The 121896-nt window shown below is 38.6% G+C and overlaps 3 protein-coding genes across 5 annotated transcripts; 2 read left to right on the top strand and 1 right to left on the bottom strand.

The window, feature by feature from the left end:
• Window positions 1-566: 566 nt before the first annotated feature.
• Cggbp1 (CGG triplet repeat binding protein 1) lies at window positions 567-8479 on the bottom strand. 2 transcript variants are annotated; one of them, XM_075951902.1, is made up of 3 exons: window positions 8298-8479; window positions 7548-7764; window positions 567-4559 (listed from the first exon to the last, which is right to left on the bottom strand). In XM_075951902.1, exon 3 carries the CDS (start codon window positions 4537-4539, stop codon window positions 4036-4038), a length of 504 nt encoding a protein of 167 aa, XP_075808017.1. In that variant the 5' UTR covers window positions 4540-4559; window positions 7548-7764; window positions 8298-8479; the 3' UTR covers window positions 567-4035. The 2 variants fall into 2 exon arrangements, with proteins under 2 accessions (XP_075808017.1, XP_075808108.1); XM_075951993.1 differs by having other exon boundaries at window positions 567-4556; window positions 8298-8473.
• Window positions 8480-8777: 298 nt separating this feature from the next.
• On the top strand, window positions 8778-73339 carry Znf654 (zinc finger protein 654). Its single transcript, XM_075951790.1, has 9 exons — window positions 8778-9055; window positions 32362-32507; window positions 39194-39275; window positions 61230-61365; window positions 63704-63906; window positions 64459-64598; window positions 67104-67245; window positions 68360-70664; window positions 71496-73339. The coding sequence occupies exons 1-9, from the start codon at window positions 8867-8869 to the stop codon at window positions 71501-71503; spliced, it is 3351 nt and encodes a 1116-aa protein (XP_075807905.1). The 5' UTR covers window positions 8778-8866; the 3' UTR covers window positions 71504-73339.
• Window positions 73340-90393: 17054 nt separating this feature from the next.
• On the top strand, window positions 90394-95167 carry C1H3orf38 (chromosome 1 C3orf38 homolog). 2 transcript variants are annotated; one of them, XM_075951668.1, is made up of 3 exons: window positions 90394-90858; window positions 92137-92375; window positions 94272-95167. In XM_075951668.1, exons 1-3 carry the CDS (start codon window positions 90732-90734, stop codon window positions 94947-94949), a joined length of 1044 nt encoding a protein of 347 aa, XP_075807783.1. In that variant the 5' UTR covers window positions 90394-90731; the 3' UTR covers window positions 94950-95167. The 2 variants fall into 2 exon arrangements, with proteins under 2 accessions (XP_075807783.1, XP_075807695.1); XM_075951580.1 differs by having other exon boundaries at window positions 90415-90858; window positions 94269-95167.
• The last annotated feature ends 26729 nt before the right edge of the window (window positions 95168-121896 follow it).

Genomic DNA, 121896 nt, shown 5'->3' with positions numbered 1-121896 from the left:
AGGAACAGCTCTGACAAACCATGTAAAATTATTGGTTTAAAAGAAATTTATTCTTACTGAGTTTCAAAAACATATAGAAGATGCAAACAAGATCTTTTTCACATATTTTTTTAATGACCAGTACTGCCTGTGGTTAACTGATGTTCATGCCATTTCTAAAGATTTGCGTGTGCACCTATGTGAGTTTGTAGGTACTTGTATACAGGTACCCAGTGCCAGATCCTCTGCAGCCAGAACTAGACCGTTTTGTAAGTCAGTCAGTGTGAGTGCTGGGAACCCTGTACAGGAGCAGTTAAGTCCTCCTAACTGAGCCATAACCAAGGTCCTTCCTTCATAATACTTGTAAAACATTCCCATTAAGATGTTGACTCAACTTATACATTGCCTATAGAATTTGGGAGAATGATAATTTGATGCTATGACGCCACTTTGGCATAACAGAGAACTGTCACCTAGGGCAAACAGACTAACATTACAAACAGGAGAAAGACTGATAGAAAAATCAAAATTCAGTTGAAATCACAAAACGTTTGTCATTGGCTCATAAAAAAATGCTTTCAAAAACATTAGAAACTTTTTGAAATTTATTTCTAAATGTCACACTTTTAAAAAGCAACACATTTATACTAAAATACGTGCATGAGCAAAAGTAAAAAATAAGCACAGGAAGACGAAAATTAACATAGTAAAGTTTTAATACAGTTTCTGGACACAAGTAGAATAGCACTAGGTAAGGACCAGAGTTCCCTCAGCGATCTGAGTATGGGTGGAGATCATCCAAGGTTTAGGACAGCCACTTCACATTCTCATCAGTGCTGGCCGAAAGCCAAAGCAATCCAAACTATAGGACTAACCTTCCATGTAAATCAATTATTTTAAGGTGATCTGTCCTCACTGAATGGCAGTTAAGTCCAACAAGTAAGCCCTTACAAAGACTAAGAACCAAATGAAAACTTGCTTCTAGCCTTTGTTTTAGGTCACCTTAAGTTTAATTTGCTTTTATGTACTTGCTATCATTCATGCACAAATTCTTTGAGGCCAAATTTCAGCTTGGAAATTTTGCCAACTGTACGTCCAACTTCAGATCATTTCCAAGCAGACACTTAACTATTTAAAGAGTAAGATGTAAAATTTGCTGTTTTCTGGTCCCTTAAAATTCAGAGGGCCACAGGCATAAACTGGAAATAGCACTTACTAAATAATATTAGAAAGCCTTAATCAAAGATAATGGATAAAATAACTATATAGGCTCTCATACACAATCTCTCTAATTTCTCACTCTGTAAAATATGATTACAATATCTTTCAGGCTTGCTATATGCCACAGATAATGAAAAAGAAAGCAACAGAAAATTCAACAAGCTAGGACTATTTACTGTCAGAATATAGCGAGGTACTGGAAGACATACTACAACACTCTGAGAAAACATAACAGGTAAGTATGTGTAGAAGGCAGTTTATAAATGAAATATAATGCATTCAACTTATAAAAAAAGAGCTGCTATTGGTCCAATAGTATAGCATCATACTACCACTATATAACTAAGATCGAAAGCTTCTGTACACGTTCACTTTGCCTCCCAAGTAGCACATGTCTTTATTATCTAACATGCCAGAGTTTTGCAAATCTTTCCCAGTTTGAGCAGGCTACTATAACCACTCTTATTATTTATGAGACAAATTTAACCAGTTCCAAGAAACAAACTTTCATAATCAGTGAAGCAACATTAATAGTAACTTTCCCCCAAAGGAATGAAAAACTCATTCTAAGGACATGATACAAGCCTAACAGAATGAACTATGCCCCTAGAGATGCAAAATGTAAGAATAGTTGCAAGCCTGGAAAAACATTTCTATAGGAACTAAGTGACTGTGAAGTCAGTAATAATAACTGCAAGAAAGGCAAAGGTGAATTGTTTTCCTAGTGCAACATCAAACATGTTAGGGGATTACTAGAAACTGTTCTGCCATGTTTACCGATAGTGCATAGTCCCAGACAATAGGGAATAGTCCAAATCACATGGAATCCCGAAAAAATTAAAATGATTTGTTTTTATTCTGAAAATAGTGGTACAAAATTCAATTATTTTAGTTGCTTAGACATCCTACCATCTTAAGACAATTTAAACATGGTTGCCTGTAAATTCTTTGAGAGAATAGAATATACTGTTTACACTTTGCTGATGATCTGTGTGCTTTACCAACTGCAGTTAGTAAACAACTAGTCTAGACATTTACGTTCTACGTGAATATAACCAAACATGAGAAAATGGAAACTACAAATTTTGAGAACTGATCTTCCTGTCCACAGCAGGCTTTTAAAAGAAGCAACCTGAATTGGGAACGTCAAATCTACAAAAGACCCTTAAGACAAGTTGTTCTTAAAAACACAAATTATTGCTGGGCATGGTGGTGCACGCCTTTAATCCCAGCATTCAGGAGGGAAAGAGGCAGGTGCAAGAGGATCTCTGTGAGTTCAAGGCTATCCTGGTATGCAGAGTAAGCTCCAGGAAAGCAGGGCTATGTAGAAAGACCCTGTCTCAAAAAAATCAAGAACAAGTCAAAACCAAAACCCAAAAAAAAGAATAGCAAAGCCAAAACAAAACAAAAGCCCCCAAAACATAAACCAATCCCCAAATTATATTATTATTATTTACTAACTTTGGCTTTTTGTTTAATGGAAATTTGCGGCACAATGACCTGAAAGATAACTCCAAGTCACACAGGGCATCTTGCCACTGATTTACAATAGAAATATAACTTCAATGTTTTCAACTATCTGATTTTTTTTAAAATTTTTATATTAAAGCTCTAACTAAGTCTTCAGTTACTAAACTTTTAAAAAATATAATTTGGATCTGATGAAGAGGACTTATCTGAGCTAAATTACTTTTAAAAAGCTTACAGAACAGTGAGGTTCAGAGAACCTAAACATGGTTGACCTTTAACAGAACTGATTTTGACTCAAAAACAGCTAAGCAGCATACTGCTTATCTCTACAATAAAATTCGTGCCTCATTTATTAGACAACTGTCTAGCATCCAAGTTTAAAACCCTATGTCACCAGAGGCAAAGCAGTAAAAGTCAAACTAAAACTCATTCCTAGCCTATTTACCTAAATAAACTTATAAAATCTTATGGAAAAATTACTGTATAAAAAGCAAGTTTTTTATTTGCTGTGAGCCAAAAAGCAACTACTAATTCCTTGTTAAAAAAAAAAAAAAGGAAACTGAACCACAGTGTATTTAAATGAAAAAAAAAAACCAGTCCTGTAGTCCTTTAATACCAAGACACAAAAAGTTTGCAAATCTAAGATGATGTTTAACATGAAAACTATGGTTCAAAAATTTGTGTTCATGTTCGAGACTAAAATCTCATCACTGCAAAATCCCCCAAGGCTTTTGGCAGACGTTAGAGAGATTTTAGTCTTTTGGTCACTTGAAGCTGCTACTGTGTACAAATCTCTAAAAAGGTGAAGACCGTGAGGAAATGAAGGGTAGGCAATTATTTCACATATAAACAAAATGGAGTTTGAACAGCCATTTCTTCTAGAGATCTCAAGCTCTAAGAACATTTCCTGCCTACCATTCTATCTCGAAAAGAACTTCTTCAAGTTCCTGTGAGTGGTATAGTCTGGCAGCAGCTTCAATTTTCTAGGCTCGTTCTTAATCCAAATAATTAAGTCACCTCACAAGAAATAATCATACATGGCAACAGGGCTACAACGCAGGGCAGTTCTTCCATGCACAAACATTTCAGAAGAAAACCCATCAGTTTTAAAGATAACCACCAGGTTTCAGATATCCTAATATACTCTAGAGCTAAGTTTTGCTTTATACCATTGGTGACTAACATCAGCATAAGTTTTGCAGTGAGGTTTTTTTTCCTTTTGCCTGCAACTATATACACATTGCAAAACTATTCTGTATCACATGATCTGAAATGAAATAAATATAAAAATGAAGCACACAATCAACACATTAACTTTAATACTCCACATTATTAATCTTGATCACAATGGTCATAACTGCCTTGTCAACAATCTTGTGAGTTGAGGAGCTGATTTTCATTCTCATATCCATCAGGCAGATACGCTCTTCTCAGCTGGTCTGACTTAGGTATGGAGCCTCCGTTTTTCACATGTCGAGACAGGAATGCTCGGACTGCTGGATGATCAGCCTTCTCCAAGGGGATGTTGGCTTCCAGGCACATTTTCACAAAGTCCTGGATAACACTGACTTTCTCTGTTTGCGCAGTACTGTTGCATTGAAGAGATGCAGTCAGGGGCCTCTGCTTCTTTCTCACATTCTGCTCTTCAAATTCTGCCTTCCTCTTAGTGTGTGTCTTTGACTTGAGGTGGTCACTAATGGCAGACTTGCGAACATGATTCAGAACCACATTGCAAGAAGTGCAGAAGAGTTTTCCTCCATCTTCATGAAGCTCACCTCCAAATTCAGTGACTCGATCCAGAGGGGTCACATACAAAGCAGTCTTAGAACGGTTCCGAGCAGGTGGTGCTGTTACTACAAACCGTTCCATTTTGACTGAGTAAGGTTCTTCTAAGACAAGAGAAAGACATAAGTATCATGACAATAGTTCATTCTAGAAGTGACTTAACAATGATAGGGTTAAAGTGCTTTTTTAGGAGTAAATAAAGATTTAAGAAAACCAACCCCTCCCTCAACCAAAAACCTCAAACTTAATTTGGAAGGTTGTATGTGTTATAAATCTTTATCTGAAATATTCAAGAACAGCAAAACTAAATCAAATTAGCAGCAGACAGCTAGGCTCATTCCTTGCCATTTGTGTATGTGGTATATGCCCATGAGGATACCTTAGTTTCTGAATTACTTCTCTAGCTGAACCCAGAACTGGGATTACGGACTCTGCTGAGACCAGCTTTTACACAGATGATGGGGATCTGGACTCAAGGCCACATGCTTGCACAAGAAGCACTATACCTACTAAGCCAACTTTCCAATACAATGACCTTTACAAAAAATAAATTAGATTTATGAATACTCAAATTACTCTAGATATTTCTGTTAGAAAAATCCCAAACACAATAAACATTCAGAACAATAATACTAATCTTGCCCAAGTTAGACATGTTCAAGTTAGTTTCTCGCTGGAAACTGATTTTGAGAACTCAAGTATGCACACACTTGATAGCAAAACTTGTTTAAAGAGAACAAGTAACAACAAAGAACACAAAGCAAGTGCAACTATACACAATGGCACTAAACCTTGAGAGTTATATATATTTAAGGCAGGGTCTTATTGCTGGGCAGTGGTGGCTCATGCCTTTAATCCCAGCACTGTGGAGGCAGAGGCAGGTGGATCTCTAAATTCGAGGTCAGTCAGCCTGGTCTACAGATAGAGGTCCAGAACAGCCAGGGCTACAAAGAAAAGTCCTGTTTCAAGAAACAACAACAGCAGCAGCAGCAACAACAACAACAACAACAACAAAACAAAGGGTCTTACTCTGTAGACATAGAGATCGACCTGCCTCCTGAGTGCTTAAGAATGTAAGTATATGACATTACGTCTGGAAAAGTTATTTTTAATACATGTATATCTCTAAGTATTTTTAAAGGGTGATAATAAAACATGCTCTTGGTTTTATTTCCACTGAAGACTAATTTTTATTTCTCTTAATATGGTGCCCAATATGTGACAGGGAGTCAACCAAAGCTTGATGTTTCAAAGAGTAAATGAATGTCAGTGTACAATTCAGTGGCAGAGCAATTGTGCAGCATGAGCTAAGTCCTGGGTTTGAGTCCAGCAATTAAACAAACAAACAAACAAAATAAAACAAAAACTGAAACACAACAGAAAAATGCCCAAACCAAATGAACAAAAAACCCCGAGTAACCATTTACACAAATATATAATTTAGAAGCAGCTTAATAACTCATTCTACCCAGATATCAAACTTTAAAAATCTAAAACACCACCTTCATCCCCCTTCCCCCCGCAAAAAAAAAAAAACAAAAAAAAACCCAAAAAAACCAAAAACCAAAACCAACTGTGGTCCAGGCTGGTTTTCAATGTGAAATCCTCCTGCCTCATTGTGCTGAGGAGTTGGGATTACAGGTATGTGCCAGCATACCTGGCTGCTTTTTACTCCCTATGTTTACATGTATGTATGAATGTGCGGAGTTCAGAGGACAACTGGAGGGAGCTGGATCTCCCTTTCCACCCAGTGCTTCCAGGGACTGAACTCATGGCTGTCAGGCTTGGCAGCAAGCATCTTTCCTTTGAGTTATTTTACCAGTCCCACAAACCTCTTAAAATGATCACCTGACTATGAGCTTTGTAAAATTACAGTACTGAAAACCCAAGACAATGAATACACTCTGGTAACAAATGATTAATAAGTTTTACTCCCCTGGGACCATACCTCTGAGCTAATTTTATAATAATCAAAATTTAAAGACACTAAAATGAATGATAAAAATTCCCATAATTTTCTGTTATAGACATGTTGGAGAAATATGCCCAGATATGTTCTGAAGAATTAGTTTTATAAGTATAATTACAAACCATGGAGTACCCCACTGTGTTAATCTACTTGCTGGGCAACATCAAAATTCTTTTCATTCTTGTCAATGTGTCAGCAAAAATCCAAGTTAGAGGACTTAGCAATTCATGAAAATTCCGTAAGGCACAACAAGCCTAGAATATGCTTAATTTTTGTAGATTTCTGCCACATTACATCTTTGACACAAGTCCTAACAGATACTGTGTTAGGCTATAGGTTTTCCATGGCAGAAGACAGGTCAATGAATCCTACCTAATATTCAGTGAACAACTATCAGTGCAAATATTTGAAATTTCTACATGTATTCTATACCTCTGAAACCAACCTGTTCTACTAATAATTAATGGCTATAAGACATAATTAATTAAGTCATGAAAAAAACTGAATTCTTGTTCTGGGTTACCACTTAAGCTTTTTTTTCTCTATGGAATTAAAATACCTGGACTGCAAACTTTGAAAAAAATTAATCTGTAATTCTTTTTTGGTTTTTCGAGACAGGGTTTCTCTGTATAGCTTTGGAGGCTGTCCTGAACTTGCCCTGTAGACCAGGCTGGCCTTAAACTCACAGAAATCCACCCGCCTCTGCTTCCTGGGTATTGGGATTAAAGATGTGGGCAACCACCGCTGGACAAATATGTAATTTTTTTCCCCTGGCAGAAAATATCTTTATTGAACCTATTAATTTTGCAAATTATGACGAGAAGAGCCAGAGCACAAGCAGGAACACAGACTATTAGCACCACAGAAGCGAAGTGCGAATCTGTAGTTCTTGTACTAATGTGAGGCCTGAGCTTCTCTGGTCTTTTAAGTTGAAAGGTTTGCTCCTGATATTGCCTCGTAGAGAGGCGATGATCTTCGTTACAAGTAAAAGTAGTTTCCGAAGTCAGAAATATTTTAAACAAATGAGGAAGTTGAGCTAAACGCAAGAACTAGCTAACAAAAGCGAAGCAGCAATTCAGTAAAGCAAAACTAAACTCGGAAGTCTTAAAGTAGAAATGTTTACCGGCTTAATTTCCAGTTTTTTTTTTCCTTGATATTAAGTAGTAAGGGTTTTCCGGTGCAAAACTTCAGAACTAGGGACGCATCCAATCCTAGCAACTTTCCGTTTGTTCGGACCCGGAGATGCCTTCGAAAATCAGTTTTTCAACAGGTGGTGGTGGGGAAAGAGTTTCTGGGCTTGCACCCTATTCTCCCTGCGGCGCCGGGAAGTCATGCCTTTACTGTAAGACACAAAAACAAACAGAAAGGAAAGATGGTGGAGGGGCGGGAAAGGCAGACCGCAGGCCGGCGGCGGAGCGTCTAGGGCACGCACGGCCCCGGTGTGTCCGCCCTTGCTGCGCGATCGGCGAGCACCGACTTCGAAGGCCGCTCGGTTCGCACGGCCCGGGCGGGTGCCCCTGCGGCCCGCGCGCTCCGCAGGCCCGAGGCTCCGGTGGGGGCGGGGAAGGCGGGCGCGGGCCGGCCGACGTCTAGACAGCCTCCTCCCGCCGCGCCGGCCGAGGCGGCGCCCCAGCGCCCCGACGCCGCCTGCCGCCCCGGGCCGCGTCCCAGCCACCGTCCGAGGGCCCGCGGAGTCGGCGGCCGACTCGGTGGCTGTCCCCGGGGAGGGGGCGGCGGGCGGCGGCCCAGGCCGCGGCTGTCAGGCCGCCCGTGTCCTCCCTCCTCCTCCGTCGGCGGCCGCCGGCCCCGCCCCCGGCTCCCCCGCACGGGCCCGAGGCCCCGGCCCGCCGCCCGCTCCAACGGCCAAGCCCACCTTCCGTCTCCCCAGCTCTTCGGGACCGTAGGATGCGGCCGCCGTTAGGGGAAGTGCACGAGCCCTCGGCGGGAAGGAGGAGAGGAGGGGGGAAGGCAGAGCAACGGGATGAAGGAGGTCCCGTTGCGGCCGCCGCCTCCGCCGCCGCCGCTGCTGCCGCCTCTGCCGCCGCCGCCGCCGCCCGAGCGAACCCCGCCGCGGCCGCCGTGTCCCCCGCCGCGCCCCGTCCTCGGGCGCGCCCTATGGCAGAGCTCGTAGGCGGGCCTCAGCAACCGCCGAGCGTCGGCGACCAACAGACGCCGGGCCTGGCAGACGGACGGCTGCCGGAGCCAATAGGGGTGTAGGGCGGGCATGCCTATGATTGGCGGCCTCCTTCCTCCAGTGAAAACTGGGGGCGTGGGTGGGCGGAGCCGGAAGTAGAGCCCAGCCGAGCGGCCCCTGTCCGGCTGGGGCGGAGGGAAAGGAGGAGGGGACTAGAGGAGGAGGAGGAGGAGGAGGTTAACCCAGGCAGCGGCGGCGGTGGCGGCGGCGGCGCAGGGGCTGGGTACGCGCTGGGCGGCGAGAGCCTCATGGCGGAGGAAGAGAGCGATCAAGAGGCCGAGCGCCTCGGAGAAGAGCTCGTGGCCATTGTGGAGTCCCCGCCGGGCCCTGCGGGGCTCAGGGCTGCGGACGACGGCAGAGAGGACGCCGGCGGCGGCGACGGCTGTGGCGGCGGCGTCGGGATCAGCAGCCGGGATTACTGCCGACGCTTCTGTCAGGTGAGGCGCCCGTCGGCCGCTCCGACTTGTCACCCGGCTCCTGGGCCTCGGCGCGGCCGCTGGCCTCGTGGGCCACCTCTCTGGGCTGTGTCCGGGGCTCAGCCGCCAGCCGGACGGGGCGGGAGTCCGGGAAGCCCCGGTTCCCTCTCCGGAGCTTTCCGGCTTGGCGAAGGGGCACGGGGAGCAGGTTGGGGGTGACTTGCGGACTTGGGGGTGAGGAGAAAGTGAGTTTGTCGTGGTGGAGGGGCTGGGAGCAGGACGGTCAGCAGGGGACAAGTGCGTCCTGACCCGGCTCTGCCTCCCGGAGACCCCGGCGCCCGAGGGTCCCGTGGTTCTCACGCACGTCCCCTGCCCGGCCCCCCTCACTTCTGCCGAGCTCCCCTGCCTTTCTCTAAGACCCACATCCCCGGCTTTCTCGATTTTTGGAGTCGCCAGGCAGGCGATCATCCCCACCGCCTGCCCGCCTGTCATCGCCACCCCTCCCCCTCCGCCAGGGTCTCCTGTCATTCCCTCCTCGGTCCCCGTGGGCCAGTTCTTCAGTTGGCACTGGCCCTGACCCACCGTTAGCTACTTTTCCCTCCCGGGTGGGGGGCGCTTTGGGCGTGGGACGTTGATGGAGTGATTGTCATCTTTCCCGGTTTTGACCCCCTTCTCTGACAGACACACAGTTTCCTAATTAACTGCGCACAGAGAAAGTCGTTTTCCTGAAACTATTGCCCTGGTTACACCACCCCTCCCCCATCTTTTAAGTTACACGGTTTTTTTTTTTTTTTTTGGTTCGTCTGTTAATTTCAGCTTCGAAAAAGTGGCGGTAAATTATTTCTTTCACTCTGCCGACTGCTGTTAGGATTGAATGTAGTTTTGCATTGAATTTTAAGCAAATATAGAAACAATTACGTGTTTAGGAATAAAGTTAGTATAATCTGCATTCTCATCCGCATACATTTGTAATAGAGCTTTTTTTTTGCATTCGCAACGCTTGCTTCTTAAAAAAAGATACTTTATCATATTACCTTTAAAAATGCTTCTTATTGTGCACATGGGGTTCAGGTCCTGGGTCTATCATTTCTTCCATGTGTACCTGTACAAGTTACTTCACCTCTGTGCCTCAGTTTCCTTTTTTGTCAAGTGAGATAGTTGCTTGCTGGGTAAATACATGAACGGTTTGCATCAGTTAGCCCTTACTTTCAGGTCACAGGTGACAAATAAAGCGAACAGTGAGTGGGCATTATATTGGTTAACATTTCATTTATGTCCTGCCAAGCATTCAAGTTAAAAAAAAAAGGGTAAAGTTGATATTTTCAATAAGTTGCTAATGATTGAATATAAATTTTCTTTTGGCAAATTTTTGCCAATGTCATAGATAAATTGGTTTGAAGGTCGAAACAGTCTGGGTATAGACAATGTATATCTTTAACATTTTTTCTGAAAATGCCTTTTCTTCTTGACAGTTGATGCTCACTGAAGTTCAGTGTCTTTAGAGCCTCTGTCTTATAACACGTGTTTCTTGTTTAGCAACCGTTAGGTTTGTAGACTATGTACCTAGGAACTTCGAACAGGCATTTGCTATTTTAAATATATTATGAGACAAATGGTATTGCACTTTTCTCTTTTTTACTTTTTTTTTTTTTTTTTTTTGATTTTCGAGACAGGGTTTCTCCGTAGCTTTTTGGTTCCTGTCCTGGAACTAGCTGTTGTAGACCAGGCTGGCCTCGAACTCACAGAGATCCGCCTGCCTCTGCTTCCCGAGTGCTGGGATTAAAGACGTGCGCCACCACCGCCCGGCTCTTTTTTACTTTTTAAAAGAACAGCTTTTTCCTGCATTTCTGCCCCTCCCCCTCGTGGTGTGTGTGTGTGTGTGTGTGTGTGTGTGTGTGTGTGTGTGTGTGTGTGTGTTTACGCACACACTGGGCATTGAAACCAAGGCTAGGTCTCCCAATGTGTTCCACCCCCAGCTTGGTGATATTAATTTACTTGTCCAGTGGCTCCTCATTGCTGAAAATTTTGAGTGCCAAGCATTTTTGGAGAACTTTTGCCCACCTTTAAATTTCCTCTTGAAGCTAAGTTTTAAGAGCAAATGAGCAGATTGAGCTCACGAAAACCATGACTGCACCTGGGGTAGGACGCCAGGACCGCAAGCTCAAGGGTTACCTGGTCTATATAGTGAGACCTCGTCAATAAACAACAACATCAGATTCTGATAGTTGTCTTTAAAATGTTTTAAGAACAGATGAGGTTGACTATTTTTTAAAATTATGAATAATCAAGACTAAAACTGAACAGGAAAAATGCAATGAATTTTTATATAGCTAAATTATGTTATATAAACATACTTTCAGATTGCCAAGTTTTTCCTGAAAATTCATTACCTATTTTATACATCACTGATAGATCTCCTTCTGAGTTCCTGTTCTGTTTTATTTTGCAAGTGATATTTATATTTATATATATATATATTAATTTTACATATTTTAAATGTAATGAAAGAATCACATTTAATACATTACATTCATCCCCTACTTAATAAAATAGGAGTATATTAATTGTTTAATTTTCCAGTAAGGAAAACAGTGACTTATATAACTGTATTCGCAAAGATCAATCAATTCTTTTAAACAATTAAGGTTCTATTATTAACTAGTAGTGATATTAAATAACTTTAATTTTTTAGCAAATTACCTAATCATTAGTAATTCTTAAAATAGATAATTTACTCTTAACTACTGACAGTAAACTGAACATATGGCTTAAATATACAGCTTAGTGATATTGAGAAGAAAATCTATAATTTATCTCCTTTTTGGAGGGAAATATGAATAAAATTTCTTGGCAGTAGGAGTTAGAATGGAATGGAACAGTTCTTTTCAGAAAAAGTAAATTGCCTCTAATTACTTTTGAGCTATGTTATTTGCACAAGAAATGCTTCAGGAGAATGGGTACTTAACCCTTGCTTAATTTGCTTTGATATGAAAGGGAGGGGAAGGCAAAAGCCTTTTAATGGTTAACCTTCAGACAAGGAGTTACATAGCAGACTGTGAAGCCTAAACAAGTTAACTTTCCTTGGGTTCCAAAGGAAGGGCAAGCTGGGATTTGAATCAGACTTCAGTATCTGCTGAAAGGCAAATAATCAAACACTTACCTTGAATTGTGTGCTGTGGATGGGATACAGTGGTGGAAAGTTAGTAACAGGCAGGGGATAACAGTACAGTTATAACAGTACAGGCAGTTAGTAACAGTACTCAAGGAAGCACAGATGCAAAGTTTAAAAGAGCCAGGTGTGGTGTGGTGGTGCAGGCCTATGATTCCTGCATCCGGGATGCTTAGGAAGATGGATCTCTGAGTTACATGGTGAGTTCCAGGATACTCAGGGCTATGTAGAAAGACTCTGTCTCTAAAAACAAACAGAAAAAAAAAACCCCAAATCAAACCAAAACAAAACCCACCTAAAATTAAAAAAAAAAGTTTAAAAAGGATGCTTTATCATGACATAGTAGTAAAATTAATTTCAACGAACATCATTGTTGTTTCCCTTGACTTGTTAGGTGTAGGAAACACTCAGTTTCTAAAACCTAAAATGATTTAACTTTGGTCATACATTGTAAAGTAAACAAGTTAAAATGCTTCATTCTTAATTTTAGTGCCAGAATGATTATAATGAGACACATATCTGGAAATCTGAGAGGTTAAAGTAGACTATAAAATTATTTTGTACTACAGTGGGCTTGGTAGCCACCTAAGGAAGATGACAAGTGTATAAATTAGAGAATGGATATCATGAACATAAAGCTCTTATGTTTGTACCTAGCACATAGATAGGAGTAAATAGATAGAAGCTATTAATATTTCTGTGATGCAAAATCCTCTGTGGGTTTAAGAGGGGAATTAGAGATAATCTTATCTTTGGAGTTGATAGCTTCTATCTCATAATGAACTTCAGACACCATTTTAAAATGTTACTATCTTTAAATTTTAGTGTTTGTAAATATTGTCATAGATAGATGCTCGGGATGAGTAAAGCCCAGTGACTTTCAAAGCAACTGTATTTTCTTTCGGGTGGGTTTTCAGGAATTTTTTTTTTCCTCCAAGGGGATTTGGCAGATTCAGAATAGATTGTCCTGGCAGGCGAACCAGTGGGATGGGGCTAGAAACACTGTCCAGCCTTCCATCGCATAGGGTAGGACAGCCCAACAGTAAACACGGTGTTTACTGTCAGTGGTACCTACGGCAGGAATCTGACATACCCTTAATTTTGACTTCATAGCTAAGTGGTTTTTTATTTGGGTGGTTCTTAGCAAAAGGTATTAATAATTCTGCAGTAATTTTAACAGTAATTATGGCCAATGTAAGACACCTAAAGAGATGGTCTTAACAGAAAAAGGGCTTGTTTGCCTCATTATTCTTTTTAAAAAATATGTATTTAATTTATCTTCAAAGAAATTCAAATTGTCTTAGAAAACAGCCCTTTGGTCTTGTTGCAAAATGTATACAACACAAAAAAAAATGTATTCAACACTTGCACTTTTGTGAAAGATTCTGAGGGTGTATAATGTACTGTTTGTTGTTGTTATTTCTGAGGGTGTATAATGTACTGTTGTTGTTGTTATTTCTGAGGGTGTATAATGTACTGTTGTTGTTATTTTTGTTTTTTTCATTAGTTCTTACTATTAATTGGGATAACCTTTTTGTCTTTAATCAATTTATATATTTCAAAAGTCATATATGAGGCCTACGTATGAGGAATTCCTTTTCGCTCAAAGTTCAGACCTGATTTAAGTGACTTAAACTATGGAGATGTGGACTACTCATGGAAAAAGTCTTGACAAGATGGTACAGGGAAGGCACTGTAGACGTTTACAATTGTACAGTTTCTATTCTGTCTTGGTTATTCTTCTCTCTCCCTGGTTTATTTCATAAGCCAACGTACATGTTAGAATTCCAACTACCACATCTGACTTCTATATGACAAGACAAGGGTACTTTTGTGGGGTAGTTGGAAAAATATCTTTTCTTAAATCTTGTTGATTGGCATATTCCAGATTGTTTAGTCATCCCCATCCACAAAGAATATTAGAACTTATTAAAAATGACTAATTCATGCTTAGGATTCTATTCAGTAAGGAAGGGAGAAAAGAACTTTTGAGTTATAGAAGCAACTAGCTTTTTATTTGGGGGGAGGCATGTAACTTTTTAAAAAAACATTTTCTTTCTTTCTTTTCCCCAGAGACAATCACTTCCAACTTATACACACACACACACACACACACACACACACACACACACACACACACACACACACACCCTACATTCCCCAATTGCCTACTTGTGACTTTCCCCCTTTAATTTTTGGTGTGATCAGTTGGCCTAGTTGAGGGAGAAAGTAGGGACCTCCTCACCCTCTTGTTATTGGGTCCACCCAGCATGGGCTCTTGTGTACACTCATTTTCTTCACTTGTCCCTAGGAAACCTTTTCTCTGATTATTTTGAATCTCTTAGAGTTCTCTCCAGAGAAACAACTACGGAATAGGTTTCATTTTGGGAAAAAAGACCTGGGGGAAATTTTTCTCCCATTTTTGTGATTTTTTTTTTCACTCTCTTTTCAGTTCCACTTTTACAAGAATGTATGTAGTTCCTCACATTCCTGTAATCCCCCCATCCCGTCCGTCACTCCCCTACTCCCACTCCCCTCCAGATTCTGACGTCCTTAAAGCACAGATGAGTTTGTTCTGAACCCTGGACCTCTTCCACTGATGGTTTGGATTTTAGCTCCCCAGGTCTCAAGCTAGGAACAGCTTCATCTAGCTATTTTCTAGCTCCCAAAATGTAGTCATAAATACTGTGTTTTGACATCTTTGTGTGCATTAAGGCTTTTAAAAGAAGTAGTTGAGTTTGCAAGTGAGATCAGAAGTAAATGTGTGTTTATTGTGCCACATCTAAGTAAATGTTGAAAATTGGCTCAATAAAGAATAAATACAAGGTTGAGCATGGTGGTTCCCACCTTTAACCCCAGCACATGGGAGGCAGAGGCAGTCAGATCTCTGAGTTGAAGGCAGCCTGATTTACAGAATGAGTTATACAGAGAAACCCTAACTCAAAAAAAAACTCAAACAAACAGTAAAAATAAAAGAATAAACATAAAAGATGAAGGCAAGTATTGATGATAATTTGCACTGATTTACTTACTTCTGCAAGTAGAGTGGTCAGAGCTACAAATCAATTTATTGTATCACTTTATATGATGCATATGTACTTTTTAGTCTTTTTAAGACAGTGGGCTTTAAAAAATGGTTTTCAAAAATCTGATGTTAGAGACATTTCCAGTGTTCAGAGAAGGTGAATTTCATGAAAGGCTATTTATTATTTATTAATAACTAGGGAGCACAGAACAAAATCAACTAGTCTCATGTTCTTTAATACCTCTTTTAGGTTGACTTTCACAGTAAAATCTAATTGTTGCTGATAGTATAACAGCAATTACCGAGAACACCACCTTCAGTGATAAATGGCATGGCAATCCATGTCCCCTTCCCCAAGTCATGCTTATAAGTAACATTTATTCACATGTAAAACTGTTTTTTTAGCCTGCTGATTATCCTTTATTCAAGATGCTTAAGACCAGACAGAAGTGTTTTTCATTTAGGATTTTACTTTTATTTGTTTATTTATTAGAGACAGGGTCTCAACATGTGGTCTTGGTTGGCCTGAAACTATGTAGAACAAGTTGTGTTTTGAATTTAGAGATAGGCCTGCCTATACCTCCTGGTTGCTAGAGCTAAAGACTCACACTATCCCACTCAGTCCAATTTAGTGGTCTCTCCCACTCTCCAGATTTTAGAGGACTTGCATACACTCAGAAAGATACACTGTGGATGCGACCTAGATCCAAACCCCCAATCCATTTGCTTCCCATACACCTTATTCATAAGCTGAAGGCAGCTGCATGTCTCTTTTCAGTGTGTATAGCAGTTTTACTTTGCACCCTACATGCAGATAAGTGTGGAATCTCTTGGTGCTATGTTTATGGCTGAATTATTATTATTATTGTTGTTGTTGTTGTTATTATTAGTAGTAGTAGTATTTTTAGAGAGAGGGTTTCTCTATATAGCAGCTCTCGCTGTCCTGGAACTCACTGTGAGACCAAGCTGGCCTTGAGCTCAGAGATCCACCTGCCTCTGCCTCCCGAATGCTGGGATTAAAGGTCTGCATTGCCCTGCTCAGCTTTTGAAACCTGTTTTTTTTTTTAATGATGGAAAAATACAGGATAAAATTTATTTTCTTGCTTAGATTATTTTCAAGTACAGTCATTTTGCATAATGAATTTTTTTTCTTATCCCCAAAGATGACTGAAATACCCCCACTTTGGAGTGGGTGTGGAGAAATGCTAATTTGATTAAGTGAATTTAGTAAAGGTTATTTTTTACATTTACCAGTGAAATCCTATATGTAAGTAATTTATTGACAGTTTTCATATATTTACCACTGTTTTCTAAATAATCACTATTTTCCTTGCCTTAAAAAGCTATCTCCGACTGGGGTTGCAGCTGTGTGATACAACCTTTGTTTAGAATACTTGTCATTCTTGGTTTGAACACCAATTTTAATTTTATAAATAATATGGTACAAAGAAATGCTTTTAAGGAAGTTTATTGCTTTATGTTTTAAGATGATTTTTGTAGTCCTGTCAAAAGAAGGTTATTAGTTGTACTCTTGTTTTGGGCATAATTTTTTATTACCAAAATGTGCTAAATTATACCATAACCATTAAGAAACACACACACACACACACACACACACACACACACACTTTAAATCAAGTTTAAGAAATCTGTGTAGCTAAGTCCAGTGATATAGACACTATCAACTAAAGTAGATGGATTGCAAGTTCAAGGCCTGTTTGTACTACAGAAGCAGTTGAAAAGCCAACCCAGGCAATTTAGTGAGACCTTGTCTGAATATAAAAAGTGAGAAAGAAAAAAAAAAGGCTGTAACTGTAGCTTAGCTGTAGAGAACTGACAGAGTATCAGTATGGCGGGGGGACCCAAGATCCAGTGAAATTAGTGTGGAGTGAATTGGTAGCCAATACAGTCTAGTTTATTGAATACCGCTTAGGTACATATTAATATGTAATGGTAAGGGACTGAGTAGATGATTAAGTAGTAAGTAATAGCAACATAAATATGAAAAATACGATTTTTCAATAGAAAAATAGAATGTGTTGTATAAGATTCAAAAGTTGACTACATTAATACTCTATACCATCATTTGCAAACCAGCAGCAACTCAGAAGAGAACGGAGAACTCTTCCTTTATGCAGTAGACAAACTATTGATGCAAATGTTGGTACATGTTTTTAAAGGCTCTATGAGGAGAAGGTATGCAGTTATGTACATGGTCTAATGGACTTATGTGTTCTTGGATTCTTGCACAAGCTAAGCCCTGCTGAAGTTTTTTTGTTTAAACATGCAATTTAAGATATAGTGTCCCATTTAAATCGAGTTGGAAGATAGCTGCGCTTCTAGAAATCACAGCTTAGCAATGTGATTTCTATGTGGATGGTATTTGATGCCAGATATGAGTTCACATAGGGAGAAAATACAAACTAGGTTTACTTCCTGAGCCTAGGAAGGAATCTTTAATTATGAGGAAATTGCTCAACACTATCCGAATACTCTGTTTGCTAATATATATTTCTACTACTAAAGTTGATGTTACCGGGGTATTTTTACTATTAGAAGGTTTAAATGTTTTAAATAGTCTCTATTTAATATTGTATTGATTGGCATGGACAATGATATTTTTAAAAAAATACCTATGATAACAAAAGCTTAATATTTTAGTATAGTTTCTGTTGCTAAAATAGAATATCATTGACTTAAATAATTTATAAAGACAAAAGATTTCATATAGTTCTGGAAGCTAAGAATTATAAGACTCGTAGCTGCAGCATCTGGTTAGGGCCTTCTTACTGAATCAAAACTTGGTGAAAATCATCATGTGTCAAGAGCAAGGGAACATCTATACTAGGTCTCTCTTTTTGTGGTAAAGGCACTAATGCTATCATGATTGCCTCAATCTTGTGATGTGATCTAGTACAACGTATATTTCTTGAAAAAACCTCAATTCCAAACACCATCAGAAAGTAAATTAAGTTTCAAGAACACAAACTTTAGAAGATATATTCAAACTATAACAGTTTTAAATATCCAGAACATTTTTTTTAGATTGTACTCTATGTACGTATACATATTACTCCTATTTTCAGTGTTATCCATGTATCAGAGATTGGATAATTTTTTTGCCTATGGTAATGCATTTAAGTTGCTACCCTTCATGGTATGTGCCACTATTTTCATTTTAAAGATAATATAACTAAGATTGAGAGAGCAGATGATTTGGCTAAGTTATGTTCTAATATGTGATAATAAGACTGTAGCCTGGCTAGTCTTACTCCTAATAACCAGCCTGTATATTTTAGCTACTATGGTAGACATATAAACTGTATTCTATCTGAGACAAGTATGTGATACATGTTATGGCATGTAAAATTCATTATTGAGTAGAAGTAGTGTCATAGACACCAATTTTAAAAATAATGCAAGAAAAGAAAACTACAGATGTTCATCAGTGTGTGTATTACTTACCTACCTGCTGCTGTGATAAAAAAAAAAAATGACCCGAAGCAATCCATGGAAGACAGTTTATTTTGGCTTGCAGTTTCAGAGGAACAAGACTCCATCATGGCTGGGAGGCATAGCAGCAAGCAACACACATGAGGACAGGAGCAGGAAGCTGAGAGATCATATCTTCAGACCCAAGCAGGAGCTAGCTGGAAATGGCACAAGGCTTCTAACTCTGAGAGACCTCTTGCAGTGACATTCTTCCTTCAGCAGGCCATGCTCCTCAACCTCCCCGACAGCACCACCAGTTGGGGACCAAGTGTTCAAATATCTGAGCCTATGGGAGACGTTTTCATTCCAACCGCTTAGATGTGGATGAGAAAAAAGGGAAAGGGGAGCAAAAAGGAAAAAAAAAAAAGAAAGAAAAGAAAAGAAAAGCAAAACAAGAAAAACCTTCAAAAACTTCCAAACAAAGAACTTAAACTTTCTGAAGTTTCTTATAAAAATTATTCCTTAATTCTTAACTCTTATTCCATGTCTGCTATGCACCTATGTGAAGATCCATTTATCTCAAAAGGGTGGCTTATGGTCGCTGTTAGTCTTAATGTAAACTTTGTTTTGATTTCAGAGCACTAGAAATGATGTTTATTATCATCTTGTCTTTTTAAAAGACGAAAATACGGGAGATATGTTAAATGTTAATAACTGATTAAAGTTTTAATCTGTCCATGCTATTTAAAATAATTTAGAAGTTCCTACCAACATTAAATAAAGTGGATACGCATTTTCTTACTTTACCATCTTTCAATTTAGCAGCCTTTAAAACTGTTGCCTGCATTCTTCTAGATTAAAGATGTTATTTGTAAATTTCTAGAATTTGTACATATTTTATGCATATAATGGTGGTGAAATTGTTTCTTATTGTCCTGAAGGAACCAAAATCACCATAATCTTAAGACATGTGCAAAATAATTTGTACATTTTAACTTTCTTTCAACTCTCATGGTCTAAATGTTTTTATCCAGTAAAAAATGTTTTAATTAATACATAGCAACCTAGAACATACCATAACTAAAAAAAGAAAATCAAGAAAAACAATTCATTTGCAGTGGGATTTCACAGTTTGACTGTAAGTCAACTCATCCCTATTGTATTTACATCTGGAATTTAGGGACAAAGGGAGTATTTGAAACAATATTGAGATGACATTTCACTAGAAAGAGGATATCTTGAAGCCTAAGCTTTTTGAAATTTAAATGTTATAATTCCATTTTCTTTATGAGCTACTTTAAGTTTTAAAATGAGATTCTTTTGAATCTTCATAGTCTTTGAGAATTTCATAGCTTGCCTTACAAACAAATATACCCCAGCTCTAATCCAGACCCCACAGTTGTGATTCTCTGCTGCAGGTGGAGTGGCACAGCCATACTCCCTGTTTGAAACAGCATCGGTGCCTTCCGTTTCCTCATGCGTTTACCTCTCTTCTCCCATTGTCTCCATGACATAGCAAGGGTGAGGAGCTAGAGAATGAATGTGTAGCCTTTAAGCCACTGGTTTTTTTTAATGTATCACTTTCTGTCCTAGATTCTGATATAGGTATGAATAATTTGTATTAGTATAGATTTTGCTTTATTGATAGAGATTTAAGGTCAATTTTGTTATATGTATAAGTGTTTCTGATCTTGAATAAGGTATTGTGATTGTGTAGTTCATTTTTAAAATGTAATGTATAATAGGAAATATAGGTTGCTAATGGATAATCATCGATGATAGTAAAGTTTGTAGTCATGTTACTTAGATTTTCTAGATATATAGAGATATATTTCAGATAGGCATTCTTCATATCTCTCAAAGGCTACAGAATATGGCATTTAAAATATTTTAATAATTTAGGGTTATTCATGACAATGAGACACTCTGCTCCTGGCAGCATCGAAGAGGCTCGTTATAGAGTTTGATAGCCATTTGGGCAAGAAACTGCTCTTGCCTGGACTATTGCATAAACTGGACACAGAGAACCCACAGAGAGAGGACTACTGAACTTGCCTAAGGACATAGGTAGGTGGAGTAAACAGAACAGAATGCCGGGAGGAAGAGGAAGTGAGCTCAGACTCGACAGCTCTCCTCTCGGGAGCAGACGCCTCAGAGAGAGACGCCATGCTCCCCGCTCCAGGGAAGATGCACGCATGAAGCTCCGACCCAGGATGGACTTAGGCTAGAATCTTCCCGGTAAGACCGGTGCTACAGTTTATTAGAAATGGGTTGATCGGGATATCAGAATTAGCCAGTAAGGGCTAGAGCTAGTGGGCCAAGCAGTGATTAAAAGAATACAGTGTCTGTGTAATTATTTCGGGGCATAAGCTAGCCGAGCAGGTGGCTGGGGTGTTGGGGACGCAGCCCCGCCGCCGCTCATATTACTACAAGATTCTTAGTTACTATTTGCAATAATATTAAGCACTATTTTATTATATAGCTCACTGTGTAGACCAGGCTGTCCTCAAATTCAGAGAGATCTGCCTGCCTGCTTTTTGAGTGCTGAGATTAGGATGTGCTACACCATGCCTGAGTAAACACTTAGCCTTAGGATACACAGGTAACTTAAGATGCTATATAGAAGTGTAGCAAAGTGTTAGTAGTGGTTATAGGTAGATAAATTAATGCTGAATAAATTTTTTTCTCAATTGTTGTTCATATTAATTAAAGCAATATGTATAACTTGTAATCAATATAGTAGCAAGGTCTAAAAATTAGACAAGAATTATGAAATATTAAAAGTTATTCTTTAAAATTATTACTTTGGTAATAATTTTATGTGCCATACTGTGTTTATAAAAAGAGTAGATATGCATTCCTTACTTTACATTTCAGTACCTAACTTGAAACTCGAAACAGAGTCTAGACACCCATGCTTTTTATGATAAGATGTCCATATTCCTATGTTGATATTACTGTGAATTGAGTCTTGATAGCCAAAGAATTCAGCTATGGACTGAAAAATCTTGAGAACAATTTAGCAGTTTTGACTAGGGAAATACCTAACATAGACTAGCTGTAAATCCCAGCAGTTTCTGGAAATTGGAGATGGAGAAGAGGAAGAAGAACAGCAGGTTGCTTGAGTTAAAGAGTCTGAAAGCTGGCATGTTCAGTCATAAAGGTTGGTACGCAGCTACCTGGCAGAAGGGAGAAACTGCAGAGATAGTGAAAAAAGCCCAGAGATTTAGGGTTAACACGTCTAAGGTTTGATCACTATCTGAAAGAAAAAGAGAAGGGAATAGATATGCTTTTTCCTCCCCTCTCCTTAGCCTTCTTTTTTCCAAGAAATCAAATTTCCTGTGGCATGGACTCCTGGCCAGGTGATTGACAGGCTTAGCTGGATTGCCTCTTAAAGGAGACAATACTATATAATGTTCTAATCTTTAGGACAGATCAGAATGTCATGGTCTCCACCCAGGGCCAGAGGTATTTTATTCTTTTGACCAGGAGGCCCAAGAGTGGCAAAGCTGATATGTTTACCTTTGTAGAGTTACCAGGGAAACTGGAAGTACAATGCAAAGCTTACTTTGAGCGAGGAGTCTGTCCTCAATGGACTCTAAGACTTACAGCAAAAGATGGATTCATCTAGATCTTGGCTTAGGAGTTTGAATTTTAAGGAACAGTATGTGTAGAGATTGAAGCAAAGCTGTATTTTTGTAAATCTTAAATGTTTTAAGATATATCAGGGAAGGTAAAGTATGAAAGACCACACTAAAAAGAATGCCATTGTTGAGTAGCCAGAAAATGATTGATTGAAGTCCTGACAGATTAGTGAGAGAGAATGGAGAGGTCAGTTGCTAGAAATTTTAAGGATGTAAGGCATTGTGTGAATGTCCAGAACAGTTCTTTGATATTCCATCAGGTTCTAATCTGAATATCTGGGGGTGTGCTGTTAATAAACGGTAGAAGAAACAATTAAGGAATCTAATGAACTGAATGATTTGCTGGCTCAAAGAGTTAACATGTTCATGTTTCAACTATCAGTATATTATTTTTATAAAGAACAAACAAATTGTTTATCATCTAGTGAGAATGTATCATGTATATTAATTTGAGGATGTTCTTCCTGGTGTAAGAACAATGAATTTTAAAGTAGCTGATGTGTTTATTGAAGTACAGAACTTGTTTTCTTTTTTTTACTAGTGCTTCAGACTAGATCTTAGTATAGGCTATATGGGAGTTAACATATACCCATTAAAATTTGTTGTATTTTCCTTTTGGATGCTGTCTTTGTCCCTTTATGGCACTAAGGATTAAACCCAGGCCCTGTGTTTACTGAGCTTTTAAGTTCTCCTGCTAAGCTAATCACTGTCCACTATGATCATTTTTAAAATTTAAAATTTTCTTTTAGGTAGGTTTGTGTAGTGTGTGTGTGTGTGTGTGTGCGCGCGCACGCGCGCGTGAGTGGGTGACTGCGCATGTGTATTTTGAGAGGGTTTCTCTGTATAGCAACCCTGCCTGTCCTGGAACCTTACTCTGTAGACCAGGCTGGCCTTGAACTAACTAAATAACACCTGAAATAACCACACAGAAACTGTATTAATTAAAACACTGCTTGCCCATTAGCTCTAACTTCTTATTGGCTAATTCTTACATATGAATTTAACCCATTTCTATTAATCTGTATATCGCCACGTGGCTGTGGCCTACCGGGAAAGATTCCGGCACGTCTGTCTTTGGCAACTCCATGGTGTCTCTCTGACTCTGCTTTCTTCCTTCCAGCATTCAGTTCTGTTTTCTCCGCCTACCTAAGTTCTGCCCTATCAACTAGGCCAAGGCAGTTTCTTTATTCATTAACCAATGAAAGCAGCACACAAACAGAAGGAACTCCTATACCACCATGCTATAGACCAAGCCAGTTCTTTATTCATTAACCAATAAAAGCAACACATAGAAGGACCTCCCACACCATGGAGGAGCCAATGACAAGCTACAGTCATTAACAACATGCCTCCAATGACCTATTTTCCCTACCTAGGCCCCATCCCTGAAAAAATTGATCACCTCCAATAATGCCATAAAATTATGAAACTATTAGTGAATTAATCCATTTATTAGGTCAAGACTCTTATAATTTCAGCACAGGAGGTTTTTGGAGATAACCTTATATCCAAATCATAACATATCAAAAACTATATGAAGTAGTACATGAAAGTGTATGATTGTTTCCAGCTTTAGCAGTCATTATTACCAACTATTTGAATCCATAGTATTTATTTATTTACTGCATGTATGTGCACATACATGGGGGAAGGAGGGCAGAGGTCAACTTTAGCTGTCTTAATCTCTCTCCCCTTTAATTTTTCTTTTCTTTTAAAACACAAGGTCTCTTTATGTAGCTCTGCCCTGTATTCTACAGAACTCTGTAGATCAGACTGGCCTCAGAACTCACAGAAATTAGACCATGTCTCCCTCCTGAGTGCTGGGATTAAAGGTGTGCACCATTGTGCCCAGATGCACTTTAATTTTTGAAATGGGATCTTATTGAACCTGGGGCTCAGACTGTCTGGGTAGAGAGCACTGGAAACACATTTGTCAGCCACTAGGGCTACAGACTCATGCTGCCTTGCCCAGCTTTCATGTGAGTTTAGGGATATGAACTCAGGGCCTCCTGCTTGTGTGGTAGGCTTTTTACTGATTAAGCTCTCTCTCTCTCTCCTCTACCTGCATTTACATTTTACTGGAAAGCTTCACCAAGTGGTTTGTGCCTCTGTGACATTATATATGTGTGTATATATAATATAAAACAATATAATATATAATATAAATATGTATTTGCATAATATATGCATATGTATGTGTGTAAAATGTATATGTGCATATATATGCAAGTATTTGGGATAAGAAATCTCTTTCTTACCACTAAACATTTTCACATTCTTGCAGGTGGTTTGAATTTTTCGTTTACAAATTTCATGAACTCAATGTTTTACAACCACAGGTATGAGATCTTAATTGACGTTTCCTACATTAGCAGTAGGGCATACTAAGGACTTTTGATCATAATTTTTTCTGGGAGGTCCTGGTACTTTTTGCTAGAGTAAGTTGGAATCTGTAGGGTTCTGTCTGAAGAAGCTCAAGTGCAACTGCTGAACGCCAGCCTTCACAGTCCAGTGTGTGTTCTTGCTTTCTGTTTTCAGCCTTGTGCTAAGATACTTTTAGCACTTTGATACCTGGGCTGTTGCTGCTTCCTGACGTTTTAAAACTTACTGAACAAAATCATAAAAACACTCCTGCTCTATGTTCACATCACTTACATAATAACGAAAAAGGAAGTTCTTTTAGAAGTTTTTGAAATATGTTTTTCTCTTTGGAACCCAGTGAAGGAGTACCTCTTTAAGAAGCAAACAACAAAATGTTCTACTTTTAATTGTGTTTCTGTTTGTGGGTATGTGCATGTGAGTGCAAGTGCCCACAGAAGCCAGAGGAGGCTGTAGGATCTCCTGGAACTGGAGTTACAGGCTGTGAGCTACCCAAGGTGGGTTCTGAAACCTAATTTGGGTCCTTGCAAGAGCAGTGTGCTGACCTTGTCTATTCTATGTTCCTTTCAATCTTTTGCTTAACTTTTCTTTTATTGTTCCAAGTCAAATTTAACTTTTATTGGTAGGATAAACATGTTTTGTCATTTTTCTGTGAATGGTAGTAGGGTATAGGATGCTTCACTTCTGTAATGCCAAGAGACTAAAATTGTCAAGGAGTTTGAATCAAAACATCTTCAGTATCAAACAAAATTTACCCATTCTTCCTTCTTCACTTATGAAAATCTTACTGGCTTAAAGCAGTTCTCCTATTTTCTCTTCATTGTTGCTTTTCTTCTCCCCAGGCCTTTCCTTTATATAATTGCCATCTGTATTAGCTATTAACTCAAAGTGTGCCTGAAATGCTTCAGTGATTTAAAATAATATCTCTCTTTTTTGCTACCTTTAAGATTTCATGATACTTTGAATAGATTTCTCAGTGTTCAAGGAGAAGTTTTCTATATTTTTTTATTATCAAATTTCCATCAATTTTTTAAACACCACTTTTTCATAGTTGGATTTCCACTGGTTCAGTTTTGAGATTTCTGTTCTATAGTTAGCTTCTATCCCTCAGCTAGGTACCTTTGAAAACATCCATGAATCATCAGTGAAATCATCACTGAATTATTAGGTACCTTTGAAATCATCTTTCTACTGGGTAACAACTAGTGTTTTGTTCCTCCCTAATTCCAGTTCTGGAATGTGTGTGTGTGTGATAAGAACATATCCTTATTCTGTCTGTCTGTCTGTCTGTCTGTCTGTCTGTCTCTCTCTCTCTCTCTCTCACACACACACACACACACCCTGGATTTTAAGAATATACTCAGTAAGGAAGTCTAGGTTTTTTTCCATCTTATTCAGCATACCTTCTTTTCTTTAGTTTTTTCACTATGAATATAAGTGTATCATCTCTTGTAAAATTTAATTTCATTTGGAAACTGAGAAAACCTGATATTGAGAGGATTTATTTTTATTTTAGGTTTCATTTTAATTTAATCTTATATTGTGCATATAATTGTATTTCAGGCACCAATTTGAGAATTTATGAAGAAAACAGTCTCTCCCTTGGTAAAGAAAGTAATTACTCTCTCCTTACCTTTTGGTAACAAATGAAAATTGAAATCACAATTGATGTAAAACCTTTACTATTTATAGTAGGAAAGCCAGATCTTTAGGCTTACCTCCATGCCGAGGTGCTCTGATCTTCCTCACATACAATAAATGTAGAGAACTTGAGGAAGAAGATAGAACAATCCTGTTCAAATAACCTTGGCCTACAGCTGGTAGGCTCTCACTAATCATTGCAAACATCAACCCATGAACTAAGTGATTTTTTTGTGAGGGTGGAATTTGTCTTCACTATGGTATATTTTGAGAAGGACTAAGTTCATATTTTATAGGTAAGATTGTAGTAGAAAAGAATTATACTGTCTAGAGTTTAGGAAGAGGATAAAAATAGAGTAAGAGAATCCTCAGTGATGTTTTGGTGTCTACCCTTCTCTTTTCATTAGCTTTCTAGTATCTATGGCTTTCAGTATAAGCCTTTTGCCTCTTTCCTGAGTATATAGAAAATATTAGCTGTAGAAGTGGGAAAGAAGAAAGTTGGTCCTTATTTTTATACAAAATATAGATAAAATTATAATACTTCTTGTATTATGGGAATATAAGAAAAATAGGTTGCATCTGGATAAAGACCTTTTAAAAATAACAAAAGTAGAAAATGCTGCATATTTGTATAAGCTAGTATTTGTATGCAGTTTAACAGAATATTTAAAATATAAAGTCACAACTGATTCTAAATATTACATATATCTTAGTTCAAAGAGTTATTTACAGTGTTTTAGTGGCATTTGGCTCAAACCAAGGTTGATTGTTAGGATGGAGATAATGTTGTGCAGTCTTCTTGATTTTACTTTTTCTTTCTTCTTCTCCTCCTCTTTCTCCTCTTTTTTTCTTCCCTCCCTCCCTCCGTCCCTTTTTTTTTTTTAATGACACAGTTTCTCTGTGTAGCCCTGACTGTCCTGGAACTCACTCTGTAGGCCAGGCTGGCTTTGAACTCATAGAGAGCTGCCTGCCTCTGCCTTCCAGGAGCTGGGTTTAAAGGTATACACCATCACCGCACTACTTTGTTTTTACTTTTTTAAAAAAGCTTTTTTGTGTTTTGAGAAGTTCATACATTTATACAATGTGATTATATATATCTACTACTCTCCACTTTCAGCTTCTTCTAGTGCATACCACCTAGTGTCCTTCTCACCTTCGCGTCATCTTTAAAAATCATTATTAGTAACTCCCTGTGTCCAATTAGTGATACCTATATGTATGATAATGGGATCATCACTGGGGCATGGACAACCTCTCAGTACCCGAGTACTCAAGAAGGGTGACTCCCCATCCATCAGCAATCATCAGTTGCCAATAGGTCTTCCACTAGGGACCTTGGGAGCCCCTCTCCTATCCATGCTGGGTCATGCATAGGTCTTGTGTTGGAAGCCATAGCTGCTGTGTGTAACATCCGTGTATGTCATCTTCAGAAATCAATATTTCATTGCTTTCTTCCCCCTCTTCTTTCAGGGTCCTGAGCTGTGGACTGGGAGGCTGATATAGACAATCCATCCATAGCTAAGTGCTCAATCACTTTTGTGCTTCTGTTTTTTGGGTATACTGTTTTTTGGGTATATACCCGCCCCCCCCCCAAAAAAACAGTAGCTTTTCCCCCATAAGGCCTATGCTCTTCTTAGTCATGGGTTTTTGACCAGGTTTACAGTACCAGGTATAAACGTCCTTCCTGTGAAACAGGCTAATATCTAATCAGTATTTTAAGTTTATTTTATTATTTATTTCATGATTCACCAAAGTGCATTTATTTCATATATTAGATTTTAGTTGAATATTTTCATATAAAATTATTTTTTAGGTTTTAAGAAATATACTTGATAATGATAGAATCTGGAGTTTGTTTTAAACTTTTATGTATAGTTGGTTGATTTCTGTGAGAAACTAGGTTTAATGTCTTTTCTTTCCTTTTGAGTGGAGTACATTCCTATGATTTTACTTAATTTTCTTCTTTCTTATGAAAATTTATTATCTTTTGTTAAGCTAATGAATATAAATGAAGGGGATGTCAAAGGTTTGGGTAGAAAAGATACAACTACTTTATTACAAAGCATGTCATCTAAGGCAAATGATTTTTTTTTTTCCATGTTAGGAACTGTTTGTAGCTAAAAGAACCAAAGCTTACAAATGAAAGCTGGTACAGGAAGCCAAATCACATTCTGATGGATATTTGGGGATGTTCTACAAACAATCATATTTATAGAAACCAGAACTGAAGAGTTGCTGTTAATTTAGACAGATATGGACAAGTATTGTGTTTCAAATAGGTGAATTATGGGAACCATTGAGCATGACCGATAGTTGTTTAGTGAGTAAATCTGATGACTTGTTTATTGAAAAAATGGTTGACAGTAGGAAGAGAAGATTATCTGTATCTCTGTGCCACCAGATAATTTAAATGGTTTCTGCTTAAAAATAGGAATATTGATAATAGTTCTGGGGTATGTGACAGACTCAGCATATGTAGATTTCAGTCTATTTTCCTTTTTCTAAATGAATTTTCTCAGGTAGAGAAATAGGAGAGACTTAGTAGCTGATTTAATAGCCTTGCCAAAAAGATGTTCTGAACATGTTCTTGTTACGTGTCTGTGTCTGAGTTATTTTTTTGATATGACCTTGATGATGACATGAAAAAAGTGTGCATGTTTTCAGGTGAGATGAACAGGAAGTAAATGCTGATATACCGGTTTTGCATACCTGATTATTTGGGCTGGCACTGTGAGTGGGAAGAGTGAAAGCTGTGAAATTAGGACCGCTTAAGAGCAATCTATGTGTAGGAAAGGTGTAGCATTTCTGCTGACTATCCCCAAATTACTACCGTACAACAGTTCAATTATAGAAACAGAGAGAGACATGACAATTTATACTATAGTCTTTTTTTTTTTTTGAGACAGGGTTTCTCAGTAGCTTTGGAGTCTTCCTGGAACTAGCTCTTGCAGACCAAGCTGGCCTTCAGCTCACAGAGATCAGCCTGCCTCTGCCTTTCGAGTCCTGGGATAAAAGGCGTGCGCCACCACTCTTAACGGTTCACTCGGACCATGTTTAAGAGGAATATGGATGTTAATTTGAGCTATAAGCAGGATATGCTCTTGAGAGAAGTAGAAATTTTGGATACCTTTGGGAAAATAGTTAAAATGAGAGATGTCAGACAGATATCTAATTCAGACAAAAGACTGTATAAAGAAGTTTATGATGGCTGCCAGGTACATTTGACAAACTATGGTATGTTTTATTTATATAGTTTCAAATCAAGGTAAAACTTGTAGGTAGATGTCATTTTTTGTTTCGTAATGATATTCTAATAAGCGAGTCTATAAGTAAATCATATTTATTTTGCTGCTACCAGAGATTGAATTTGCTCTAGCTGTCTACCACTGAACTATTTATACCGTAAAAATTGTCTTTAGATGTAGTGAATTATCTATCAGTAGCTGCATTTGGATTTGCTTAAGCTTCTGGATGGTAGGTACATGTAGAATAGACAGTCTTTAAGACAGCATGAAATGTGAAGATGTAGAAGCACCTATTCCAACTACCATTTTGGAACATACTTAGGAGCTCTTTTTTTGTTTTGTTTTTCGAGACAGGGTTTCTCTGTGGTTTTGGAGCCTGTCCTGGAACTAGCTCTTGTAGCCCAGGCTGGTCTCGAACTCACAGAGATCCGCCTGCCTCTGCCTCCTGAGTGCTGGGATTAAAGGCGTGCGCCACCACCACCCAGCTTAGGAGCTCTTAAAAGACCTTCATATTATATAAATATCAACTTCAGTAGCAATGAGGTGAGCAAGGAACATGCTTTATTAAAGCATCCAAAAATATTGAGCTTTAAGATTGTTACAGATTTCAAATGGCTTTTTACTTATTAGAACCTACTTTTAAATCATTTTAGCATTTAATAAATGTAACTTTAATTAGATTTTTCCTACAAAATTATTCTAATTAGGAAAGCTCAAAGTGATGACTGGCTCTCTTTCTTTATGTGAGTATGAAGTGTTTGATTGGTGTATGTGTCTAGGATGAGGGGTGAACATACAGATGTGCATACATGGAGGTCGGAGGAGGAGGTCATGTCAAACTTTTATCTATTGTTTGTTCTGTTGAATCAGGGCTTCTCACTGAGTCTGAAACTGAGGTGGCCACCAATAAGGCCTGTGAATCATAGTTCTCTCTCCCCAGCATTTAAAATGCCATATTCTGAAGGTCTCTGAAAGATTTGAAGAATACTTATCTAATTGAAATATATCTCTACATATCTAGAAAACCTAACTAATATGACTACAACCTTGACTATTATAAATGATTATTAACCTATATTTCTTAATTATGTATTACATTTTTAAATGAACTGTACAAACACAATACTTTAATCAAGAGCAGAAATATACATATAACAAATTGACCTTAAATTTGTATCAATAAACCAACATCCATACCGATGCAAACCTCTATAGCATATCCTCCTTTAAATGTAAACAATCATTTATAAATGATAATTTATATTTAGGGAATTTGGTGTAGTTCTCTCCAAACTTCTTCCTGCTTTTTGTTTGGTAAAGTAAGTTTGGGAGTGTTCACAGTAACCTTTTGGGGGGCTTTGGTCCATTTAACTACATTAGTCTGGAAGGATTTCACAGGTTCTTATCTTCTGTGGAAACAAAAGAAGAACCTCTTTTCCAATGTAACAAATCCTTAGACCCATATTTTGAAATCAGGATACTTTTAAAGTATATATGTTGCTTAGCTTAGCAGTCCCTAGTATCAAATATCTCTATGCAGTCAAAAAATTTCAAAGAAAACACAATAGTATACATAATCCAGACTCTCTGTGTATATTCCATCTTTATATGACTTATTTTTTAAATTCCTTTTAGTCTATGACTGTCTGTACTCTGTCTCTTTAAAGACTTTTATTTTTTTAAAACGATTTATTTCGTTTTCTAACTCTTTATACTCTTTTCCTTCTCTTTCAAGCCTGTGTACATTTATCTAGCACTGTGACCCATTTAGAAGTCTTCTTCATCTGAATTTGTCTTTATTGCATATCTGTAATCCTTTTCTGACCAGAAGTGCTTTCTAAAAAGCTAAGCAGAATTATTATTACTAAGGCTGCTTTACCTTTTTGCTCTGCTCAGTCCAACATGCCTTAGGAGTTCCATTCATTGCCTGTGAGACTGCTGGGTGGGAGTCGTTCTCACTGCCTCAACTCTGATACGCAGTTGGCCCATGCTGCCACCAAGTAACTTGCAGCACACTGCCCTGAAACCCTATTTAAATGCTCAGCCTCTTGAAAGAGCCAGAGTTCAGCAAGGCCCAGAAAGCTGCCATTTCAAAACTGCGCAGCTCCCCCCTCCCCCCCACTACAGCTGAATCAGGAAAATTTCTCTTAAAGGAGCTTCGACATGCTGCTAGCCAAAAGCAAGAAGCTGTGTTGAACTGGTTTTTTGTCTAGAATTCCTTTTAAGCTCTCTCAGGTTTTTATGTGGATGTAGTACTTCATGTTGGGTGCCAATTTGTTGTAAGATGCTGTTTGTTTCCCAGCCCCCCAGGCTTTTTAAAATAATCACTCAGAAAGTGTATTAATTAAGTCACTGATTGGCTTATTAACCCTAACTTCTTTTTGGCTAGCTCTTACATCTTAATTTAACCCATTTCTATTAATCTGTATGGCCACAGGGCTGTGGCTTACCTGGTAACCTTCTGGCGTCTGTCTCCCGTGGGGCTACATGGCTTCTTTCTGACTCTGCTTCCTTTCTCCCAGCATTCATTTTAGTTTTCCCCACCTAGCTCTACTCTGCCCTATCAGGCCAAGCTTATTTCTTTATTAACCAATGGTATTCACAGCAAACAGAGGGGAATCCCATATCAGATTTCTACCCTGATAAAACAGTATAGGACGTTTTATGTCAGTCATGTGCATTCATACAGAGCTAATGTTTTCACATATCCTTTAAGTTTTACCTGCCTTTTAAAATGTAAAGTTGGTAACATTTTCCATAGTAATGTGCTTTTTAACTCATTTCTCTATAAGGTGGTTGAAGATTATGCTGGACGATGGCAGGTACCTTTGCCACAGCTTCAGGTTCTTCAGACTGCACTTTGCTGTTTCACGTCAGCCAGCTCATCGTTCCCAGATGAATGTGAGCACGTACAATATGTTTTGAGTAGTCTTGCTGTGTAAGTATACTTTTTTCTTATCAACAACACATTTATTTTTTTGCTTTGATATAATAGCTTTTGTTCTTTCTTCTGAGGATAAAATCTTTCCTAATTTCTTACCCCAATAAGAAATTGTCATTTCTTTACTTCAGTTATTTTGTTTTAACTTGCAACATTTAAGAACAATTTTAACTTTTATTGGGTTGAAGTGGATTTATGATATACACATTTTCTTGTCACTGCATTGGGTTTTAATTTTCCAGGTGACCTTAGAAAATTCTAAGGGTAAGTCTCAGCATATGATCATTGAGGCCATGGTAATAAGCAGAGAGGGATCTTAAAACTTTCTAGAAAGAGGTCCAGAAACTCCCAATTTTAAAAATCGCTTGTAGGTAGAATTGAGTTAAAATTACACACCAGGCTTTTTGTTAAGAATTAGCTGCTTTAGTATTATAGTAGTTGAAGGTTCTCCTTCAAGATCCATGATTTCACTTACCCTGACTTGTGGATAGGTGTTCATTACTAGGCATGATTTCCCTCTTGTTGAGTTGGTCATAAGACCAATTAGAGAACTGTTAGTTACCACTGAGGTATGTGTGCTGCTACTGCACCCCAGAGTTATGCCATCCTGGTCATTGATGTGGTTCATAAGCATCATAGCTGTGTTAGGACTATTGGTTGAATTGCCTCATTTGATGTTAAAGGGAGCGGGGCCCCTTGTTCCGTCCTGCCCAGCTAGCTTAACCCCCAAAATACCCACACAGAAACTGTATTCATTTAAACACTGCCTGGCCCATTAGTTCTAGCCTCTTATTGGCTAACTCTCACATCTTAATTCAACCCATTTCTAATAATCTGTATGTCACCACAAGGTCATGGCTTACAGGGAAACATTCAGCATGTCTGACTTGGCATCTCCATGGCGGCTCTCTGACTGCCCTTCTTCCCAGCATCCAGTTCTATCTACTCTGCCTACCTAAGTGCTGCCCTCTCCAAAGGCTAAGGCAGTTTCTTTATTCAACCAATGAAAACAACACATAGACAGAAGAACCTCCTACAACAATTTGAAAGCTTGAGTGTCACCTTCTATTACTATGAAAACTGGTCCTCAGGGAAGAAACTGTCAAATAATTTCAAGCTTAGGGAGCTTTTGGGTCATGTGTCTGATGTCCATGGTGGTCTTCAGAAATAAAAACTTACCTTCTACTTCTGGGACAACCAAGGACAATAGCAATAGTCTCTAATGTTTTGGGAGTCTCTTGAACAATCCTTGCCAACAATTCATACTCGCATATAGAAAAGGAGTCAGTCAGTTTTAACTTTCCTAACTAGAATAGTTATATATTCTCATTTTCTGGTATTAGGTGATTTTTTTGGTTCGAGGAGGAGGCATAGTTTAAAATTTCATTTAAACTATGTACATTTATATACAAACTTAAGCATATTATAGTTTTTCTTAGATAGTTAATAGTATGATTTCTTTTAAGCATCCTTATTGTCATTATATCCTCCCTCCTGTATTTATCCCACTCCCTATTTAGGGCCTCCATTCCCATTATTTAAAATATCATATAATGATTTTATTTTTTTGTTTGATAGCTTATGTACTGCTGCTCATATAAAATACAATAGTTTAAGAATCACTATGTGCCCTGGGTATGATTACACTAGTCTGAAATCCCAGCAGGTATGTATCTTGTAGAGGCAGGAGAATCAGAAGTTGAGGGTCATTCCTGTCTATATAGGGAGTTTGAGGCCAACATAGTTATGTGAAACCCTCTCTCAAAAAATAAGAATCAAATGTTATGTAAGATAGAGTGCTAGGTGAAAGAATTAGTTATTCGAACTGCTTGTTAAGTATTGCTGTTTTTTAAAAGGAAAAGTTTATTACTGGAATTTATTATAATAGAAAAGAGAATTGTATTTTCAATTCTAGAAGAAAAATAGAGAAACAGCAAAATGATTGTTCCATTAAAGTAGTAATAAGTTTGTGATGATGATATTTTATTTTTCGAAACTAATCAGAAAATTATAGAAGTGCATAACTCTTCTTTATTTTCTGTAAAGCTTTGTGCTTTGTTCTTAGGTCAAAGTAGAAAACAAATAAGTCTTATTCTTAAAATTCTTGCAGAGTTTCGAGATACTAAAATCACCAGTTATACCTTTATGTAATTGCAATTTTGAGATAATTGCAGTGTATAATGAGGGGGCATAGCAAAGGCTTTACCTTGCCTTGGATGCTATGGGAAATCTTCTGGTTGAGTTAACACTTACTGATTTCTGAAAACATGTAAGGAATAACTTAAGTAAGCAGCACATAATGGTACCTGTACAAGAAGTCAGAATATTCACAGAAGTCATTATAAAATGTTTAGTTTCTGTTTGAAGACTTCTCTTTCATAGTTTATATCATGTATGGGTAACTTTTATTCAGTTGAAAAAACATATATATGTCTGAGCTATGTGTTTTAAGAGCCTGTTTTATATTCATGTAATTATATGCATATATATGTTATATGTAAATATAAGCTAATGTAATTTATATATGTCCCTCTTTACAAAATTCTTTACTAATGTAATTTTGCAGGAAGACAGGCCTTCTCCAGGCTGGACAGTTGAACTATGGCTATTGAGGGGATCTTTTCAGAGAATGAAAATGAATTCTGTTTTTATTCATCTGAGGATTTTTCAAATGTTTTAGAAATGAAGAGCCATTTAGGAACATATTTTAAATCACTAACCACAATATGTCTGTCTTTACTAGGGTTTACTTCTTTTGTAAACTATATTTAATACAGAAATAAAAGTTTTCTTTCTCTCTGTGTGTGTATACACATATATTTGAATTAAAGTATACCTCTCAAATATTCATTCTTGTAGAAAAGGAAACTGAGGATTGAGAAGTTTGGAGACTTGTAAATTCCAAGTAGCTAGTTATAACTAGCTAGCTAGTCTTTGTCTCTTCTCCTGTAAATTAATAAAGACTCCTTTCTCCCTCTCCTTCCTTCCCTCCCTCCCTCCCTCCCTTCCTCCCTCCCTCCTTCCCTCCCTTTTTTCCTTCCTTTATTGAAAATAGATTCTTCTCTTATACAGTACATCCCAACCACAGTTTCCCCTTGCTACACTTCTCCTAGCCCCCTCTTCACCTCTCTTCTCCCTCAGATCCACTTCCCCTTTATTTCCCTTTAGAAAAGAGCAGGCCTCCAAAAGACAGCAGCCAAACAGGACAAAACAAGATACAATAAAATAAGGTGAAAGCCCACACATTGAGGCTGGACATGGCAACCCAATAGGAGGAAGTCTCAAGAGCAGGCAAAAGGGCAAATATACACCTGCTCCTACTGTTAGGAGTCCCATAAAAAACACTAAGCCAACAACCATAACATATATGTAGTGAACGTGGTGCAGATCCTTGTAGGCCCCACGCTTGCTGCTTTAGTCTCTGTGAGCCATGTTCTGGTGCTGTCTCCCACTCTTACAGCCTTTACTCCTCCTCTTCCCTGGTCTTCGAGGGTAGGGACCTGATTTAGACTTTCCTACATAGTTTGTAGTTCTGAGTCTCTGCACCCACTCCCCATCTGCTGCTGGAGGAAGCCTCTGTGAAGATGACGAGACAAGACACAGATCTATGGGTGTATCAGTAATTTACAAAACAATGGTGTATGAAACTGAAAACCAAGAGAGCTATCATTTTTATATGAATTCAGATATTAATGTTGCTTTACCAGCCTTTTTTTTAAACAAGGAAACTGTTCATGGATTTTAGCATACCAGACTGAGATGAGCAAATAGGAAACTAAGTATTAGCCTGATAGACATCAGGTTCCCAGATATTATCAGAGGCATGGACTTGTTAGACTAGTAGCATTCATATGTGCAGTGGACAAAAAAGCATATGCTTATGTATATCTTAATATGTCAAGTTGTAGCATATATGATTAGCTTCTTATTCAGAACAGCAGATATTTTGTGGCTGTACCACATATGTAATGGTAGATTACTTTTTTGATTATCTTTATTGTACTATATTTCAAACTTGATTTTCTACTGTATTGCAACCAAGGTTCATTTGATTCATTGATAATATATAGTAATGTAGATACAAGTATCAACCAATTTGGAAATCAAAGGAAAAAAGAATAATTATTTAGAAATCAAAAGAAGAAAGAATAAATATGACACTACATTTGGCTTCTTTTTAAAATATAGTGTGTTTGTGAGTATGTGTGTGTTTACTTGTTTGGGGTCAGAGGACACCTGAGGTAGTCTGTTCTCTCCTACCGTGTGGGTCCTAGGGATTGAACTCAGGTCATTATGTTTCGTGGTAAGTCTTTTACACTTGGCCATTAGCTCTAACTTCTTATTGGCTAACTCTTACATATTAGTTTAACCCATCTCCATTAATCTGTGTATCTCCATGTGGCAATGGCTTACCGGAGATTCTAACCAGGATCCATCTCAGGCAGAGCATCCATGGCTTCTATTACTCTGCCCTTCTTCCAGCATTCAGTTCTGTTTTCGCCGCCTACCTATGTTCTGCCCTATCAGGCCAAAGCAGTTTCTTTATTCATTAATCAATGGAAGCAACACACAAACAGAAGGAACTCCTATACCAGACTGATGACCCCGCATTTCTTCTTCCCTGAAAGTGGCTATAAGAAAACATTTTTTTACTCTAATATAATAGAATACTTGAAAATTTTCAACTTAAAAAAGGGCAGATTATTTATTTTGTTTGTTGAGTCTACGCATGTGTGTGTGGAGGGTTGCCCTTGCGTGTGGAGGTCCCATTTATTGTTTCTCTCAGTGTCTGTGCTATTGGGGTTATATTCAGGAAGTGGTTTCCTGTGTTAGCATGTACAAGTATACTTCCCACTTTCTCTTCTGATGTTCAGTGTGGCTGGCTTTATGTTGAGGTCTTTTATCTATTTGAACTTGAGTTTTGTGCATAGTGATAGATAGATATGGATCTATTTTCATTTGTCTACATGTTGATATCCAGTTATACCAGCACCATTTGTTTAATATGCTTTCTTTCTTCCATTTGATATTTTTTGTTTCTTTGTCAAAAATCAGGTGTTCAAAGATGTGTAGATTGATATCTGGGTCTTCTATTTGGTTCCATTGATCGGCACCCATGGGGTTTGCTCTTTTCCTGTGGAGTTTGCTGTCTCAGGCCTGCTCTGGTCTAGGTTTCTGACTCAGACCTGTTCCTGTAAATGCCCCTGGTCTGGATCTGCTCCTGCAGAGGTCTCTAGGTTGGGGTTGGTTCTCCAAAGATCTCTGGCTCTGATCTTCTCCCTTGGAGGTCCCAGACCTGGTATACCCAGATCTGCAGAGGACCTGACTCAGGTCTACTGCCTCAGAGGTCCCAGCCTCATGCCTTGAGCAGTTTCTAGTTCCTGCCTACTCCCTAGGAGGTCCCAGACCAACGCCAGGACTTGAAGAGGTCCTGGCATAGGCCTACTCCCTTTCCTTTTCTGGTTCATCTTTGCTTTCTGCCTTCAAGAGAGATAATTGCTTTTATTAGTTTTTGGTCTCCTTAGGCAATCTACAAAAATATAAATATTCTATTGTAGCATGAATAATAAAAACCCAGAAATAGATAACTGGGGTCTAACTTGAAGATCATAAAAGCAAAGCAGCCAGCCACTAGAGAGACCTTAAAAAACCCAGAGATAGATACTGGGGTTCAACCTGAAGATCATAAAAGCAAAGCAGCCAGCTTCTAGAGAGACCTTTTACCTCTATCAAATCTTCAGACTGAAGGTGTGAAGAGAGATCCTGTTTCCATGAATTCTCAAACTCCACACTACACTGAGTTCCTGTCTCTTCCCCCATTGTATTCCTCTCTCTTCCCAGCCATATCCCTTCTGTCTCCACCTCCCTAGTGCTTGGAATAATGGCATGTGATTGCAAGTGCTGGGATCACCTTTGTATAAGCTCCGTTTCTCTTTTAGAAAGATTCAATCTTGCATACTCCAGGGTGGCCTTGAATTCACAGAGATCCATCTCTGTCTCCTCGGAGTCCTGGGATTAAAGGTGTGTGCCACTACTCCTTGGCGTGTATGGCTGACTAGTATGGCTGCTTAGCACACCGATCCTCAGGCAAGCTTTATTTATTAAAACACAAATAATATACCATTATATTATATATTGGTGCATGTAAAAAGGCAATGCACAGTAGTTCTTCCTTGATGTTTGAAGAGCACATTCTAGGATTTCCAGTAGATGTCTAAAACCTCAGGTAGTAAGCAATTCTACAATCAACTTTTCCTTCTACATATTATCACATAGTGCCAAACCTATTCTGACTTAATGTTTTATATCTTCTTGCTTATTGTTCATTGTTACTTTTGTGCTTTGTAGAGGTTTTTTTTTAAATTTTTTATTTTGTAACAGTATTTTCTGTATTGCAGGGTGATTTCATACTTGGTGTGTGACTGAGGATGACTTTGAACTTCTGATGTTGTTTTCATTTGCCAAGTGCTGGTACTAAAGACATGTACCAATACACTTCTTTATATGCTTTCCTGTGGATTGAAGTAGGAACATTGTGTATGTTAACAAAAGCCCTTTATTGAGTTTTTTAAAACTAAGTATTTATAAGTAAATTATTTGCTACTCGATAAATGTTGCAACTTGGTAGTCTTTTAAACTAGAATAAACCCACAAAGCAGTGAAAATTACATTTTTTTTTTCAGGAGTTTCTTTGAGTTGCTCCTGTTCTTTGGAAGAGATGAGTTTTATGAAGAACCCTTAAAGGATATTCTTGGCTCATTCCAGGTAAGACAGTTTACTCTTTTACATTTTATATACATATGCATCAGTTTTATTCCCTAAAAATACTTTTTTTTATTAAATTTTTGCTTAAAAGTTTATAGTCACTACAGCGACAGTTTTAAAGATTTGCCTCTACTGGCAGGTGAAGAAAAATCATGAAGTCAATTTTAACTCATTCCCAGGCAGCTTATATCAGTAACTCTACATTTAGTAGGCCAAAGTGGTTTCTATGCTTAAACTAAGCACATTTGGGAATATAGTAACATTTCCCCCGTCTAGAACTTTCCCCTGATGAAGAAGCAGTCTTGCTGATTTCAGATGCAAACTACTTGCCCTATGTTGTTTTCCTTTGCCTATCTGATATTCTATCACATAGTAACCTCTGCAGGTTGTTTTTTGGCATTTAATGTATGAGAGGGAAAGAAATAAATCTAGACAAGAATGACGAATGAAGTGAGGTGGCCCATTTGGTAAAATGCCTGCCCTCAAAAACGTCAGGATCTGAGTTTGGCTTCCAACACCCATACAAAAAGTTAGGGGCTGGATAAATGACTTATGAGTAAGGTGATTGCTGCCAAACTGAGTGACTTGAGTTTAATTTCTGGATCTCATTTGGTGGAAGGAGAACAGACTCCCAAGAGGTTGCTCTCTGAATGTCTCATGTGTGATTTGGCATGCAGGTGTCCACCCATATACACAGAATATTGTTGAAAAAGTGCTAGAAATAGCTGTACACTTCTGTAATCACAGTGCAGGTACTAGTAGCTTACTGGCTATCCAGTCTAGCTTAACTCAGAAGCTTCAGGTTCAATTGACTCTCTGAAAACAAGGTGGAGAGCAATTGAGGAAGACATCCACCATCAGTCTCTGGCCTCTACACACAGTGCACAAACATAAACCGCTGAAATATTTCAAGACCATTTCTATACACCTAAAATATTTTGGTTCTTTTAGCCATGTATTTGGGAAACAACAGTCTTAGTTAGGGTTTCTGTTGCTGTAAAGGGATCATGACCCATGGAAACTCTTATAAAGGAAAACTTTTTTTTTCTTTTTTTTGGGGGGGTTTCAAGAGAGGGTTTCTCTGTAGCTTTGGAGCCTGTCCTGGAACTAGCTCTTGTAGACCAGGCTGGCCTCGAATTCACAGAGATCCGCCTGCCTCTGCCTCTTGAGTGCTGGGATTAAAGACGTGCGCCACCAGAATAAAGTAAAACCTATAATTCAGGTGGGGGCTTACAGTTTCAGAGCTTTAGTCCATTATCATTGTGGGGATCATGATGATATGCAGGCAGACATGGAGCTCAAGAGGTACTGCTACATGCTGATATACAAGTAACAGGAAGTAAACTGAGGCACTGGACAGTATCTTAAACATATATGAGACTCTCAAAGCCTGCCTGCACAATAACACACTTTGGCCACACCTCCTAATAGTACCACTTCCTTTGGGGACCATTTTCTTTCAAATCAACACATTCTACTCTTGGTCCCCAAAGGCTTGTAGCCATATCATTCAGTTCAACTTCAAAATTCTTCACAGTTTATAACAATCCCAAACTTACTTAAAAGTCTAAAGTTCTGAGATTCAGATAGTCTTTTAACTGTAATCACCGGTAAAATCAAAATCAAACAGCAGATCACACATTTCCAACATATAAAGGCTTAAGACATACATTACCATTCCAAAATGTAGGGAAGGGAGCATAGTGAGGAATTACTGGACCAATGTAGGACAGAAAACCAGCTGGGCAAACTCCTAACATTGCATGTCCATGTGTGATGTCAAAATGCTCTTCAGATCTCCAATTACTTTCAGCTTTGTTGACTGCAACACACTTCTTTCTCTTTGGCTGATTTCACTCCCTGTTAGCGGCTCTTCTTGGCAGGTATCCCACAACTTTGAAATCTCCATCTTTGGATCTCCAAGGCAATCCAGGTTTGTCCTTCACAGCTTCATGCAATGGCCTCTTTAAGCCTTCACCCAGGGATATCCCTGGCATATGCCTAGCCGCAGCAGCTTTCCTTAATCTCAGAAAAGGGGTTCATAATACCTTTCTTCTATACTTGAAGCCACAACCAGTTGGCTGAGGTGCCAAATTCTGCTTGCTGGAGCTGGAACATGAGCCCCTTGTTGAATTACATCTTCACTAGCTTTCTGCTTCTGATAGTTCCCTTCACTGATTAAAATTGGCTATCCTGAAGCTTGTTCTGTAGACCAGGCTGACCTTGAACTCAGAGAGCTTTCAAATTACATCTTTACCAGCTTTCTGGTTTTGATGATTTCCTTTACTGCCTAAGCTTAGCTGTTCTGGAACTTGCTCTGTAGACCAAGTTAGCTGAGAGATCTACCTACCACTCTCTACCTTCCCAGTGCTGAGATTAAAGGTTGTTCACCACCACAGCCTAATCTAAGCTTTTCTTTAATTCCTTTTCACAAACTGGAAATTCAACTGGTTGTAATCTTGCTCTGAGCAGATCATCACTCTCTCTATTCCATTTCTTATTCTGTTTATCTCCATGAAAACAGAACTTAGCTCCATTCCACTTCCTGGTGCTCCTTTTCTCTTTAAATTTTATATTTTGTAATCTACTTTGGTCAGCTTTTTCTTTTTATTATATATCTTCAATTGAGTTAACACTAATAATCCACATGACAGAGTCTATACTAGGCTGTTTGAAATTTCCTCTGCCAACAGAATTAACCCAAAGCTTCACTTAACCTAAAGCAGACTCTGAGCAATGGCAAAGGCGGTCAGTTTCTTCACCAAAATATCACAAGAACAATTTCTAGGCAACATACTAAAATTTTTCTCCTCAAAAAACCTCTTGAACTAGCCCCTCACAGTCAAATAACTAGCAACACTATTTACCGTACTCCTATTACTATATCCCATTAAGTAGCATTTAAAGTGTTCAACTGCTTTTCTCATTTGCAGTACCAAGGTTTACATTTCCCCAAACAAAAGCATGGTCAGGCCTAGCATAGCTGTACCCCACTCCTGGTACCAACTTAGTTAAATTGGTTTAGACAGATTAAATATTTGCCTAAGTTAGTGTTTCTATTACTGTAAAGAGACATGACCACAGTAACTCTTATAAAGGAAAACACTCAATTGAGGTGGGGGGCTTACAGTTTTAGAGGTTTATTTCATTATCATCATGGTGGTGAGCATAGGGACATATAGGCAGACAAGGTGCTAGAGAAGGAGCTGCTACATGTTGATATGCAGGGAACAGGAGATAGATCTAGATACTGGGCAGTATCTTGAGCATATATGAGACCTCAAAGCCTGCCTTCACAGCAGTGACAGACTTCGAACAAGAACACAGCTACTCCAACAAGGCCCTACCTCCTGAGAGTGTTACTCCCTTTGGGTATCATTTATTTCAAACCACACCACAAACACATAGTACTCTGTGCATCCATGTGTTTTCACTATTATCTTATCAGCACTTCTCTGGGGTTGGAATAAAACACAGCATACTTGAAGCACCTCCAGGGGCTGATCTGGAACCCGTCATACATAATATTATTATAGTGTTAAAGGCTTATGGCCAATCAGGAGTTTGACTGTATTATGAAAATTATATTTGGCATTCTACTATGTCCATTCTTAATTCAACAAAATACTTGCTTTCCTAATATCAGCCCTTGGTAGGCAGAAGCAGGCAGATTTCTGTGAGTTCAAGAGCATCCTTGTCTTCATAGTGATTTCCAGGTCAGCCAAAGCTACATAGTGAAACCCTGTTTCAGAAATATGCAAATGGAAAATAACAAAAATCAAAGTGAAACTGTTTTTATGATAGTCATAATCTACTTAGATTATATATTCAAGTTTTTAATATTTATTAATTTTTCCATTTCACTTTGTGTTTGACACTTGCTCTTGGTAATGTACTCTTGAACGTCTTTGCTTGGCAGATGTTTATTTATTGAGTCTGTACACTGTTCTCGACACTAAGCTCCATGAAAAACAACATTAAGCAGAACAGTGAACTCCTGTAATTGTGGCAGAAAGACAATAAATCAAAACTTTCAAAGTGAATATTTTGGAAAGCAGCAGATACATTACAGTTAAGCCAGGTAGGAACTAGAGAATATCTGCACAATGATTTTAGAGAAGGACATTTTAGTGTTAAATGAGGGGCTCAGCAAATATGTCATGCTGTGCACGGATACTGGGAACCATCTAAGTGTCTGGAGACATTGAAAAGTTTTTATTTCTTTTTTTATATACAGACATATACAAATATAAAATTTTTTATGTATATGGATGTTTTTTCTGCATGCATATTTTTCCAGTTCCAGCTAAGGTTCTTTTCTACTTAATATATATGTAAACATATCTGTGAAAAAAACGATATATCCTGTATTTTATTCTTTTGTGAGCAGAATATAATCAATTTTTGAAAATCCACAATCCACTCCTACCCCCCACACCCCCCCCCCCGACACCAAAAACCCTTAGTGGAAAGTTTGGCTTTATGCCTTTGTTTTTATGTAGGGTTTGTGTAGGGGGGGGGGGTTGGGTGTGTGGGTGGGAGTGTGATCTTCTATAATCTCTTCAATATCTCTAATTTTGACTGAATTAGAAAGCCCATCCCCTTAACCTCCACAACTTAAAAATGTTTCCTTCTACTTTTGTGATTATGGCTTCTTTCTAGTCTGAGCCTTCTTTATGTAGTTTAACAGTGTGTAGGACTGGCTAGCTTAGAATTTACTATGTAGTCCAAGTTTACCTTGACTTTGGGGTAACCTCTTTGCCCCAGTCTCCCAAATATTAGGATTACAGGTATAGGTCACTGCACAGCTTACTTGAGCTTTTTTAACTCATTGAAGCTTTAAAACCTTTGACTTCCATTTTAGCTTTACCTGGGGAATCTGTTTTCATTTTCTAATCTGAGAGTTACTGCTGTTGGTTATTTTCGAGGCTTCTTACCTTTAGGATCTAGCAAAGGTCAACATGCAGTCTTATCCTGTACATCTCTCTAAAAGTTTGCATTCGCAAAGCTTGGAAAGTTTCAAAGTTTTTGAGTGAGTTATTGATATTTTACAGTTTTAATCTAATGTAGACTTTTGAACTGTTTTTAATAAACTATCAGTAAAAATATATCTCTGAGCATATCACCTCTGTCCATCTGTAGAGTCATATGATAGGCTTAAGGTTGTATTCTTTCTCATTCTTATTAACTGGGACAAACTCAATGCTGCTAGAATTTTAATATATGCTAAAGTATCCGAGGAACTTGTTAAAATTTACATCATGATTCAGTTGTGTAAAGTAGGACCTGATGGTCTGCTTTCTAACAAGCTCCTAGGTTATGTTGATGATACTAATCACTATATCTGGTGGCTGTGGCTTACTGGGTAAAATTCCCAGTGTCTGTCTCTGGCAGTTCCATGGTGTCTCTCTCCCACTTTGCTTTCTTTCTCCCAGAATTCAGTTTTGCCTTCTCTGCCTACGTAAGTTCTTCCCTATCAGGCCCAGGCAGTTTCTTATTCATTAACCAATATAAGTAACACACAGAGGGGACTCCCACATCAATAGGGAAGAACTTAGGTAGGTGGGGAAAACTGGACTGAATGCTGGGAGAAGAAAGGCGAAGAGAGATATGCCATGTAGCCCTACCGGGGACAAGACACTGGATTGGTAAGCCACAGCCATGTGGCCATACACAGATTCCTAGAAATGGGTTAAATTAAGATGTAAGAGTTAGCCAGTAAGAAGCTAGAATCAATGGGTCAAGCAGTGATTTAATTAATACAGTTTCTGTGTGATTATTTCGGGGCTGAGCAGTCAGGAACGAACAAGCAGCCTCCCTACTACAAATTGGCGCTCAAGCAACCTTCTCCAACAAACTGGCACCAGCAATGATGGACTAAATCCATGAAAAACCTGAGAGGACTTGGAAAGGAACTCTAGAAACACACACAAAAAACCAAAGTTTACCCGCATTTTTTTTTCAGCTGGTGGCTTGCCTCAGCTCCTTTAAGAGAGTCTTTCTTGATGCAGTGTAGCAGGAGAAAGCCATGCTGTTTTGAAATGCTGCCTTTCTAGGCTGTGCTGCCAGAGCAAACCCTGACTCTTTCAGGCAGGTCCAGCTACAGAGCATTTGAGTATGGTTTGTGAGCAGACTGCTGCACCTTGCTTAATGGCAGCATGGACTGGCTGTGTGCCTAGACAGTGGGGCAGTGCACATAGCTCAGAGGCACAAACAGCTCTGCCATGCTGGACTGTGTGGAGCAAGCAGGAAGTACTGTATATACTACAGTAATGCCACAGTTAAGATTTTAAGAAGTACTTCTGGAAAATAAAGAATTAACAGATTCATAATAGGGCAGATTCAGACATAAAAGAACTCTAAATGAGTCTCAGTGTTGAATAAATGTACATAGGCTCGGGAGAGAGAAGAAAAAGTGTAGAGAGTTATAAAAGGAAGTTAATGTTTTAAAAAGAAAAGGTAAAGTCTTTAAAGAGACAGAGTACAGATAGTCATAGATTAAAAGGGGTAAAGAAAAGAATGAGCCATTAAAGATGGAATATACAAAGAGAGTCTGGTTTATGTATACTATTGTGTTTTCTTTAAATTTTTTGACTGTGAAGGAGCTATGTACAGAGAGACATTGCATTGTACAGGCTGCTAGACTAAACCAACGTAAAGGTATCTTGACTTTAAAATTTGAATGTAAGTATATGTTGCTTTGGAAAAGAGGTTTTTTTTGTTTCCACAGAGGATGAGAACCTGTGGATGGCTTCCAGACTAATATGGTTTGATAGACCAAAATTCCTTGAAAGGTTGCCATGAACACCCCCAAAAATTACTTTGCCCAACTGCTGACTGAGATGAACCTAGCACACAGGATACAACATGAAAGACCTCATTAACAGTGCCCCCAAACAGCAGGAAGAAGTTTGGACAGAACTATGCCTATATTCCCAAATATTGTTTATAAATGTTTCTTTACATTTAAAGAGGGATATGCTATAGAGATGGATACTTTGCATTGGTATGGATCTTGGTTTATTGATATAAGTTTTAGGTCAGTTTTGTTATATGTATATTTCTGCTCTTGATTAAAGTATTTCATTTGTGGAGTTCATTTGTAAATGTAATGTATAATTAAGAAATATAGGTTAATAGATAATCATCTATAATAGTCAAGCTTTTAATCATGTTAGATTTTCTAGATGTATAAAGATATATTTCAGTTAGATAGGTATTCTTCAAATCTTTCAGAGACCTTCAGAATATGGCATTTAAAATGTTTAAGAACTTAAGAATTTTCATGACAGTGAGACACATCTGCTCCTGGCAGCACCAAACTACTTCAAGAGGATGGTGAGCATTGAAGAACCTCCTTATGGAGTTGGTTAGCCATTTGGGCAAGAAACTTCTCTTGCCTGGACTGCTTGAGTGGACAACATGCAGGACCCACAGAAAAATGACTGCTGAACTTGCCTAAAGGTGAGATGATCCTTTGGGGTTCCTGCTTCATGAAAGAGTCTGTTAGGCATTCTGCAGGACACAGAAAAATGTGACGGACAAACTGCCAGTATAAGTGGAACTGCCTTTGAAACTTCCTGCTTCGTGGGAAAGTCTGCTGGATACTATGGGCCTGTAGTTTGAAGATGGATGCCCCAGTAGTACAGAAGAACTTTGGGTGATTGTCCAGGTAGCAAGATGTCTCTGTCAATTCTAGACTTTTGGAAGTTGCTTACAATGCACTTCCTGTAAACTTAGGTAATATTGTATCCTTCTGGAGGCTTTGATGGAATTGAAGAATTTATAGTTATACTTTTCCTTAGTTATGATAAAAGATAAAGTAGATATAAATATTGTAACTGTAATTCTTGCTTGATACCTGTTTTGTTATATGTAATTTTACTATGTTAAAGTTAAAACCTTCCTCTTTTATTTAATCAGAAAAGGGGAAATGGTGTAGAAGGTCCTTCTGTCTATGTGTTGCTTTTATTGGTTAATGAATAAAGAAACTGCCTTGGCCTGTTGATAGGGCAGAACTTAGGTAGGTGGGGAAAACTGGACTAAATGCTGGGAGAAAGAAGGTGGAGAGAGAGATGCTGGAACTTTAGCTGGTAAGCCATAGCCACATGGCCATACACAGATTACTAGAAATGGGTTAAATTTAGATGTAAGAGTTAAGCCAATAAGAAGCTAGAACCAATGGGCCAAGCAGCTATTTAATTAATACAGTTTCTGTGGATTATTTTGGGGCTGAGCAGTTGGGAACGAACAAGCGGCCTCCCTATTACATCTGGGTCTGGAGAGATGGCTCAGCTGTTAAGAGCACTTGCTGCCCTTTCAGAAGACCAAGGTTTGATTCTTAGTACCTACATGACACCTCACAACCATCTGTGACTCCAATTCCAGGGAATCTGACATCATCTATTGACTTCCATAGGCACTGTACACACATGGTATATAAACATACATGCAGGTAAAACATCAAAAATAAACAAACAACAACAACAACAACAAAAGAAACAACAAGCAGCTTCTTTGGCATACGTTTCCTGACTATGAAAAAGATTTTGGTTCTTCAAGACAGGGTTTCTTTGTGTAACAGTCCTGACTGTCCTGGAACTTACTCTTGTAGACCAGGCTGGTCTAGAGCTCACAGAGATCCACCTGTCTCTGCCTCCTGAGTACTGGGATTAAAGACATGTGCTGTCGGGGGCTGGAGAGATGGCTCAGTGGTTAAGAGCATTGCCTGCTCTTCCAAAGGTTCTGAGTTCAATTCCCAGCAACCACATGGTGGCTCACAACCACCTGTAAAGAGGTCTGGCGCCCTCTTCTGGCCTTCAGGCATATACACAGACAGAGTACTGTATACATAATAAATAAATAAATTAAAAAAAAAAAAGACATGTGCTGTCACTACCTGGCCCAAAAAGCTTTAAAATCAAAAAGTTTGTGTTTATGCAAGCATGTTGTATAGTGTATGCACAAATGAGTGCATTGGTGCTCACACACATGTGCTCATGTGAAAAGGACAGAGAGGATATTCAGTGTCCTTTATTACTCTCCATCTTATTGTTTGAAACAGGGTCTTTGATTAAACCTCAGTTGACCATGTCAGCTCAGATGCCTAGTCAGTGAGTTTCTTGAAGCTGCTCGTCTCTCGCTCAACAATGTGGTTATAGGCATGCCAGATTTTTTTTTAATCATAATTTTTTTTATTGAAAAAAATTTCCACGTCCTCCCTGCCTCCCATTTCCCTCCCCTCCCCCCACTCCTATCTCCCTCCCCCCACTCTTCTCCCTCTCCCTCTCCAGACGAAGAAGAGCAGTCAGGGTTCCTTGCCCTGTAGGAAGTCCAAGGTCTTCCCCCCTCCATCCAGGTCTAGGAAGGTGTGCATCCAAACAGGCTAGGCTCCCACAAAGCCAGCTCATGCAGTAGGATCGAAACCTAGTACTGTTGTGGGAGGCCCTCCCGCTCCTCCAACCTATAGCTGCTGAGATACCAGCCCATTGGCGCGTGGTCTCTCTCCCTTTAAAAAAGCGGCCACTTCCCTCTCCTCTTTCTCTTCACTTCCTGCTCTGCCGGCGACTAGACTCCCTTCTTGGTTGCGCAGAGGGCTGACGGTGATCTGTAAGTTTTTTCCCCTTTAAATAAATACCACCCTATTAATCGTAATTCCAAACTGCTGTGGCATTGTTTATGACTTACGCCCTCAGTTGGCACCCAACGTTTGGTGTTAGGACCTCTCCTTCCCCCGCTCGGCTGCTGGCCGCGAGTTCGGCTTGGCGCGAGCCTCCCTTTGTTAGCTGCCGCGGCTGGCAGGCGGCCTTGTGGCCTGTGTCTTGTGCGTGGAGCCAGCAGCTTAATATAAATCATCAGGCACTGGCTTTTATTGCTGCAGTTCTTTATATTTTCTCTTTAGACACCTCAGATTGACTTCCAGTCCCCACGCACCCTATCGTCTGCCTCCCCACGTGGATTTAAACTCCACAGGCCTGCGTAGTCTCCGCCCGTGTGGTTTGCTCTTTTCTGAGTCATTTTTAAATCTCCCTTGCAAGCACAGCTCTTAAGTGGCGCGAACCAGAGCACGCGGTTGCTGAAAGCTGCAACCCCTCAGGGTGACTCTGTCACGTGGAGGCATAAGCGGCTTCCAGGTTGCTCTTCTCTACCCCTGGATTCTGGGTTTCTGGTTCCGTCTCTGGAATTGATTTAATTACATTTACTTTGTTGAGCAACTTACATTTTCCAGTTTTTAACAAATACTAGACAGACTCTGAAACAGGACCCTGTTTTCGTCGTGACTTGGCAACAGCGCCATTTGCTGGATAATAGGTAATATGGTAGTTTTCGTTTCCAACGCGAATTTTACTGTTCTGGTTACCAATACAATGGGTTATATCATGCAAGGTTTATATGACTATGGGGATAACTTAATTTACTGGTTACTAGGTTTCAGTATTCTTTTGCATATTCTATCATTTAGGAAGAATATGGCACTCCTAAGAACCATACAATCTTTACTAGAAACTCATGCAGGTCAGGAGATTCAGGATTCAAAAGAGACAATAATAAAGACAATAATAAAAAGACTTGAAATGATTGAAGAAATGATTGGAGCTGGTGAACAGAGTAATAACACACAAGGACAGGATACAATGCCAACACCAGCTATTAGAACTGGCTTACCCAAGGTTTTAGTGGCATACCCTATACTTAATTCTGACAAAGCGTCAACTTCTAAAGGCTCAAAGGGAGTCAGAGAAGCTAGATGGACGCCAATAGCAATGAATGATCTAAAAGAAATTAAGCAAGCTATTGTTAATTTTGGCTTGCACTCTGCATATGTAAAGGAAATGATAAGGACTTGGGCTTCTAATGCTAGAGCTACCCCCCATGATTTCCATCAGTTAGTGTCTGCAGTTTTAGATAATGGACCTTCCTTGATGTTTGGAATTTATTTCAGAGAAGAATCCAAACGTATGGAACAGCAAGGAAGAGCAAAAGGTGTCGCGGTTTCCCAAGATCAAATTCTTGGTACAAGAGAATATGCTGATCCACAGGTCCAAGCTCTTTATGACGATGAAGTACTGTGTCTATGTCACCAAGCAGCTTTAAATGCTTGGAATAGGATACAAGATTCAGCAAAAAGGGTTGAATCATATACCAGAATTAGGCAGGGACAGAGAGAACCCTTTATTGACTTTTTGCAAAGATTAATTAAGGATCTGGACATAGGGGTAACAGACCCAGAAGCTAGACAAATACTTCTTGAATCTCTAGCTTTTGAGAATGCAAACATAGAATGCAAAAAGATAATTGGGCCTTTAAAGTCTAGACCAGCACCTATAGATGAATGGATTCAGCATACGATGAATGTTGAGACGTTTAGCTATAACGATGAATCTTGGGTAGGAGAAGCGATTTCCACAGCAATGAGGAGACATCAAACTGCCAGGTGTTTTAATTGTGGTAAATTAGGACATCTGAAAAGGGATTGCAGGCACAGAATTTCTAGGAATAATATCTCCGCTGGGAATGACAAAAATAGGAGACCTAGGCCTTCAGGTATATGTAGGAGATGCGGTATAGGCCGACATTGGTCCAACGAATGCAGGTCAACAACAGACAAACAAGGCAACCCGATACCGTCGGGAAGCTCCTTGAGGGGCCTCTCGCAGGCCCCCAAGCCAACAGTGGCCCAGTCATTCCCAGTCACAGTGGAGAACGTGCCTCAGCAAGAAAATTAAAAGCTCCAATTTCTGCTGTAAAAAGTAATACTGGTCTAAATGATGAATTACATGTGGAGGATGAGTCAAAAAAACCCAGTAGGACAGAGTAAACATATATTTTGGCAGACTTCTATTAATGATCAAACACCAAAGGTAAGAGTCTGTATAAATGGCACTTTTATTGAAGGCTTATTAGACAGAAGTGCGGATGTAAGTATCATTACCCCAGAATCTTGGCATCCGAATTGGCCTCTTCAAGAGGTAGATGTTCAGTTCCTGGGAATTGGAACCCTATCTCGTGTAAAACAAAGCACAAGATGGGTTGAATGCATAGGGCCCGAAGGGCAAATAGGAAGACTAAGGCCATATATAGCCAATATTGCCATAAATTTATGGGGCCGTGACTTGCTACAGCAATGGAATACCCAGATTAACATTCCTGTAGTTACAGGAACTCATAATTCTGGGAAGGATATGATGAGGTATTATGGAAAAAGGTCACCAGCCATTCAGGCTGTACAAGAACATATAGCAAATACCAAACCTTTAGAGGTACCAACAGCCCTACCTTTAAAATGGCTAACTGAGAAGCCAATATGGATCAAACAGTGGCCTCTAGCTGAAGATAAACTACAGGCATTGGAACAGCTGGTGCAAGAGCAACTAGATGCTGACCATATTGAAGAATCAACCAGCCCTTGGAATTCTCCTGTGTTTGTTGTAAAAAAGAAATCTGGTAAATGGAGAATAGTGACAGATGTAAGAGCTGTCAACAACGTAAATCAACCTATGGGCCCACTACAATCTGGAATTCCTTTGCCTTCTCTGTTACCAAAAGGATGGCCTCTTATAGTTATTGATTTGAAAGATTGTTTTTTCACTATACCATTACAAGAAAAGGATAGAGAAAAATTTGCCTTCACAGTGCCTACTTATAATAATTCTCAGCCTAATAAGAGATATCAGTGGACTGTCCTCCCACAGGGTATGCTCAATAGTCCTACATTGTGCCAATATTTTGTAAGTAAGCCATTGGAAATAATTCGTAAACAATTCCCCAAGTCCATAACTTATCATTACATGGATGACATCTTGTTATCTGATTCAAATAAAGATAATTTAGAAAGGATGTTTGAAGAAGTAAAGAAAGTCTTGCCTAGGTGGGGATTACAAATTGCCCCTGAAAAGATTCAAAGAGGAAATTCTATTAATTACCTAGGTTACAGAATAGGGTTAGAGAAAATTAAAACGCAAAAGGCACAAATTAGGAGAGACCGCTTAAAGACTCTTAATGACTTCCAAAGATTGTTAGGAGACATTTCCAGTCTATGACCAGCTGTTGGGATAACACCTGATCTAATAGTTCATTTAAACAAAACCTTAGATGGTGATAAAGATTTGAATAGTCCAAGAAAACTGACAGCTGGAGCAGAAAAGGAACTGACAATGATTGAGGAAAAATTACAGGAGGCACATGTGGATAGGATGAACCCAAATCTTAGCTGCATCCTAGTCATATTGCCTCCAGAATTTCTCCTACAGGGATTCTAATGCAGAGGGAAGATATTATTTTAGAGTGGATATTTATACTTAATAAACCAAGTAAAAAATTAAAAACTTATGTGGAAAAAGTCTCTGAATTAATTATAAAAGGTAAGCTGAGACTTCGTCAACTAGCAGGTATAGACCCAGCAGAAATTATAGTGCCTTTTACTAATGAAGAAATAAAAAAGTTATGGGAAGACAATGAACCGTGGCAAATAGCTTGTGCTAATTTTTGGGGAGAAATTAATAGCAACTATCCCAAAAGTGGTAGTCTTAACCTCATAAAAAGAACTTCTTGGATTCTTCTAGAATTGTACGTGATGCTCCAATAACTGGAGCCCGTACGTTCTATACTGATGCAAATAAATCAGGGAAAGCAGGTTACAAGTCAGATGAATTGAGTAAGGTGGAACAAAGCCCTTATAATTCTGTCCAGAAGGCAGAATTATATGCCATTCTTATGGTGCTAAGGGATTTTAAAGAACCTCTTAATATAGTTACAGATTCACAATATGCAGAAAGAGTTATCTTGCATATTGAAAGCGCCGAATTTATACCAGATGACACAGAGTTGACTTCATTGTTCATCCAGGTACAAGACATAATCAGGAACAGGCTTAGTCCGATGTACATAACACACATCCAGTCCCATACAGGTCTGCCTGGTCCTCTAGCCCAAGGCAATGTTGAGATTGATCAATTATTGATTGGAAGTGTGTTGCAGGCCTCAGAATTTCATAAGAAGCATCATGTCAATAGTAAAGGCCTAAAGAAAGAATTTTCCATTACTTGGCAACAAGTTAAGGACATTATAAAGAGATGTCCTACTCGTTCTTTCTATAATCAAACACCGTTGCCTGCAGGGAGTAACCCAAAGGGCACTAAGAGAAATGAAATCTGGCAGATGGATGTGTTCCACTTTATGGAATTTGGTAAATTAAAATATGTACACCATACCATAGACACATATTCAGGTTTTAAATGGGCTACTGCCCTGAGCTCAGAAAAGGCGGATTCAGTAATCACACATTTATTGGAAGTTATGGCCATCATGGGTATACCTGCACAAATAAAGACAGACAATGGTCCAGCATATGTATCTAAGAAAATGAAACGCTTTTTTGATTATTATAATATAAAACACATTACAGGTATACCAAATAATCCTACAGGTCAGGCAGTTATAGAAAGATCAAATCGTACTATAAAGGATATGCTGAACAAACAGAAAGGGACTGAAAATTCCCCCAGAAATAGATTACATAATGCTTTATTAACCTTGAATTTTCTTAACGCTAATGAGAAAGGAACGACAGCAGCAGAAAGACATTGGATAATGGAAAAGTCTGCTGAACTAAATCAACCGATTTATTTCAAAGATGTGCTGACCTCTCAGTGGAAGCCAGGAGATGTGCTACGTTGGGGAAGGGGTTTTGCTCTTGTTTCCACAGGAGAAAAAAAATTGTGGATACCATCAAAATTAATAAAGTTTCGATTTGAAGAGGAGAAAACTCTTGGAAAGGAGAAATGACAACTCATCCACAATGATGATATTCATACAGGTGGTAAGAAAAATATAAAATGGGGTCAGGGTTCTGTTCTTATCTGCACAGGAAAACACTCATCTTTGAAAAATTCAAGGGAACCTGGATGTTTGGATACTGACAGATGGAAAAATACCTGCCCAATAGGAAATATCAAGAAAACTGAATGAGTTGTGTAAGTAAAATATATTAAACCATATTTCTAAATTTATAAAGCTGGTTTTGAAGTTGGACTCTGGCTCAGTCCCTCTCCAATTCCAAGCCTGTTAGTAAGAGAAAAACCCAGAGTTTCTGGAGTTTCTGTCTCATGTCAAGAGCCATGATATGGGACAGAAAGAAATATGAGTTTAGAAAACATCTTTGCTTTTCTTCATATCTATCATACTTTTCATTGAATATATCTATGATGCCTTTCAGTGAATATATATATATATATATATATATATATATATATGATTAATGTTTAAGTTTTTCCCAATGAACAATGAGTTTTTCCTGAAGTGACATTTGAAGTTTCCAGGAAGAAGATGGGGCCCCACAACAACAACTCTACCTGGTTGATATGACGTCATGATACTGATAGCACTACTACAAGACCTGCTTTGGGTACCAGCTGCACAAGACAGTTCCAACTTGGTTAGCTGAAATGGTGCACATCTTATACAACATTTTGGCCAGACCTGCACAAAATATTCAGAGACTATTGGCAATTTTAAAAAACATTGATCTTGAAATTTAACCATCATTTTACTTTCACAGGATCCCCCAGAAAGAATGTCGCCCCCATGACAGCTGGAAGTAATTCTAGAGGACGACGTCCCCTCTCCCAGTAAAGTTTGCCCTTGGATTTAGGGGCATCATTTAGGGGTTGATTATAATTAGTATACGATTGAGGTTTGGGGGAGGAATTTTATAAGCTCAGGGATCATTTTGAAAAAAAAAAGAGGGAATGATGGGATAATAGATTTGTAATTGTGAGTTACTGTTTTTAGACAAATATATTGGTATAGATTCTTGTATATTGATACAAAGTTAAATTATATTGACTATTGTATGCATGCATGTTTCTACCTCTGTTTAAAACATTTTTTATGTATTGACATATATTGTATTGATATATATATATATATATTGTATATATTTACCATATTGCAGTGTACATTTCTACCTCTGATTAAGATACTTATATAATATTTGTGTATTATATATATTTACCTACTGCAATGTATATTTGTACATTGTTTATATTTGGAGGTCATTGTCCTCATTTGTTTCACAGCCGTTTATTTTCTTAGTCTTTAAGTTAGATAGATATTGAGAATTATATAGATTAATAGTCATCTAAGTTTGTCATTTATAATTAGACTAATCAGGTTCCTTAGATATATAGAGATTATACTCAGTATAGATAGATAATCTTCAACTTCTTCAAAGAGCTGTAGAAAATGGCCTTTAATCTAACTCAGAGTTTTGTGGTAGTGAGACACAATTGCTCCTGGCAACACCACTCTATTCCCGAGAGAATGTTGAGCACCAAAGACACTCCACCTGGAGCCTTTCTATTTGGCAGAACTGGCCTTTGGGCAAAGAAATGCCCATACCTCAACCACTGACAAAGATACAGAGCGTGCATCAATGGATAAAACAGGACTGTCATCTCCTGCCAAGACAGGGTAAGATAGTTTTGAAAAGTTGCTTGCCTTTGAAAATGGTATGTCAGTTATGTTAGGCCTTAGCCAAAGTTGGTTGCTTCAATGCTGCTAACGTGACTTTGGGTGATTGCCCAGGTAGCTAGTTGTCTCTGGGATTTGTTGCATGTTTTGGAAGTTGTTTTACTGAACTTCCTAATTACCCAGGTAACATTATTTCCCTTCTCAGATCTTTGATGGGGTTGAAGACTATATAAATGTAGTTACTTTCTCTCATGACTTGGCCAAGTTATTTATTATACAAGACCTAAGCTAGTAAGAATAGGATATTTGTACTTATTGTATATAATTTCATAGTAGGTTTAGAACTCTCTTATTTAAACAAAAGGGGGAGGTGTTGCAGGAGGTCCTCCCGCTCCTCCAACCTATAGCTGCTGAGATACCAGCCCATTGGGGCGTGGTCTCTCTCCCTTTAAAAAGCTGCCACTTCTCTCTCCTCTCTCTCTTTACTTCCTGCTCCGCTGGCGAAAAAAAGCGGCCACTTCCCTCCCCTCTATCTCTTTATTTCCTGCTCCGCTGGCGACTAGACTCCCTTCCTGGTTGCGCAGAGGGCTGACAGTGATCTGTAAGTTTTTCCCCCTTTAAATAAATACCACCCTATTAATCATAATTCCAAACTGGTGTGGCATTGTTTATGACTTACGCCCTCATAGTACCATTGTCCTTGGCTTCTCATCAGCCCTCATTGTCCGCCTTGTTTAGAGAGTCCGGTTTTATCCCATGCTTTTTCAGTCCCAGTCCAGCTGGCCTTGGTGAGCTCCCAATAGATCAGCCCCACTGTCTCAGTGGGTGGGTGCACCCCTCGTGGTCCCGACTTCTTTGCTCATGTTCTCCCTCCTTCCGCTCCTCATTTGGACCTTGGGAGCTCAGTCCAGTGCTCCAATGTGGGTCTCTGTCTCTATCTCCATCCATCGCCAGATGAAGGTTCTATGGTGATATGCAAGATATTCATCAGTATATGCCAGATTTTTTTATGGCAGTGCTTGGGATTCAGACCCAGGTCCTGTTATTTACATAGCAAGTGCTGTAGCCCGTTGAGTCATTGCCCCAGACTTGAATATACTCCTAATTATCTTTAAAAAGTAAGATACTAACACTCAAGACTCTCTTCTTAATATGATAATTAAGAGTAGATTAGAATAGATTTTTAATACTGAAAAGATAATAATTACATCATTTTGGATTGAAGTAGAAAGTAAAGACTTCTTAAAAGTGGAAATGTGAGGGGCTGGAGAGATGGCTCAGTGGTTAAGAGCATTGCCTGCTCTTCCAAAGGTCCTGAGTTCAATTCCCAGCAACCACATGGTGGCTCACAACCATCTGTAATGGTGTCTGGTGCCCTCTTCTGGCCTGCAGGCATACAGACAGAACATTGTATACATGATAAATAAATATTAACAAAAAAAGTGGAAATGTGAAAGATAATACATCAATTAATTATTTGACTTAATAGGTTAGTTTTAGGTAGCATTGTGGAATTTGTTGAGTAATGATATGAGAAAAAGGCACAGGAAAATACAATGTGAGATTGGAATTTATTGTAGACAAGGAATGGAGAAGAAGATGCAGGTGGGCCTTACATCTTTAATTATAAGTTGATGAAGGGGTCAAACCAGTTTGTAAACAGACCCAAACACTGAAATACAGTTTTCTACACACATGTGGACTTTAGGATGGAAAAAAAAATCTTACTTCAGAACAACATTAATCCCATTTTACAATCGATTCTCAAAGAAAAGTGAAGAGTTGTATTTTCTTCCTATACCTGGCAAAGGCACAAGATTGAAAGAAAATATCTAAAGAATTATAATAAGCCTGCTGCATTAAGTAGTAATAGTAAATAGTTTAAGGTAGAGGAGGGTGTTTATACATCCATGTGTTATTTCTGAAATGAGGTATATATAAAAATATATCCTGCTTTAGGGGAGAAAACAATTCTATGGTGCTGTACGTGCTTTCTTAGCAACTCTGGATGTGTTGGATTAAATATCATGCAAAACACCGTTAGTACTACTTAAAGAAGGGAACTATTAGATTTATTTATTCTCTTTCATTCTGTCTTTTGAAACTTACACTACACTGTAATGTTTCATCTTTGTTTATACCATAGCAATGCTCTCCAGAATGTAGCACACTGATACAAACATACAAACACAAACATACACACAAATATACCAGGAAAATAACACTGATAGACCATACAATTAGATGAGGATGGGTAGTTTAAAAAGTATCTTACAGGATGAACTTTTCCTTCAGAATTGATTGTAAAATGGGATTAATGTTCTGAAGTAAGATTTATTTTTTCCATCCTAAACGGGTTGTCATTTTAAAGTCTGCATGTGTCTATAAAACTCTTTGAATTTGTTTACAAAAGTACTGTAATCCTATTCAGAACAGAAGCTGAGATGGCTTTGTTTGGCATAAGAGTTTGGGAGAAGTCTCGGAAACAGAGTTTCCTCATCCCTTACACACACACACACCCCACAGAACTACAGCTACTTAAATTTTCTTGGGGGTGATAGGTGTAAGATATATAAAGATTGTTACAGCTTTTTCTGAAGAACTTTCAGTGCTCTAAATAGGGGGCTTTGAAACTTTTGTTTTTATAGGGTTTAAGCTAAACTCTCCCTTGTTTCTTAGGAAACTGACATATACACTAACAGACTTCAGTCCAGTTCTAAATACCTCAGCATAGTTGACATTATGGCTGGTAATTCACTCATCTGCCATTACACAAACTCCACCTCCCTTGACATAGCTCTTAATAATAAATGTTCTAACATGCTGATGAGAAAATGCATTGTTTTTAATGCTCAGGCAAGTAGGTATGCTAAAATATATTTTACACATGTACACACACTTTTTTTCAAAGTGATAAAATGCTGTAAGAAATGAAAGCTATAGTGAGTGCTTACTGTGTATGAGATAATATCCCAAGAACCCTTCCGTACTGTATAGTATTATTTAATCCTCACAACAATCTTATGAAATAGGGGGTTATTTTAGTAGACAGATGAATTGATAGAGCACAGTGAGGTTCACTAATTTGCTGGCTCTAGTATTTTCTTTTTTACTTGTATTAATTTGGGAACACCCTTAAGTAACATTTAGGAGTTAACTTATTTCCTAATGTCTGAACTTAATTATCTTTTGACCTACTTGATGATATACATTTTTTTGTTATAAAAAATACCAAACAAACCAAAACTTAAAATCTTTGAGTTCTATAGTGTGGTGCCCTCCTAGTTCCTACTACCTGGAAGCCTGAGGTGGGAGGATGGATTGAGCCCAGCAGCCTAAACAGATTGAGCCCAAAGAACAGGGTTACCCCAACTGAAACTTTTGTTTTTCAGTTTTTCCCATCTTGTTCTTTAATAAAATAAATAAAACCTCCTTTTTCCTTACCAGAAAGTGAAAATAGTACTTTTAGCTTTTAATAATGTTTAGCTTAAAATGTAATATTCAAATAATATAAAACATGATAGTTTAATACAAAAAAGTATCTGTCACCATGAATTTGTTAATAAATTTTAAAGATTTATATATTTTGTATACAGTATTCTCAGTACTCTGCCCGAAGGCCAGAAGAGGGCACAGACTTCATTACAGATGGTTGTGAGCCACCATGTGGTTGCTGGGAATTGAACTCAGGACCTTTGGAAGAGCAGGCGGTGTTCTTAACAACTGAGCCATCTCTCCAGCCCTTGTTATTAAATTTTAACACCTTTTAAAAATATACGGAAGCAATATTTATTTAATGCTAAGGCATCTGCCTGAGGTAGTTTGTAAGTACAGAACAAACTTCTTGCAGTTGTGCTTTAATTTCTGTGCAGATAGTATTCAACTGTATTCATAGACTGCTGCCTGGATTGTCATTTTTTTTTTTCTTAAAGGTTCAAGCTCAGCTTAATTTTTAAAAGTAAATTTACTGTTTTAGTCCATTTTTCAAAATTCTAAGTTTCCTGAACAGCTTTTAATATCCAGAAAGAACAGAACAAGTAAAGAAAAAAGGATCTATATTTAAAGACAGTGCATCAAACTCAGTAAGATTAAGTAAACCAAATTAATCTCCTTTAAAGATTTCACAATATGTTGAAAGATATTTAAAAGCATTGTGCATATCTAAAAAATACAGAAGATAGGGGCTGGAGAGATGGCTCAGTGGTTAAGAGCATTGACTGCTCTTCCAGAGGACCCGAGTTCAATTCCCAGCACCAACATGGCAGCTCACAAGTGTCTGTAATTGCAGTTCCAGGGGACTCGACACCACAGCAAAACACCAGTGCACATCAATTAAAAATAAATAAATAAATGAATGTGATGTGGGAGTGTCATATATCAATCCGTTGATTTCATTGGTTAAGCAATAAAGAAACTGCTTGGCCCTCATAGGTTAAAACATAGGTGGGAGGAGTAAACAGAACAGAATGCTGGGAGGAAGAGGAAGTGAGCTCAGACTCGACAGCTCTCCTCTCCGGAGCAGATGCCTCCAAGAGAGACGCCATGCTCCCCTCTCCTGGGCAGACACGGGGATAGCTCTGCTCTCTGAGGCACACGCGATGAAGCTCCGACCCAGGATGGACGTAGGCTAGAATCTCCCGGTAAGCGCACCTAGCGGTGCTACATAGAATATTAGAAATGGGCTAGTCCAGGTGTGAGAATTAGCCTAGAAGAGGCTAGATAAAAATGGGCCAAACAGTGTTTAAATGAGTACAGTTTGTGTGTTATTTTGGGGTATAAGCTAGCCATGTGGGCGGCCGGGTGCCGGGGACGCAGCCCCGCCGCTCCTATTACAACATGAATGTATATATCCTAAGGAGACCCTTGTTCACCCCTTTAGAAAAATATAGAAGATAGAGAGTACTTAATACTACACATTTTATTAACTTACCTTTATCTAAAACCTGATGTGAACTGCTCGTATTACAGGTTTGATTTCTTTCCTCAGCCTGTTGTTTATTCATCTGCTAATTCCAAACAAAGGGAAATGGAAGATTTGGCATTAGTTCAGGTCAGAGCAAGGGACCTGTGTTTGCTGTGCATAGAGTGTACATTCTGAGCACCTCCCCTTAGGCTCTTGCCTGCCTTTGTTAGCAGGGACTTTCTGAATCCATATGTAAGTTTAACAGCATTTAATTTTCAGCTTTTTGCAACCTGGCTCTTTCACTACAAGTGATTCACCTGTAAGTTTTCCCCTTTTATTACATTTTATCCCTCTTTTAACGGGAGTTTTCTAGGACTTATTATGTTTATCTGTGTAACCTTTGGCATTAAGCCTCTTTGTTACTAATCGAGTTTTGCCACCCTACTTAGTTTACAATGGTGCTATTTTCTCTTATAATTCAGTAGCTGTCATGTGGCCATCAGCCAATTTATGGACAATGATAATCAAGTAGTTTTTAACCCCTTTAAATTCACAAAGCCAAAATGACTTTTCTCTCGTAGGAATGCCAGAATCACCTCCGCAGATATGGAAATGTGAATCTGGAACTGGTGACTCGAATCATTAGAGATGGTGGCCCATGGGAGGATCCAGTGTTGCAAGCTATTCTTAAAGCCCAACCGGCATCTCAGGAGATAGGTACTTGAGGAGAGTCAAAACCAAAACCATTTCTTTTCTAACTTGGCCCAAAGTGCTTCTTGACACCAGCTTTGTTACATTTCGTTCTAGTAATGGTACTAAGACTGTTGACATATTTACTGGGTAATACAGGTTGTTTGTTCTTATCCCTATAGTTACATTTTTTAAATCTGTTTAACTAGGAATGCTTTTTACTGTTGTTGTTGCTTAAAGCCCAAACCCTAAACTTTCTTTCATAAAAATAGTATGCAGAGTTTTCATTGCATAGGAGTTCTTTTGTAAAGCTTAGAACTCTGAATTTATTATCCCTGTTACTATGGTAACAGATTCTTGTATCTTATTCTATAGTTTAGTCAAGTACCCAGTGCACAGCAATTACTTAATACTGACACATATTGGTTGAATGATCACATGATGAATGAATGAATCAATTAAATTTCAAATAGGATAGTATTTCCTAAACTAATAAAATTTTGTCTTATCCTCTCATTACTTACATCCTTCTTAGCCATACAGATCCACAGTGGACTCTTGTGAGCCAAAGTTTCTTACTTTGAAGTGAAGGAGGAGGTTCACTTCTCTACTCCTACTTGTTAATTCTTTAGTTTCCCATAGTATTAAAATGTGAGTTCTAAGATACGTTGGATCACCAAAACTTAAGATGTATGAATAAACCATAGTGCATAAGCACAAAAATGTAGAAAATATTTTGAAATCATGGAGTTTATGAAGTACAGTTATAAGAAAGCCCAAGAGAACAGACAAGGTCTCCAACTTGGGAACAGTTTACACCAACATGTAATGAACATGTTGGGATATTTGTACCAGATTATGAGGTGGAGTGTGTGGTGAAGGGACAATAATGCTGGGCTTAATGCTAAGTGTGAAGAACCCAAGGGGAGCAAGGGAAGCTGCTGCTTGATGTTTGGATCTTGGCAAGCACTTAGAGAAAATCAGCGGGAGACAGTTGGAACTGGCGAGAAAGGCTTGCTTATTGAGGAAACATATAAAAAGTAAAATATAGAAAAGATAAGGGGCATAATGAAAATAAACTAGGAAATGAGGCCAGAGAAGATAGAGGATAGCAAGAAGAAACCACAAATGCTAGAAAGCAGAAGGGAAAGGAACTTGCTGTTACATGTTTGTTAATCTGAGTATAATCTCCATTTACTAGTTTTTTAACCTGAGTACAATACATATAAAACAATATTTTTTATATATTCTTTTGAAGAGTGCAGGAGAGAAGAAAGTTTATTAGGCTTTTAAGGGAGCTTTTAGGCTTCTATGAGGAAGCGCTAGACCTGTGGTTAGCTGGTGTGAAGGCTGATGGGTCTTCAGGTGGGAATCACATTAAAATAATAAACATTCCTTTTATAACTAACTAGCATTCAATACTTTGGGCAAAGGTTCACTACCACCTCATTGATATAGATGACTCCTCTTTTGGATGTAATCCTTGTGGTGAATTTCAGACACTAATTTATTTTTGCATTAATTCCAAGTCAGCATTTACTTATACATTTTAAACTGAAGTATAAGTAAAATATTTAAGTCAAAATAAAATATAGTCCATAAACACTTTAGTAGCTTTTGATGAAACTTAAATAACTGTGAAATGTTTAGATTTAAAAATCACAAAATATGGTTCCACTTCATTCTCTGCCACTTACAATTTCTTTGTCATTGGAAAAGTCATTTAATCTCTAAAATGAATAGCATAGTACTTGTCCTAAGGTTGTTGTTAGGCTTAAATAGCTTATACAGTTAAGTGTGTTTGTATTTGTAAAATGAAAGTAAACATAAGTTAGTAGTTATCCTTGGGGATACGTGAACACATTAATAGACCTCTTTGGTACAACTTTGCACTAATTTTATTTAATATTTAATTATTCATGAATTAGATTTTTCTTTAACTTAGCTTACATTTCTGTACAGTTAATCTGATTTAATGTGGTTTTAATGTACTAATTTAGCATTCAATCTTTTATAATGAGAATATGGGGATATAAGAATAAAGAGTGTAATCTTAGGCTGGAGGAGTATTTTACACTTAAACATTCTAATGTATTGATGAACTAAAAGGACATTTGATTTTCCCCCTTTATACAGTTTTAATTCTGTTTTTACCCCCTTTTTTAGACTAAGAAGAAATCAATTAGTGTTTCTTTGATGTTTTATTCTCATTTTAACAGCTTTATTAAGTGACTATTCAAAAAAAGTTTTACTATGGAACATGTTACTTAAACAATTAATTAGATAGGATGTTTTAGTTGTAAAGTTTTAAACAAGAAAGTCTGAATACTTTCTAAGAGTAATAATGTTTTCTTTTTTAATATAGTGAACAAATACTTAAGTTCTGAAAATCCACTGTTCTTTGAACTGCGTGCCAGATACCTAATAGCCTGTGAACGCATCCCTGAAGCAATGGCTCTTATTAAATCTTGTATAAATCACCCAGAAATCGGTAAAGACTTGTACTTCCATCAAGCACTCTTCACCTGTCTGTTTATGTCACCTGTAGAAGATCAGCTGTTCCGGGAGGTATCCTTTTTCCCTATTACATTTTATTGACCTTACTAAATTAAAACAAAAGCCCATTGTTATTGCATTTCATGTGCGGTAATACCGAAGATTTAGAGATCACATTATCTAAATGTCTTCTCTGGTGACCATTCTTCAAGCTCATGTGAATTAGTCAGAATCTGATAATAACAGATTGAATTAATACAATATACTTACTAAACATTTGGTATGATACAGACAGAAACTAAGAAACATGTTTTTCCTCTTAAAGTGCTAAGAAGCTAAATGCTTGTTTATTTTGCTTTTCACAATAAAAGAAGGAATTATTTCCTAATCTGAATCTTACCCATAGGCATTGATGACATTACAAGTGCTGTGAAACACATGTGCTAGACCATGTGAGGCCATGACATTGCTAGAGTGTATAATTCTAAAAGAAACTAGACCATGTGAGGCCATGACATTGCTAGAGTGTATAATTCTAAAAGAAACTAGAAATCTACCAGTACTTGCAACTAGATGTTTATACATTGTTAACGGCAGGAACTGATTCTTCTTTTCTTCTTATAGCATTTATTGAAAACTGACTGCAAGAGTGGGATTGATATCATCTGTAACACTGAAAAGGAAGGAAAGACTTTGCTAGCCTTGCAACTCTGTGAATCCTTTCTTATTCCACAGCTCCAGAACGGGGACATGTACTACATATGGTAAGTGTTTCTCATGCAGAAGATGAAATGAGGAAATGATGAACAGAAGGATTGATTAGTGGAGTTTTCACTAATATTTTCCTTATGGTTGTATGAAAGTATTTAACAATTTAAAATAAAAAGGTTTAGTTTTATTATTTTTTCAACTGTGTTTGTATGTATATGGGCATGTACATGTGAGTGCAGATGCCCTTGGAGACCAGAAGATGGCATCATATCTTCTGGAGCTGGAGTTGACTAGTGTTTGTGAGCCATGAACCATGGGTGCTAGGAACTAAATTAGAGTTGTCTACAACAGCAGTACAAGCTCTTAACCACCAAACCATCTCTCCAGGCCCATTTCGGGGCTTGGGGGGGGGGGGGGGCAAGGGCAGGAATTTTGTTTACCAAGTCTGACCACCCCTCTCCTGATTTTATAAAGACAGAAGGGAAATTAAACTTTTATCACCTAAGAATTAAAAACCAAATCTTTTGTGTTCAATGAATGTTATTATTGGAATAAATTGGGAAATAACTATGTATATATTTGTAATAAGTTCTTTTGCAAAATACTAAATGGATCATTTATCTTTTTCTTTCTTTTTTTTTCTGGTTTCTAGCTATCATTTTGTCTTAAAAATCTGTTGCAGAGTTAAGCCATGTATACTTTTAAATATAATTCAAATTAATCTCCATGCTTTCTTTTTTAATCTCATTTTATTAAAACACTTTATTTAAAATGTTTACCATCATCTTTAATCTCATTTCATGTATACACTTTTATCTTACTAAATTCCTCAAGAAGTTTCACCATTTAGGAATATAAAGTTGCCAGATTATCTGGATGAGGCAATAGCTTAATTATAGAATAGTTAGTTGCTTGGCATCTGTGAAACAATAGTAACAGAATAAAAATAAAATGAAATACTCCAGATTATCAGCTAATACAAATTTATTGAACAAATGTTATTTCTTGGTATCTTGAAGGTTATATTGAATGTATGTAGGAAGCTAGTAACTATGAAACTTCAATACATACCAGGCAGTTCACTAGGGATGTCTTTAAATAATAAAGGTAAGTGGACATTGGATATTTTTATTTTTTTAAACATCAGTTATTATCTTCATCATACATTGTTACTGAGGAGATTTACATGCATTAGTAGCTGGGAAATATGATTCACAAACAAGCCCATCCAACATCTCACAGGTTGGTGCTTCAGGAGATTTGAAACCAAAATCTCTGAGTAGCAAACACAATGTTACTTCTTCCTAGAGTAGTAGTAGTCATTTTTAAAAATTCATAATACAGAATAATGGAGTAATGAATTTTTAACTGAAAAATGTTTGTTATTCTGTTTTGACCCAAAGAACTTTTTGATACCAGATTTGTTACATTTTTTTCTAGTGGAATTAACATTTACGTGGTCTTACTTACAGGATAACGCCCTCTTGTGTAGGAGGGCCTGTGCTTGGTGAGCCCAAGTCTGCTTGCATGTTCTGTGCTCACAAGACATACACAGTAAATAACATTTGAAAACAGGGAAACTCTCCACCAACTAGTTCAGTAGTTTCAAATCACAGTGCTTTGTATAACTATTAGGGCAGATTTTAAAGAATGCTAATATGAGTTAAATATTATACATTGCCTTTACCTCAGATTCTCCTGCCTATTTGTCTTTTGTTCATCCTTGGCCATGTATTAGAAAATCATTTCTGTGAAATGTTTTAAGTGCTCTATAGTTTGTCTGTTCAAAAATATTGCAGAAAAGTACATAATCTAAAGATGATCTAAAGGATACAATTTCATACTAGAATATGCTTAAATTTTAAAATTACTTTTAGTATTTTAGCAGAATTATTGCTCTAGTTGGCACTGGAACCTGGGAGAATGAATCCAATAAATGAGTTGGGCTAAAGCCTCAAGCAACCCCTAGTTTTATTCAGAACATCCGACATTTTATACTCTGAGGGTTAAGAAGAGTCACATGAATAAGATTACAATCACAGGGGCAAGTCACACGTGTCAAAAACATGTTTTTCCATAGAAGCATATAAGCAAATAACAGTAGCCAATTAATCCGAAGTAAACTCATTCCTATTCACTACACATGGGAGGGACACAAAAAGACATTCCCAGAACAATTCTATGTTTTTGAAGAAACTGAGGTCACAAGACTCCATTCTTGGCTGGTGTTCTGACAGTGGTACACTAAAGGTCAAAGTGTGTGTTTTAAAGTTATAACATCAGTATTAGTACATTAAAATTAGAACTGTATTGACTCAATACTATATATTTCTTAGGCATGCCAGCCTTTTGTTGGAAATCATTACTATCAATTCAAAATTATAATTTTTTATTTTTCTCTTTTAACGTCTGTTAATCTCAAAGGTAGGACATGTAGCTTGCACTTTTATAACTACTTGACGTATATTCTAAATAGGACCGTCTAGAATCGGGGAAAGGAACTAATGTCTATCCTTGAATAAACTATTTTTTGATGTATGTCTTTTTCTCATTTGCAGGGAGTTGATTTTCATATGGAGTAAACTACAGCTTAAATCTAATCCTTCAAAACAAGTGTTTGTAGATCAATGTTACCAACTTTTAAGAACAGCAACTAATGTGAGAGTCATATTTCCTTTCATGAAAATCATTAAAGATGAGGTACATATGATATTTATCCTTTTAGTTTTTAGATTTTAAGGCTGCATTCTCTGTATGCCACAATCTTTCTATCCAGCTTCAAACATTCAGCATGGTACATGAAATAAAGAGGGGAAAGCCAGTTTATTGTTACTTAATTTGACAACAATTGCTTCCATATGAAATGCTTTTCTTACGACTTAAGCAAATTTATCATTTTTACCATAATAAGTTCTGGTTTTGAACATTAATTTACAAATGATCTGATAATACCCCTTAACTGTCTCAGAAAAATCTTAGTTGATGGTAAATCTGTATGTAGTTAAGTGGAATTACCAGAATATAAGAGACTAAGAAGATTTACAAATGGTTACTCTTTCCTTTAATCCATAACCATATGTAGGCAGTATGACATGCAACATACACAGATACCTTATAACATAAATACATTGTGATTTCTTATCCTATTCAAATAAGTATTCATTATTTTAACCATTACAGGAATAAACTTGACTGCAGTAGATCAACAAAATATTCTGTAGTGAAAGCTAATATAATTATCATTAGCAGAAGTAAAGGTTGACTTATTTTCATACAATTTCTAGTAGGCTTATTATTCTACTTTATTAGATTTGTATGATGCCCCTTTCATATTTGTATAAATATGAAGAAATTGCCTAGTCTGTATAATAATAACAATAATATACCAATATTTAAGTACTATTTAGAATGACAAAATTTGCGCAGGTATTAAAAAATAATTTAATTACTTCTCGGCATCTATTTGAAATAGTATGCATTGACCTTTCTGTCAGAGAATGAGAATGATCCTCCAAATGAGCCCAGAATTGAAAGAAATTCTAAATAAAGTTTGTAAGTATTTTATATTGTGGTTATTGGTCTTGTCACTCTTGAAAATTAAATATAAAACCCTATCAGGTTATTACCATTTAATAAAAGATATGTGCTACATAAGGGTAAAAACATAATTATTGAAGAGATGTACACTAGGAATCTTTCCCATACTTCGGAACACTTTCATAAAGCTTTCCTTTTGGAGTTGTATTTAAACATGAAAGCCGTTTGCATAATGATTTTTAAGTTATATTTAGTAGAACTATTTTTGTTTTTCTAGGTTGAAGAAGAAGGCTTACAAATTTGTGTTGAAATATGTGGTTGTGCCCTTCAGCTTGATCTTCATGATGATCCTGAAACTAAATGTCTTATTTATAAGACCATCGCACATTTTTTGCCAAATGATCTAGAAATCGTCAGGGTTTGTGCTCTGTCAGTATTTTTTCTTGAGCGTTCCGTAGAGGCCTACCACACTGTTGAAGAGCTTTACAGACGTCCTGATGAAGAGTATAGTGAAGGTACAAGTACTGTTCAAAATCGTGTTCGTTTTGAATTACTTCCAATTTTGAAAAAAGGATTATTTTTTGATCCTGAGTTTTGGAACTTTGTAATGATTAAGAAAAACTGTGTGGCATTACTGCGTGATAAAACAGCAGTGAGACTTCTGAATGAAAATACACTGGAAAATTCTGCAGGTAGTCTAAAAAAGACAGTGGAACAGCAGAGTGTGGATGAAGGGCTTGACACACTCACTGATCAGAGCACTGGAGAGACGGATCTTGATGATGTGTCTGGAGTGCCGTCTAAAGGCCATGTTAATGCAAAGAGAAGCCTCAGTGCTCTTAATACTTCCAAAGTGGATCACAGTGTCCCAAGGCATCGGTGCATGTTATGTAACAAGGAATTCCTTGGTGGCCACATTGTAAGACATGCTCAGGCTCATCAGAAAAAAGGCAGTTTTTCATGTGTGATCTGTGGTAGAAAATTTAGGAACAGAGGACTTATGCAGAAGCATTTAAAAAACCATGTTAAGAAGATCCAGAGGCAACAGATTGCTACAGCACAACAGGATGATCCAGAAGTCATCACTCTGGAAGAAATAGATTGTTCTAAAACTTCCATTTCTTTTGAAAATGGGAATTCAAATACTAAGGGTTTGGAAATAGAGACATTGACTGCTTCCACTGATGGAAACAAAGAGGTCATCCGTGAACACATGACTGAATTTATTAAAATTCCTATTGGTATAGCAGAGAATGCTATTGAAAATGGCAAACCAGACACTTCTTTCAATAATATCTCAGAGTCTTTACCTCAATGTGATGATGACTATGAAGAGGAAGAGAATGAAGATGATTGTGAAGATGATTATGACCTGAATCAAGAAACATCAGTACTTCATAAAATCAATGGAACTGTTTGCCATCCAAAAGATGTATATGCTACAGACCAAGAAGGTAATTTCAAGTGCCCTGCTATTGGCTGTGTAAGGATATTTAAAAGAATTGGATTTCTAAATATGCATGCAAGGACTGTACATCCAACTGATTTAAATGTGCGGCAAACAGTAATGAAGTGGAGCAAAGGAAAATGCAAATTTTGCCAAAGGCAGTTTGAAGATTCTCAACATTTTATAGATCACCTTAATAGACACAGCTATCCAAATGTGTACTTTTGTTTGCATTTTAATTGTAATGAGTCATTTAAGCTGCCATTCCAGCTTGCCCAGCATACAAAAAGTCACCGGATATTTCAAGCTCAGTGTAGTTTTCCAGAATGCCATGAGCTTTTTGAAGATCTTCCTCTGTTATATGAACATGAAGCCCAGCATTACTTAAGCAAAACACCAGAATCATCTGTACAACTGAGTGAAGCAGTTCTTAATCATCAGGAAATAGACCCTTCTTCTAGTGATGAGAACCAAACGGTTTATCAGCCAGTTTCTACTAGTAAATCAAGGAAAGATTCTACAGAACCAAAGACATATATAGACACTATGGAAAAGAAAACAGACAATTTATTTCAGAATGGAAATGAACATTCTGATGATACTGTTTCAAATATAAGCTTGATAGACCAAAAGATGCCTGCCATAGAGCCAAATCCTGAAAATAGTCATAGTACCAGTGACTTAGTCAATGGACACAGTGAAATAGAGCAAACACTGTTAGTTGCGTCAGATCCTTCTCTGAAATCAGATATAAACAGAAACAGGACAGAAAATGGTTCTGTTTTAACCAATGTTGTATCACAAGAACACAGTGCCCTGTCACTATCTCAGGCACCATCTAAACCAAATCTTTCAAGTGAACATACTTCATATGGCTTAATTTTAACAAAGCCATACGTTAGACCTTTGCCTCCCAGTTACCTTGATGAACGATACCTTAGTATGCCAAAACGCAGAAAATTTCTGACTGATCGAGTAGATGCCTGTTCTGATCAAGATAACATATGTAAAAAACCAGTGGAAAGATTACGATGTGGCAAATGCCTGACCACCTACTGTAATGCAGAAGCACTTGAGGCTCACCTTGCACAAAAGAAATGTCAGACACTCTTTGGATTTGATTCAGATGATGAAAGTAAGTCTTCTCTTTTCAGTAGCTCTATCTATAGAGATAGAAAGACATGATCAATGTAGCCAAAATGTATCTTTGTACTGCTAGGACCATAAACATCTAACATCTATGTAGCCCAGATGATAAAGCACTATTTCACATATTTCCTTTCAGTCCACAACCAGTATGATTTTATGAAATTAATATCCTTGTTTTAGATTAAGCAACAATCTCACAGGTAGTTTGCATAGGCTTGTGAACCTTGGAAGCTGAGATTCAAGATTTTTCGCTCTTTTCTCCTGCTTTTCTTACTATTCTGTACTCTTTCTACTACTAGTGGCTTTTCTTCATTCTAAGTTTCATATAATAGAGACAGTAAATTTCATCAGCATGGTAGAATAGGAAGCAAGTGAAATTAAATTGGTGTCATAAATATAAGAGCCTGGGGAGATGGCTCAGCAGATAAAATACTTGGTTTGCAGTGCTGAGGACTAGACTTACGATTGTTAGCACCCATGTAAATGCTGGGCTGGCCTAATGCCTTGCCTCTAATTCTAACATGTAGGAGGCTCAGCTAAGATCACCAAGCAAGCTGGCTAGCTAGACTAGCAGAATCTGTGAGCTTTGGATTCCAGTGAGAGAACCTGCTTAAATAAGGTAGAAAATGATCAAGAAAGATAACCCAACATCAGCCTCCAGTCTCCACATGTACCTGTACACATGTGCTCACACACAGGCATGCATACACATACATTTACACCACAAAACACATGCACACATGGATAGCAGAAATATAAGCATTGCTTTTCTACTATAATCCATAAAACTTGCATTAACACATGTTTTATTTTACAGGTGCCTGATAATGTCTCAGAAAGATCTTTTGATCATGCTGTAGTGTAAAACAAACAAACAAAAACACTACAAGAAAATGCATCATCCAGTTTGCTATTTCCCTGATGGCCTTAATTTTAGAGTGGTCTCGGATTACTAAAGAAAGACAAAGCACATTTTCTGGAATGAACTTGCAGAGGAGATGTGCCGGCTAAGACTCCAAAAGGGTTATAAAATTCCCAAAGTACCAGTTATCCATGAAACCACACTTTTTAAAAGTTTATGGTGATTAATAGCAGCATGTTCAGTTTTGCTTATGTGAAAACACATTTGGGTAACTAGTCAGAAATAAAAACCAGCTATGGCCTTACTGAAGAAAAGGAAAAAGTTGATTCATTATAATAAGGTGGAGGGGGAGCTGGTTTACAATAAACGATGTTAAACATTCTGAAAATGGGATTTGATTTGTTTTCTTGTCATGCATATTCATTATGTCTTCCCTCTGGTCAAGCATATTTTAAAGAACCATTCATTGCTTTTTAGTTTGTGATATAATTTAGAAGCTGATACATAGAAGTGAAGCTTGATTTATCACCATGCTATCTACTAAAGATTGTAACTTGTTTTCAAATGACTAAGTAGGCAGGTCAGAGTTGAGTGAATGGCATGCCACAATTGAAAAATAAAAATCCAAACAAAAACAGAGCTCTTGATCAGAACATTGAGCATACCACTTCTGTAAAGTCAGTTCGATATGTTTAAAATGCAGCAGTGTTAAGTAGAAAAGTAAGAAAAGTGTCAGTTTCTTTGGGAGGATGCAAGAATCTAAGTCCATCGCATGGTAGACAATTGAAGGAAAACACTGAATTGAAAATTCTTGAATGTGAATAATGGTAAAAGCACACTGGGTATTTCTATCTGTACATAGTCTTAGGACATTGCTTGATGATTCATAGTAAAGTCCTTTAGACATTAGTGTGAGTTATCTAAGTATGATCCTATGAAAACAATTGGCTTAAAAGTATGTCTGTTAAGAATCAGATGAAGAGTTTACTTTATTGAGTTAGGAGAATTAATTCCAAAGTAAGCCATACTAATGTACTTTCTTCAACAGTGATGAATTTGGCCTGCAAAATAATTTTTGTACTTAAGAAAGTATTTACACCAAAATTTGCACAACAGGAACACATAAGATATATTAATGCATTATTGTCTTTGGTGACCATTAATTTTCCTAAGAAAGATTTTAACTTATTAAATTATTAAAACAAATGTTTTACAGGTTAAAAAAATCCTCTAGATATTTTACACCTATCACCTACTCCTATATTACTCAGAAGTGCGATAAAGAGAATACAAACAGGTGAATTCTTTAGACATACTTTATATCACTGACAACTGAGTGTGTTCCAGTTACTCCAGCATGGTTTTATATAAATCAGACAATCTCATCACACATACTACAGATTGTAGGAACATTATGGCTACTTGAATGAGGTTATAAAAATGAGACATTACTTTTAGAGTGGCATCCATACGTTAAAAATTTTTTTTCCAGGAATGCTATACCAGAGGATTTTTTTTTAAAGTTCTGTATTTTATTATTTACCATGGGCATTTGCAACTATGCAATGATGGTCTTTAGTCCATTCCAATCAGATTTAAGTTTGTTTTAGTTTTGTTATATAGCCTACATTAGGCTGTGGCATTTACATGCAGAAAATAGATAAGTACAACTCAAAAGTTCTAAATCCATTAAATTCAACTCAAACTGTTTTCCATATTTTCTGACACTAAAAAAAATGTAATTGACTTTTAGTTCATCTTAAAAGTATATCTTGTAATAAAAATTGTTTGGAAACTGGTTCATTTGCACAATGAAGTTTTTTTTAAACATAATTTCTGCTTTGTACATTTTCCACTTAATAACATTTTACCATTTCTTTACTTTTTACAAACTATAACCACTGATAAATATAAATACATAAAATGTTATTTTCATGAAATTTGAAGTTTGTGTGAAGATGTCTTAAATTCCATCTGCTATTTTGACTTTAAGCTTAATTTAAAGGTTTTCTCTTGTGTTGCTAGGAGAAATTTTTCATTATAGATATAAATGGTTCATATTTAATCAAATCAAAATGTCATGTAACATTCTGTTTGACCACATTTTTCTTACCTCTTTATATACTTCTCACTTTTACCTCTTGAAAGAATGTGTGCATTTTATGATTTTACTCCAAAACACTTTGCTTTTGTGTGAACTTCCAGCAGATCTCGTTGGGGATTTAGAAAGGAAGCTTTTGTCTTACACTCTTTTCCATCTCTTTTCTTTTTTTCTACTTTTATGTTGAGGATACATGGACCAAGTTTCAAATCTTTGTTTTAAAATTCTTCTATGTGTCAGTGAGGTCAGGAAAAGTGCATACCTGAACCCTTGCTGCTAGACACAGAAGACGCACAGGAGGGAGTCTCCATGGACAAGGACACTGGTACTTTGGGCACTAGCCATATTCATTTTTTAAAAACCACCAATATATAATGAATACATAATTTATATCATTGATCTTGTGATTCTTTTCAAATCACACTGAACGTTTAGCTGTAATTCCATGTTTGGTTTAATGTTGTATGAATGAAAAGCCTAAAAGGGATGATAGTGTTTATTTTTTAATTTATTTGGTACTGTCAAACACCTTTTCAGAATGAGCAAATGCTGCATATGCATTTTGGAATTGTTATTATGTGAAAGATATTACAGATTCAGCAAGAAGGGAAATTTGTGCTTCCTTGTTGAATATTAAATTATTTTACTTTGCATTTTATAAAAGTACAAATTAAAACTGAGCCATTGAACTGCAATAAATCAACAATAGTGTCTCATTTCAAGAAACTTTTTGTATTGTACATAGATTTGTTCAATAAAACATTGTCCTTGTTGATAATGCAAGTGTTCAGTTTTATGTAGTATACTGATTTCAAGAAGAATTCAGCCTATATGAAAGAAATTTTTATGTCTTCTAAAAGTGAAATATTTCAGTTAATGTATCACATTCAGGTTATTGAAAATTTTTTGAAACCTCATAGAAAATGCTGGAAGTAGGGTTTTGTTTATATTTTAAGGCTGGATGGGGGTAACAGTTCATAGAGGGAGCTGAAAAGGTGATTTGGAGGTTTAGAGTGCTTACTGCTCTCTAAAAGACCTGGGTCAGTTCATAGCATCACATGACAGCTCACAACAGTTCCATTTCTGTCTTCCATGGGCATCAGGCATATGTACACATGGTGCACATAAACATATTCACAGACAAACATCACACATAAAATGAAGGCTGTTGAAGTTACTTCAGTAGACTTTAGTAAAGGATAAGTAAAGACTGTAGACTTGGGGCAAAAGGAAGTATCAGCACTCAGCAGATGCCAGGCAATGTCATATGTCAACATTTTATTTTATTTTTTCCATTGAAATATTTACACTTCCTTCCCTCCTCTCAATCCCTTCTCCTCTCCCCTACCCATTCTCCTCCCTTCCCATCTCTGCTTGAGAGAGGGCTGGGAACCCTGCCCTGTGGGAAGTCCAAGGCCCTCCCCGCCCCTACATCCAGACCTAGGGAGCTGTGCATCCATATAGACTAGGGTCCCAAAGAGCCAGAACAAGCCGTAAAAACAAGTCCCAGTGCCTTTTATCAATGGCTTCTCAGTCAGCCCCCATTGTCAGCCACAATCAGAGAGTCCGGTTTGATCACATGGTCATTCAGACCCGGCCCATCTGGATTTGGTGAGCTCCCATTAAAACAGGCACACTGCCTTAGTTGGTGGACCAACCCCTTCTGGTCCCGACTTCCTCGCTCATCTCCCACCTTCTACCCTTCAAGTGGACCTTGGGAGCTCAGTCCATTGCTCTGATGAGGGTCTCTGTCTCTATCTCCATCTGTTGCCGGACGAAGATTCTATGGTGATATTCGAGATAATCATCAGTGTGATATTGGGGAAAGGCCAGTTCAGGCACCCTCTGCTCTGCTGCCCAAGGACCTAGCTGGGGACATCTCCGTGGACACCTGGCATCCCCTCTAGAGCCAAGTCTCTTGTCAACCCTAAAATGGCTCCCTTAATGTAGGTATCTTCTGCTCCTATATCTGCCCTTCCTCCATCTCCACCCTCCCACTCCCCCAAGCTCTTGCCAGTCCTTTCCTTCTCCCTTCCCTCTCCCCTTTCCCCAACCTCACTCCCACCCCTGCCCCCACTCCCATGCTCACAACTTTTGCCTAGCAATCTTGTTTGCTTCCAATTTCCAGAAGGATCTATATACGTTTTTCTTTGGGTTCATCTCTAGCCTTGTGAACTATAGGCTTAATGTCCTTGGTTTATGGCTAGAGTCCACAAATGTGTGAGTACATACCATATTCATCTTTTTGGGTCTAGTTTATCTCACTCAGGATAGTGTTTTCTATTTCCATCCATTTGCATGCAAAATTCAAGATGTCATTGTTTTTTACTGCTGAGTAGTGCTCTAATGCATATGTCAACATTAGTGCCTTCAAGGATGAAGTGCTTCCTGTACCTTAAATAAGGGAGTCACTGGATGTCAGGGTGCAGCTTATTCCCTGGGATACGCCTTATTCCCTGTCATGCTCATGATTTTCATCCTTATTTTAAAAAGGATTAGAGGTATGATTCAGCAGTGAAAGCATGTTTGACATGCTTGAGGCCCTGGTTTTAATGCCAATATTTTTTTTTAAAAAAATCTATGAAAGTTATTATTTGATTACAAAAGTGATCTTGAACATAAGGGCCCCACTTTTAGTTCAGTAACAGGAACAAAAAACAACAAAAATGCCAAAATAACCCTGTTCAATTAGCTATAACTTAAAAATTTGGAAAGTGGTTTATAAGTAGAAAATCTTTTAAAGTAATAAGGTAGCACTGCAAATAGATGCGCTAAAGGGATTTGCATACATTACAAACAACAGTTTGACACATGAAAATGTTCATGAAATATTCTAGCACTGAAGTGCAGAATTTTCTGACTGAAGGACATATGATCTTGGACTAAACGTGATCTGTTTTCAGAACAATGAATCTATTATGATATTTAAACAAGTTGTTGCTTAGGTAACTTTCCATTTTTCTTTCTTGGAACTGGAAGACTCTGGGGGAGATAGTACTAAGTTCTCTTATTTTCATTCATAGTTTCATTCATAGTTTTCCCATCTGTTGGTATTGCCATTACACTCAACACTAAATAATGTATAAGCATAGTTTACTCAACCCAAGGTTGGGTGCTGGAAAGCTGAAAGAGCTTTCTGTCTACATCACAGCTGGGTTAGAAAAGCAGAGGCAGCATGCAGAAAAGGTATGTGCCAAGAAGCAGGAAGGAGGAGGAGTCATGCTGTGCTGGAACAAACTCACAGGAGCCAGCATAGTCCTTCAAAAGTTAATACTGTCAAGGATGATTTAATGATCTGATAATTAATGTTCTTCATGATATCTTAGTAAGAACTTGTGTACATGTTCAAATCAAACATGCTATATTCAAACAGCAAAAAATCCATATTAATTTGAAGAATCAGTGTTTAACTAGGACATAAGTTCAGGTTATATATCACATTTTAAAATGGCCATTCAATGTTATTTTCATAAAGAAAACAGTTCATTTCATTGAGGAGTGCTACATACAGAAGAAAAATGGCTTCTCATTTTACTGTCTTACCATGTGCCCAACACGTGTCGCCTCTAGTAATTCAAGGGTGAGCACTGTCAGATGCCTAAGAGTTCGAAGGGTTGCCCAATTGAATAATCAAACTTTTCCAGTCTGCCATGGTCCTTACAAACATGAATGAAGATACGTTCAAACAGAGACAACCTTATCTGAGAATTAGCGATTTAAAGGACAGGCTGTAGTCCAGTGGACATAGTTGACAGTTTAATATCTTCTAATGATTCTTAAAAAGTGTGGTCCCTGTAGCAGAACAACAGTATCACAAGGAAGCTTGTTAAATATTAGGTTAAATAACAATTTATTTCTATTATGTGTGGAGGGGGGAGGGTCCCTTCAAGCTCTACTGCTAGCAGAAAGAGAAACCACAAGATTTAAGAAGGAAACTTGGTTCAGCACAACTTAGCTAGGCTGGTTCAAACTTTTAGAGTCTGACACCATGCAGTTTATTGTAGACACATTTAAGTTTGGTTTAATTTTGGAAAAAAAAGTTTTCTGGTTATCTCAATTTAATGTGTATAATAAAACAATTCATAACAACAGTGAAACTCTTCTACAAAGTACATGAAGGTAGGCTCTATAGCTTACTGGCCTAGGATCTGAGGTAGTGTAGAGGTCCTCAGTCTATGAAGTACATGGGACATCTCCCATAAGGATAGGTCCTACTGACTGAGAAACATAGCTGACGATAAAAGTCTAGGGAGAAATTCTCTGAAATAAGCAATTGGGAGATTTGGGTGAGGCCTAGTCCTACAGATAGCAAAGGTCACCAGGTTATTAACCACTTCCAGCCTTCCAGGTGGGGTAAAAACAGGTATACATCTCTGCCACTGAAGAGATAAGCCTGTGTGATTACTATTCCTGGTTTCCTTAGTGCTTATCTATGAGCTAGTACCCAGTATATCTATCACAAATCTCGGGGAACTCTTATACAAACTAAGGTTTGGAACTAATAAAATCAACATAGTGTACCATATATCCCTATATGGTAAACTCTTAACTCCTCAAAAACTCTCCCACAACGTAGTGAATAGATTAAGAACTGATACCTGAAATGGCTTAACCCCTGAGAAAATTTTATTTTCTTCTCAAAAAATAGAGTATACTCTGATGTCTCTTTACAATGTGTATGTCTTACACCTCTTATAAAAAGTATTCAGCTCGCTGGGCAGGTGGTGGTGCACGCCTTTAATCCCAGCACTAGGGAGGCAGAGGCAGGCGGATCTCTGTGAGTTCGAGGCCAGCCTGGTCTAGAAAAGCTAGTTCCAGAACAGGAACCAAAAGCTACGGAGAAACCCTGTCTCGAAAATACAAAAAAAAAAAAAAGTATTCAGCTCATAGTTATTAGAAACGTTAAAACGGGTATGTAGATAAGTAAGATTGTGCTCAAATTCTAGAATGGTAGTTTTATTCTGGAAATGTAAGTGGTAATATACCACTAAGTGTATATAATGACTTATCGTTATACCCATGGATTAATGCATCTCCCAACCATCATCAGAGACAATTCTATCTCTATAGCAAATGGTTAATAACACAGAGACACCAAATTGGTTAAGGTGTAGAGAATAAGAAACTGAATCCTCAGCACACACCCCGCCCCTGCCACACACGCACTCAGTATTCTCCCACCAAAGGCTCAGGGACCACGTCAGAATAGGAGATGGAAAGACTGCAAGAGCCAGAGGCAATAGAAGACAAGGAAACTGTCTTCTGCACACAGCCAGGCAGCAGGAAATAGGAAATCCCAACATACATAAGACATGTGCAAGGCCAAGCCAGGCCAAATACAACACGGACAGGAAAGCTAGGCACACAGTCCTGCTCTAGCTGAGGAACAGCAATTGTTAGCCCCCAGAAAGGGCAAGTTAGTTTTCTCTAAGAGTTTAATTAGCCCCTGGTAAGTTTATCATGTTCCAGTTGAAGATCATATGTCCAAAAATACTTGGCAACACAAACTGATTTTGACAGGTCTCAAAAATATAAAGACACAAGGTAGGGGAGTAAGGGTGTATCTGGGGAAAGTATCAGGAAGGGAGTTAATTTCGTCAAAATACAAAATGCTCAAATAACTAATAAACTATTTAAAAAAGAATATCCAACTGACTTTATATTTCTGTAAAATGGGACAACTATTGGTGCAAGGTTATAAGAATTTAGTAATTGAAGGCCCTGACACCAAGCCCTTCTTGTTATGCTCTTGCTAAATTAGTTAGGATTACTATTCTGTCTCTGGCCTTATAGTCATATTGAAAATTCTACCTGCCTTCATACTATTCTATTGGATCACAATTAATTCAGGACCCTCTCTCTGTTCCAACCTTCTTCCTTTGATTTACTCTTTTTTAGGTATCATCACTTGCTCTAGAAAGTCTGAGCTCTTGCCTCTTATATTCTCCATTAAAACCTACTTTACCAAGTGTTCTTTTTCTCAGTAAATGGCAACTCTGGTGGCCCAAACCAAAGCCTGCAGCTATCCAAGACTACCGGCTGTTCCACTCGACCTCAGCTTGCCATATTCTGTCACACAGACTAATATTAGTAGCCTCCTAATTGGGCTCTCTTTCCTCTTTCCTCACTTCAGCCTACCTTTCATACCACGACTCAAAGTCATCCTGTTTGAAACAAGCTGGATTATTCCATCCTCATTGAAAAACCCTCCAGGATTCATGGTGTATTTATTTCTTAAAAATTGCTCTTAAAATAACTTATCTATTATGTGCCAGACTTTGTAAAAGTAATGAAACAAAAATTGCTTGCTTCACAGAACTCACCTTATAATGGGATGGGGGTGGAATGAGAGCAATAAACAATATAGTATACTAAATTATATAAACACTTTGGAGATACGCAAAATGGGTAGGAAACATAAGTAGGGTGTTGATGGTAACTTTGAATAGGCTAATGCAGTGAGGCTTTCCTAGCAATATTTTGAAGCCGGGACCTGAATAAATAGTAGGGGAAATGAGCAGTTGAGATATCTGAAGGGACGGCCATCTCAGGTAACATAGTGAGAACAAAGGCTTTGAAGCAGAAACCTGGAATGCAAGTCCAAGAAAGCAACCCTTGTGACTTATCTGCACGAATGGATTTAGAAAATAAAAAGGAGGGCGGAGAGGTCCAGACGCGGCAGAGAGGCGTCCAGACCCTGCGGAGAGGTAGGCTTTGGGGGACCGGCGCGGTGGCAGATGCAAGCGGCAGGGACCGGCGCAGGCAGACGCAAGCGGCAGGGGGGCCAGGCAAGCGGCTGGGACCGGTGCGCAATAACGAGAGCAGATCGCCCCACTACAATTAAATCAAAGAGGTAGGCCTTTTGTTGGCGAGGTCACTGGCAAACGGGGAGCCTGGTCCTATTCCTGAAGACCCTTCAGAGGGGTGAGAGGGTTCTTGGCCTGCGGCAGGAACCAGGAAACAGAGCAAGGGCATTATGTAAGCGAAGCCCTTGGCCAGCAGGGAAACCTGATCCGGTTTTAAAAGACCCATTAGATAGGATCAATAGGAGGAGAAGGGCAGGCGCCAAGGCAAGAACTCATCCAATAATCTGAAAAACAACATGAAAACACCAGAACCCAATGATCTTACAACAGAAGTATTTGAACACCCTAACACAGAAGAAGTGGAAAAAATTGACTTTATGAAAGCAATAGAGTCCCTTAAACAACATGTAAAAAATGCCGTTAGAGAAATGGATGAGAAGTATAACAAAAAGTTTGAATAAATGAGTAAATACGTACATGATACCCTGGGAAATCAAGAAAAAACGATCAAACAGGTAATGGAAACAGTTCAAGAATTGAAAACTGAAATTAAAGCAAGGAAGAAAATACAAACTGAGGACCAGCTGGCTATGGAAAACCTAGGTCAACGAGCAGAGTCTACAGAAAAAAGCATAATCAATAGAATACAAGAGATAGAAGAAAGAATCTCAGATTCTGAGGACACCATAGAGAAAATAAATGCACAGATCAAAGAAAACAGCAAAGCCAACAAATTCTCAACACAAACATTCAGGAAATCTGGAACACAATAAAAAGACCAAACCTAAGAATAATAGGAATAGAAGAAGGAGAAGAGCTCCAAGGCCCAGAAAATATTTTTAACAAAATTATGGAAGAAAACTTTCCCAACATAAAGCAAGATATTCATTTAAATATTCAAGAAGCATACAGAACACCAAACAGACTGGATCAAAGAAAAACGTCTCCTCGCCATATAATAATCAAAACACAAAATATACAGGTTAAAGAAAGAATATTAAGAGCTGCAAAGGAAAAAGGGCAAGTAACTTATAAAGGTAAACCGATCAGACTTACACCTGACTTCTCTATGGAAACCATGAAAGCCAGAAGGTCCTGGATAGATGTACTTCATAAACTAAGAGACCATGGATGCAAGCCCAGACTACTATACCCAGCCAAGCTATCATTCACCATCAATGGAGAAAACAAGACATTCCAGGATAAGAACAAATTTAAACAATACATAGCCACAAATCCAGCCCTACAGAAAGTAATAGAAGGAAAATCACAACCCAGGGAATCCAACATTGCCAACACTGCCTACAATAACTCAAGCATCTAGCGACCCTTCACCAGCACATCTCAAAGAAGGGAGACACACAAACTCTACTACCAAAAACAATAAGAATAACTGGAGTAAACAACCACTGGTCATTAATATGACTTAATATTAATGGGCTTAATTCACCTATAAAAAGGCACAGGCTAAGAGATTGGATACGAAAACAGGATCCAACATTCTGTTGTTTGCAAGAAACACATCTCAACCACAAAGACAGGCACATACTCAGAGTAAAGGGTTGGAAAAAGGTGTTTCAAGCAAATGGTCCTAAGAAAAAAGCAGGAGTGGCCATACTAATTTCTAACAAAACTGACTTCAAACTAAAATCAATCAGAAGAAATAGAGATGGTCACTTTATACTCATAACAGGAACAATTCATCAGGATGACGTCTCAATCCTGAATATCTACGCCCCTAATATAAAAGCACCCACTTATGTAAAAGAAATATTACTAGAACTCAAGGCAGACATCAAAACACACACACTAGTAGTAGGAGACTTCAACACACGTCTCTCTCCAAGGGACAGGTCAATCAGACAGAAACCTAATAGAGAATTAAGAGAATTATTGGAGGTAATGAAGCAAATGGACTTAACAGACATCTATAGAACATTCCACCCAAATAGGAAAGAATATACATTCTTCTCTGCAGCTCATGGAACCTTCTCGAAAATTGACCACATACTTGGAAACAAAGGAAACCTCCACAGATACAAAAAAATATCAGTGTCCACCTGTGTCCTATCTGATCACCACGGATTAAAGTTTGAAGGCAACAACAATGCTACCCACAAAAAGCCGACAAACTCATGGAAACTGAACAGTCAACTACTGAACCACACCTGGGTCAAGGAAGAAAATAAGAAAGAAATTAAAGGCACTCCTGGATCTCGTCCCGCCTGCCCGGTTTCTTCCTTTTGTCCCCGGAAAATCGGGCTACCAGGCGGCCCTGTTTAGGTACTGAGGAGCTCCATCTGGACGGGTGAGTGTGTGCGATCCAGGGGCGGATTGACCCGGAAGAGACCATAAACCCTCCTCCCCCAGCTCCTTCTGCAGGGCTGTCTTTCTTACACCTGACCCCCCTTCCCACATGCCTGCGCTATCTGCTAGGTCCTTTGCTCAGGAACAGTTTTCTGCTCCTACACTAAGGCTACCCACCCAGAGAGGTGAGTGCCTGCCTACTGGACAGGCCTCAAGGACCCTCCCCCACCCACGAAAGGGAGCACCCGCACCTTCAGCTTTTGCGGCAGGATGTCCTGTGTTCTACTTGTCCCTGCCCTGCCCCCCAAGTTCTCCCTTTTGTCCGCGGGTCATTGGACTACCAGGCGTCTATGTTTCGGTGCTGAGAAGTTCCATATGGACTGGACGGTTCCTGCTTCTACACTGAAGAGGTACAACCAGAGAGTCAGTCACAGCAAAGACTGGACCAAGACACCAGGTCTCTCCTGGCTCCATTTGCAGGAAGAGATGGGAAGGCGCCAAGGCAAGAATTCCTCCAACAACCTGAAAGGCAACATGACATCACCAGAATCCAGAGATCCCGAAATAAGAAGAACTGTACATCCTACTCTAGAAGAATTAGAAGAAATCGACTCAAAAGTGAATTATATGAAAATAATAGAAGACCTTAAACAGGAGGTGAAAAACTGCCATAAACAATTAGAGATCACAAACAAAAAGGTAGAGGAAATGAATAAAGCGCTCAAAGATACACAAGAAAACCAAGAGAAACAAGAAAAAGCAATCAAACAGGTAAGAGAAGTGGTTCAAGACTTGAAGAATGAAATGGAAGTAATGAAGAAAACACAAACTGAGGGAAGGATGGAGATGGAAAATCTGGGTAAACAAACAGGAAATACAGAGACAAGTACTACCAACAGATTACAAGAGATAGAAGAAAGAATTTCAGACACTGAAGATACCATAGAGAAAATAGCAAAGCCAACAAATTCTCATCACAAAACATTCAGGAAATCTGGGACACAATAAAAAGACCAAACCTAAGAATGATTGGGATAGAAGAAGGCGAAGAAGTGCAGCTCAACAGTCCAGAAAATATATTTAATAAAATTATAGAAGAAAACATTCCCAACCTAAAGAAGGATATTCTTTTGAAGGTTCAAGAAGCATACAGAACACCGAATAGACTGGATAAAAAAAAACACATCTCCTCGCCATATAATAATCAAAACACAAAACATACAGTATAAATAAAGAATATTAAGAGCTGCAAAGGAAAAAGGACAAGTTACTTATAAAGGTAAACCTATCAGACATACACCTGATTTCTCTATGGAAACCATGAAAGCCAGAAGGTCCTGGATAGATGTACTTCATAAACTAAGAGACCATGGATCCAAGCCCAGACTACTATACCCAGCCAAGCTTTCGTTCGCTATAAATGGAGAAAACAAAATTTTCCAGGATAAAAACAAATTTAAACAATACGTAGCCACAAATCCAGCCTTACAGAAAGTAATAGAAGGAAAATCACAAACCAAGGAGTCCAACAATAACCACAATAACTCAAACATCTAGAGACCCTTCACCAGCACAACTCAAAGAGGGGAAACACACAAACTCTACTACTAAAAAAGTGACCGGAATTAACAACCACTGGTCATTAATATGACTTAATGTTAATGGGCTCAACTCACCTATAAAAAGGCACAGGCTAAGAGATAGGATACGAAAACAGGATCCAACATTCTGCTGTTTACAAGAAACACACCTTAACCACAAAGACAGGCACCTACTCAGAGTAAAGCGATGGGAAAAGGTTTATCAAGCAAATGGACCTAAGAAACAAGCAGGTGTGGCCATACTAATTTCTAACAAAGTTGACTTCAAACTTAAATCAATCAGAAGAGATGGAGAGGGACATTTTATACTCATAACAGGAACAATTCATCAGGATGAAGTCTCAATCCTGAATATCTATGCCCCTAATATAAAAGCACCCATGTACGTAAAAGAAACATTACTAAAACTCAAGGCTGCCATCAAACCGCACACACTAATAGTAGGAGACTTCAACACTCCTCTCTCACCAACGGACAGGTCAATCAGACAGAAACCTAACAGAGAAATAAGAGATGTAATGGAGGTAATGAATCAAATGGACTTAACAGACATCTATAGAACATTCCACCCAAATAGGAAAGAATATACGTTCTTCTCTGCAGCTCATGGAACCTTCTCGAAAATTGACCACATACTGGGTAACAAAGCAAACTTCCACAGTTACAAAAAAATATTCTTAACCTCCTGTGTCTTATCAGATCACCATGGATTAAAGTTAGAATTCAACAACAATGCTACCCCCAGAAAGCCTACAAACTCATGGAAACTGAACAGTCAACTACTGAACCACACTTGGATCAAGGAAGAAAGAAAGAAAGAAATTAAAGTCTTCCTTGAATTCAATGAAAAAAGAAACAACATACTCAAACTTATGGGACACTATGAAAGCAGTCCTGAGAGGAAAGTTCATAGCACTAAGTGCCCACTTAAAGAAAACAGAAAAAGCACACATTAGAGACTTAACCGCCCACCTGAAAGTTCTAGAAAAAAAAAAGCAGACTCACCTAGAAGGAGTAGAAGACTGGAAATAATCAAACTGAGGGCTAAAATCAACAAAATAAAAACACAGAAAACAATCCACAGAATCAATGAAACAAAAAGCTGATTCCTGGAGAAAATCAACAAGATTGATAAACCCCTATCTAAACTAATCAAACGGCAGAGAGAATATGTAAATTAATAGGATCAGAAATTAAAACGGGGACATAACCACAGACACAGAGGAAATTCAGAGAATCGTTAGATCTTACTACAAAAGCCTGTATGCCACAAAATTGGAAAATGTAAAAGAAATGGACACTTTTTTAGATAAATACCATATACCAAAGTTAAACCAGGACCAGGTGAACGACCTAAATAGACCTGTTAGTCGCGAAGAATTAGAAGCTGTTATCAAAAACCTCCCTACCAAAAAAGCCCAGGACCAGATGGTTTCAATGCGGAATTCTACCAGAACTTCCAAGAAGACCTAATACCTATACTCCTTAATGTATTTCACAATATAGAAACAGAAGAGGCATTGCCAAATTCCTTTTATGAAGCTACAGTCACTCTGATACCAAAACCGCACAAAGACTCAACCAAGAAAGAGAATTACAGGCCAATCTCACTCATAAATATCAATGCAAAAATTCTCAACAAAATACTGGCAAACTGTATCCAAGAACACATTAGGAAAATTACCCATTATGATCAAGTAGGCTTTATCCCAGAGATGCAGGGCTGGTTCAACATACGAAAATCTATCAAGGTAATCCATCATATAAATAAACTGAAAGAAAAAAACCATATGATCATTTCATTAGATGCTGAAAAAGCATCTGACAAAATTCAACATCCATTTATGATAAAAGTTTTGGAGAGATTAGGGATACAAGGGTCATACCTAAATATAATAAAAGCAATATACAGCAAGCCGACAGCTAACATCAAATTAAACGGAGAGAAACTCAAAGCCATCCCGCTAAACTCAGGAACACGACAAAGCTGTCCACTCTCGCCATACATCTTCAATATAGTGCTTGAAGTTCTAGCAATAGCAATAAGACAACATAATGGGATCAAGGGGATTCGAATTGGAAAGGAAGAAGTGAAACTTTCATCATTTGCAGATGATATGAAAGTGTACATAAGCGACCCCCAAGTAAAAGATCTATTTGACAAGAACTTTAAGGCATCGAAGAAAGAAATTGAAGAGGATACAAGAAAATGGAAGGACCTCCCCTGCTCTTGGATTGGGAGAATCAACATTGTAAAAATGGCAATTCTATCAAAAGCAATCTATAGATTCAATGCAATCCCTATCAAAATCCCATCAAAATTCTTCACAGATCTGGAGAAGACAATAATCAACTTTATATGGAAAAACAAAAAACCCAGGATAGGCAAAACAATCTTATACAATAAAGGATTGTCTGGAGGCATTACAATCCGTGACTTCAAACTCTATTACAGAGCTACAGTATTGAAAACAGCTTGGTATTGGCATAAAAACAGAGAAGTCGACCAATGGAATCGAATAGAAGACCCTGACCTTAACCCACAAACCTATGAACACCTCATTTTCGATAAAGGAGTGAAAAGTATACAATGGAAGAAAGAAAGCATCTTCAACAAATTGTGCTGGCAAAACTGGATGTCAACCTGTAGAAGAATGAAAATAGACCCATATTTATCACCATGCACAAAACTCAAGTCCAAATGGATTAAAGACCTCAATATCAGTCCGAACACACTGAACCTGATAGAAGAGAAAGTGGGAAGTACTCTACAACACATGGGTACAGGAGACCACTTCCTACATATAACCCCAGCAGCACAGACATTAAGGGCCTCATTGAATAAATGAGACCTCCTGACACTGAGAAGCTTCTGTAAAGCAAAGGACACTGTCACTAAGACAAAAAGGCAACCTACTGACTGGGAGAAGGTCTCCACCAACCCCGCAACAGACAAAGGTCTGATCTCCAAAATATATAGAGAACTCAAGAAACTAGACTTTAAAATGCTAATTAACCCAATTAAAAATGGGGCACTGAACTGAACAGAGAATTCTCAACAGAAGAAGTTCAAATGGCCAGAAGACACTTATGGTCATGCTCAACCTCCTTAGCGATCAGGGAAATGCAAATCGAAACAACTTTGAGATATCATCTTATACCTGTCAGAATGGTGTTGCGGGAGGTCCTCCCACTCCTCCAGCCAATAGCTGCTGAGATACCAGCCCATTGGGGCGTGGTCTCTCTCCCTTTAAAAAAGCAGCCACTTCCCTCTCCTCTTTCTCTTCACTTCCTGCTTCGCAGGCGACTGGTCGCGTAGAGGGCTGTTGCCTGGGACAGTGATCTGTAAGTTTTTCCCCTTTAAATAAATATCACCCTATTAATCATAATCCCAAATTGGTGTGGCATTGTTTGTGACTTACGCCTTCAGAATGGCTAAAATCAAAAACACCAATGATAGCCTTTGCTGTAGAGGCTGTGGAGGAAGGGGTACCCTCATCCATTGCTGGTGGGAATGCAATCTTGTGCAACCACTTTGGAAATCAGTGTTTCAGTTTCTCAGGAAATTCGGGATCAACCTACCCCTGGACCCAGCAATACCTCTCTTGGGAATATACGCAAGAGAGGCCCTATCATACAACAAAAGTATATGCTCAACCATATTCATAGCACCATTGCTTGTAATAGCCAGAACCTGGAAACAACCTAGATGCCGTTCAATGGAAGAATGGATGAAGAAAGTATTGAATATATACACATTAGAGTATTACTCGGCAGTAAAAAACAAGGACTTCTTTAATTTTGCATACAAATGGATGGAAATAGAAAACACTATCCTGAGTGAGGTAAGCCAGACCCAAAAAGAGGAACATGGGATGTACTCACTCATATTTGGTTTCTAGCCATAAATAAAGGACATTGAGCTTATAATTCGCGATCCTAGAGAAGCTAAATAAGAAGGTGAATCCAAAGACAAACATATAGGCATCCTCCTGAATATTAACCTTCATCAGGCGATGAAAGGAGACAGAGACAGAGACAGAGACCCACATTGGAGCACCGGACAGAAATCTCAAGGTCCAAATCAGGAGCAGAAGGAGAGGGAGCAAGAGCAAGGAACTCAGGACCGGGAGGGGTGCACCCACACACTGAGACATCAGGGATGATCTATGGGGACCTCACCAAGGCCAGCTGGACTGGGTCTGAAAAAGCCTGGGATAAAACCGGACTTGCTGAACATAGCGGACAATGAGGAATACTGAGAACTCAAGAACAATGGCAATGGGTTTTTGATCCTACTACACGTACTGACTTTGGGGGAGCCTAGGCAGTTTGGATGCTCACCTTACTAAACCTGGATGGAGGTGGGCGGTCCTTGGACTTCCCTCAGGTCAGGGAACCCTGATTGCTCTTTGAGCTGATGAGGGAGGGGGACTTGATGGGGGAGAGGAAGGAAAATGGGAGGCAGTGGCGGGGAGGAGGCAGAAATCCTCAATAAATAAATAAATTTTAAAAAAAAGAAAAAGAAAAAAAGGAAACAAAAAGGATTGAAGTCAGAGGTCAAACATAAAAGATACAGGTCTACGGAATGGACTACAAATCTGTAGATGTGTATGATCCAATTCAGTAGCCACTAGCCACGCGTGGATATTAAAACTTGAGTCAAAGTCAAGGAAAACTTGAAATACTCAGTTTTACTACCACACTGCAAAATTTCAAACCCCAGAAGTGGACAGTGGTTAGTCCTGTGCAATGTAAAAAGTATTTTTCACTATCTCAGAAACCCCTAGGGAAAGTGAATCGGTGGTTCACCTGGGGATGATTTTCTTTCTCGGGGACCATTTGGTACTCTGGAGGTATGTTCACGTGCCACAAGCTAGAGAAGGACACACTACTACTTGTGGAAATGTAGCGAAGGTACTAAGCATCCTGCAATGCAGAACTCAACCTCTCCCACAATAAATTATCCTGCCTCAAATATTGTTTTGTATTTAGGAAACAGTCTAACCGAAATTCAGTTTCTCCTGCTTATACTCACAACACAAATCACTTTCTGCCCGAGATGGGTGTGTCGTCTGTGTATATTTCTCCCACAGCAACCAAGTAACTATTACTACAGTGGGGAATGCCAGCCACTAATTCAAATCTAAAGGCGTCAGCATATGCAGCTAGAGGCACAGTCCCAATATGGTGTGGCACCTCGCCCCTTCAGGTGCACCTTGATGCAAATCTGAAGCCTCAGGTTGTTTCAGTTGTACCTGTGATCAACCAGCTGCAAACTCAGGTTCCACTACCTCCTCCATGGGCTCGACTTATAAAGTCATCCAGAAGGTGGGAAAGCGTGGGATCACGGCTATGCAAGTTATAGTTCTTTGTAAACATTTTTTTAAATCTTTTTTTTATTGAGAAAATGAGAAAAAAAACAAGTTTCCACCTCCTCCCAGCCTCCCATTTCCCTCCCCCTCCTCCCACTCTTCTCCCCCTCCTCCCACCCCTCTCCCCTTCCCCCCACTCCTCTCCCCCTCCCTCTCCAGTCCAAAGAGCTGTCAGGGTTCCCTGCCCTGTGGTAAGTCCTAGGTCCTCCCCCCTCCGTCCATATCTAGGAAGGTGAACATCCAAACTGGGTAGGCTCCCACAAAGCCAGCACATTTTCCAAGCATAGTGTTTAAAAGTGTATTTTCACAGGTGGAGCTAGGAATATCGAGGCTCACCTAACTCAAAATCGGCCACACACGACAGACATTCAAACGCTCCAGGGCCACGGGAGGGGAGGGAGGAGCGAGTTCACCTGCAAGCCCCGCGGTAGGACGGGAGCGCGCTTGCGCTCTCCGCCCCACGTTGCCGCCCGCGCATGAGCTGCACTTTAAGTAACGCTTCCGGAGGAGTTGGTGCTGGTGACTTTAAAGGTTCGTTTCTTTTTTTTTTTTTTTTTTTTTTGGTTTTTCGAGACAGGGTTTCTCTGTGGCTTTGGAGCCTGTCCTGGAACTAGCTCTTGTAGACCAAGCTGGTCTCGAACTCACAGAGATCCGCCTGCCTCTGCCTCCCGAGTGCTGGGATTAAAGGCGTGCGCCACCATCGCCCGGCTTCGTTTCTAACCAACCCTCGAGTGGAAGGTGAATGGTCACGAGGCCTCTTTTAAGCGCGATCGGTGGAACGCTACTCCCAGACAGCCCGGAACCATAAGTCAGGATGCCTAGCATTTCCTCGCGGACTCTCTGAGAAAGCACTTCCGCCTCCCCCACCCGAGGGGTCGGGGACTGGAATATCCGCGACGGTTCCGGCGAGAGCGGCTGGAAAAGCACTTCCGGTGTCTGTTGCCAAGGCGCCGGCCGGCCCCGGGCCGAGAGGGCGGCATTAGTGGTTCCCCGGGGCTGAGATGTCGGGGCTCAGCCCCCTGGAGACGGAGGGCTGCCGGAACCTGCTCGGCCTGCTGGACAATGACGAGATCATGTCCCTGTGCGACACCGTCACCAACCGCCTGGTGCAGCCTGTGGACCGCCAAGGTAGGCGCGCCGGCGGGCGGCAGCCTCCGGCCGAGGGGACGGCTTCCGGAGCCGACCGGGTACGGTGTAGGTGACAGAGTCCGCCGATTTTCAGGAGTTCCAGAAAGCCCCAGAGTGGGATCCGGGGAATGAGCGGTGCTGCTCTGGCTGTTTGCTTTCCACCGAAAAGGAAGAACATAAACACCTCTTGTGGGTCTCTTAGGGACATAACCTGTTGCAGCCAACAAAAGGCCGGTGGCTTTAATCCATATATGTCATGGAATGCTCAGTCTCTTCGTCCTGCAGTTAAAGTTCAGCAGTGGCAAAATCATGTTGTTGTTTTTTTTTAATTAAAAAAAGTTGTATGTAATACACAAAAGATATATATGTACGTTGAATTTATAAAACATTAAAAAATATCCTTACTAAATACAGACTATTGGTATGTATGTTGCTGTAAAGAAAGGGATAACAATACCCCCCCCAAAAAAAAATTAAAAAAGAAGAACAAACAGAAACACTCGAATGTAGTGGTACACTCGAATGAGCTGGGTAGAAAAAGAGGATAGCATTAGGGAAGTTTGAACTTGGGGCTTCAAAGATGTTGTGTGTTCCGTGGAATAAGGTCTTTGGAAGGTATATGTGCATTTTTTAAAATTGAGTTTTGCTGTTTTGCACCTGTCGTGTGTCTGAAAGATAGATTTTAGCCTGTGTTTTCAGCACAAATTTTTTTTTAATTTTTTTTTTTCAGCACAACTTTTTAAATTTAAAAACAACTTCCAGATTTTGCCACCTAACCAACTTTGATTATCTGTAGAATCAGGAGTTTGACAACATTCTTTGACATCTCAAATATTGTCATTTTAATCACTTTTTCAAGGTTCATAGACTTTAGGTGTTTGGGGTCAAATATTTTTATTAAAACAACTTTTATTTTTTTTTTTTATTTTGGTTTGGGGGGGCAGGATTTCATTATATAGCCCGGACTGTCCTGGACTTGGCTTTGTAGACCAGCCTAGCTTGGCACTCTAAGAACTGCCTGCCTCTGTCTCCATAGTGCTGGGACAAAAGTCTTTGCCACCATTACCACCACCAGTAAGATAAAGTAGGTTTAAAGTGTGAACGGTTTGAAAAGGAAACAAATGGATAAGCCACGTCTCCCTTTTCAAAGCCATAGCTATCTTATGCAATAGCAAGGATCACAAGACCGTAAATATTTTTTAGTAGAGTTTTTGCTGATGTTGGGCAAATTTACAAATGCCTTATGATTGTCTGTTAATTACTGTTATTTTTTTCTAGATGCTATTCATGCAATATTAGTTTATAGCCAAAATGTAGAAGAACTTCTGAGGCGCAAAAAAGTCCACCGAGAAGTCATATTTAAGTATTTGGCAATACAAGGGGTGATTGTACCTCCAACTACTGAAAAACACAATCTTATTCAGTATGCAAAAGGTTACTGGGAAAAACAGTCACCAAAACTGAAGGACACAGCAGAACCAGTTACAAAGACAGAGGATATCCAGCTCATTCAACAGGTACACTAGATTTGTACTTCTGCTCTGAATCCCTGTTCTGTCTGAAACTGTGCAAATAATCATAGAACTGAGGCGAGTGGTTCTTAGTATGTGTTATCTAGTCTTTACCTCCTTTATGTTCTTTAAGACCTCTGAAGCCACTTAGACGCCAGATCCTTCTCAGATGGGGTGTGCATGGAATCTTTCGGATTGGGTGTGGGGGGCATGGGAGTATAGTCCTCTTCCCACAGATGAGAGCTAGTGTATGTTTAGAAACATAAGAATCATTTCATTTTAGCTCTACTTCTCATGGTTTTGTACTTTAAAAGAAAGCTAATCGTCAATTTCCTTTGCCATTTTGTAATACTGCCTTTGGTAGTCATGTCAGAATTTTATTTAGGAAGCGTCAAAAAATGATTTCCACTTTTCTTCAGTTGATCCTGGCTGCTCTAGTTTGTGTGTGCATTAGATACTGATTGCTTAATGTTGATAGATTGAACTCTGGGGAGTTACTATACTTTCATAGTACTACTTAGGAAATGATGTGTTAAGGTCTCATTTGCTTAGTATACAGAAAAGAGAAAAAATGCTCATAGCAATGTTATCAAGCTTATTGCGAAGACTGGGAAAATGTACTTAAATATCATATTCTTTGTTAAATATATTGAATAGCAGCAGGTACTCCATTAGTATAGAATAAGATATAATATCTTATTCTTGGTGAGTACTATGTTCTGGCATACATAGATGTATGAAGTCATTTATATAGCATGTTTTTATAGTAATATTCACTTTTAATTAAAAAAAATAGTATTAATTCCAGTCATGGAAAATTACCCATTTCAATCACCTTTAGAATTATCTCTTTAAAGAAGGTAGAAGGGAATTTTTTAAGAAAACAAAAACAAAAAAACATTGTGACAAACCTCTCCTGATTAAAAAAAAAAAATTGTCATTTTGTGTTAGAGCAGATACCAAGAGCTTACTTTTCAATAGTTAGAAAAGTGCAAAATGAGTTTTAATAATTATTGCAATGTCTTATTTTCATAATCACCTTTATTGACATTTAGTTTAGTCAATAAAGGATCCATTTGAAGCAATTTGTTTTAAATTTTGAGAGATGTGTATAGTCAAGGGAAAATTATACACAAACCATTATCATTGACTGTTCATGCTCACATTGATATTTTAAAGGTTTTGTTCATTTTTGATTTTTTAAAACTTTTTCTAAGACCAAATCATGGAAACTGCATATGACATTCCTATCTTACTGTGTTATAATTGGTTTTGAGGAGACAGGATATGAGACTAGGAGGACTGTCACATGCAGGAGGGAGACTTGATTGCAAGCTCCAGGTCAGTGTTTGGACAGAGTAAGACCCTTTCTTAGAGGAAGGGAAAACACAAAAAATCTTGGGTATCTGTGAGGTTTGATTCCCAACATATGAGAGATAAGGAAATGAGAGGGGGTGGGGAGGGGAAAAGAGAGGGAGAGAATGAGAATGAATGAATGAATGAATGAGAGCATGCTGGGACTGGTCTTGGATTCCTGTTCAAGCCATCCTTCTACCTTAGCTTCCTGAGTAGCTGGTATGGCAGCTGTGTGCCACTGAACCCAGCTGTGGCCTTGTTAAATTTTACTGAGCTAAAATTTAAATTTAAAATATTTTCTTCCTTTTTGAAATAAATTTTTCTGTGTATGACATGGTTCAGTTCCCTTTGCTCTAACTGGTATGTTCGCATTTATCTAGGAAATGGGTTTGTAGAGACTTGACTGTGAAAGGTAAACCTTCACTTGCTTGCTTGTTTCACCAGTCCCCTCTGCCCTCACCAGTATGCTCGCACTAGTTAGGTTTGTGGAGACTTGGCTGTGAGAGGTAAACTTACACTTCACTTTGTGTTTGTCTTAACCAGCAGGCAAAAGAAGATAAAAAAACTGAAAAAATTGATTTTCGTCGCTTAGGAGAAGAATTCTGTCACTGGTTCTTTGAACTTCTTAATTCTCAGAATCCTTTTATGGGGCCACCTCAGGACGGATGGGGCCCGCAGCACTTCTTTCATGATGTCAAGCTTAGGTTTTATTACAGTACCTCAGAACAAAACGTGATAGACTACCATGGAGCAGAAATCGTGAGCCTTCGTTTACTGTCTTTAGTGAAAGAGGAATTTCTTTTTCTAAGTCCCAACCTCGATTCTCAAGGACTAAAATGCGCTTCTTCTCCTTATGGAGTAGTTATGGTTGGAGTTGCAGGGACTGTCCACAGAGCAAATGCTTGTTTGGGCATATTTGAGCAAATTTTTGGACTTATCCGTAGCCCTTTTGTGGAAAATACTTGGAAAATCAAATTTATCAACCTGAGAATTATTGGAGAAGGTTCCCTTGCTCTCGGAGCATCACTGAAACCAGCTGTTAAATTTGAACAGAGTGATCTGGAGGCCTTTTATAATGTAGTCACCTTGTGTAATAGCACTGAAGGAAGACCTAATGTAAAGCAGACATTGGATAGTGGAACTGGAGACCAGGTTTTAGGTAGTGGAGATGAGGCGTTGTTGAACAAAAGGGAACTGAATTTGCCTAACCCTCTGAAGCATTGAGCACTGTGCATCAGCTGGAAGTCGCTGCAGAATCCCTTCCCAGCACAACGCTGATCATCTGTAAGTGATTGCCGACGTGAGGATTGACGTATTTTAGCTGAAATACCTTTCTGGACTCCAGACTAATGTGGATATTTGCTATTTCTACCCGAGTTACAGCAAATGTTGTGAGAACTTATTGCAGTCCATCAAATAAATCCTACTTGAGATGTGGATAACTGTGTGTCTTAGAAACCATAGGTGGTATTTGAATTTATTTAGTGAAAGCTTACAATCCCTGAACCTCCAAGTGGCAGCAATTAGTAGTAGTCATGCTTATTGGATGTCTTACAAATGGGTCTTACTAAAGTGCTTCTGAAAAATAAAAAGAAACCAAAAAGTAACATTTTAGAGATGCTTAGTATAGTGTTACTAATTATATAAAATATGAATAATATACTTGTGCAAAGAGTCCAATAATTTATCCTGGGAAGAAAAGCTTATACTTCTTTCTGAAGCGTCTCTTTCAAATTATCTGTTCTAGTTCAAGCAAATTATCTCAAAATCTACTTTGCTCAACTATTTTGGGCAGCAGATGTTGTTTTCAACACAGACCTTATTACTACTTAGGCTTCAGCCAACAGTTTTATAGAACATTGACTATGATACCCTAAAGATGGAAACTGTGCTTTGAACATTGAAAGGTATGCACCATTCCTAGGAATCAAGTTACTGTTCTTTCCTACTGATTGTGGCAGAGGTGATTCTCCTCAAAATAGAAACAGAGCCCCTTTAGAACTTACTTACATGGCTGTGGAAATATGCATACATGTAGCCTAAAAACGGTTTTCACCTCTGTGTTACTAGATTTGAGATCCAAAGTTGATTTGCCAGGTTAGAGTTTAAATTTCTCATCACCTGGTAACTATTTGCTGATCCTGGATTTGGTTAAAAATTTTAGTTTTTAAATTACTATTTGGAAAAATATCTGGAAAATGTTATGGTTTATTATACTTGTTAATTTTATATTGAACTCCTATAATTTAGGGTGATTGGTTATGAATATTGGAAGAGGTAAGCATTCATTCACACCTCCCCTTTTGTTTTAGTGGCATGTCTCTATGAAGAGTACAAATCAGTGTGTTCTAACATAAGTTAATAAAGATGGGAAATCCTTTTTGTCTGTATTAGAATAGTAAACTGGTTCCAGCCCACAGTTCTTAAGGAGAGCTTTAGGCAGTTTAACACCACAAAGCTGCTTTTCCTTTATGTATATTGTCAGCATATTATAAAGAAACAGCAGCCTACAGAACGGTTACTGTGTGTTCACAAGGTAAGGCAACTAGGTCACTCTGCCTCTCCTCGGATTTGAAAACGTAGTTTGATTTTATACTCATTTAGGTTTTAAGGATCAAGTTAAATATCCCGAGAAAAGCATGAGATGAAAAACTATCCTTGTTCTATTTGTGTCAGTACTGTGGAAATCTTCACTCATCTTCACTGTTGAACCTTTGAATGTATAAAAACACTAAGAAAGGCTCAGATTTCTACACATAGTTTTAAGTCAACTTAAAAAATTTGATATATTCTTGATTGAGAGGATTGGCTGCTTTTTGGGGTTATCTCTGCATCTGGGCTCAAAGTAGATCCTCATATTGCAGGGAAGTAATAAATGAGCAAAACACTAGGTGGGGAGGTTTCAAGTTTGGTTTTCCACCCCAAGATTTTTTGGTCACGTTGATTTAATATGTAGATGTACAAAAACGTAGGCCTCCTTATTACTCAGATTTAAGAGAGTTGTATTTGGGTTGGTGGAAATATTGGTGACTGAGACAATATAACAAATATATAGGGAACTAATATGAAGAAAATGTCCAGAGAAAGAAATCTAGACTGAAATTTGTTGAAGAAGCTTGGAACCAAAAGAAAGTGCAAACATTGACTTCCTTGGCCCACCACCATGGCAGCAGTTGAAGCAAGCTATAGGTTCTTTTTGCTGTATTCTACCTAGCTAATACTTGGAAAATCTGGCACATACAATGCTTCTCATAGACTATGGACTGATTGGCATACTGCCTAGTTTTATATTAAGTTGACACAGCTAGAGTCTTCCAAGAGGAGGAACCTCCATTGAGAAAATGCCTGATAAGATCGGGTTATAGACCAGTCAGTCTGTAGAGCATTTTCTTAATTAGTGATTGATGGGGAAGGGAGCCACCCCTGGGCTGGTGGTAATGGGTTCTATAAGAAAGCAGGTTGAGCAGGCCAGTAGCGGCACTTCTTCATGGCCTCTGCATCAGGTTCTGCCTCCAGGTTCCTGCCCTGCTTGATTTCCTTTTCTAACTTCTTTCATGATGAATAGTGATGTGGATGTGTCAGCCAGGCTGACACGAGTTGCTTTGATCATGGGATTTTTATTACAATAGTAGCCCTGACTAAGACAATTAAGACAATTGGGCTTTCAGTTCAGGGATCTTCTGGACTTTTTTTTTTTTTTTACTGTGGACTGTTTTGCTGTAGTGTAATAGCAGGGTAATAGCAGGGTGTATGATTAAAAACTCCTTTTTGTTAAAACGACTAAATAAAAATGTTTAAATAGTCCACCAAATTGTAAGCAGTGTTACATTAAGATATTCTATTAGTATCTAAAAATTCATATTTCATGTGTCTTAAAAACTAAAATGCCAAACTACAGGGGAAAAAAAAAACATGTGCAATTTATTAAGCCACTTTGTGAACAATAGCAGGTCAGGAGATATTCTGTGGCCTTCCCAAGGTGATGTTTTTCTGCCAGAGGAAGGCTGTTTACCTGATGTTACTAAATTATGGAAGAGAATGTAAAGGCCTGCTTTAACATATAATTATAGCCTGATGCATTTAATCCCCACAGTTGGAAGGCAGAGGTAGGAGGATCTGTGAGTTCCTGGTCTACTTAGTTCCAGGCCAGCCAGGACTATGTAGAGATAGCCTGTCTCCAGAAACTGAAATAAAACAACAGTAATTAAGTAGTTAGAAAATGTGCATTGACAAAATAGCTCTGGGCTTGAGTAGGTCATCAAAATGAATGAAAACCATACCATATTAGTCTTTTACACGGGTAGGTGACATTTTCTTTACTACCCCCTACCACAGCAACAGCTATTGCAGTGATTGACATTAGCCTTTTATAGCAGAAGGGGAGGGTGCAGTTTTTCCAAAGTTGGATTTTTTTTCCTGCATTTTGATGTATTCCTGAATCTTTCCAAAGTACATGTGAGTCCTGTAGATAGTCCACATTAGGAAACTTTTCTAGAATACTATTTTCCTGATTGCCCCTCAGTGTTCAAATTTCAGACATTGTCTAGTTCTTAAGTCAGTGGACCAAACCTAATGAATGAAAGTGTTATCTCTAGGAAATATATTTTAACTTATAAACTTTATTTTCAAAAGATGTTAGGATTAGATCTACTGAAATACTGTCAAGTGGGTCATAAAAATATTTACAGGTTGTACCACTCTGATGAAATGATTGACAGCATGCTTTGGAATTAGAATCTCAAGCTATTAACCTCATCCTATGTTGAAGGAGCTGCGGGGTACTTCCTGCCACCCAGCTCCTGGCCGCCTGGCTAGCTTATGCCCCAAAATAACGACACACAAACTGTATTCATATAAACACTGCTTGGTCCATTTCTATTAATCTGTGTAGCACCATGAGGTGCGCTTACCGGAAGATTCTAGCCTCCGTCCATCCTGGGTCGGAGCTTTATGGCGTCTGCTCTGGAGAGGGAGTGGCATGGTGTCTGAGCTCACTTCCTCTTCCTCCCAGCATTCTGTTCTGTTTACTCCACTCACCTATGTTCTAACCTATCAGGCCAAGCAGTTTCTTTATTAATTAACCAATGACCTTCCTCCATCAATCCTAAGATGATGTTGATTATCAGTGAGTATATTTGGGGAATTCTAATGAATGGTTTCCAGGAACACTCACACTGTTCCCTTCCTCTACTTCTACAACCCTTCCTGTAATCTTAGTTTCTACTCACTTTGGATGGAGATAGCATAGTTGCAGTGCTGGAAAGTTGGATCTGGGTTCTCTTCAAGTAAGTTTAATATATATTAATTGTCTATCATGTATAAGTTACTGGGTCAAGTGTAAAATGTCAATAGCTTGTTTGGGTAAGGATGTTGAGTTTAAATCTCACTATTGAAGTTTAGATTACCTTTGAGTGAGTTTCTTTAGGTTGAAAGATTTTGATAGACTCTTTTATATAATCATAAAAAGTAATTGAAAATTTGAATAGTCATGAGGACATATGCAATATAGGTTAAATATAAACATAGAAATATGCTAATTTGACATAGTTTAGATTTTAAAGGAAAATTTCCAAATTATGAGAATTTGTCAAATATGTTAGCCTCATTTTGTTAGTGAACCTTTCCAGTAGCCTTTAGTACTTCAATTATATTTTAAAATTGCCATATTTATCTCAAGTTTACTGTGATTTTTGAGGCCAGAATTCCAGTGTTATGTATGTTACATCATGAAATTACTGGCCTAGAATTTTCAGTTTTCCATCAATATTGTATCTCCCTTATTGTCCTTTTAGACATTCAGTAAGGCTTTGTGCTAATTTTCATCTTCAGTTTGTAGACACTAAACAAGGTTGAAATTATATTTGACTTGTTCAGCTTCAAGACTGAAAGACAAAGTGCCCACTACCAAGTCCACCAGCTGTCTGGTGAGCAGCTCTCCTAACAGTGTATGGGGAGAGCTCGGGGTGTAGCTCAGTTGAATGAGTTCTTGCCTCGCATGCAGTAGGCGTTGGGTGATCGCCACCAAGTATTAACCTTGTATGGCTGTGACCACCTGTAGTGCCAGCACCAGGGAGGCAGTACTAAGACCAGATTGCTCATGGTCATCTTGGTCTATATAGGAGTTGGATGCCAGCCTGGGATACATGAGGTACCCCTCCCCAAGGAAAAATTACTGAGGAAGGTTATTGTTGAAACCTTTAGTTTATAAATTTGTACACTCTCCTCTGGTTCTTATCTTCATCTCTATTAATGATTACTCTTACATAATTCATAGTCTTATATTAAGTTGCTTTTGTCTCCCTAAATTGTACGTTGCTAGAGCTGCTTTACTTTGCAATCAATCCTCTTCCCACAGTTTCTTGTACAAGATAAGCATTAGATAAATTCAGAGTACTAATTATATGACAGTTTGCCTTCCTGTGTACACTGGATGTATTAATTTACTCTGGCTGACCACCATTATTGTAGTAGCAATAGATGATCTTACCCACCTAGGTTTTTTTTTTCTTTTTCTTTGAGTCATGGTCTGTTTGGCCCTGACTGTCCTGAAACTCACTGTGCAGACTGTGCTAGCCTCATCTTAAAAGATCTGCCTCCTGAGTCCTGATATTAAAGGTATGTGCCACTGCACCTGCCTAGAATCTGGATATAAACTCAGACATTCAAAGAGAAGAGCTGTAAGGTAACCATTGCATCTTTTTTTTTTAAATTTTTTTTAACCATTGCATCTTTATATTGTGTATAGAAGGTTAATGTCTAACCCTTTTAGACTAGTTATCCTCAGAATGAACATTGCCCTTTGCTTATTGTCTTCTTTCGAAAGCAAAGATGCCTTTATATTTTAAAGAATGTTTTTCATGTGTTGCTTGTTTTTACTCTTTTTGCTCCTTACTTTTCAAGGGCCCACCCAGCTCCCAAATAAATACACACAGAGTCTTATTCTTTCTTATGAATGCCTGGCCTTAGCTTGGCTTGTATGTTTTTTTGTTTTTTGTTTTGCCAGCTTTTCTTAATTTAAATTATCCTGTCTACCTTTTGTCTCTAGACTTTTCCCTTTGTTTATTTCTGTATATCTCTTCTTATTATTCTGTGTCTGACTGGGTGGCTTGCCTCTTCCTTTTCCATTCCTTGATCTCTTCACAGATTTCACCTCCTCTTTTATTCTCTCTGCCTGCCAGCCCCACCTGTTCTTTCTCCTGCCTTGCAATTGGCTGTTCAGCTCTTTATTAGACCAGTAAGGTGTTTTTTGATTTTTCAAGACAGGGTTTCTCTATAGCTTTTTGGTTCCTGTCCTAGAACTAGCTCTTGTAGACCCGGCTGGCCTCGAACTCACAGAGATCCGACTGCCTCTGCCTCCCGAGTGCTGGGATTAAAGGCGTGCACCATCACCACCCGGCTACCAATAAGGTGTTTTAACAGGCAAAGTAACACAGCTTCACAGAGTTAAACAAATGTAACATAAAAGAATGTAACACATCTTTGCAACATTAAACAAATATTCCATAAAGTAAGCCGATTTAACACATAAGAATAACACTATTCTACAGCATTCATGTATTTGTGCATTTTATGTATGTGTATGCGTGGGTGTTTGTGCAGCATGGTTGGCATGCGGAGAGATCAGGCAGCTTGTGGAAATGAGTTCTCTGCTTGTGCCTTTACCCGCTGAACCACCTTTCCAGCTCCTGTTTTTTCTGTATAGATTTCTTAAACTTGTTTTAGGAGTTATGGGTACATGGAAACACTGTCATGTGTTTTGCATGGCTGGTTCATTTTTGTCTTTGAGTACTTGGCTTAGATGCATTTTCTCTCTTCCATGGAGATCCTCCAGTGGCTTTCATCAGCACGTCTTTTTCGCTTAGTATGAGCAATTCCCAATATCCTTTCTACAGGATGTTAAGTTGGGATAACAGTTGTTTCTTTTACGTTCTGTTTCTGTTATTTGTACAGAGACTAGTGTTTTAACAGTTTTTGCTTTTTGAATTCCTGGAAGTGGTGATTGAACCCAGAGTCTCAGGGACACTAGGTAAACATATCACCACTGAGCTCCCCCTGCACCTACCTCCCTTTTAAAATTTATTTTGAGACAGTTGGAGGCTGGCCACCTTCCTCAACCTCTTTGGGTAGCTGATTTTATATGGTTTGTACCATAGTGCTTGTTACAACAGATTCTTGTTAAAATTAGAAGTAAGTAATTTCGCACTATGTTTTATTTAGACTCTAATGCATTTCCAGACTTTGCCTGTCCGTTCAAGACGGCATAGTGTGTGTGTGTGCAAATGTATTTATATTTTCTAAATGGATAAAGGTAAAGTTATCCAGTGAACTATACTTATTCAATTTATTAATTGCTTAGTTTGTTTATTTTGAGAATAATCTTCACATATTCTAGGCCAACCTCCTTGTCTTCCAGTTTGTTTCTTCCCAGTGATGATGTTGCACATGCTTGCCACTGGAGCCAAGGAACAATACCCTTGATTGCTAGAATAGTTAAGGTCATAATTGCACGTTATAAAAGGCTTAAGAAATTGAAGCTTCAGTATTTAAATAACATTCAAATTTTCATTTCATTTTATTGTTATGGAGGTCATTATTTGGCCATTTTTTAGTTTTGGTTTTAAACTATAAAGCAAATGTTCATTTTTTTGTCATTTTCAATCTACTACCTTACCTTGAAATATTTTGTTTATATTTTTATTATTATTAGTGTGTGATGAGTATGTGAATTTATTGTGTGTGTGTATTCGTGCATGTGCATGCACATGATACAGTATGTGTGGGAGTCACGGGAAAACTTGTCAGAATTGAGAGTTGAGTGTTCTTGGTTCTCTCCTTCTGTCTTGGATTCTAGGGATTGGAATCAGGTTGTCAAGGCTGCATAATAAGCACTTACAGCTGCAGAGCCATCTCACTGGACCATTGGTTTGAAGTAGTTTATTTAAACTCTAATCTGGAACAACTTCTCATGGGAAGAGAAACTCGGTAAAACAGCTTCTCTTCCCATGCTTTTGACACTGCATGGTGCTGTGACCGCATAGGTGTGGAAATTCAGTTCCCTCACTTTCTCACAAGTACTGCTCATTGAAAACACAATTCATTCTTCAAACAGAAACTCAGATATACATTTTAAAGTATATGTGTGGGTAGTAATTTATTTCTGTATACAAATGGGAAAAGCCTGAAAATATTTTGATACTAGGAATTCAGAGTTTTATTGTAGCATATGCCATACTTTTAAAGAAGAAGTTTGTAACAGACAAGAGTTTAGGAAAAAGAAAAATCTTGGCAGCTAAGTGTGATGGTGCTTGCCTTCAACCCCCGAACTTGGGAAGCGCGGGCTGTTGGATTTCTGTGAGTTTCAGTCCAGCTCATCTGGATAGTGAGTCCCAGGACAGCCAGGGCTATATACAGAGACTGTATCTCAATAAGGAAATACAAAGAAAGAAGAAGAAAAACATTGATCTTAACACACCAGTGTTTGCTCTTAAACCTTTTGATTTAATTTGATAAGTATTTGTTGAACACTTGGTAGATGTAAGCTTTCTTCTAATTTCTTATGGAAGGTAATTTTTGCTATTTTAATAGTTTATGTTACCACAGAGTGCTTCTTGTGATGTCTCCTTGATGCTCTTACTACCTAAACTATATTTTATACTTATCTGAAACTGGGTTGAGTCCTAGCCAGGACTCCTTCAGTGCTGCTGGAGAAATGGTGATCCTCTGGTCTGTTAGTTTGGAAATTCCACAGGAACAAATGCACAGAATTCTTCCCAACCCATTTACATGTAGTTTACAGATTTTGCATGTAATTAATATTTTTCAAATTTTTAATGAAAAGGATTTCCATAAAACTTTACTGTTTTGAACTTTAATAATTGTAATAACTGAATTGGGTGTAGTGGTATACCCAATGAATCCTAGCATTCAGGAGACAGAGGCAGGTGGATGGATCTCTGAGTTTGAGGTGAGCCTGGTCTACATAGTGAGTTTCAGGACAGCCAGAACTACATAGTGAGACCCAGTCTTGAAAAAAAAATTTAAAAAATAAGTTATATAATATAATACCCACCTTCCTTCTTCACAAATTGTATTTATAGAAAACAGAATTGGTTCTTGAAGCACATATGTGCAGAGGCGGGAGAACATCACCTGTTGTTGCATAGAACCTGTATTCGATTCCCAGCACCCACATGGCAGCTCACAAACATCTGGAACTACAGTTCCAGGGGCTCTGATATCTTCTGGCCTATGTACGTGGTATACATATATGTAGGCAAAACTCACACAGGTAAAAAATAAAAATAGATCTTAAAAAATCATGTATACTCTTAAATGTGATTAGTATTCTTTTGTGTTGGTATTTTGATTTGGGCTTTTTTTTGTTTGTTTTGTTGTTATTTTCCAGGACAGGGTTTCCCTGTGTAGCTCTGGCTATCCTGGACCTTGCTTTATAGACCAGGCTGACCTGGGGCCTCAACTCACAGATCTACATACCTCTACCTCCCAAGCTCGGACTAAAGGTGTGTGCCCAACTGGTATTTGAATTTTTATTTGCAGTGGCTAATACCCAGAAAATATGAAAAGTTTTATACTAGAACCAGAAAAAAAAATGTGTTGTCTTTAAAAGTTTTATACTAGAACCAGAAAAACAAAAATGTATTGTCTATAAACAATATATGTAATGTTCTCTAATCATTGTAAATGCTGAAAGTGTTTTTCCTAAGCTCTTTTTCATGCTTTTGAATATGCTTATATTTCTGTGTTTTTAATCAAGAAAAGTGCAAAGTGATTTGACAGAAACCAAATGCAAAACAGTTGCAGGAAATTCTCTTCTTCTGCTGGTTTGACCTAGAATCCTTTAATGTGTGAAAGCAATACACGGAAGTGTCTCAGTTCCACTGCTCTAGATTCATATATACTCCGGGAGCATTGCATTGTGTAACTCATTCCTGTAAGTGCCATACTGTAAGTGGTGGGAAGATTTGTGTGAATTCAGAAAAACTATGTGTGTGCCATGCCAGAGAGTCTAAGTACAGTGTTATCAATCAACTGAAACAAAGGAGGACATTGATTACTAATCTGAAATGATTAGGGCCTGAAATTCCTTTATTATTTATCCAAAGTATAAAGCATGTCAAGTGGCTATATTATGTCACTAGAAATTTATATTATCATTTTGTTTTTTTTTAAATAGAATCTTTTTTGGCAATTTTATACATGTAAGCAAAGAATCTTAATGATGTCCACCCCAACTCTCCTCCCCTAACTCCTCTCCTATGCCTCCTCCCAGGCAATCCCAATATATATCCTTCTCCCACGATGTCCCCTACTCCCCCCTCCCTTTTTGTAAGTCATAGCCCAGCTAGGGGTGTCTGTTGAAATGTTGCCTGATCTCGTTGGCTTGATCTTGTGCAGGCAGCTATAGCTGCAGTGAGTTCATGAGCAAACTGGCCATGTCACATCTAGATGACATTTGACATCATTCTTCCCCATCCTCCAGTAACGTTTTGTTTAAGCACATTGACTTCTTTGGTACGTGAATTTCATTAGATAATTGTTTCCTGTGTTAGATAATACTTGGTTCACCATGCCAGGTAGATGAAACAAAAGTTAGAAGCATATTATAGAATTTTAGTAAATCATAAAATACTTGCTAGAAGCTTACACAGTTCAAATACGAGGGAAAGCAGAAACTCTTGGAAATGTTTTGTTAGCAAGTGAATAGCTGAGGCTAAATGTGACTCAACATTAGAGTTCTTGCCTCTCTCATGGGACTGAGGGTTCATTCTCGTGGTAGTTCACAACCATCTATAAGTAGTTTTGGAGGATCTGATGGCCTCTATGGGCACAAGGCATGCATGTGATACACAGACATACATGCAGACAAGCATTCATACACATAAAAATAAACTTTAAAAAATAGCCTGGGTGACTGTGGAAGAGCAGTCCTGACTTGTGTTTTTGAAGTTAATCAATTTTCAAACAAAATTCATGACATGAAACATTATTTACCATAGTGTATTACATGTATAAATAAGAAGGCCTTAATCTCCTGTTCTACTTTTCTCTGAAAACCCAGAAATACAGAAAATGACTATTCTAGGAAATAAGTTTGGTGTGGACTAAAATAGCCCATGATGCTTAGACCATGCCATTCACTGCGATGATGTAATGCAAACTGCAGCCATCTTGAAGGTGGCAGGTAAATAAGCACACTACAGACAAACCAACCAACACTTTTTGAAGAGTGATTAACTGAATATGTAAGGTTAGCATGGCAGCTCATTGTTGAAGGAAGTAGATGGAAATTTGGATTTCTTGAATTATGGTATAATGCTGGAGAAAAAAATGGGGAGGTAGTCACACTTCTTTCCTCTCCCACACAGCCTATTTACAGAGAAGGGGTTCACATGAAGTTTGGGGATCAGAAAACCTTTCTTTGAGATAGTCTGTTTAGTGAAGGATTTTTATGTACTATTAGGTACCTTGCATATATGGCATATGCACAAAGCATTGCCTTGAAGGGCTGGTTATTTTAAGATTGTGAAGTCATGTGACTGTACAAATGGTTCAGTTCTACAGACCTGCTTATCTCCTCACTGTCATCTTCGTGTTTTGCGTACTGCAGAAACTGGTGGGTGGGGCTTAACACAAACCACATCCAAATACTGTGGCTGCTATGAAAGCCTTTCTTTCTGGAGTTGACTGAAAGGCAGATTGCAAGCCCATCTGAGATCATCCATGGGCAGATTTGTTTCTTTTCCTGTACTTAGGTGACAAGATTATTGAATGAGAAGGTTTATAGTTGAAAATATTTATATAGATTGGTTGTTAAGAAAACCAAGCCTTCTAGAAAACCTAAAAACCCTGCTTTCAGAACTCTTCTGAAAATCCAGCAGTCTGTCATTGAAAGCTGTACAAAAGTGTATGCTGCCACAAATCAGTGGTTACCTTTTCACACAAGTGATTAACTGAAGTCACCTGCCTGGCAGCAGCTTTTAGTGCATCTTGTTGCCCTTTCTAAGAAATAGACTTGATGGTCTGACTATTTAGCTAATAATTGGACTTTCTACCATGACTAGGGTCTTGGACTGAATAGAAATGAGAAAGGAGGGACCAGAGAGGAAGTGGTTAAGTGGTTAAGAACACTAGAGGCCCTTGAGTAGGACCAGAGTTTGTTTCTCAGCATGCATACTGGGTACATCAAAGCTCTAGTTCCAGGGATTCTGTTGTCCACTTCTGGCCTCCACACACACACACACACACACACACACACACACACACACATACACACACACTAACACAGTAATAATTTCTTTTTAAAGTATGTTGTCAGAGACAGGATTTGCTTTAGAAGCTTTTCTTCTTTGCATTCCAGGAATGACTGTTGACTGTAAAGACTTGTAGGATCTTGGGATAGGCATGTCTCCACTGATTCCCTAGGCTCTATGTATTCACCCATGTGTGGCAGCTCTAGCTGAGGGTGTCTCTGAGTGCATCAGAGTTGGAAAAGCAGAAAGGACCTTCATTCTAAAGCTGAACATGCAAACGGAGTGAACCAAAGCTCTGCCAGCCAGGGCCACTCCTTTCCATCCCTGAGCTGCTCCATAGAGAAAGGAGGCTTTAGACACCGAGGGGCCCACACCTCAGAATTCTAGGCAAACCACACATGGAATGAGGAAGCTCTCCGAGTTGAATAATTCTCTACCTAACAAATGAGAATTGGAGTTATAAATTATTTTTTTAAAAGAACACATTTTGTTCTTTGAAAGTTCCATATATTTCTACAATGTATGTGATCACATCCCACCACCACCACCTCCTCCCTAGAACTCCCACCACATCTGTCTCCAACTTTCAAGTCCTCTTCCTTTTGAATTGTTATTAATAACCCCTCTTGTCCAGCTAGCAGAGTTCATGGTTGTGTGTTATCTACTGAGACATAGACAAATATCAGTGGCCACTTCCTACTTTTCTCTGTGTCTTCTTCCTTACCCTTTCCCTCTCCATATTTTGACTATCATTTGTCCCTTTCTTATTAATATCATTCCTCTTTCTCTTTATGCTGTGAGACAATGGTCTTGTACCTTGTAAAGATTTGTCACTTGTACTGGTTTAATAAAATGCTGATTGGCCAGTAGCCAGGCAGGAAGTATAGGTGGGGCTAACATAACAGGAGAATTCTGGGATGAGGAAAAGGCTCAGTCTGCAGTGGTCACCCAGACCAAGAGGAAACAAGATGAAAATGCCTCACTGGTAAAAGGTACCAAGCCACGTGGCTAACACAAACAAGAATTATGGACTATTTTAAGATTTAAGAGTTAGTTAATAAGAATCCTGAGCTAATAGACCAACCAATTTATAATTAACGTAGGCCTCTGTGTGTTTCTTTGGGGCAGAATGACTGTGGGATCAGGCAGGACAGAAACTTCTGTCAGCAAATGGTGCCAACGTGGACAACTGCATCCACATAAAACCTGAGAAAGCTTGGAAAGTAATTCTAGACACAAAGAACAGTGAAACATGGCTTTTTGGTAGCAGCATTTTCTCAGGTCTGCTCTGTTTACTAGAGACACGTGTGCCTCATTTAAACTAGGCTTCCTGACTCAGCTTTAGCTGCAAAAGCCTTGCAAAAATTTTAAGAGACCCCATCACAAAACACTTAAATGATGTTTATGAATAGCCGATAGCATGCTTTTTGGTGGTGGCAGGGACCTTGAAACTCCATAGAATTGTGGCAGTAAACACAGATCCCACCTGTATCTCCACTATGAAACTAGACTTTCAGAAAGCTAAGGAATGGGGTGGATCCAGCCATCAAAGTCATGACTTTAATCTTAGCTGTATCATTTAGCAACTTAAAGACTCATATGCGCAGAAAAGAAGATATATGGTAAAGACATATTCAGATGAAGAAAACCTTAACAGTTTATAGTGTGTTTGAAAATATATGTATTGGGAGAGAGAGGAAAAAGGATAAAGTCCTTTAAAAAAAGGAGAGATTAGTTGGGTGTGGTGGCACACACCTTTAATTCCAGCACTTGGGAAGCAGGCAGATCTCTGTGAGTTCAATGACAGCCTGGTCTATAGAGTGATTTCCAGGAAAATCAAAGATACACAAAGAAACTTTGTCTCAATAAACCAAAAATTAAAAGTAAAAATAAAAGAAATATAGTTTAAAATAAAGCTACATGGAGATGGAAAATACACAGAGACACTGTATGTTATTGTGTTCTCTTTGACTTGTTTGATGGCCGAGGAAGGAGCAACAGCTGCCAAAGGACATTTGATTATCAATGCTGCTGGATTAATACAATATAGATACTTTGAAAATGCCCAGAATTCAAACTTTAAGTCAAAAGATATGTTATTTTGGAGAAGAGGTTTTGTTTTCACAGGAAATGAAAGGCTGTAGGTTCATTCTTTGTTAAGAAAATTTAGGTTTGATCAAGGATGACCCCATTAAAAATATTTGATAGGAGTGGATGGCCCAGATGATCTAACATTTCAGAGGATCTCTGTTGGAGTTTCCTCTGAGTTCTATATAAAGAACAGCTTTAAAACTGCTGGCTGAGATGATCAAGCCTCAGAGATTATCCTAGTCAGGACTTGACCATAATCCTAAATTTTCTTTAGGTCCTATAAGATTATCAGTGCACCCAATCAGCAGGAAGTAGCCTAGAAAATTATGCCCATGTTCCCAAAAAATAGATTATAGGTATTTTTTTTTATTGAGTTCTACATTTTTCTCTGCTCCTCTCCCTGCTTTTCCCCTCCCCCTTCAACCCTCCCCCAAAGTCCCCATGCTCCCAATTCACTCAGAAGATATTGTCTTTTTCTACTTCCCATGTAGATTAGATCTATGTAAGTCTTTCTTAGTATCCTCGTTGTCTAAATTCTCTGGGGTTGTAATTTGTAGGCTGTTTTTTTTTTGTTTTTTTTTTTGTTTTTTGTTTTGCTTTATGTTTAAAAACCACCTATTAGTGAATACATGTGATAATTGTATTTCTGTATCTGGGTTACCTCACTCAAAATAATGTTTTCTAACTCCATTTTCCTGCAAAATTCAAGATGTTATTTTTTTCTGCTGTGTAGTACTTCAATGTGTAAATGCACCACATTTCCTTATCCATTCTTCGGTTGAGGGACATTTAGGTTATTTCTAGGTTTTGGCTGTGACAAACAAAGCTGCTATGAACATAGTTGAGCACATGTCCTTGTGGCACGATTGAGCATCCTTTGGATGGGTCTTGAGAAAGGTTGTTTCCTAATTTTCTGAGAAATCAACCCACTGATATCCAAAGGAGTTTTACCAGCTTGCACTCCCACCAGAAATGCAGGAGTGTTCCCTTTTCCCCACAACCTTTCCAGCATAAGTTGTCGTCAGTGTTTTTTTATCTTGACCATTCTTACTGTATAAGATGGAATCTCAGAGTTGTTTTGGTTTGTATTTCTCTGATGACTAAGGATGTTGAACATTTCCTTATGTATCTTTCAGTCATTTTAGATTCCTCCGTTGAGAGTTCTCTGTTTAGGTATGTACTCCATTTTCATTATTGGCTTATTTGTTCCTTCGGTGACTAATTTCTTGAGTGCCTTGTATATTTTGGAGATCAGACCTCTGTCTGATGTGGTGTTAGTGAAGATGTTTTCCCATTCTGTAGGTTGTCATTTTGTCTTGTTGACTGTGTCCTTTGCTTTATAGAGGCTTTTCAGTTTCAGGAGGTCCCATTTATTAATTATTTCTCTCAGTGTCTGTGCTGCTGGGGTTATATTTAGGAAGTGATTCCCTGTGCCAATGCATTTAAATGTACTTCCCAATTTCTCTTCTATAAGGTTCAGTGTGTCTGGCTTTATGTTGAAGTCTTTGATTCATTTGGACTTGAGTTTTCTGCATGGTGATAGATATGGGTCTATTTTCATTCTTCTACATGTTAATATCCAGTTATACCAACACCATTTGTTAAATATGCTTTAATTTTCCATTTGATAAGTTTTGCTTTTTTTGTCAAAAATCAGGTGTTCGAAGGAGTGTGGATTAATATCCAGGTCTTCGATTCAGTTCCATTAGTCCTCTTGTCTCTTCTTATGACAATACCAGGCTGTTTTCAGTACTGTAGCTCTGTAGTAGAGTTGGAAGTCAGGGGTTGGGATTCCTCCCAAAGTTCTTTTATTGTACAGTATTGTTTTGGCTATCCTGGGTTTTTTTGCTTTTCCATATGAAGTTGAGTATTCTTCTTTTGAGGTCTATGAAGAATATTGCTGGGATTTTGATGGGCATTGCATTGAATCTGTAGATTGCTTTTAGTAAAATTGCAATTTTTACTATATTAATTCTGCCTACCCAAGAGCATGAGAGATCTTTCCACTTTGTGGCATTTTCTTCAATTTTTTTCTTCAAAGATTTAAAGTTCATGTCATACAAGTCTTTTACTTGTTTGGTTAGAGTTACTACGAGATATTTTATGCTATTTGTGGCTACTGTGAAGGGGGTTGTTTCTTTGATTTAATTCCCAGCCCTTTTCTCATCTGTGTACTGGAGGGCTACTGATTTTTTTTTTTTTTAGTTAACCCTTGTATCCTGCTACATCACTAAAAGTGTTTATGAGTTGTAGATGTTCCTTGGTAGAATTTTTGGGATCACTTATGTAAACTATCATATCATCAGCAAACAGTGAGAGTTTAACTTCTTTTCTGATTTGTATCCCCCTGATCTCCTTTTGGTATCTTATTGCTCTAGCTAGGACCTCAAGAACTATATTGAATAGATATGGAGAGAGTGGAAACCTGTCTTGTTCCTGATTTCAGTGGAATAGCTGAGAGTTTCTCTCCATTCAGTTTGATGTTGGCTTTTGGCTTGATGTATATTACCTTTATTATGTTTAGGTATGTTCCTTGTATCCTTGCTCTCTCCAAGACCTTTTTCATGAAGGGATGTTGTATTTTGTTGAAAGCTTTTTCATCATCTAATGAGATGATCATGTGGTTTTTATTTTTCAGTTTGTTTATATGGTGGATTATGTTGACAGATTTTTGTATGTTATGCCATCTTTGCATCTCTGAGATGAAGCTGACTTGATCATGGTGGATGATGGTTTTGATGTGTTCTTGGATTCAATTTGCCAGTATTTTATTTAGTATTTTTGCATCAGTGTTCATGAGTAAGATTGGTTTGTAATTATCTTTCTTAGTAATGTCTTCTATGGTTTGGGTATCAGGGTAATTGTAGCCTCATAAACAGAGTTTGGCAATGTTCCTTCTGTTTCTAATGGGTGGAATAATTTGAGGAGTATTGGTATTAGTTCTTCTTTGAAAGGCTTGTAGAATTCTGAGCTGAAACCATCTGGTCCTGATGACTGTTTCTATTTCTTCAGCAGTTATAGGTCTGTTTAATTTGCTTATATGGTCTTGATTTAATTTTCATAAGTGATATTTATCCAGAAAGTTGTCTATTTCCTTTAAGCTTTCAAATTTTGTGGAATACAAGTTTTGAAATATGACCTGATGATTCTCTGTATTTCCTCCATGTCTGTTGTTATGTCCCCTTTTTCATTTCTGATTTTTTAAATTTTGATATTTTCTCTTTTCCTTTGGTTAGTTTGGATAAAGGTTTTTCTATTTTGTTGATTTTTCTCCAAAAACCAACTCTTTGTTTCATTCTTTGTATTGTTTACTTTGTTTCTATTTTGCTGATTTCAGCTCACAATTTGATTATTCCTGCCATCTAGTTCTCTTTGGTGATTTTCCTTCTTTTTGTTCTAAAGTTTTCCAATATTCTGTTAATTCACTGTTGTTGGATTTTTCCAGCTTCTTATGTATGTGTTTAGTGCTATGAACTTTCCTCTTAACAGTGCTTTCATTGTGTCTCATAAATTTGGGTATGTTGTGTGGTTATTTTCATTGAATTTTAGGAAGTCTTTAATTTCTCCCTTTGTTTTTTTCCTTGACCCATTGATGTTTCAGCTGAGTATTGTTTAATTCCCATGTGTTTGTGGGTTTTCTGGAGTTAGTATTGCTAATGACTTCTAGTTTTAAATCATGGTGATTTGATAAGGTACATTGGGTTATTCCATTTTTTTTTATATTTGGTGAGGTTTGTTTTGTTACCGAGTATGTGGTCAATTTCTGAGAAGGTTCCATGAGGTGCTGAGAAGAAGGTATATTCTTTTCTGTTCAGATGGAATATTCTATAGATGTCTATTAAGTCTATTTGAGTCATAATATCTGTTAGTTCTCTTATTTCTCTGTTCATTTTTTTCTGGTTGGACTGTCCAGTGGTGAGATTGGAGTGTTGAAGTCTCCCACTATTAGTGTGTGGGGTTTAATGTATGACTTAAGCTTTGGAAGTGTTTCTTTTACATATGAGAGTGTCCTTGTATTTGGGGCATAGATGTTCAGTATTGAGATTTCCTCTTGATGGATTTTTCCTGACTAATATGGCATGACCTTCTTTGTCTCTTTTGGTTGATTTTAGTTTGAAGTCTATTTTGTTAGATATTCAGGTAGCTATATCAGCTTGTTTCCTAGGTCCATTTGTTTGGAGATATTTTTCCCCAACCCTTTACTCTGAGATGATGTCTTGTCTTTAAGGTTGAGTTGTGTTTCTTGCATGCAGCAGAAGGATGGATTCTATTCTCGTATCCAATCTGTTAGCCTGTGTCATTTTATAGGTGAGTTGAATCCATTTATATTAAGGGGTATTAATGACCAGTGATTGCTATCTCCTGTTAATATAGTTTTTATTGTTGGTGATGTTAATTTGTGTGCTTTTCCCTTCTTTAAGATTTGCTGCTATGAGACCATCAATTGTCTGTTTTTGTTGGTGTAGCCAACTTCCTTGGGTTGGAGTTTTCCTTGTAGTATTTTGTGTATGGCTGGGTTTGTGGCTAGGTATTGGTGAAATCTAGTTTTGTCATGGATTATCTTGTTTTGTCCTTCTATGGTGATTGAAAGTTTTTCTGGGTACATTAGTCTGGGCTGGCATCCATGGTCTCTTAATGTCTAAATAATGCTTGACCCCAACCTTCTGGCTTTCATTGTCTCCAATGAGAAGTCAGGTGTAATTCTGATAGGTCTACCTTTATATGTCACTTGGCCATTTTCTTTGCAGCTCTTAATATTCTTTCTTTCCTCTGTATCTCTGTATGTTTAGTGTTTTGTTTATTATGTGGCAAAAGGATTTTTTTTTGGATCCAGTCTATTTGGTGTTCTGTAAGCTTCTTGTATCTTCATCGGCAAATATTTCTTTAGATTGGGAAAGTTTTCTACTATGATTTTGTTAAATATATTTTCTGTGCTTTTGAGTTGAACTCCTTCTCTTCTTCTCAGATTTGGCATTTTCATGGTGTCCCATATTTCCTGGATATTTTGAGTTAAGCTTTTGTTAGATTTAATGTTTTCTTTAGCTGATGAATCTATTTTCTCTATTGTATCTTCAGTACTTGAGATTTCTCTCGTCCATCTCTTGTAGTCTACTGTTCATGCTTGCGTTTGTAGTTCCTGATCGTTTTCTCATGATTCTGTTTCTATCATTGCCTCGTCTTGTGTTTTATTTATTGTGTCTATTTCAGTTTTCAAGTCCTGAATAGTTTTTTTCATATGTTTGATTTCTTTTTCTTGGTTTTCTTTAAGTGATTTGCTGATGTCTTCCAATTTTTTGTTTGTCTTTTTCTCCATTTCTTTAAGGGGATTTCTCATTTCCTCTTTAAGAGTTTCAATTCTCATTTCTTCTGTAAGAGTTTCATTTTCTTGAAGTTACTTTTTAGGTAATTTTCTTCTGCTTCATCCATATTTGCTTGTTCAGGTCTTTCTGTTCAGGGTCTTTCGATTTTACTGGTGTTGTGTTACTCTTTGTGGTGTTATGTGTTTTCTTACCTTTTCATCTTTTCCTCTAATAGGTGTGGTTGGTGCTGTCTGAGATTCTGTTGAATAATCTTCTATGTGCCAGTGAATCCAAAGCTCAGATGATTGTTCCTCATGGTACAGTCAGTGCCATAGTTCTAGTTACCAGGTTGGTTACTCTGTGTTCCTGGAGATAGCTCAGTGCTCCTGTGCTTTGCTCTGCTTCCTTGGAGTTTGCTATCTCAGGCCTACTTTGGCTTAGGTTGCCGGCTTTGTCTTGTTTTTGCAAATACTAGTCTGGATTCCCTCCTGCAGAAGTCCTTGGCTTGGAGTTGGACCTGTTCTGGTGGAGATCTCTGACTCTGGATCTGGTTGCTCACTCAATACTGATCAGCCAATGCCCCGGGACTGGATTGGATCCTGGGACTAGATTTGTTCCTGGTTTCTTCTCCTGGTGGAACATGCTTCCTCAGGCCCTCTCTGTCTTAGGTAGCTGGTTCATTCCCACTCCTGTTCAGGTGGAGATCACTGACTCTGAGTCAGGTTGCTAGCTCAATCCTGATCTGCCAGTGTCCCAGGATTGGGTTGGCTCCTGGGACTGGATTTGGGCTGGCTTCTGTTCCTAGTGGAGCTTGCTTCCTCAGGCCCTCTTGGTCCTAGGTAGCTGGTTCAGTCCTACTCCTGTGTAATTTCTTGCCCAAGGTGGAGTTCCTTGCCTCAGTTCTACTTTGGTCTAGGTTATTGGCTTTGACCTGTTTCTGTAAATCCCTATGGATCCCCTCCTGCAGAAGTCTCTGGCTTGGAGTTGGACCTGCAAAGGTTTCTTGCTCCAGTTTACTGCCTCAAAGTTCCCAGGCTCGGGTGTGCCCAGAACCACAGTAGACCTGGCTCAGGCTTACTCCCTCAGAGGTCCCAGACTCACACTTGGACCCAGAGGTTCCAGGTTTATGACTATTTGGATTATAGATATTTTATCTATATTTTATTATCATTACTTTTGCTAGTTATGGTTATGGGGAAATTAATAATATACTGTCTTTCCCCAGCATGTCTGATAAATCTCTTATGCCAGCATAGGTAATGGTTTTACCTGTAGTGGCAGAAGCATCCCTGTTCTCAGTGCACTAGCCTCTCCCTTGTTGTTGATGAGCCATTTCTACTGTTGTCTGAAAGATTAATGCCACCTTGCCTAAGGAAATGCTAACATTCTCCATTGAGTCAGTTATCAATAGAAACTGTCATTCTCTCAATGTCTATATCTACCATTTTTACTATCTTCAAAATCCATAGCTGGAGTCAAGCCCTCCCACATCAATAAAGGCCAGATACAAATTAAGTCTCAGGAACAAGTATGTTGCACTCACAAAATGCTGCTTGTGTCTTCTTTAAACAGTCATACTCTGGTGTGACCTGAATGCAATATGGGACAGGATTTAGTATTTGCTCTCCTGGGTTTGGATCTAATCTATTCCCATATTCATCCCTTTGAAAATGGAGATATGATGTGGGAAGTCCTTTTGTATATGTGTTGCTTTTATTGGTTAATGAATAAGAAGCTGCTTTTGTCCAATGGCTTAACAGGGTAAAACCCGGCAGGACATCCAAACAGAAATGTAAAGAAAGAGAGAGGAGGTGGAGTCAGGGAGAGGCTATGTAGCTACCACAGAAGACAGACACCTCTGCTGTAGCCCATGACCTTGTGGTGATGCACAGATTAATGGAGATGGGTTAGTTTAGGATATAAGAGCTAGCTAGAAATATGCTTAAGTCATTTGCCAAGAAGTGTTGTAATTAATACAGTTTCTATGTGAATATTTTGGGTCAGGGCAGGTGGGACCAAACGAACAGCCTCCTGCAACAGATGGGCACACTGACATGGTCTGAAACATTTGGGACTGATGCTTGCCACCCACTTCAGGTCTGGATACTTTTATGCCCAATCAAGGTTGGAAAAAGAGCTGAGACCATGCCTGTGGCTCAGCATTCCCCTCCTGGGCAGGCTGCGGGATGGATTCTGCTATAAGTGCATAGGCAGGATAGCATGGTGGATTTCTGCCATCCTACATAAAGATATTTCCAGTAAGTGCAGTGCACTGCATAGCAGATTTAGCTATTACTCAAATATCAAGGGTTTATGTGCTGCATGCATCTTCTCAGAGTTGAAGTAGTGAGTTCAGCTCCTACCCAACAGTCCCAGAACTGGCTGTAATGGTACGTCCACCATATTGAAAGGTGGAGAGAAGTGGATCCAGCATCTAAAATCACTGTAACCAAGTTTCTTAGCATTTTAAAAGTACTCCTGGTCAGAAAATAATTACAGCTGTGGCTGGGCTATCCCCCAACCCATCCCATCCCCAAGCCTGCCTGCTTGCTTGCAAACTCCACGGAACCCTGGAACACAGCTTGCTCTAATACTAAGGGGACCTAAGAGGTGAGTTTTTAGTCACAGGGCCAGACAGCTAGATGCCCCATTCTCTGGGACATCCCCAGTGGGACCAAACCAAAAGGTCCCTTCCCAACTCCATTGGCTGGCTTTTCTAGACAGCCATCAGGGAGTTTTCCTGTGGCTGAGCTATCCCCCAACTCACCACACTCCCAAACCTGCTTGTTTGCCTGTGAACTTCCTGGAACCCTGAAACAGCTTGCTCCAATACTGAGGAGACCTAAGAGGTGAGTCTGCAGCCACAGGGCTGCACAATTGGATGCCCCACTCTCTATGATCTCCCCAGTGTGACAAAACCCAGGGGTACCGCCCCAACTCACTTGGCTTTTCTAGCCAGCCAGCATGGAATTTTCCTGAGTCTAGGCCATTCGGCAACCCACTCCATCCCAAACACGACTTTTCGCCTGTGAGCTCCATGGAACCCTGAAACACATCTTGCTGCAATACTGAAAGAACCTAAGAAGGTAGACCAAGAAAAACCCCTAAATACTGAGACAGCCACAGCAAGGATTGGACCAAGATGCCAAGACACTGCCAGCCTCATTTGAAGGACGAGATGGGTTGGTGCCAATGCAAGAATTCCTCCAACATCCTAAAAAGCAACATGGTAACACCAAACCCAGCGGACACACAACAGGAAGACTTGATTATCCTAACCCAGAAGAAGTAGAAGAAAACAACTTTAAATGTAACTTTATGAATATGATGGAGACCTTTAAAGAGGAAGTGAAAAACTTTGTTAAAGAAATGGAAGAGAAGACAAACAAAAAGTTGGGAGAAATTAATAAATCCCTCAAAGAAACCCAAGAAAGCCAAGAAAACGTAATCAAACAGGTGAAAAAAACAATTCAAGACTTGAAGGCTGAAATAGAGTTAATAAAGAAAACACAATTTTCTCCCCGGCAATTTTGGATCTTGGGGGTGGGGTGGGATGGGGGTAAGGGGAGACGGGGAGAGAAAAGGTAGAAGGGAAGGAGGGGGGGACTTGGGGAAACAGGAGGATTGGGATAAAGGAAGGTTGGATAGGGGAGCACGGAACCACAATTCTTAGTTAAGGGAGCCACTTTAGGGTGGGCAAGAGACTTGACCCTAGAGGGGCTCCCAGGTGCCCAAGCTGAGGTCCCCAGTTAGTTCCTTGGGCAGCTGAGGATAAGGAACCTGAAATGACCCTATCCTAGAGCAATACTGACGAATATCTTGCATATCATCATAGAACCTTCATCTGGTGATGGATGGAGATAGAGAGAGAGACCCACACTGGAGCACTGGACTGAGCTCCCAAGGTCCCAATGAGGAGCAGAAGGAGGGAGAACATGAGCAAAGAAGTCGGGACCACGGGGGGTGCACCCACCCACTGAGACAGTGGAGCTGATCTACTGGGAGCTCACCAAGGCCAGCTGAACTGTTACCGAAAAAGCATGGGATAAAACTGGACTCTCCTAACATGGCGAACAATGAGGGCTGATGAGATGCCAAGGACAATGGCACGGGGTTTTGATCCTACGCAATGTGCTGGCTTGGTGGGAGCCTAGCCAGTCTGGATGTTCACCTTCCTAGATATGGACGGAGGGGGGAGGACCTAGGACTTACCACAGGGCAGGGAACCCTGACTGCTCTTTGAACTGGAGAGGGAGGGGGAGAGGAGTGGGGGAGGGGGAGAAGGGTGGGAGGAGGGGGAGAAGGGTGGGAGGAGGGGGAGGGAAATGGGAGGCTGGGAGGAGGTGGAAATTTGTTTTTTTTTTGTTTTTTTTAATTCTCCTTTTATCAATAAAAAAAGAAAAAAAATAAAGAAAACACAAATTGAGGGAACTCTGCATAAATGAACAGGAACTATAGAGACAAGTATAACCAATACAAGAGAAAGAAGAAAGACACTCAGGCACTGAAGATACTTTCGAGGAAATAGACTGATTGGTCAAAGAAAACATTAAATCCTACAAATTCTCAACACAAAACATTGAGGAAATCTGGGACACCATGAAAAGACCAAACCTAAGAATAATAGGGATAGAAGAAGGAGAAGGACTCCATCTCAAAGGCACAGAAAATATATTCAACAAAATTATAGAAGAAAACTTTCCCAACCTAAAGAAGGATATCCCTATGAATGTACAAGAAGATTACAGAAAACCAAATAGACTGGATAAAAACATCCCCTCGTCATAATAATCAAAACACAAAACATACAGAACAAAGAAAGAATATTAAGAGCTACAAAGGAAAAAGGTCAAGGAACATATAAAGGTAAACCTAACAGAATTATACCTGACTTCTCAATGGAAACCACTAAAACCAGGAGGTCCTGGAAAGATATGCTGAAGGCACTAAAAGACCATGGATGCAAGCCCAGACTACTATATCCAGCAAAGCGTTCATTCGCCATCGAAGGAAAAAACAAGCTATTCCATGACAAAAACAGATTTAAACAAAATGTATCCACAAACCCAGCTTTACAGAAAGTAGTATAAGGAAAACCTCAACCCAAGGAAGCTAACTACACCCACAATAATGCAAACATCTGATAACCCCTGACCACCATAACCCTAAGAAAGAAAACACACAAACACTACTACTGAAAAATAACCAGAGGTAACAACCACTGGACATTAACATCACTTAATATCAATGGATTCAATTTACCTATAAAAAGACACAGGCTAAGAGAATGGATACGATAACAGGATCCTTCTGCTGTTTACAAGAAACACACCTCAACCTCAAAGACAGACATTACCTCAGAGTAAAGTGTTGGGAAAAGGTTTTCCAATCAAATGCACCTAAGAAACAAGCAGGTGTGGCTATCCTAATATCTAACAAAATTGATTTCAAACTAAAATCAATGAAAAGAGATGGAGAAGGACACTTTATACTCACTACAGGAACAATTCATCAGGAGGAAGTCTCAATGCTGCATATTTATGCCCCTAATACAAGAGCACCCACACATGTAAATGAAATATTACTAAAACTTAATTCATACAACAAACCCCATACTCTAATAGTAGTAGATTTCAACACTCCTCTCTCACTAATGGACAGGTCAACAAGAGAGAAACTTAACAGAGAAATAAAAGAACTAACAGAGGAGATCTGATCTCGGCACCAGGAGAGCCATCATTAGGGTGAGTTTGGGACCCGCAGCAGCAGCCCAGGACAGGGAACTCAGACATTACTCATCCTCCCTATACTTCCTGGGCTTCCTACTGGGCCTACACTCCCAGCATAGTGCCTCTCTCTGCCTATCCCACCCAGTGTGCATCCAGAACCCTCCCCCTTTCTGCCTCCCTTCCCTCTTTGGAGCGCTGGGGCCGAATCCCAAGGGCAACCTAGCGGGTGGGAGATCCTTTGTTTCAATAGCCTGCCTGCAGCAAGCAAGGTAGGCACTTTATTTATGAGCTACCCAACCAGCACGGAGATCTGATCATGGCACCAGGAGAGCCATCATTGGGTTGAGTTTGGGACCCGCAGCAGCAGCCCGGGACAGGGGACTCAGACGTTACTCATCCTCCCTATACCAGCACGGAGATCTGATCTCGGCACCAGAAGAGACATCACTCGAGCACCAAGAGAGCCATCAATGGGGAGAACCATCATTGGGAAGGTACATCAGTAGGCAAGGAGACCTGATCCTGTAAAAGAAGATCCATAGGGAAGCATTTGGAGGAAGAAATGGGCAGGCGCCAATGCAAGAATTCACCCAACAATCTGAAAAACAACATGAAACCACCAGAACCGAGCGACCTCACATCAGGAGGACATGAACACCTTAATCAAGAAGAAGTAGAAAAAATTGACTTTATGAAAGTGATTGACACCCTTAAACAGCATGTAAAAAAATGCCCTTATAGAAATGGATGAGAAGTATAACAGAAAGTTTGAAGAATTGAATAAATCAGTGAATGATACTTAGGAAACCAAGGAAAAACAATCAAACAGATAATGGAAACAGTTCAAGACTTGAAAACTGAAATGGAGGCAAAGAAGAAAACACAAACAGAGGGCTGGCTGGACATGGAAAATCTAGGTAAATGAATAGAGACTACAGAAACAAGCATAACCAGCAGAATATGAGAGATAGAAGAAAGAATCTCAGATTCTGAAGATAACATAGAGAAAATAAACGCACTGATCAAAGAAAACAGCAAGTCCAACAAACTCTCATCACAAAACATTCAGGAAATCTGGGACACAATAAAAAGACGAAACCTAAGAATAAATAGGAGTAGAAGAAGAAGTGCAGCTCAACAGTCCAGAAAATATATTTAATAAAATTATAGAAGGAAACTTTCCCAACCTAAAGAAAGATGTACCTATGAAGGTTCATGAAGCCTACAGAACACCGAATAGGCTGGATAAAAAAAAAATCCCCTCGCCATATAATAATCAAAACATAAAGCATACAGAATAAAGAAAGAATATTAAGAGCTGCAAAGGAAAAAGACCAAGTTAATTATAAACAATATGTAGCCACAAATCCAGCCTTACAGAAAGTAATAGAAGGAAAATCACTAACCAAGGAGTCCAACAATGACCACAATAACTCAGACATCTAGAGACCCTTCACCAGCGCAACTCAAAGATGGGAAACACACAAACTCTACTACTAAAAAAGTGACCGGAATTAACAACCACTGGTCATTAATATCACTTAATGTCAATGGACTCAACTCACCTATAAAAAGGCACAGGCTAAGAGATTGGATACGAAAAGAGGATCCAACATTCTGCTGTTTACAAGAAACACACCTTAACCACAAAGACAGGCACCTACTCAGAGTAAAGGGCTGGGAAAAGGCTTATCAAGCAAATGGACCTAAGAAACAAGCAGGTGTGGCCATACTAATTTCTAACAAAGTTGACTTCAAACTTAAATCAATCAGAAGAGAT

The sequence above is a fragment of the Microtus pennsylvanicus genome, chromosome 1 (assembly GCF_037038515.1).
Source record: "Microtus pennsylvanicus isolate mMicPen1 chromosome 1, mMicPen1.hap1, whole genome shotgun sequence".
In the NCBI taxonomy this organism is placed as follows: Eukaryota; Metazoa; Chordata; class Mammalia; order Rodentia; family Cricetidae; genus Microtus; species Microtus pennsylvanicus.
This window is presented reverse-complemented; position numbering and strand designations above follow the sequence as displayed.

Bases quoted from the DNA above. Each gene is read 5' to 3' on its own strand.
- Cggbp1 (XM_075951902.1), bottom strand. From the start codon at position 4,539: ATGGAACGGTTTGTAGTAACAGCACCACCTGCTCGGAACCGTTCTAAG.
- Znf654 (XM_075951790.1), top strand. From the start codon at position 8,867: ATGGCGGAGGAAGAGAGCGATCAAGAGGCCGAGCGCCTCGGAGAAGAG. The intron at 9,056-32,361 runs GTGAGGCGCCCG...TTTCTCTATAAG, and splicing joins ACTGCCGACGCTTCTGTCAG to GTGGTTGAAGATTATGCTGG. The intron at 32,508-39,193 runs GTAAGTATACTT...TTTTTTTTTCAG, and splicing joins GTTTTGAGTAGTCTTGCTGT to GAGTTTCTTTGAGTTGCTCC.
- C1H3orf38 (XM_075951580.1), top strand. From the start codon at position 90,732: ATGTCGGGGCTCAGCCCCCTGGAGACGGAGGGCTGCCGGAACCTGCTC. The intron at 90,859-92,136 runs GTAGGCGCGCCG...ATTTTTTTCTAG, and splicing joins GCAGCCTGTGGACCGCCAAG to ATGCTATTCATGCAATATTA. The intron at 92,376-94,268 runs GTACACTAGATT...TGTCTTAACCAG, and splicing joins ATATCCAGCTCATTCAACAG to CAGGCAAAAGAAGATAAAAA.